General features: G+C 65.0%; 5 protein-coding genes and 1 long non-coding RNA gene across 14 annotated transcripts; 4 read left to right on the plus strand and 2 right to left on the minus strand.

Moving 5' to 3' along the window:
• The first annotated feature begins 5,112 nt into the window (after window positions 1–5,112).
• On the plus strand, window positions 5,113–31,031 carry KCNH3 (potassium voltage-gated channel subfamily H member 3). 2 transcript variants are annotated; one of them, XM_084610571.1, is made up of 15 exons: window positions 5,113–5,222; window positions 14,618–14,851; window positions 15,130–15,261; window positions 16,068–16,198; window positions 16,462–16,711; window positions 17,076–17,233; window positions 17,558–17,765; window positions 19,395–19,676; window positions 21,287–21,486; window positions 21,761–22,010; window positions 22,585–22,796; window positions 28,687–28,976; window positions 29,396–29,502; window positions 29,716–29,792; window positions 30,064–31,031. In XM_084610571.1, the coding sequence occupies exons 1-15, from the start codon at window positions 5,144–5,146 to the stop codon at window positions 30,604–30,606; spliced, it is 3,153 nt and encodes a 1,050-aa protein (XP_084466697.1). In that variant the 5' UTR covers window positions 5,113–5,143; the 3' UTR covers window positions 30,607–31,031. The 2 variants fall into 2 exon arrangements, with proteins under 2 accessions (XP_084466697.1, XP_084466698.1); XM_084610572.1 differs by having other exon boundaries at window positions 29,720–29,792; window positions 30,064–30,173.
• Window positions 31,032–31,279: 248 nt separating this feature from the next.
• Window positions 31,280–39,728, minus strand: MCRS1 (microspherule protein 1). 2 transcript variants are annotated; one of them, XM_084610587.1, is made up of 14 exons: window positions 39,629–39,728; window positions 38,590–38,719; window positions 38,075–38,213; window positions 37,131–37,289; window positions 36,580–36,689; window positions 36,217–36,325; window positions 35,406–35,544; window positions 35,165–35,240; window positions 34,692–34,720; window positions 34,131–34,223; window positions 32,652–32,734; window positions 32,292–32,379; window positions 31,815–31,942; window positions 31,280–31,578 (listed from the first exon to the last, which is right to left on the minus strand). In XM_084610587.1, exons 2-14 carry the CDS (start codon window positions 38,697–38,699, stop codon window positions 31,492–31,494), a joined length of 1,350 nt encoding a protein of 449 aa, XP_084466713.1. In that variant the 5' UTR covers window positions 38,700–38,719; window positions 39,629–39,728; the 3' UTR covers window positions 31,280–31,491. The 2 variants fall into 2 exon arrangements, with proteins under 2 accessions (XP_084466713.1, XP_084466714.1); XM_084610588.1 differs by having other exon boundaries at window positions 35,165–35,544; window positions 39,629–39,723.
• Window positions 39,729–45,363: 5,635 nt separating this feature from the next.
• On the plus strand, window positions 45,364–47,728 carry LOC311510707 (protein S100-B-like). The gene is made up of 3 exons (XM_084610616.1): window positions 45,364–45,706; window positions 46,676–46,811; window positions 47,092–47,728. The coding sequence occupies exons 1-3, from the start codon at window positions 45,615–45,617 to the stop codon at window positions 47,239–47,241; spliced, it is 378 nt and encodes a 125-aa protein (XP_084466742.1). The 5' UTR covers window positions 45,364–45,614; the 3' UTR covers window positions 47,242–47,728.
• Window positions 47,729–50,262: 2,534 nt separating this feature from the next.
• Window positions 50,263–79,400, minus strand: ITGA7 (integrin subunit alpha 7). 7 transcript variants are annotated; one of them, XM_084610564.1, is made up of 27 exons: window positions 78,994–79,368; window positions 66,755–66,882; window positions 66,285–66,364; window positions 65,302–65,557; window positions 64,829–64,960; window positions 64,401–64,520; window positions 61,794–62,001; window positions 61,495–61,688; window positions 61,062–61,150; window positions 60,728–60,855; window positions 60,367–60,462; window positions 59,696–59,757; window positions 59,148–59,317; window positions 58,905–59,054; window positions 58,233–58,345; window positions 57,745–57,949; window positions 57,588–57,668; window positions 55,330–55,409; window positions 55,043–55,120; window positions 54,722–54,824; window positions 54,143–54,319; window positions 53,698–53,805; window positions 52,516–52,629; window positions 52,205–52,303; window positions 52,005–52,130; window positions 51,602–51,714; window positions 50,956–51,093 (listed from the first exon to the last, which is right to left on the minus strand). In XM_084610564.1, the coding sequence occupies exons 1-26, from the start codon at window positions 79,161–79,163 to the stop codon at window positions 51,604–51,606; spliced, it is 3,378 nt and encodes a 1,125-aa protein (XP_084466690.1). In that variant the 5' UTR covers window positions 79,164–79,368; the 3' UTR covers window positions 50,956–51,093; window positions 51,602–51,603. The 7 variants fall into 7 exon arrangements, with proteins under 7 accessions (XP_084466689.1, XP_084466695.1, XP_084466694.1 ...); XM_084610563.1 differs by lacking the exon at window positions 51,602–51,714 and having other exon boundaries at window positions 50,263–51,093; window positions 78,994–79,367; XM_084610569.1 differs by lacking the exons at window positions 51,602–51,714; window positions 78,994–79,368 and adding an exon at window positions 77,127–77,294 and having other exon boundaries at window positions 50,263–51,093.
• LOC311510708 lies at window positions 78,331–81,330 on the plus strand. The gene is made up of 3 exons (XR_014709123.1): window positions 78,331–78,397; window positions 79,703–79,984; window positions 81,111–81,330. It is a non-coding gene; the product is annotated as an uncharacterized lncRNA (long non-coding RNA).
• A 19,118-nt stretch (window positions 81,331–100,448) lies between these two features.
• On the plus strand, window positions 100,449–108,736 carry BLOC1S1 (biogenesis of lysosomal organelles complex 1 subunit 1). Its single transcript, XM_084610615.1, has 4 exons — window positions 100,449–100,566; window positions 102,389–102,461; window positions 105,009–105,141; window positions 108,146–108,736. Exons 1-4 carry the CDS (start codon window positions 100,473–100,475, stop codon window positions 108,254–108,256), a joined length of 411 nt encoding a protein of 136 aa, XP_084466741.1. The 5' UTR covers window positions 100,449–100,472; the 3' UTR covers window positions 108,257–108,736.
• The last annotated feature ends 591 nt before the right edge of the window (window positions 108,737–109,327 follow it).

Genomic DNA, 109,327 nt, shown 5'->3' on the forward strand with positions numbered 1-109,327 from the left:
CTCCTAGCCGTGCTCAAGCTGTCACCAAGGGCGCACCGCTAAATACGTTGTTTTTAAGTGCAGGGTTTTTTTGCAATTATTTTTCACTCTTCTATCTAATCACAGAAATAATCGTAGGTGCCTCAGTTTTTCAAACCCTGAGCATAAAGCCCCTCCCAGCACTTAAAAGCCCCCCAAATACTCCTGGGGTTTCTGCAACACTTTAGGCTCTTAATTTTTTTTAATCCATGATTTTTGTGTGTTGTGAAGGGAGGAGAGATTCTCTTCACAGGGTGGAGACAGAAATCGCTGTCCTATAGGCTGCTCATCTGCTGGCCTCAACGCACTTCACAGAGGGTAGTGGTGTTGTCCCCATTTTAAGGATGGGAAAACTGAGGCAAAGTCCAAGTGACTTGCTCAGGAGTCAGAGGTAGAGCCTGGAATAGCGCCAAGCACTCCTGAGTCCCAGCTGAACACCCCATTCCCCTCGTTAAGGGAATTTAAACTGGCCTTCCTTCTTACTAATCTCCCCTTGCAGTTCCAGTAAGCGAATGTCTGTACAAAATCTCACTTTTCATCACTGCGTTGCTTTGGGTTTTGCCCTCAAGGCACCAGCTGCAGACCGAGAGAGTGGGCTGGTCAGTGTGTCTTCCTGACTTTCATGTGTTCTGGGTCTCCAAAGAAATTCCGCATCTCTGCTCCTAACTAGGTTTGTAAAAATCTTTTAAAGCCACCAGAAAGGGTGGGTGGGCTCTGCTCCTCCTGGGAATAGCCCTGCTTGGCCGGCAGGGCCCAGTGCTTGGTGTGCAGACCTGGGGGAGGGTACAGTGGTAACTTCCCATGGCCCTAACCCACATTCGTGCCCCGTTGTGCCGGGGGCTGCACAGTCAGTCTCTGCCCTGAGGGGCTCATGGTATAAATAGACAAGGGGAAGGAGGGGAAGTGACTTGTCCAAGGTCACCTGCAAACTCGGTGGCAGAGCCAGGTCTAGAATCCAGGGCCCCTGAGCCCCAGTCACGTGCCCTGCGCAGTGGCCTGCTGCGTGTCTATTCCAGGGAAATCCCTGCCCGTGTGTTTACATTTAGTGCCAGCTGCTGGAGCGAGGCTCGTTCTGAGTGCAGGCCTGGCCCCCGGGGCCTGTTGTTCTCACCCAGGTCCTGAGTCTAGTGCCTGAGAGACTGGGCTCAGTCTCGGTAATGTGGAAATCTCCCTCCTGTCTAGGTTCTTATCCCACCCGCATCTGAGCAGCGCCACCCCCTTCTCCCTCCAGCACCCGGCGCTAACCCCGGGGCTCCGAGTTCTCAGGCCAGCAAGCGGCTGCTGCCCGCAGCTTTCTCTGCTCGAGTGGGAACAGCAGCTGGGGAGGGGTGTTTTGGAGACAGGGGGCTCACCTGACCTGGGAGACAGGGGCACATACTTAAAAAGCGAGCCCTGTCGGCTTAACCTCAAAACCCAGCCCACGTGGGACGCCGGAGAGCGTGCTGGGGTGTGTGTTGGAGGAACGTGATCCCCCCTCGGCACTTGGGGGGCAGGGATTGAGGCCTCTTGCCCCCGCCTGCTGCTCTGCCTCTGACACCAGCTGCCTCGTTCCCGGAGCAGCCTGAGCTGCCTCTTCTTCTCTCCCGTTTCATGGCCTAGCTGGCTCGCCCACGGTCCAGCCCACGCAGCGCGCTTGGGATTACAGCCTGCCCTGGCTGACAAAGGCTTTCTCCAAAGGTGGGTGCCCACCCAGCCAGCAGGGGGTGGCATGGGGAGCAGGAGGCAGGGTGGCCCCCCCGCCTCCATGCTGGCACCATGACTGAGCCGAGCTGGCTTGGCTCAGCCCCGCGGCACAGGGGAGAAGCTGCTGCCTTGAGCGTCAAGGACGAACTGTGACGGGTCTTCTCTGTTACTGCTAAAGATGTCGGCCCTGGAAGCCAGGAGGGGCCGCTGGGTGTGTGTCTGTTCTGAGCTCCAGCCAGAAAACCACTCAGCAGTTCCCGCTCCGCGTGCAGCCCATCTCCAGTGTGAGCTCTGATGGGGGCCGTTCCCAGGCCTGGGGTTTTGTCCTGCCTTGGTCGGACTCCCACGTTACAGAGCCCTTGGCTTCTAGCCACGTGCCAGGCTGCCACATGTTGCAAACAGAGCCAGGCCCTGATCCTGCAAATGGATGCAGGCTGAGTCTCCCCGCCGGCCTATGGGTCCGCAGCGATCAGCTTGCTGGGGTCGGGGTTATGACCCGGTCCCTGGCCTGTAGGGCTCAAAGGGAACGCTGTGGAGAGAGGGCTAAGTGGGGGCAGGTTTGAAGGAGAAGAGGAAGGGGACTCGCAGGTTAACAGCAGTGAGGGTCCCTAATCTGCCACCTTTACAATTCCAGGGATAGCCACAGTGAAGGCTGCAGTTTGGCCTGGAGACAGCTCTTTGCTAAAGCAGGAATTGCCGGGCAGCTCCCAGCCAGGCCCATCTAGCTCGGTGTCCTACCTCCCCCAGATCAGCACCCGCTGCTCCAAAGGAGGTGCAAAAGACCCTGCAGTGGGAAGCCCTGGGCTGGGCTGACCTGCCCCTGGGGCAGTTCTTCCTACCCTCCTCCCCCTTCCCCAGAGTGAAGGGGATAGACGCTTGGTGTGATGCAGTAGGGAGGCGGTTGGATTTGCCCTGGGAATGTTAAAGGGGAGTTTCATTGGGGATGGGAGGCTTCCCTTGAGGGAAGATACCTGAGCCAGGAGGGGGGTTGGGAACTGGACAAAGGCTGGGGAAGGAGCAGGTGAGAGGCTCGGGGAGACAGCTGGAGGGGTTTCCAGTTTTGGGAGTTGGCTGAGGAAGAGGAGGGAGCTCCCCAGGTCAGGGTCTAATCTCCCTGCCCCCCAGAAGGGCTGGACGGAGGGGTCCTGTTTTTATCTACAAGCTCTGGTTTGGACTGTGTTCCTGTCATCTGTAATAAACCTTCTGTTCTATTGGCTGGCTGAGAGTCACCGTAACTAGCAGGAAGTGGGGGTGCAGGGCCCTGACTCCCCCTCACCCTGTGACCCTTGGGCAGTTCAATCCAGTCTGATGTCCCAGTGGATGTTTCCATCCAGATCCACGTCTCATCCTGGGTTGTTTTTTGTATCCTGCTACACTCTTGCTCTCTTGTGGCAGAGAGTTCCACAGGCCAGTTGTGGGCAGATTATTCCATAACACCCCGTAGCCGGTTTCTTGTGGCTTCCTCTGAAGCAGCTGGCGCGAGAGACCGGCTACTCAACGAGGTGGACCCCTGCTCTCATCCCGGCGGGCAGCTCCTGCATCAGAGAGACCCGACCGCCTCCCTGCTACCTCGAGTGGAGCTCTGAGGCAGTGAGGACCCAGCCCCGGGGCTCAGGTGGGGGCAACCAATGGTGTGATTCTTGGGCTGTTGCTCACGGAAGTGAAGAAATACCAGCTCCGAGCCCCTGGCTCTGTGGGCCGCGTCCTTAGAGCTCTGGGGGGCTCCCCGAGGACCAGAGCCTGGCGCCAAGCCCAGTTCGGGCAGGAGGCTCCTTTCTCCCCGGGATCGCCTGGGTAACTTGTTGCCAGGAAACCACCTTGGGCTTGATTCTGAGCTTCTCGAGGGGAAGCCTCCGGTAGTGTCGGGCTGGCCCCCCAGGTGGGTTAGAGCAGCCCTGGATCTGCACTTCCAGTTCCCGCCCTGGGCCCAGGTAGCGCCCCTGCCCTCCTGCCAGACCCCTACACCAGCTCCCTGTGCCATGGGGCTTCCACCCCCCCTTCACCGCCAGGGCCCAAGGGTACCAGAGAACCAGGCCCTGGACCCTCGCTGTTCGGCCCTGGGCCTGGGAACTCCTAGCACAAAGCCCCAGGAGGCTGGATTTGATTTGCCCCTAACTTCCCCCTGCAGCCTTGGTGGAGCCAGACACCGCGTGTCGCTCATCCTGGGCGAACGCCCCAGCCCAGCCCAGGCCAGCCCCAGCCCAGCCGGGGCTAGTGCCCCAGGGTGGGGGGCGCACGGGCTGCTGGTAGCACAGGACCGCCCGGCGGTGTGTGCTCGGCGCTGCACGGCGACAGGGGAAGGCAGGGTCCTGGGGTTTACATCATTCCCGGCCCTGCTGCTTTTGAAACCTGGCAGAGCCAAATGCGACCCGATGCGACCCCAGCGCCCGCTCCCCGTGGTGGGGCTGGGACCCCCCCTTTGCCATAAGCACTGGTGGGGTGTGGGAGAGGATGATGCGGGGGGGGGGGCTCTGCTCTACCCTGACCAGCCTGGAGGAGTGAGGTGGGCTGCACCAGGGGGTGCTGGCCAAGGCCCGGCAGACCGATGCTCCCCAGTTTGCTGGGGGGTTGCCCTGTTTCTGCTCAAGGATGGGGAACGAGCCTGGCCCCTCCTGCATCCTGCCGCTGGGGGGCACGGCGCAAAGAGGGGTCCCCTGGGGTCACGCACCCCCCATGCCCGTCTGTGGCAAAGCCAGGGGAAGAACCCAGGAGTCCTGACTCCAGCCCCCCCAGCTGGGACTGGAACCCAGGAGCCCTTGGCCGGGGCGGCCCGATGCCTGTAACCGCGGAGCAGGGGGCGGCTCTGCCCCTCCGCCTGTGCCGCTGGCTTGGGGGCCGCCCGGCTGCGGGGTAGCCCCGGCCCCGGCCCCGGCCCCGCCCCAGCCGGGCTCCCGGCGGCGCCGAGCCGAGCAACTTCGGCGGCGAGCCCCGCCCGGGAGCGTTTCCACGCGGCTCCGGAGCCAGGGCGGCGCGGCGGGACTGAGCTGCCCGGGGCAGCCGCGCTGGGAGCCGGGGAGGGGGCGCGGGGCTGGCCGGGGGCGGCGCCCCGGGCGGGCGCCGACGGGCGGGCTCGGAAGCGCGGCGGAGGCGGGACGCGCTGAGCTGTGCCCTGGCCGGGGGCTCGGGAAAAGCTCGCCGGGGCCGGGGCTTGCGAGCCCGGGATTCTCCGCTCGCCCCGGGGCTGGGCCGGTGCAGCGGGGCGCTGGGGCGGCCCCTTCCCGGGGCACTGGACGGTGCGGCCGGCGGCTCTGCTCCGGGGCGCTGGGGGAGCCCTCGGCTCGGGCCCCCCCGCTGGGCCGAGCGACTCGCCCCTCCCCCGCCAGCACGGCCCGGGGGGGTCGGTTATCCGCAGATTTAACCCGACCCCCCCCCGGGGGAGGGCGCGGCGGCTCCGCGGCTCGGACCCACTGCGGGATGGAGGGAGCCTTCCCCGCGTCCTGACATGCCCGCCGCCATGCGGGGGCTGCTGGCCCCCCAGAACACCTTCCTGGACACCATCGCCACCCGCTTCGATGGGACACGTGAGTCACCCCCCGGCGCCCATCGCCCGCGCATCCGGGCGTCCTGAGCGGGGGCTCCCCCTTCCAGCCCAGGCAGGGAACCGAGCGCTGGGACGGGGAGACGGGTCCGCCCGCGAGGGGGTTTCACGGCACTGGCCCTGGGGGGAGGAATCGGCGCCGCAGCCCCTGTGACCGTCTCCCTGGGACACGGGACGGGCTGGCTTGATCTGGGGGGTTGTTTTCAGCGGGACCTTCTGACTCCCAAATGCTCCTGAGGCTGAAGTAGGGTGATGGCCCGGCAAGCCTGGGGCCCCGCTGCCGGGCTGGGCCTGTCGGTGGCTATGCCCGGGGCGGGGGGGGGGGTGCGTGGAAGGCATTTTGCGCCAGATCCAAAGTCTGGCGAAATCCACCAGAGTCATCTGGTTATTGGAGTGTCTCCTCTTCACCCCCGAGCGACGTAAGTTACACCGGCCCACGCGGTAGCGGCCAGTGTGGACACCCGGCGCCTCTCGGGTGGGTTTGTCTCTGCAGGACCCGGACACAGGGGTTTTCCCCTGGCTGGGCTGTGGGGAGAGAACCCAGATCTCAGTGGCTGGCGCTAGGGGAACTTTCAGGCCAATTTCATTTGCTCGGAGGGATCGAAAACCCCCTTGGCCTGAGGCCAGGTCTGCTGGGCAGGGTCAGGCCTGGGAGCCAGGCCCCTCAGGGCTGCCAAAGTGGGTTCGTGGGCCTGAGAGCTCCAGCCGCAACCGCTGGCCGGTCCCCCAGGGATTTGGAGAAGCCAAGCCCGGAAGGTGGGGGAGGGGAGGGGGAACCCATAGGAGCGATTTAATTCCCCCCCAGCTGAGCCGAGTGACAATGTCTTTAGATCCTGTGTCTTTTAAGGGGCTTTTAAACTGGAGGTGCAAAGAACCCACCCGGCGATAATCTATAGATACACACGGCCCCCTTGTGTAATACTTCGTGACTTCACAGCAGCAGGGCTGGTCGCAACTTGAGCATTATCCCAGCCAACCCAGGCAGATCTCTCTGCTATAGACACACACAGACACAGCGACACACACACACAGCGACACAGCCACAGCGACACACAGCCACAGCGACACACACACAGACACACAGACACAGACACACACAGAGTGACACACACACAGCCACACACACACACAGCGACACAGACACAGCGACACACAGCCACAGCGACACACACACAGACACACAGACACACACACACACAGAGTGACACACACACAGCCACACACACACACAGCGACACAGACACAGCAACACACAGCCACAGCGACACACACACAGACACACAGACACAGACACACACAGAGTGACACACACACAGCGACACAGCCACACACACACACAGAGTGACACAGCGACACACACACAGCGACACACACACACAGCGACACACACACAGAGTGACACACAGACACAGACACACACACACAGATTGACACACACAGCGACACACACACACAGTGACGCGACACACACACACACAGCGACACACACAGACACAGAGCGACACACACACACAGGACACAGTGACACACACACACAGACACACAGAGCGACACACACACACACACACAGCGACACACACACACACACAGCCACACACACACACAGCGACACAGACACAGCAACACACAGCCACAGCGACACAGACACAGCAACACACAGCCACAGCGACACACACACAGACACACAGACACACACACACAGAGTGACACACACAGAGTGACACAGCGACACACACAGAGCGACACACACAGAGCGACACACACAGAGCAACACACACAGCGACACAGCGACACACACACACAGCGACACACACACAGAGTGACACACAGACACAGACACACACACACAGATTGACACACACAGTGACGCGACACACACACACAGTGACGCGACACACACACACAGTGACGCGACACACACAGACACAGAGCGACACACACACACAGGACACAGTGACACACACACACAGACACACAGAGCGACACACACAGACACACAGAGCGACACACACACAGACACAGCCACACACACACACAGTGACACAGACACAGCGACACACAGCCACAGCGACACACACACAGACACACACACACACAGAGTGACACACACACAGCGACACAGCCACACACACACACAGAGTGACAGAGCGACACACACAGAGCGACACACAGAGCGACACAGCGACACACACACACAGCGACACACACACAGAGTGACACACAGACACAGACACACACACACAGATTGACACACACAGCGACACACACACACAGACACAGCGACACACACAGACACAGAGCGACACACACACACAGGACACAGAGACACACACACACAGACACACAGAGCGACACACACAGACACACAGAGCGACACACACAGACACACAGAGCGACACACACACACAGAGCGAGCTCCTGTTATACTGGGTGCAATTCAAGGTGCAGCCAGCAACTTCCAGCGTGAGTTACAAACTCCTGTGAACCGGTTTGGCCCCTGCCCGCTGTGGCCCTTCAAGGAAAAACCCCAGATGTGGAGTTTCCACCCGACGCAGCTGCTATTTTCTTTTCTTCTTTGGAAACGTGAGACCCGGGTTTGCAAACCAGCGGCTCTTGACCAGGAGAAGTCACTTCCATCCCTCCCCGGGAGCCGGAAGGCCAGCGTCGCTGGTGGCCGGCCAGAGGCAGCCGGTGTCCCTGATCTCCCTCGCTGTCGAGTGGGACTGCACAAACGGCGTTTGCTCCTCTCCTCTGGGAAGAAAGGAGCAATCCTCTCTCGTAACGTCGGAGAGAAAGTAGAAACCAGGTCTGCGTGGCCCACAAGGGTCCTGGGGGATTCTCCAGCCCGGAGGGCGTTGGATCAAGGCCGGCTGGTTTTCTAGCTCTGCTCTGGGAATTACTTTGGGGCAGGAGGACAGACCGGACCACAATGGTTCCTTCTGGCCTTGAAATCTAAACCCAAGGAGCCGTCGTAACCGAATATGCACACACGGGCACAAGCACACACACACGGCGCTGTGCAGTTACACACCAGCCTCATCCACAGCGCCGTGTGTGTGTGTAGAGTTCCCACGCACCCGCGGCCGCTCCGCTCTTGGGCGTGTGGAGACCCAGCCTGTTGCTGGGGGCGGGTGTGCAATATGTGATCTTCACACTCACGCATCATTCTACTGCTCTGCTGCTGTGCACACGTGCGACTATGGACCATCTCATACCTCCCAGAGGGCTGCTGCAAAGCTGTGTGTGTCTGGTGGCATGGCCACACGAGTGAGTGTGTCTGCATACCACACACAATGCAGCACCACTCTTGTAATGACCCGCAATCGGCAGATATACACTTAGCCCGCGTAGCTTCTCTGAGTCCGTGTCAAGTGTGCAGAGGGGTAAATAGTTACATGTATGCACAGAGGATTCCTGCCCCAGGCGTACTGGAGGGCCTGAATCGTGTATGCAGAGCATGTGTGTACGCACTCACACAGTGTCGATGTGCATATGTACAAGATAGAAACAACACACAAACCTGCATGGCACGGACATTGACGGTGCACAGCCAAGCATTCTGAAGGTTGGAAATGCCAGAGGCCTGTGGCATTTCCACGCACACACACCCCCCCCCCCGAGCCCTGGCTCGCTCTCTGTGCTGGATGGCCTGTTTCCCGGGGCCAAGCAGGGCTACGCAGTAAGTGGGGCTGTCTGTAAGGTCACTGGCTCTTGAGCTGCAGCAAAGGAGGGTCTCATGGGTACGGCAGCTGAATGCTGCCCTGGAGAGCTGGATTCTGTCCCGGCCTCTGCCACCGAGTCCCTGGGCGGTGCTGGGCATGTCACTGACAGCATAAACGGTGGTAGGTCCTCCCCCCCCCCCCCCCCCCGCAGACGTCTCAGGTTCTGGGTGTCCAGTATTAGCCAGCTGGAGCCCGAGTTGCAGGAGTGTTGGCCGAGGAGCGCGGCCTGGCCTGGAGGAGTGAGCCCCAGGTTCGGAGTCAGGCGGTCCTGAGGGCTAATTCTGCCCCGATGCATGTGGTGGCTGGGGACAAGTCTCTGTTTGCCTGGCTCTCCGGGGGGGACCACGGTGCTGTCAGGGTCAGGGCTCTTGATGGGGCAGCGAGGGCACCTGAGGAAAGACCGGGAGGAAACAGGTGTCTCTGTTCCTCGCCACAATGGCAGGAGCTGCTGCCTGAGCAGGGTACAAATATTGAACCGTGACCTCATTCCCTGGGCCCTGCGTGTGGCCAGGGCTACCAGGCCCATGTGCTGGGCAGGGGGGTTGGCAGGAGAGAGCCCAGCTTGGGTCTCCCTGTTCCCCAGGCCTTTCCCGTGCACCTTGCAGCTGCTTCAGCCGGGACACGGGCCCAGCGCGGGGGAGTGTTCACGTCCCAGGAAGATTTTGCCCTGCTGATGACACAAGCTGGGGCTTAAAAAGTTGGTATCTCAGCCAGACCGGGCTGGAATTTCCGGGGACAAAGAAAAGGTACTTCCCTGGCCCCAGGGCGCTCTCCCTGCTGCCCGTCACTGGCCTGCTGCAAGCGACCGAGGTGGTTCTTATAAAGGAAGGGGTCGGGCGCGCTGAACACAGGGGTGGCGTCCAGCTCCGTCACACGGGGGGGTGAGAGAAGTCACACCAGCTTGGCCGCTGGGCTCTGGGTCCTGCTGGAGGGGTCTGTGTGCCCGAGGATGTGGTATAATCCCGCAGCGAGGGGGGCTCTCGGTCCTGGGCTGATGGGCGTCCTTGCTGCAGGCTGGGGTGGGTGGATGATCGGGTTTGAGCGAACGTTTCAGGCATCGTTTTACAGCAGCAAGTGGGTCCTTTGGGGAAGTTTAACGCTGTCCTCACAGCAGTCAGCCCTTCCTCTTCTGCTATAGTCCTGCAATGGATCCTTGGCCGTGCCGATCTCTGCGGGGGATTGGCACCTCACCCGCCAGCCCTCTGGCCTGGCTTCCTGAATTCAAACCCAGCCCCGAAGATCCCACCCCAGGTGTTCTGCAGAGCAGCGAGTGAGTTCAGCACCTCGGCCAGCTCCCCGGGTCCTTACAGCCCCGCAGGGCCAATCCGCGTTGTGGGAGGCCTGGGCCGGGCTCAGGCGCTCCCCAAATCCCCAGTAGAAACAGAGCTTCTAGGGATGGTGTCCCTGGCCTCTGTTTGCCAGAGCTGGGAATGGGCGAGGGATGGATCACTTGATGAGTCCCTGCTCTGTTCATTCCCTCGGGTGCCCCTGGCACTGGCCGCCGTCGGACAACAGGACACTGGGCTGGATGGACCTTGGGTCTGACCCAGTCTGGCCGTTTTTATGTTCTGAGCTTCTCTGTGGAGCTTGGAGCCCTCCGGACGTGAGTCTGGCTTGGAGTTCCTGGGGCCGGCAAACATCCGGCACCGGGACAGCTGGACTCGCGGTTCAGAATCGGAACTGGCTCCTGGGTTTGGTTCCCAGCTCTGCCACGGACGCGTCATCGCTCTGTACTTCAGTTTCCCCTTGTCACGGAGTCCCCGGGCGATGCTCGGGAACTGCTCCCCAGGAAGCCAGGCAGGACTCTGGGGAGTCTCCTCTCTGGGAGCAGCCTGTCTGCAGGACACACAGCTCACCCGGCTCCATCTTCCTGAGTCTGACCTCGGAGCATTCAGCCTCCTCTGCCCCTCCATGTGCTTCCCACAGCGAGTCCGCCCAGGCGGGGTCCTGGGGAAGCCAGAGGGTCCTGTCCCCCAACTCCACAGTCAGACGGGACTCTCAGCCAGCCAGTAAAACAGAAGGTTTATTAGACGACAGGAACATGGTCTAAAATGGAGCTTGTAGGTGCAGAGAACCGGACCAGGGCCCCCTGCTCACTGCAGGGCTGGCCTGAGGCTCCCTCCTCCTGCTTTGCCAGCCCAGAGTCTCCCCCTCCCTCTCCAGGGCGAATCTTGCAGTGGCATCCATTGGCTGCCCCTCGTGCCATGAGCGCGTCAGGCCTCAAAGTGAGGCCGGGTTCAGTTGAGTCGCTCTGGGGCTGGGAGACCTCTAAGCAAAACCCCAGGCCTTGCGGGGAGCGGGGGGGACTCACTACGGGGCACTCGTCCCTCCATCAGTGCCCCAGTGTGGCGCTAGGGGGCGCTGTGCAGCGGGGAGCGGCTCAGTAGGGGGCGCTCTCCCCTGGCAGTCAGCTCTGAGCCCAGGGCCGCGCTAGGGGGCCCGTGCTGTGGGGGCGGAGAGGGGCTCAGTAGGGGACTGACCCCACCATCCCCCAGTGCTAGGGGGTGCCAACTTTCAGATGAACGGTGTCTCGCGGAGGGGCAGGCTCCCGCCCCCAGCTCTGGCAGTTCCCCGTGCCCACGGGGCTGGGTTTGGGAGCGAAAGTCTGTGGCGTGTTCCCCCCTCCCCATGCAAAGCTACTCCCCCAGGCTGGGGCATATGCGTCCCCTCCCCCCCCAGCACCCGCTCTCAGCTGCAGGCCGCAGGACTGTGGGGAGACCAGCCCGGCCCCAGCCCTGAGCGAGCGCTCGCCCCGAGTTTGTTCTGCAGGCAGACTGGTTTCCCTGAGTAGGCGGAAGGATATGGTTATAGACAGCAGCACCTGGTGTCCCCGGGTATAAATAGCCCTGTGCTGGGGCCGGCCCTGGGGAAGCAGGAGCTGGGGGGGGCAGGCTGCATGACTGTCCCCCCGCCCTGCGCCCCCGCACATGCCGGCTCTCACGCACACGTGTGCTGCTCGCACGGGATCACATCCCACCCCAGGGCCAAGCCCCGTGGGGCCGAGCGGGTTCATCTGAGCCTGGCTGGGAGCAGCCCAAGCTGGGTCCTGGGGGAGGCCTGGCCTCTGCTCGGGGTGGGATGTAGGGGAGCCAGGTGGGAAAGGGGGGTGGGGGAAGGGGTGATTTTGTCTTAAACCCAGATGCCTGCAAGCTACAGGGAGCAACCCCGGCCCAGGCTCAGCCCCGGTCTGCTGATTTTGTCCCTGAGGTGAAGCTCTGAGCTGGGGGGTGCCTGGCTGGGGCTGGGAGCCAGGATGCTTGGGGTCTAGGCCCTGCTCTGGGGGGCCGCGTTCAGAGCCCTTGGAGCGGGAGACGTGGGGTCCGTTCCCAGCTCTAGCGCTGACCTGCAGGGTGACTTTGGACAATTCCCAGCTCCTCTCTGCCTCAGTTTCCCCATGCTCCAGACACTCTGCTTCTCCATGCCCCCTTCCCGGCTGGCTGGGGACGGAAGGCAATCGTTGCTCAGGGAGCTGGTGTGCTAGAAATACCCGAGCCCCCTTCCCCCCCCAGCTTGCAGTGAGTAACATCAGCAGGCAAATTACAGAGCAGGGCCTGGCGCCCGCAGCACCCAGCCATGCTGCTCGTGGGCACACGCCGTGCTGAGCTCGGCTGTCAGCCTGGGGCAAGCAGGGGTGTAGTGAGGAGCCGGCCAGGCCCCAATTCCCTTGGAATTGTCAGGGGGTGCAGGTCGCTGAGCCCTGAGACGAGCCTGGGTTTCAATGTGGGGGGCCCCCGGGCTGGGGTCAGATCCCCGGAGGCGGGTTCCCCAGGCGAGGCCCAGGAGCCTGGGTGTAAACAGCGGAGACTGCGCACGTGGCTCCGGGGCTCCCGCAGGCCGCACCCGCGTGGGGTGATGCCAGACGCTCCGGGCTTTTCCCTGCACCCTTCTCAGCCCCAAGCCCGGGGGCAGCTGCGGCGGAGGTGGGGCACGGCCGCGGTTTAGTGGCACGTGGCAACGCCGCCCAGGGACTGCTCAGTGCTGAAATGCTCCCCACCCCTGGGACGTAACCATCTTGCCCAGGGGCTGTGGGTCAGACTGCGGGTGAGGCTGGTTTATGCCTCGTCTGAAAGCTCCCGTTCGGGCACCTGCTCTCTCTGCAGCGCCTGGGCTCAGAGCCACGCTGGGGGGGTGGGGGGGTTTGAAGGCCTAGCAAGGGAGAAGTCTCCTCGGGCCCTCTGAAGGCTGGAGCCCCAGGCTGGGGTATCCCCTCGGGGACTGGCCTCTGGCTTGGAGCTGGGGGAGGAGATGCAGCCGGCCGGGGAGTGTGGGTAGCTCTCCACCCTGGCGGGCTGGCCTGGCTCCCCGAGGGGATCCCATCGTCTCTGCACTCCTGGGGAGCCCCGGCCACACGGACCCGCCGGAGCCTTGGCCATGACCCCAGGGACAGGGCGAGGTGCCCTGGCCAAGGCCCCTGTGGTGGCAGGAGATTGATCCGGGGAGGTGCCCCAGTGCCCAGCCACCGACAACCCCTCCGCCCTGGCTGTTCCCATCCCCCATGGGGCCAGAGCACGAGCTGGGCATTAAAATCCTCTTCCTGTGACCAGCCCGAGTCCTGGGCAGAGCCCGCGAGCCCAGCCTGGGCTGGAAAACAACTGCGGACACCGCAAAGACACAGCCCCCCAGCCCGAGCCCCGTGAGCCCCCGTCAGCTGGCCCGGGCCGGCACCTGGGTCCGGTGGGGCCGCGGCCCAGCTGGTGTCGCGGGCTGGGGCAGGAGCCAGGCCGAGCACTCTCAGCTGTTGTGTTGTCTAAGCACCAGGCCCATCTGGGAGCCCCCAGGGGTGCACTTTGCGGCTCAGCCAGGCTGGGGTGCAGCAACGCTGCCTCTCAGGGGAGCCCCTCCTGCAGATGAGCCCAATTAGCCGGTGGAGCTGCCCCCGGGGGGGCCCTGTTACCTGGGGTGATTTACAGCCGCAGCCCAGGAACAGAGCCCGGGGAACAGGCAGCTTGTGGACCCTGGGGAGGGGCTGGGCTTCGCTGTGTGCTGGTTTGATCAGATGGGGGGGTGCCCCCTCCCCCCAAAATCCCCTTGAGTTTTGGGAACCCGTTTTACATTCCACAGCGGGGCAGAAACACCCTCTCCCCCCAAGCCGCCCCCAGCCAGGCCCTCATCTGCAGCAAGGTCCCCAGGGCTGGGGGCAGGGGGGGCTCCAGGTTTGAAAACTCCCCGGGTGGGGTAGGCTGGAAGCAGCAGTTCTCTCCCCCCCCCGCCCCCACCATGCTTGTGCCCCCCCGCGCTGCTGTTCAAATGCAAATGTATGCAAATGAGGCCGGGCTGGGAGTGGGCTCCAGCTCTCAGCTGGTGCAAACGAGGCAGGTTCTGTCCAAATGGCAGAGGGATGACTAACCGCGCCGGGAGCCGCGGGGTAAAAATATCCCGAGCGGAGCCTGCGGGTTCAGACGCCCCCGGGCACCTGGCAAGAGGGGGGTGGGGCAGCGGATGGGCCCCTGGGCTGCTGTTTATTACAGAGCCGCCCTCCCCGGCAAGGTCACAGACCCCTCCCCTTGCCCCAGCCTTCCAGTCCCGCCTGCCCCCCCCAGCAGGACCCACCGGCCTGGCGCTCCCCCCGCCCTGCTCCGTGCCCACCCCCAGTCTTGCCCCAGTGCTGGCCGCGCTGCCAGGCCCGGGTGCCCATCCCCACGCTGGTGTCTTGCAGACAGTAACTTTGTGCTGGGCAATGCCCAGGTGCGCAGTGCCTTCCCGGTGGTGTACTGCTCCGACGGCTTCTGCGACCTGACGGGCTTCTCGCGGGCCGAGGTCATGCAGCATTGCTGTGCGTGCAGCTTCCTCTACGGGCCCGACACCAGCGAGCTCGTCCGCCAGCAGATCCGCAAGGCCCTGGACGAGCGCCAGGAGTTCAAGGCCGAGCTGATCCTGTACAGGAAGAGCGGTGAGTGAGCGGGACGGGACAGGCCCTACAGGACAGGGACCACCACCACCAGCAGACTCTTTGCAGCTGCAGCTGGGAGCCAGGACTCCTGGGTTCTCTCCCCAGCTCTGCCCTGCTGCGCATGCTCAGAGGCAAGTCCCTCTCCTGCTCTGTGCCTCAGTTTCCCCTTCAGTTCTGGCGGGAGGGGGGTTGGGAGGGCTAATCCCCTTGGCTCCCTGTGGGGGGAGAGGGGTGTGCACAGTGCTCCGGGCTGTTAGCAGCTCCCCGCTGTCCCCCAGGTACCCCCTTCTGGTGCCTCCTGGACGTGGTGCCCATTAAGAATGAGAAGGGCGAGGTGGCGCTCTTCCTGGTCTCCCACAAGGACATCACCGACAGCAAGAGCCGGCCGGGTGCCGAGAGCTGGAAGGAAGGTGCGTGCGTGTGTGGGGGGGTGTCTGCAGGCAATCTCCAGGGCAACTGGGCCTTAGAGACAGCCCCAGACCCTCACACTCGCTGGCCAAGCAAATCATGGGCCCTTCAGAAGGTGGGTCACGTGCAGGGTAACAGCCTGCTACTGCTGCCATCTGGCAGAGCGACTCCTCTAGCTCAAGCTGCAGTGGCCTGGTCGGTGAGTGGAGACGGCCCAGGTTGGATGCGGGGGGTTGCATGTTACACAGACGCACACGACACGTGTGTGACGGGACATGGCAGGCGGGTGCAGAGGGACAGACGTACGCTGACCAGCGTCCCACTCGTTTCTCCCACCCGTGTGCGGAAAGGAATTTGTTATGTGCACCAATGTGGAGGTGACGTGTGAGACATCACAACATTCATGTGGCGGGGGTGGGGCTGAGGGGTGCAGAGTGTGGGAGGGGGCTCAGGGCTGGAGTGCGGGGGGGGCGGTGAGGGCTCTGGCTGGGGGTGCGGGCTCTGGGGTGGAACTGGGGTTGAGGAGTGTGGGACGGGGCTCAGGACTGGGGCAGAGGGTTGGGCGTGTGGGCTCTGGGGTCGGGCCAGGAATGTGGGGTTTGGGGTGCAGGCTGCCAGGGGGCTACAGCGGGGAGACAGGACCCCCCCCCCAGCTCTCTCTCCCCACCGCAGCCCCAAGCACCTGTGAGGTGCTTAAAAGTCGGCTGCGTGGCCATGCAGCTTAGAGGGAACTTAGATGCCGACCCCCATCCCATGGGCCCCCCTGGGTGCCCCTAACATCCGGCTGCTCCCCCCCCCTCTCGGGCAGGTGGGAAGCGCCGGTTCAGCCGGGCCGGTGCCAAGGGGTTCAACGCCAACCGGCGCCGGAGCCGGGCCGTGCTCTATCATCTCTCTGGACACCTGCAGAAACAGGGCAGGAGCAAACACAAGCTCAACAAGGTGCATGGGGGGGACTGGTCTGTGAGTGGGGGGTTGGGGAGGAGACCCTGAGTTGGGGCTGGCGGAGGGGGTTCCCTGAGGGAGGGAACTGCCTGGGTTGGGGAGCCTGGGGAGGGGGCTGGCAATGGGGATTTCCTGGTTTGGGGGGGCTGCCTGGGTCAAACAGGGCCTGGGGAGGGCGGGAGGGTCCAGGGAGGCAGGCTGGTGGGGGGGTCCCATGGGGGAGGGGCTGACCCTGGGGCTGACCCTGCCCCCTCGCCCAGGGCGTGTTCGGGGACAAGCCCTCACTCCCCGAGTACAAGGTGGCCGCGATCCGCAAGTCGCCCTTCATCCTGCTGCATTACGGCGCCTTCAAGGCCGGCTGGGACGGGCTCATCCTGCTGGCCACGCTCTACGTGGCCGTGACGGTGCCCTACAGCGTCTGTGTCGGGGCCGGCTCCGACGAGGGGCTCACGGCCAGCCGCGGCCCCCCCAGCGTCTGCGACCTGTGCGTGGAGATCCTCTTCATCCTGGGTAAGGACCTTGGGTGCCACCCCCTGCCCGGCTACCCCAGTGCCCACTCTGCCGGCGCGCCTCACTCCCGACCCGCAGCCCCCTGCCCGGCTACCCCAGTGCCCTCTCTGCCCGCGCGCCTCACTCCCGACCCGCAGCCCCCTGCCCGGCTACCCCAGTGCCCATTCTGCCGGTGCTCCTCACTCCCGACCCGCAGCCCCCTGCCGCCCCAGCCCTGGCTCTTTGCTTGGTGCGGCTCGCAGGGCAGCCCTTTCTCCAGCCAGGACCCCTCCTCCCCGCGGGGGCTGCGCTGAGGCCGTTGAGCTCAATTCACTGGTGACGCTGCCCCCCTACGTTAACCCCGCGGGCGCTGTGCTCCCTGCAGACATCATGCTCAATTTCCGCACCACCTTCGTCAGCAAGTCGGGGCAGGTGGTGTTCGACCCGCGCGCCATCTTCCTGCACTACCTCACCAGCTGGTTCCTGCTCGACCTGGTGGCCGCCCTGCCCTTCGACCTGCTCTATGCCTTCAAGGTCAACGTGGTGAGTCAGCCCCGGGGCGGGCACCCAGCCGGGGAGGGGAGGGCCCCGGGGCTGGCGTCACAGTCCCCAGGGGCGGGGGGAGCTCCCAAGGGGGAGCCTGGAACCCCCAAGCGCCAGCACAGTCTGGAGCAGGCAAAGCCAGGAATTTAGCTCCCCTGGGACTGAGTCAGCCCCACTCCAGCCCTCCCCCTTGGTCCCCACCAGCTCCGGCCCCATGTCGGCCTCTGCCGGCCTCAGCCCTTCCCTGCTGGGTGGCTGTGGGAGCCCCTGCCGTGCCCTGCCCCGCCACCAGGGCAGCGAACTCCCCGCGCTCTCTCCCCGCAGTATTTCGGGGCTCACCTGCTGAAGACGGTGCGGCTGCTGCGGCTGCTGCGGCTGCTGCCCAACCTGGACCGGTACTCGCAGTACAGCGCCGTGGTGCTCACGCTGCTCATGATCGTCTTCGCCCTGCTGGCCCACTGGGTCGCCTGCATCTGGTTCTTCATCGGCCAGCTGGAGATCGAGAGCAGCCGCGCAGAGCTGCCGGAGATCGGTAGGTGGGGCACGCCTGCGTGCACGGGGCACCCCTGGGCGTGCTCCAGCACGTGCACCCGCCGCGCTGCTCCACGTGTGCGATCGCACGCCCAGCCACAACGGGTGTGCACCCGCCGCACTGCTCCACGTGTGTGATTGCACGCCCAGTCACAACGGGTGTGCACCTGCCGCGCTGCTCCATGTGTGCGATCGCACGCCCAGTCACAACTGGTGTGCACCCGCCGCACTGCACCACGTGTGCGATTGCACGCCCAGTCACAACGGGTGTGCACCCACTGCGCTGCTCCACGTGTGCGATTGCACGCCCAGTGACAACGGGTGTGCACCTGCCGCGCTGCTCCACGTGTGCGATCGCATGCCCAGTCACAACGGGTGTGCACCCGCCGCGCTGCTCCACGTGTGCGATTGCACGCCCAGTGACAACGGGTGTGCACCCGCCACGCTGCTCCACGTGTGCGATTGCACACCCGGTCACAATGGGTGTGCACCCGCCGCACTGCTCCACGTGTGCGATCGCACGCCCAGTCACAACAGGTGTGCACCCACCACTCTGCTCCATGTGTGCGATCGCACGCCCAGTCACAACAGGTGTGCACCCGCCGCTCTGCTCCACGTGTGCGATCGCACGCCCAGTCACAACAGGTGTGCACCTGCCGCGCTGCACCACGTGTGCGATTGCACGCCCAGTCACAACAGGTGTGCATCTGCCACGCTGCACCACGTGTGCGATTGCACGCCCAGTCACAACAGGTGTGCACCCGCCACGCTGCACCACGTGTGCGATTGCACGCCCAGTCACAACAGCAGTGCACCTGTTCTGCACCACGTGTGTACACAGGGCACACCCCAAGACGTGCACCTGCCACTCTGCACCACACACGTGCGATTACACACCCAGTCACAACATGGGCACTTGCTGCTCTTTGCTACACACGTGCAATTGCACGCTCAATCACAATAGGCATACACCTGCTGCTCTGCATGACACGTGTGTGATCGCACACCCACTCACAACACGTGTGCACCTGCCTCTGTGACCCATGTGCCACACGGGGGAGCATGCATACATACAGACAGACGTGTGCCCATACGTACACCCCCAGCACGCCCCGCTGTCTCTGACGTCTCCCCCCCGGGCTGGGATCAGCCTTGGCCGCACACACAGTCTCACGTGCCTGGGCCCTCCAGCCCGCACGTGCCCCATGTGCTGTCATCCCATGCCCACGGGCGCACACGGGTATGGTCTGGCAAGCGTGTCGTGGCCTCCGTCTGTGCCCCCACGCTCTCGGGGTATCACGAGCCCCCAGGCGCACACGCACGGTGTCACGGTTGGAAACAACCCCCGCCTGAGGGTGTCAGTTCACACACACGTGTGCCCCCGCAGACACGCGTGCACAAACGCACACACTCTGAGGTGCCCCTACTAAGCCGATCCCTGCCCCAGGCTGCCCTCCCCCACTGGCCAGCCTGCCCCTGCCCCGGGCTCGCTCACACCTTGGGTCAGGCCTGCCTCTGGGCACTGCCGGACGCCCTGGCTGGGTCCCAGCCGGCCCCAGGCCCTGCCCCAGCTCATCCCAGCTGCTCTTGCTCCGCCCCGGGGGGGCTTTGACCCGTCTCTGCCCCCCAGGTTGGCTCCAGGAGCTGGCTCGGCGCCTCGAGACCCCCTACTACCTGGCGAGGAAGAGCTGCAGGTCCCCGGCCAACGGGACGGGCCCGGGGGGGCCCCCTGGGGCCAACTGCAGCCTCACTGGGAACAGCTGGGAGCTGCTGGGGGGGCCCTCACTGCGCAGTTCCTACCTCACCTCGCTCTACTTCGCCCTCAGCAGCCTGACCAGCGTCGGCTTCGGCAACGTCTCGGCCAACACCGACACCGAGAAAATCTTCTCCATCTGCACCATGCTCATCGGGGGTGAGGGGGGGCGCCAGGGGAGCAGAGCTCTGGGGGGAGGCAGACACGGGGCAGGGCTTTGAGGCCAGGGTGAGAGGCACCAGGATGCCGGGGGGGGGCTGCCAGAGGTGTGAGTGGGCAGAGGGAGGCCTGGCAGGGAGGGGAACCAGGGCATGGAGGGTGCCCGGGGGGGTTAGGTGCGGGAAGTCAGTGGGGGGGGTGGCCGGCAGGGGAGGATCAGGCTGCCCCCCGCATCGCTGTACCAGGACCCCAGTGACCCTGTCTCCTGGGCACTTTGCATCCTGGCCTCCTAACAAGGGGTGGGGCTCTGGGAGCCCTGGGGGGACCCTCGGGGGGATGTAGCCCCCACCCCAACCGCCTGTGCCCACCCCATCCCCAGCCTCACCCGGGTGCTGGATACAGCGACGGGCAGTTGCCATGGAGACGGGTGAGCGCCTGTCGGGTGAGTGGGCGGGCGGGCGGGGGCTTCACCCACACAAGCTGCCAAGGGGGATCGCTAGCCGCAGGGGGCCCCCTCCCCGCACCCCCTGCTCTGCCCCCATGCGCGACTAATGCCCCTCACTCCCGACCCGCAGCCCCTGCCAGCCTAGCCCTGCCCCCCCCACCTCCGCCGGTGCCCCTCACTCCCGACCCGCAGCCCCTGCCAGCCCAGCCCTGCCCCCCCACCTCCGCCGGTGCCCCTCACTCCCGACCCGCAGCCCCTGCCAGCCCAGCCCTGCCCCCCCACCTCCGCCGGTGCCCCTCACTCCCGACCCGCAGCCCCTGCCAGCCCAGCCCTGCCGCCCCCACCTCCGCCGGTGCCCCTCACTCCCGACCCGCAGCCCCTGCTAGCCCAGCCCTGCCCCCCCCACCTCCGCCGGTGCCCCTCACTCCCGACCCGCAGCCCCTGCTAGCCCAGCCCTGCCCCCCCACCTCCGCCGGTGCCCCTCACTCCCGACCCGCAGCCCCTGCTAGCCCAGCCCTGCCCCCCCCACCTCCGCCGGTGCCCCTCACTCCCGACCCGCAGCCCCTGCTAGCCCAGCCCTGCCCACCCCACCTCCGCCGGTGCCCCTCACTCCCGACCCGCAGCCCCTGCTAGCCCAGCCCTGCCCCCCACACCTCCGCCGGTGCCCCTCACTCCCGACCCGCAGCCCCTGCTAGCCCAGCCCTGCCCACCCCACCTCCGCCGGTGCCCCTCACTCCCGACCCGCAGCCCCTGCTAGCCCAGCCCTGCCCCCACACCTCCGCCGGTGCCCCTCACTCCCGACCCGCAGCCCCTGCTAGCCCAGCCCTGCCCCCCCCAGCTCCGCCGGTGCCCCTCACTCCCGACCCGCAGCCCCTGCTAGCCCAGCCCTGCCCCCCCACCTCCGCCGGTGCCCGTCACTCCCCACTCCCGACCCGCAGCCCCTGCTAGCCCAGCCCTGCCCGCCCCCAGCTCCGCCGGTGCCCCTCACTCCCGACCCGCAGGCCCCCTGAGCGGGTCTCCACAAAGCGCTCGGGTGGGAGCGATCGGGTCAGTCTGGCTCCACGTTACCCAGAGCCTGCCTGGGCCCTGTCCTTCCAAAGTGAGCCCAGGAGTCCGGGCTGCCCTGCCCCGGCCAGGCCTGACCCCGGTCCCGCTCTCCCCGCAGCGCTGATGCATGCCGTGGTGTTCGGGAACGTGACGGCCATCATCCAGCGCATGTACGCCCGGCGCTTTCTGTACCACAGCCGCACCCGCGACCTGCGGGACTTCATCCGCATCCACCGCATCCCCAAGGTGCTCAAGCAGCGCATGCTGGAGTATTTCCAGACCAGCTGGGCCCTGCACAACGGCATCGACACCCACGAGGTGAGCCTGCCCCAGCTGGGAGCTCCCTGGGGGGCTGGCCTAGAGCGAGGGGGGGAAGTCGTGCCACCAGGGAGCAGCCTGTTTTGTCTCTACGGGGGTTGGGGCCGTGCGGCTGTGTTTTCGCTCTGCTGGCTCTGGGGGCCCCTCCCGGGCCCGCTGTGGGGGGAGCGGGGCTGGCGGAGGGGCGGGGGTGGGCCTGGTGTGTGCGGAAGGGGCTGGGCCGCCTGAGCGGGAGCCGGGGTCGTTAATTCTGCTCCCCCCCGGCCCCGCCCAGCTGCTGCGGAGCCTGCCGGACGAGCTGCGGGCCGACATCGCCATGCACCTGAACAAGGAGCTGCTGCAGCTGCCGGTGTTCGAGGCGGCGAGCCGGGGCTGCCTGCGCGCCCTCTCGCTCAGCATCAGGCCGGCGTTCTGCACCCCGGGCGAGTTCCTCATCCGCCAGGGCGACGCGCTGCAGGCCCTCTACTTCGTGGGCTCGGGCTCCATGGAGGTGCTGAGGGACGACACCGTCCTGGCCATCCTAGGTCTGCGCCTTGCCTGGGCGGGGGGGATCAGGCAGGGAAGGGCCCCCCCCCCCATCACTTGGTCACGGTGCCGACTAAGCCAAATGCTTCACTGAGGATGTGCCCCTCACTCCCGACCCGCAGCCCCTGCTGTCCCTGCTCTGGGCTCCCCCCAGCTCTGCCGGTGCCCCTCACTCCCAACCCGCAGCCCCCTCCTAGCCCAGCTCTGCCCCCCTCCAGCCCTGCCGGTGCCCCTCACTCCCGACCCGCAGCCCCCTGCTCTGGGCTCCCCCTAGCACTGCCGGTGCCCCTCACTCCCGACCCACAGCCCCCTGCTAGCCCAGCCCTGCCCCCACAGCTGGGCCAGTGCCCCTCACTCCCCCCCCCTGCAGCCCCTGCTACCCCATCCCTGGGGGTCTCGGCTGGTTTTGAGGTACAGGGATGGGGCCGAGCCGCCCCGCCAACCTCAGCGGGAGCAGAGGCAGAAGCTGTCCCCCCCTCACTCCAGGGCCTCAGATGGCCTGTAACACCGGGGGGGGGGGGCACTGGCCCTGCTGCATCCGCTGGGCGTCAGCGACCCGCCCTTTGCTCCTAGGGAAGGGGGACCTGCTGGGCTGCGACCTCTCGGGCCAGGAGCGCGTGATCAAGGCCAACGCGGACGTCAAGGGCCTGACCTACTGCGACCTGCAGGGCCTGAGCCTGCGGGGGCTGGGCGAGAGCCTGGCGCTGTACCCCGAGTTCGCCCACAAGTTCCGCCAGGAGATCCACACCGAGCTCAGCTACAACCTGGGCAGCGCCGGGCCCCAGGTGAGGGGCGGGGCCAGGGGCGGGGCCTGACCTGCCCAGCAGGGAGCGCCCCCTAGTGCTTGGCTGGGCACCTGGGGCGGGGGGCTGTGCAGCCCCTGGTGCCCCAGTGCAGTGGGGTGGGGGGGTGCTCGCCCTGACCAGCCGTGCAGGCCCCAGTGCAGTGCTGGTCTCACCCCGCTCCAGGGCAGGGGTTGGCCTTGCTGCCTCCCTGACCCCCTCACCCCGAGCTGGTTGGGGGGGGGCTCCTCCCTTCCTGCCCCAACCTGTCACTTAACATTCCTTAAACCTAGTTAAACACCCCCCGATAAAAACGAAGGACCCAGCGGCAGGCGTGAAAAGGGAACCCAAGCAGAGGCCAGCAACAGAGCGGGGGGCTACTGCGTTTATTGCACCCAAGGCAGCATGTCTGATTACCTGCCCTATGGGCGGGTGGCGTATTTGTGCGTTCGGCGCAAGGAGCTCCTGGCCCTCAGACCGCGTACGGGCTTTGGAGACAAGCGTGGTGGAGCTGAGGGAGACAGAGCGGGACCTAGATGAGACTTTCCGGGACACAGTAGAGCGGTCCCACCCCCGGTCTGACAGCCTCTGTGCTGCTCAGGAGGATGAAAGCCTCAGGGAAGGAGAACATCCAACTGGAGCAGAGGGAAAGGATCCCATAGTTGGGACCCTCCTCCCGGATGATGTTGTGGTCTCCTCTCGCACTGAGGACACCTCTCCGGGGTAGGGCACTCCAGTTATTGGCAAGAGACAGGTGTTAGTAATGGGGATTCAATCATTAGAAACCTAGACAGCTGGGTTTGTGATGACCGGGAGAACCGCATGGTGACCTGCCTGCCTGGTGCGAAGGTTGCAGCTCTCTCCAGGCATCGAGATAGACGTATGTGGCATGCTGGGGAGAAGCCAGTGGTTGTGGTATGTGTAGGTACCAATGACAGGGAAGGGTAGGAGAGACGTCCTGGAGGCCACATTTAGGTTGCCAGGTAAAAGGTTGAAGTCCAGGACCTCCATGATACGTTCTCTGAGATGCTCCCAGTTCCACGCACAGGGCCAGTTAGAACGGCAGGGTCTCAATGCGTGGATGAGACGATGGTGCAGGTTTAGATTTATTAGGAACTGGGGGAACTTTTGAGAAAGGGGGAGCCTGTACAGGAAGGATGGGCCCCACCTAAACTAGATTGGAACCAGATTGCTGGGGCTTAATATTTAAAAGGTCGTAGAGCAGTTTTTAAACTAAGGGCTGGGGGAAAGCCGACAGGCACGGAGAAGCACGTGTTTTGGACAGAGACGTCCCTTAGGGGAGGGTCTATTAATGGAGATTCTCCATGTCCTAGTGAGGAGGAGAGGATGGAAGATGATAAAATACAGGCAGGGTCTGATGAGAAACAGTCAAATGAAAAAAGTCCCGTTAAATTACATCATGTAATGGCAGACACTAAAAAGTGACAAGTTTTTAATTGCTTATAAACCCAGTGCTAGAAGCCTAAATAATAAGATGGGTGAACAAGAGGACCTCGTATTGAACGAGGAGATTGATCTAACAGGCATCACAGAAACCTGGTGGAATGAGGATAATCAATGGGACACGGTGATACCAGGCTACAAAATCTATCAGAAGGACAGAACAGCTTGTGCTGGCGGGGGAGTGGCGCTCGATGTGAAAGAAAGCGTAGAATCAAGTGAAGTAAAAATCTGAAATGAACCGAACTGTGCCATAGAATCTCTCTGGACAGTAATTCCATGCTTGAATAATTCGAATATAGCAGTAGGGAGATGTTACCGACCACCTGAGCAGGATGGTGAGAGTGACTGTGAAATGCTCAGGGAGATTAGAGAGGCTATTAAAATAAAAAACTCAATAATAATAATGGGGGATTTCAACTATCCCCATAGTGGCTGGGTCCATGTCACTCCAGGGCAGGATGCAGAGAGAAAGTTTCTTGACACCTTCAATGACGGCTTCTGGGAGCAGCGCGTCCTGGAACCCATGAGAGGCAGTTCCTGATTTAGTCCTAAGTGGAGCGCAGGATCTGGTCCAAGAGGGGAATAGAGCTGGACCAGTTGGTAATTGTCACGGAGTCCCCGGGTGATGCTCTGGAGCTGCTCCCTACGAAGCCAGGCAGGACTCTGGGGAAGTCTCCTTTCTCTGAGCAGCCTGTCTTCAGGGGACACAGCTCACACAGCTTCCACCTTCCTGGGTCTGACCTCGGAGCATTCAGCCTCCTCTGCCCCTCCGTGCGCTTCCCCCAGCGAGTCTGCCCAGGTGGGGTCCTGGGGGAGCCAGAAGGTCCTGCCCCCCAACTCCGCAGTCAGACGTGATTCTCAGCCAGCCAGTAAAGCAGAGGTTTATTAGACGACAGGAACATGGTCAGCATGTCCCTCAGCAGATCGAGGGATGTGATCGTTCCCCTCTATTCGACATTGGTGAGGCCTCATCTGGAGTACTATGTCCAGTTTTGGGCCCCACACTACAAGAAGGATGTGGAAAAATTGGAAAGAGTCCAGCGGAGGGCAACAAAAATTATTAGGGGGATGGAACACGAGTTATGAGGAGAGGCTGAGGGAACTGGGATTGTTTAGCCTGCAGAAGAGAAGAATGAGGGGGGATTTGATAGCTGCTTTCAACTACCTGAAAGGGGGTTCCAAAGAGGATGGCTCTAGACTGTTCTCAGGGGTGGCAGATGACAGAACGAGGAGTAATGGTCTCAAGTTGCCGTGGGGGAGGTTTAGGTTGGATATTAGGAAAAACTTTTTCACTAGGAGGGTGGTGAAACACTGGAATGCGTTACCTAGGGAGGTGGTGGAATCTCCTTCCTTAGATATTTTTAAGGTCAGGCTTGACAAAGCCCTGGCTGGGATGATTTAATTAGGGATTGGTCCTGCTTTGAGCAGTGGGTTGGACTAGAACCTCCTGAGGTCCCTTCCAACCCTGATAGTCTATGATTCTATGGTCTAAAACAGAGCTTGTAGGTACATAGAACAGGACCCCTCAGCCGGGTCAATTTTGGGGGGCAGTGAGCCAGACAACCACTTCTGCACTTCACTCCTCGTCCCCAGCCAGCCCCAAACTGACTCCCCCTCCAGCCCCTCCTCCTCTGGGCTTTGTCTCTTTCCCAGGCCAGGAGGTCACCAGATTCCTTTGTTCTCCAACCCTTTAGCTCTCAGCTTGCAGGGGGGAAGGGCCCAGCCCATCAGTTGCCAGGAGACAGAGTGTCACCATTTATGTACCCTGGCCCTGTGCTCTGCAACAATTACACCCCTGCCTTATCCCACCAACTAGAGCCTTAAGGAAATGCCTAGGGGAAACTGAGGCACCCCGACAATATTCAGAGGAAACATTAAGCACAGTCCCACTTTGTCACAGTCATAGTGACCATAATATAATTGAATTTAACATCCCTGTGGCAGGGAAAACACCACAGCAGCCCAACACAGTAGCATTTAATTTCAGAAAGGGGGACTACACAAAAACCAGGAGGTTAGTTTAACAGAAATTAAGAGGTACAGTGTCCAAAGTGAAATCCCCGCAAGCTGCGTGGAGACTTTTTAAAAACACCATAATAGAGGCTCAACTTAAATGTACACCCCAAATTAAACACCATAGTCAGAGAACCAAAAAGAGCCACCGTGGAGAAACAAGAAAGTAAAAGAAGCAGTGAGAGGCAAGAAGGCCTCCTTTAAACAGTGGAAGTGAAATCTTAGTGCGGAAAATCAAAGGAGCCTAAACTCCGGCAAGTGAAATGTAAAAATAGAACGAGGCTGGCCCCAAAAGAGCGTGAAGAACGGGTGGCCAAAGACTCAGAAAGTAATGGCAATGTTTTTTTAAGTCCATCAGAAGCAGGAAGCTGCTAAACAGCCAGGGGGGCCCCTGGCCGATCGAGGTGCGAAGGGAGCACTCAAGGATGATAAGGCCATTGCGGAGAAACGAAATGAATACTTTGCATCAGTTTTCACGGCTGAGGACATGCGGGAGATTCCCAAACCTGAGCCATTCTTTTTAGGTGACAAATCTGAGGCACTGTCCCAGATTGAGGTGTCATTAAAGGAGGTTTTGGAACAAACTGATAAAACTAAACAGCAATGAGTCACCAGAACCAGACGGTACCACCCAAGAGTTCTGAAGGAACTCAAATGTGAAAGTGCAGGACTACTCACTGCAGTCTGTACCCTGTCACTGAAATCAGCTTCGGTACCCGATGACTGGAGGGGAGCTAATGTGATGCCAATTTTAAAACATGGCTCCAGAGGCGATCCTGGCAATTACAGGCCAGTAATCCTGACTTCAGTACCAGGGAAACTGGTTGAAACTATAATAAAGAACAATATTGTCAGACACAGAGATGAACATAATTAGTTGGGGAAGAGTCAACATGGTTTTTGTCAAGGGAAATCATGCCTCACCCATCTACTAGAATTCTTTGAGGGGGGTCAACAAGCATGTGGACAAAGGGGATCCAGTGGATACAGTGTACTTAGATTTTCAGAAAGCCTTTGACAAGGGCCCTCACCAAAGGCTCTTAAGCAAAGTAAGCTGTCATGGGATAAGAGGGAAGGTCCTCTCTTGGATCGGTAACTGGTTAAAAGATAGGAAACAAAGGGTAGGAATAAATGGTCGTTTCCAGAATGGAGAGAGGTAAATAGTGGTGTCCCCCAGGGGTCTGCACTGGGCCCAGGACGATTCAACATATTCATAAACAATCTGGAAAAAGGGGTAAACAGTGAGGTGGCAAAATTTGCAGATGATACAAAACTACTCAAGACAGCTAATTCCCAGGCAGACTGCGAAGAGCTACAAAGGGATCTCTCAGAACTGGGTGATGGGGCCACAAAATGGCAGATGAAATTCAATGTTGATAAATGCAGAGTAATGCACATTGGAAAACATCATCCCAGCTCTACACATACAATGATGGGGTCTAAATTAGCTGTCACCACTCAAGAAGGAGATCTTGGCGTCAGTGTGGCGAGTTCTCTGAAAACTTCCACTCCGTGCACAGCGGCCGCCAGAAAAGCGAACAGAACGTTGGGAACCACTAGGAAAGGAACAGATAATAAGGCAGAAAATATCATGTTGCCTTTCTATAAATCCATGGGACGCCCACATCTTGAATACGCGTGCAGATGTGGTCGCCCCAGCTCAAAAAAGATATACTGGAATTGGAAAATGTTCAGAAATAGGCAACAAAAATGATTCAGGGTCTGGAACGGCTTCCGTATGAGGAGCGATTAATCAGACTGGGACTTTTCAGCTTGGAAAAGAGATGACTAAGGGGGGATGTGATAGAGGTCTATAAAATCATGACTGGTGGGGAGAAAGTAAATAAGGAAATGGTATTTACTCCTCCTCAAGAACTAGAGGTCATGAAATGAAATTAATAGAAAATTTAAAACAAACCAAAGGAAGTATTTCTTCACACAACACACAGTCAACCTGTGGAACTCCTTGCCAGAGGATATTGTGAAGGCCAAGACTCCAAATGAGGTTCAAAAGAGAATGAGATAAGTTCATGGAGGCTAGTCCATCAGTGACTATTAGCCAGAATGGGCAGGGATGGTGTCCCGAGCCTTGGTTTTACCAGAAACTGGGAATGGGCGATGGGATGGATCACTTGAGGATTCCCTGTTCTTTTCATTCTCTCGCGGGCCCCTGGCCACTGTCAGCAGACAGGACACTGGGCAGGACAGACCTCGAGTCTGACCCAGTCTGGCCGTTCTGATGTCAGCGAGCAGAGGCCCCTCGGGCTGGGCGCAGGCATCACTGGAGAACCCCTGGGGCAGGGGGTGGTGACCTGGCTCTGGCGTGTGGGGCAGATGCAGGGCCAGGGAGCCACACAAGCTGAGTGAGATGGGGCAGCAAGGCCCCTCCCCCATGCTGACCCCTCCTGCCCCCCAGGCCGACACCAGCTCGCTGAACAGCGCCAACCCCCTGCTGGAGGACAAGGCAGCCGAGGATGCCCCGGTGCCCCCACCCCGCTCGTCAGCCGGCCCAGCCCAGGAGCCCTTGGAGGCACTGTCCAGCCCCCAGCTGCCCCCCAGCTGCCCCCCCTCGGCCGTGGGAGCCAAGCTGCTGTCGCCCAGGAGGGGCGTCCTGCCCCGGCCGCGGCGCCTGCCCCCCGCTGCTGGCCCCCAGACCCTGCAGCTCCACAGCCTGCCCTGGATGGGGCCCCCTGACCTCAGCCCCAGGTAAGAGGGTGCCGGGGCCTGGGGGGGGGGTCCTGCTGTGCCAGGGCCTGGAGTGAGGCTAACAGGGGTTCATCCCAGCTGCCCGGGGTCGGGGTGTTTCCTGGTGGTTACCCCGGTGGCTGGGCACACGGCTCAGATCTGCCCAGGTGGCTTTAGGCAATGACAACCCCCCCGCCCCCCAGGGAGGTGTGGGGGCCTGAGCCCTTCGGAGACGCCCAGCTGGGTGTCCCTGGGCTAATGGGAAGGGGATGGAGCCCCCCTGCTGGGTAGCTCTGGGGTCCCAGGGCTGATGGCCGGGGAGGGGGGATGGAGCCCCCTGCCTCCCCCTGCCCTGTGCTGGGTGGCACCGGGGCTGATGGCCGGGGAGGGGGGGATGGAGCCCCTGTACCCCCCCATGACGGTGCCGCTCTCCACTGCAGGGTGGTAGACGGCATCGAGGAAGACGCCTGCGGCTCGGATAAGTCCATGTTCAGCTTCCAGGTCGGCCCCTCGGGCCCCGACTGCAGCAGCCCCTCCCCTGGGCCAGGTACTGTCAGCGCCCCGGTGGGAGCAGGGGCGGGGGAGGCTCTGGGAGGGGGCTGGGCACCAGGACTCCTGGGTTCTCTCCCTGGGAGTGGGGGGGGCCTGTCCTCCTGGGTTCTCGCCCCTGCTCTGGGTGGGGCTGGGGACTAGGACTGCAGGGTTCTCTCCTCCGCTCCAGGAGGGCTTGGTGCTAGCCTGCCGTCTCCCCTTGCCCCAGACAGCGGGCTGCTCGCCATCCCCCTGGGCCCAGCGGAGCTGACGGGCGCAGACGCCATCGAGAAGCTGCGGCAGGCGGTAAGCGTGTGGGTGGGGGGCTCAGCCCCTGGCATCCTGCCCCGCGTGGGGTGCGGGGGGTGGGGGAGAGCACTGGGATGCTGTGGATTCAGGGAGCCCCGGCCCAGGGGAGGGGGCAGAGGGCCCTGCCTGGGCGTGGCTCTCCCGCCCAACTCGTGGGCCCCTCCCTGGCATGGGGGGCTGCCCCCACACTGAGGGACCTATCAGCTGGGGTGGGCAGGGAGGGGGCACTGGCCCGCCCCTCTGCGCTCACTCCTCTCCCTGCCCCCAGGTGGCCGAGCTGTCGGGGCAGGTCCTGCAGATGCGCCAGGCCCTGCAGCTCTTCCTGCTGGCCCAGCCGCCAGCTCCGCTCGCCCGCCCCGAGGGCACCGCCTCCTACACGGCCTCGGCTTTCCCCGGCGCCACCCTGCTGCAGCCGCTGCGCGTGGAGACGGGCATCCCGGCCTTCTTCCTGCACAGCTCCGCGCCCGGCCCCTGCCTCAACGCAGCCTGCCCCCACGCCCAGCCTGCGCCCCCGTGGGCCTGGGGCCCGCCCGCCTCCCACAGCTCGCCCTGGCCCGGCGCCCCCCGGACCGCGGCAGGGGGCAGAGACGTGGAGCTCGGGGCTAGCTCCGGCCCCAGGGACCCCACTGCTCCCACGGCAGCACCGGCCTCCCCTGCCCGCCACGGACCGCCAACCGCTGAGACGGACCCCCAGGGGCCTCCAGCTCCGGCCGCTTTCCCTCGGCCCTGGGACCCGCCCGGCCTGGAGATGGTGCGGCTGGGCGCCCCTGGCACCCCCTGCTGGCCCCGGGAGGACGGCACAGGCATGTAAAGGCTGCACCCCCCCTACACACAGCAGGATTTTTCTGCCCCCCCACCACCCCTGGAGAGCCAGGGGGCCTGGCCTGGCCACACAGCCCCCGTGGGGAGCCCCCACGGGCCACGGGGCTCGGGCCTCGCTCCCAACACACTGCTGCCTCTGGGGGCTGCCCCCATGAGCACTGCGGGGGGATAGGCCACAAGGGGTTCAGTGCAGGAGCCGCTCTCCAGAGCTTGTGGCAGGAGCCTGGTTCCACCCCCCCAAGGGCACAGCTGGCCCCAGCCGGCGGAGAAGGGGCAGGGTCCCGTCTGGCCTGTGGAACTGGGGGGAGGGAGCAGGGGGGCCCCTTGCCTCCAGGCAGTTGGGGGCAGCAGGGCTTCCAGTCCATAGGGCTTCCCCTCCCCCTCCCTTTTTAGATTAAAACAACTGCGTTTTGATCTCTGCTCTTGTGTCTATTTAGGCCTCTGCCTCACATACACTCACTGCCCCTACGATGTGGGGTAGGGCAGTCGCGCTGGGCCCAGCCGCAGGCCCCCTTCGACGGCCAAGGCAGGGCAGGCCCCGTGGGCAGGGAGAGGGGCAGTGGCTGCCCTGTTAACAGGGGGAACTCACTGCGGCAGGACAGAGCCTGGTGCCCTCTCGCTGCCAGCCCCTCCCTGACACCGGCAGGCCCCAGAGACCAGTAGCAGGTTGGACGCATTTATTTGGAAGGTAACATCGTGCAGTCGGGCCCCCGCCGCGTGACACAGGAGGTGCAGCCGCCGGCACCTTTGTGCTCTGCCCCGCAGCCAGAGGGGAGCGGGCGGCCCCAGGGCCAGGCCCAGCCTCTGGGGAAAGGAGGGGGCTGGGAGCCTGCGGCGGGTGAAGCCAGCAGTCACCTGACGGTAGCAGGGCCCCTCACTGCTGGGGGATCTTGGCAGCTTCGGCTTTGATGAGGGCAATCAGGTCCTGGTTGATGAGGAAGACGAAGCGCAGGCTGGCGATCTGCAGGGGAGAGGGAGGTCAGCGCGGGCAGGGCCCGGGCAAGGCCCAGCAGAGCTCCTGGCAGCCTGGGCAGCTCTGGAGTTGGGGGAGCCCCCGCAGTGCCGCCACCACCAGGGGCTCCCCTGGGGCACCCAGTCAGGGGGCGTCTGAGCCCGGGGGAGCAGGATCCATCCTCCCCGCAGGGCTAGCGGCAGGAAGGCCGATCCCCCGCCCACGCAGCGGGCCCGGGTGCTCACCTCCACCACCGAGTTGTTGTTGAGCTTCCACTTGCTGCCCCCCAGCACGGGGCGCCCGTCCACGTAGATGGGCCGCCGGCCCTCGTTGGCGATGAAGAAATCCCCGTTGTTCTTCAGCTTGATGACGCCTGCAAGGCGCAGCGGGGTGGGGGGGGCGGTGAGGGGGCGCAGAGACCTACCGCCTGCCTTGGGGACCCCACCCACAGCCCAGCTACCAGGCAGGGCGTCGCCAGTGTCCAGCCCCACAGGGAGAGCACAGGCCTGAGCCCCACACCCAGGGACTGGAGCACTGGGCAGCGCCCCATTGCAGGTACCAGGTGCCCCCTCGCCCCACACCCCAGCAGTGCCACCCTGGAGCCGTGTAGGAGCCCCGCCCCCGATGCTCACAGCCCTGCCCCTCCATGGACAAATCTATGAGGCCCACCCTGGCTGACAACAGCTCTGCCCCCGATGGGTGTGTCGGCCCTGCCCCCCTACCTTGCTTGCGGGAGATTTTCCAGGCAGGGCCCTCCAGCGCCAAGTCCACATCAATCTGATTGTCCTTCGTGGCTCTGCCCAGCGTGATCTGGGGGGCGAGGGCTGTTAGCCAGGTGCTGCCCCCCCCACCTGCGAACTCCCCCAGGGTGGGCAGGGACCAGGTGGCTCTAAGCATCAGCCAGCCCTGCCCTGCAGTGAGCCCCCTCTGCTCTGCCCACTAGGGCGCAGCCCCTCCCTGTGTGCCCAGCAGCAGGCTCGGAGCCTGTACCATGGCCACCCCGGGGCCATGCTGCAGAGTGACTCCTGCATCTCGGGGCCTTTAGCCGGGCTGATCCGGGGAGCTGGCCCACGAGGACTCACCTCTCGGGAGCGCATGAGGTAACGCACCATCCTCCCCCGGAGCACGGCCAGTGTCTGGTTGTCAAAGTCCGGGGAGCTCATTCCTGGACGAGGGAGGAGAGAGTTCAGACAGACTCACCTCCCACCGTGGGTCACCCGGAGAACCGCCCCCACCTCCGCCCATGGGTCACCCGGAGAACCGCCCCCACCTCCGCCCATGGGTCACCCGGAGAACCGCCCCCACCTCCCGCCGTGGGTCACCCGGAGAACCGCCCCCAACTTCCCCCCCGGGACACCCGGAGAACCGCCCCCACCTTCCCCCCCGGGACACCCGGAGAACCGCCCCCACCTCCCGCCGTGGGTCACCCGGAGAACCGCCCCCACCTTCCCCCCCGGGACACCCGGAGAACCGCCCCCACCTTCCCCCCCGGGACACCCGGAGAACCGCCCCCACCTTCCCCCCCGGGACACCCGGAGAACCGCCCCCACCTCCCGCCGTGGGTCACCCGGAGAACCGCCCCCACCTCCCGCCGTGGGTCACCCGGAGAACCGCCCCCACCTTCCCCCCCGGGACACCCGGAGAACCGCCCCCACCTCCCGCCGTGGGTCACCCGGACAACCGCCCCCACCTTCCCCCCCGGGACACCCGGACAACCGCCCCCACCTTCCCCCCCGGGACACCCGGAGAACCGCCCCCACCTCCGCCCATGGGTCACCCGGAGAACCGCCCCCACCTTCCCCCCCGGGACACCCGGAGAACCGCCCCCACCTTCCCCCCCGGGACACCCGGAGAACCGCCCCCACCTTCCCCCCCGGGACACCCGGAGAACCGCCCCCACCTTCCCCCCCGGGACACCCGGAGAACCGCCCCCACCTCCCGCCGTGGGTCACCCGGAGAACCGCCCCCACCTTCCCCCCCGGGACACCGGGAGAACCGCCCCCACCTTCCCCCCCGGGACACCCGGAGAACCGCCCCCACCTTCCCCCCCGGGACACCCGGAGAACCGCCCCCACCTTCCCCCCCGGGACACCCGGAGAACCGCCCCCACCTTCCCCCCCGGGACACCCGGAGAACCGCCCCCACCTCCCGCCGTGGGTCACCCGGAGAACCGCCCCCACCTTCCCCCCCGGGACACCCGGAGAACCGCCCCCACCTTCCCCCCCGGGACACCCGGAGAACCGCCCCCACCTTCCCCCCCGGGACACCCGGAGAACCGCCCCCACCTTCCCCCCCGGGACACCGGGAGAACCGCCCCCACCTTCCCCGACGGCTCTTGGGTGGAAAGACCCCCCACCCCGGGTCTCAGCCAGGCACAGACTGATCCTGAGCATCACGGTTCCCAGGAGCCCCAGGCAACCCTGCAGCGTGGATGTCCGCTCACTGCCCTGGGGGACGCTGGGACTTTGTCCCACCCAGCCCCGCCCCCATGGCCCGGAGGCCGAGGGCCCCTCGGCCAGCTCAGCGCTCTGAGCCAGGCCAGCAGGCCCCGCGGCTCTCACCCGTGATGCTGTCCACCAGCACCTGCCACTTGTGCAGCTCCTGCTCCAGCTGCCGGATCTCCCGCTTCTGGCGCCTGTCGGCCACGGCCAGTTCTGCAAGGAGGGAAGTGCAGGGGGCAGCTCGGGCGGGAGAACGGGCTGGCTCGGGGGAGGGGATATGCAGCCTCTCCCCTCCGGGGGGCGCTGGCTCCCATCTGGCCTGAGGGCAGGGGTCTGGCTGGCTCAGGGGGGTGAGGAATGGGGCCTTTCCCCTCTAGGGAATGGGGCACGGAGTCTTTCCCCTCTAGGGGGCACCGGCTCTGATCTGGCCCCAGGGCAGGGACTGGCTGGCTCAGGGGGTGAGAATGGGGTACAGGGTCTTTCCCCTCTAGGGCGCGCCGACCCAGTGTCAGGGCAGAAGGGCTGTCAGGCCCAGGGGCAGCAGCGGCCGGCTGGATGGGGCTGTGGCGACGGGTCCGAGGCACAGCGCTAACCGAACCCGCAAGGGGCTGGGGCGCCCCTCAGCTCCCCCACCCGGCGCCCCAGGGGTGGGGAGCGGAGCGAAGGTCCCGTCAGACTCACCGTGCTCCAGCACTTCGTCCCGCACATCCCTGCAGGGAAGGGACAGGGGAGGAGTCAGGTAGCTGCCCTCACACGCACGCCCACGGGATGCCTGGTAGGCTGGATCCCTAACACGCGCTCTCGGGGCCTGACGCAGCCCTCTGGAGCCACCTGCCACCATGTCTGCCCCCCAGGGCGCCAAGGGCAGCCAGGCCTGCTGGGCACTGGGCCCTCGCACACTGGGGCACGGGAGAAGCTACAGCCAGCCAGCAAGCTGGTGCTTGGTGCTGCAGAGCTGGGCTCCAGGGGGCAGGCAGCTCCAGCTAGTGGCTGCAGCAGCTTGGGCTGGGGAGCAGCAAGAAGGTAATCAGACCGAGGGGCTCCAGGCAGCCCAGGGGATATGGCCTGTGGCATGAGCTGCATGTGATGCCAGCCCCTGTGCACTGGTGGGAAGGACCCCCCGCCCAGCCCCCACATTCCCCGCAGACGCTCACTTCAGCTTGCTGTCGTCAATCACGTCCTCCGCGTCCGAGAAGTTCAGCACCTGGTCCCCCTTGGGAAGCGGCTGCACTGAACGGAAGCACAGGGCGGGGGGAGGGGTTAGCACAGTCCCTGCATCAGCACAAGCCCCCCGCGCTCTCGGGGCCCAGCCTGGTGACTTGGGCCCCAGTTCCAGGCTCTCGCGCCGGGCCCAGCCGCAGGGCAAGGGCGGGCGGTGGGGCGGGCGGGCCGCACCTGTCTGGTCGTCCAGGAGGTGGTACTGCTTCATCAGCTGCCAGTGGGCCTGCAGGGCCTTGGCCGTGCGCGAAGGGTGCAGCGCCTCGGGGTGTTCGTGCAGCAGGCCCTGGAAGGTCTCCAGCGTGGGCTGGCTGGTCTGCGGAAGGACAGACGGGTCACTGCGGCTTCCAGAACCCACCCCTAGGGGGCAGGACAGCCCCGGGCTCCCGGCAGTGGGAGCCTGGGGACATGCGTCTGCATGGATCACAGTGCCAGCTCCCACGACTCGGCCCAGGGCTACCACTCAGGGGGCTCCGCTGGGCAGGGCTGAGGGAACCTGCTGGGCTCTCCTGGGCCAGAGTACGTGAGGGGCCATGGGGCAGGGGGCATGGCCTGGCGACTCTCCCAGGCTTTCCTGTGGCATCGGCCCCCTGGGATTTCTGTGCCGGCAGCACCGTTGGGCAATTGGGGTGTCTGTGCCACGGGGAAGGAGCCAGGAACCACAGCACATGCGCCGGGGGCCCCGGGCCAGGCCAGTGCAGCTCCCACACAGCAGGACTCCCTGGGGGGCACGGGAACCGTTTGGCTGCAGGGCACTTTGGTGAAGGACACCCGGCAGGACGGTCTGCGGAGATGGCCCTTCCTCCCCTGGGCAGAGGGAGCGGAGCGCCTTCCAGGTCCAGACTCTCGCCCCCGCTGGCAGGGAGGGGACTCTGCCGTTTCCCCAGGAGCACGAGTCGCTGGCTGCCCAGGCTGTACCAATCCCACCTGGCTCAGCCTCCAGGTGTCACCGCGTCCTGCACACAGAGGGGGCCTGAGTGAGCCTTACCGATCCCACCTTGCTCAGCAGCTGCTCCTCGGCTTTGCTGAACAGCACCTTGCTCTGGATGGCAGTGATGGCTTCGGGGTGCAGCTGTCGCATGGCCTGACAGGCCAGCCTGGGGAGGGAACAGTGACCACGTCAGCTACCAACTCAGATTTCACGGCTCTGACGCCAAGCAGAGGGCAGGGCTCTGCCCCTCGGACTCACTGCTCCCCAGAGCCACAGCTGGGGGGATGGGAGACTCCTCACACCACCCCAGCCACCCCTCTGGGCGAGTGACCAGCAGCAGGAAACCAGCCATGCTTGGAGCAGCGGCCCCACGGGTGGCCTGCCCCTGGCTGAGTCCGCGCCTGGTGGCCTGGCACTCACTTGGAGATGAGCGGGTCGTAGAGCAGCGCGTGCCACCTCTCCTGGATCTCCCGCAGCGTAAAGCGGCAGCTGAACTTGACGCCCAGGTGGACCGAGGTCAGGTCGTTGGTCTGCAGGGGCCCGAAGAGAGGCCAGACTTAGGGCTGGGTCCCCGCACCCACAGCGCGGCCACAGGGGCCCTGACGGCCACGCCACCGGGATGCCCGTCGCCGCTCAAACAGCCATCATGGGCAACGCTTCCCAGCCTCCGGCCCCTGGGGCGCGACTGAACCGGCGCGAGGACGGAGCCGAGGGCTCTGGGAGGCCGAGGGCGTTTGGGATGCAGCGTGTAATCAGCCAGGGCTGGAGTTTAGGACACCGGGACTAGCACCCCCAGGTCTCGGTACAAGGTGCCGCAGGTGTCTGCAGGTGGCCAGACCTTGACAGAACAGTCTCCCCCAGAGCCACGGGCCCCGCCCCAGAAGCTCTGCTGACTTCCCACTCCCTGCTGGGACGTTTCCCAGGCAGGTGCCAGCCTGGCCTGGCCCTGCCGAGCAGGATGGCAGCATTACCTGGAGCACAGCATTGATGAGCAGCAGGTCATCCGCAGGCTTCCAGCGGCCCAAGTCCTTCGTCACCTGCAGGGGCTGTTTGCTTTTCTTCATCCGCTTGGGGAGGCTGGAGTTTGGGACCGGGCTCGGGGTGACGGGTGCAGAGACGGATTTGGATACCTGCACGAGCCAGGAAAGGAGCTCAGAGAGTCCTTGAGCCTGGCCAGCGGGGCCCACTGCTGGAGGCCATGACGGGCGGATGGGGGCTGCCCTTCACAGCCCCCCCACCCAACCTAGCCAGCCCTCGTCCGGGGGGCAGGACGCGCCCAGGGAAGGTGGATGTCCGAGCGCCAATGACACTTCGCGCTTACCCGTCCAAGCCCAGCCAGCAGGGCCGGAGCCAGGAAGCGAACTGGCTGCAGGCAGCGAATGAAACTGCCTGGCTCTGGCTCGCCGTCCACCAGCAAGAGGAACCAGGCCCCACAGGAGAGAATTAACCGAGGCTCTGCCCAGCGAGTCACAGCCCGGCAGGAAAGCTGCTGACTGCCACAGTGACGGTGTCCCTTCGGCATGGTTGCTGAGGGGCTCTGTGGCTCCCAAGTTCTGTCCCAAGCTGGCTGCGGGAGCCTCCTGCCCTTTGCCCTTTCAAGTCCTGGCATGGGGAGGTCTCTGCGCTGAGCCAGGCCTGTGTGTTCTTCCCTCAGGGAGCTGCAGGATCTACTGGCCGACAGCTCTCTCTGTTCCCCTCCCCCTCAGGGATAAAGCCACCCAAGCTCTCCATGCTCAGGCTTCAGGGCTGATCTCCAGCTGGAGGTTAGGAAAAACCCCCTCCCCACAGCATAGTGTCTCCTCCCCAGCACACCCAGCCTTAGGCACGGTCAGAGACAGAGGGACTAGGGGCCTGCTCCAGACCAGACAGGGCACCAGGCCCCGCAGGGCGCTGCCCACTCTCTTTTCCCCCTCACCTTCTTCTTCTCACTGGAGGAGGGCTCGCTGCCCGAGCAGCGGCCTGGCTCCACCCCACTGGGCCCCTTGGCCCGGCTGGACGACTTGGCGAGGCTGCTCTCTACCAGCTCATCATCAAACTTCTTCCTCTTGATGAACCTAGTGGGTCAAACACAGGCCCAGGTGAGGCCCCTCCACCCACGTGCAGGCCCCCGCTGCACACCTGGCTACCTGGAGCCAGCTCTCCACCCCCCAAACAGCAGCAAGATGGGTGTGGGGCGCCCTCTGGTGGCTCCGAGTCCAACCATCACTGCAGCTCAGGGTTGCGGTTGGTGAGCCGGGCTCCAGGCCTGATGCTCCTGTTGAGTTAGCAGCACCTGGTTCATCACAGGACATCAAGAAGCCCCACGTCCCAACTTCCCATCCCCCTCTCTGGGACTGCACTGGCCTGATCCATCCTTACCGCTAGGGAGGGTCCCTCCACGATGCAGGGAACCCCAACCCCTCCTCATTGCCCTTGGCCCTTCCTGGGTACCTGGAGGAGCTCCGCCGTTTGGGGATAGAGCCCGAGACCTGTGACGAGCTCCTTTTCTGTCCTGCCAGCGACTCCTCGTCTTCAGAGCGGCTCGCCGTACCTGACGCCATCAGTCCGGAGTCCAGCACGTCTGCACCAGGACAGAGGAGACAGAGCCACACCCCTCCACATCAAAGAGATCAGATGCCAGGCATCACACTGGGCTCAGCCACAGAGAACCTGCGCTCCCTTGCACCAGCCTGCCCAATGCCAGGAAGCAGGTGGCTGTGGGCAAACCTTACATGTGATATGTCAGAAAGCCCTAGAGACCCCATAATGCAAACCTCCCCACAACTCCAGAGAGGGAGACCCCACATCAGGACTGCAGCGCATGGATCTGATACAGAGATCACGTCTCACTCCACTTCAAATGCAGCCAACTCTGCGGAGGAACGTGGTGCAGGATAACAGCTCACAGGAACACTGAGGGGTGGAACTACCAAGGGGGGAAGGGGCTCCCGGGATGGCCCAAGGGGGGCGCGTAGGAGCGCGGTGAGCAGAGAGGGGAAGGCAGACGGGACCGACCAAGGGGCTGCGTCACCCTGAGCCCCAACACGCCGCCCCGGCCGCCCCCACAGAGCCGGCGGGGCGCAGAGACCCCCGCGCGGGGCGGGGCTGCAATGGAGACCCCCCAAGCGACAGACCCCTCCCCCCAGGCCCAGCCGCTGCCCCGGGGAGTCGCGAGCCATCACCCTGTTCACAGGTAGGGAAACTGAGGCACGAGGAGACACTGCGCTCACCCACCCTCCCCCGATCGCGCATGACGTCAGCAGCACAGCTGGGGCGGGACGCAGGCCTCCTGGGGGGAGGGGTCTATCCCTTGGGGGGTCTCCACAGCAGCCCCATCCTCCCCCAGACATTGATCAAGCGCATGCGCGCTGGGCCGCTCAGTCTGGCCGCCCGCGCCCTCCACCGGCCGCGCATGCGCAATCAGCCCGGCCGGCCAGGCCCGGAGGTTTCCCCACCCCCCAGGCGGGACGCGGCGGCCCCGCGGCCTCACCATTCCCCGGTGCGGCGGCTCCGCGGCGGCGTCCGTCGAGCACGAGCCCCCATCCACAGCGGATGATCACTTCCGGAAGAGCTCGGTCACTTCCGGGGGCCTAAGCGGAAGAGAGAGATTGCTTCCGGTTCAAACGGCGTGACCCTGCCTGTGGGCGCCGCCATCGCGCTCTGGCGGTTGAATGGGCGGCGCCATCTTGGTGACGGGAGCGACCATGGCCTGTCCTGCGCCCGGGACTTGGCTACCGGAGGGGCTGGACCAGAGAATGTCCCCCCGCCCCGCTCCTGGCCCCAGCTCGGCGGACAGGCCGCCACAGGGCACCATGGCAGCGGGGCGCCCCGTTGCCATGGCAGCGCACATGGTGATGCGCCGAAGCTCGTCGCCATAGCACCGGGGCACCCAATCCCGGCGGCCCGGCTCCCGTTGCCATGGCAACCTCAGCATCTCCCTGCCCCCCCCACCCCGCCCACCCCACCGGGGGCTTGGATGGCGCCCGTCAGCCAACCTGCACAAGCCCCCGGTGTGGGCCCGGCCGGGGGCCGCTGCAGGGACAGGCCCTGCCCTGGCCCTACTGGGAGACCCGACGCCCCCCGAGGACCCAGGAGTCCTGAGGCCCAGTGGCCTCTCCCAGGCCTGCGCCCAGCTCCCACCCCCCGGCCATGCTCCTGGGGCACCTTAACCCCGTGGGGGCAGCTCTGGGGCCTGGGGCGCCCAGTTCCCACCCCCGCCCGTGCTCCTGGGGCACCTTAACCCCGTGGGGGCAGCTCTGGGGCCTGGGGCGCCCAGCTCCCACCCCCCGGCCGTGCTCCTGGGGCACCTTAACCCCCGTGGGGGCAGCTCTGGGGCCTGGGGCGCCCAGCTCCCACCCCCCGGCCGCGCTCCTGGGGCACCTTAACCCCCGTGGGGGCAGCTCTGGGGCCTGGGGCGCCCAGTTCCCACCCCCCGGCCGCGCTCCTGGGGCACCTTAACCCCCGTGGGGGCAGCTCTGGGGCGCCCAGTTCCCACCCCCCGGCCGCGCTCCTGGGGCACCTTAACCCCCGTGGGGGCAGCTCTGGGGCGCCCAGCTCCCACCCCCCGGCCGCGCTCCTGGGGCACCTTAACCCCCGTGGGGGCAGCTCTGGGGCCTGGGGCGCCCAGCTCCCACCCCCCGGCCATGCTCCTGGGGCACCTTAACCCCGTGGGGGCAGCTCTGGGGCCTGGGGCGCCCAGTTCCCACCCCCCGCCCGTGCTCCTGGGGCACCTTAACCCCCGTGGGGGCAGCTCTGGGGCCTGGGACGCCCAGTTCCCACCCCCCGGCCGCGCTCCTGGGGCACCTTAACCCCCGTGGGGGCAGCTCTGGGGCGCCTAGTTCCCACCCTCCGGCCGCGCTCCTGGGGCACCTTAACCCCCGTGGGGGCAGCTCTGGGGCGCCCAGTTCCCACCCTCCGGCCGCGCTCCTGGGGCACCTTAACCCCCGTGGGGGCAGCTCTGGGGCGCCCAGTTCCCACCCCCCGGCCGCGCTCCTGGGGCACCTTAACCCCCGTGGGGGCAGCTCTGGGGCCTGGGGCGCCCAGCTCCCACCCCCCGGCCGCGCTCCTGGGGCACCTTAACCCCCGTGGGGGCAGCTCTGGGGCCTGGGGCGCCCAGCTCCCACCCCCCGGCCGTGCTCCTGGGGCACCTTAACCCCCGTGGGGGCAGCTCTGGGGCCTGGGGCGCCCAGTTCCCACCCCCGGCCGTGCTCCTGGGGCATCTTAACCCCGTGGGGGCAGCTCTGGGGCCTGGGGCGCCCAGCTCCCACCCCCCAGCCACGCTCCTGGGGCACCTTAACCCCCGTGGGGGCAGCTCTGGGACCTGGGGCGCCCAGCTCCCACCCCCCGGCCGCGCTCCTGGGGCACCTTAACCCCCCCCCGTGGGGGCAGCTCTGGGGCCTGGGGCGCCCAGCTCCCACCCCCCAGCCGCGCTCCTGGGGCACCTTAACCCCCGTGGGGGCAGCTCTGGGGCCTGGGGCGCCCAGTACCCACCCCCGGCCGTGCTCCTGGGGCATCTTAACCCCCGTGGGGGCAGCTCTGGGGCCTGGGGCGCCCAGCTCCCACCCCCCGGCCGTGCTCCTGGGGCATCTTAACCCCCGTGGGGGCAGCTCTGGGGCGCCCAGTTCCCACCCCCTGGCCGCGCTCCTGGGGCACCTTAACCCCCGTGGGGGCAGCTCTGGGGCCTGGGGCGCCCAGTTCCCACCCCCCGGCCGCGCTCCTGGGGCACCTTAACCCCGTGGGGGCAGCTCTGGGGCCTGGGGCGCCCAGTTCCCACCCCCCGGCCGCTCTCCTGGGGCACCTTAACCCCGTGGGGGCAGCTCTGGGGCCTGGGGCGCCCAGCTCCCACCCCCCAGCCGCGCTCCTGGGGCACCTTAACCCCCGTGGGGGCAGCTCTGGGGCCTGGGGCGCCCAGCTCCCACCCCCCGGCCGCGCTCCTGGGGCACCTTAACCCCCGTGGGGGCAGCTCTGGGGCCTGGGGCGCCCAGCTCCCACCCTCCGGCCGCGCTCCTGGGGCACCTTAACCCCCGTGGGGGCAGCTCTGGGGCGCCCAGTTCCCACCCTCCGGCCGCGCTCCTGGGGCACCTTAACCCCCGTGGGGGCAGCTCTGGGGCCTGGGGCGCCCAGCTCCCACCCCCCAGCCGCGCTCCTGGGGCACCTTAACCCCCGTGGGGGCAGCTCTGGGGCCTGGGGCGCCCAGTTCCCACCCCCGGCCGTGCTCCTGGGGCATCTTAACCCCCGTGGGGGCAGCTCTGGGGCCTGGGGCGCCCAGTTCCCACCCCCGGCCGTGCTCCTGGGGCATCTTAACCCCCGTGGGGGCAGCTCTGGGGCCTGGGGCGCCCAGTTCCCACCCCCGGCCATGCTCCTGGGGCACCTTAACCCCGTGGGGGCAGCTCTGGGGCCTGGGGCGCCCAGTTCCCACCCCCGGCCGTGCTCCTGGGGCATCTAAACCCCCGTGGGGGCAGCTCTGGGGCCTGGGGCGCCCAGTTCCCACCCCTGGCCGTGCTCCTGGGGCATCTTAACCCCCGTGGGGGCAGCTCTGGGGCCTGGGGCGCCCAGTTCCCACCCCCGGCCGTGCTCCTGGGGCACCTTAACCCCGTGGGGGCAGCTCTGGGCCTGGGGCGCCCAGTTCCCACCCCCGGCCGTGCTCCTGGGGCATCTTAACCCCCGTGGGGGCAGCTCTGGGGCCTGGGGCGCCCAGCTCCCACCCCCCGGCCGCGCTCCTGGGGCACCTTAACCCCCGTGGGGGCAGCTCTGGGGCGCCCAGTTCCCACCCCCTGGCCGCGCTCCTGGGGCACCTTAACCCCCGTGGGGGCAGCTCTGGGGCCTGGGGCGCCCAGTTCCCACCCCCCGGCCGCGCTCCTGGGGCACCTTAACCCCGTGGGGGCAGCTCTGGGGCTTGGGGTGCCCAGTTCCCACCCCCGGCCGTGCTCCTGGGGCATCTTAACCCCCGTGGGGGCAGCTCTGGGGCCTGGGGCGCCCAGCTCCCACCCCCCGGCCGTGCTCCTGGGGCACCTTAAGCCCCGTGGGGGCAGCTCTGGGGCGCCCAGTTCCCACCCCCTGGCCGCGCTCCTGGGGCACCTTAACCCCGTGGGGGCAGCTCTGGGGCGCCCAGTTCCCACCCCCTGGCCGCGCTCCTGGGGCACCTTAACCCCCGTGGGGGCAGCTCTGGGGCCTGGGGCGCCCAGTTCCCACCCCCCGGCCGCGCTCCTGGGGCACCTTAACCCCGTGGGGCAGCTCTGGGGCTTGGGGTGCCCAGTTCCCACCCCCGGCCGTGCTCCTGGGGCATCTTAACCCCCGTGGGGGCAGCTCTGGGGCCTGGGGCGCCCAGCTCCCACCCCCCGGCCGCGCTCCTGGGGCACCTTAACCCCCGTGGGGGCAGCTCTGGGGCGCCCAGTTCCCACCCCCTGGCCGCGCTCCTGGGGCACCTTAACCCCCGTGGGGGCAGCTCTGGGGCCTGGGGCGCCCAGTTCCCACCCCCCGGCCGCGCTCCTGGGGCACCTTAACCCCGTGGGGGCAGCTCTGGGGCCTGGGGCGCCCAGTTCCCACCCCCCGGCCGCGCTCCTGGGGCACCTTAACCCCGTGGGGGCAGCTCTGGGGCCTGGGGCGCCCAGCTCCCACCCCCCAGCCGCGCTCCTGGGGCACCTTAACCCCCATGGGGGCAGCTCTGGGGCCTGGGGCGCCCAGCTCCCACCCCCCGGCCGCGCTCCTGGGGCACCTTAACCCCCGTGGGGGCAGCTCTGGGGCCTGGGGCGCCCAGCTCCCACCCCCCGGCCGCGCTCCTGGGGCACCTTAACCCCCGTGGGGGCAGCTCTGGGGCGCCCAGTTCCCACCCTCCGGCCGCGCTCCTGCGGCACCTTAACCCCCGTGGGGGCAGCTCTGGGGCCTGGGACGCCCAGTTCCCACCCCCCGGCCGCGCTCCTGGGGCACCTTAACCCCCGTGGGGGCAGCTCTGGGGCCTGGGGCGCCCAGTTCCCACCCCCGGCCGTGCTCCTGGGGCATCTTAACCCCCGTGGGGGCAGCTCTGGGGCCTGGGGCGCCCAGTTCCCACCCCCGGCCGTGCTCCTGGGGCATCTGAACCCCCGTGGGGGCAGCTCTGGAGCCTGGGGCGCCCAGTTCCCACCCCCGGCCATGCTCCTGGGGCACCTTAACCCCGTGGGGGCAGCTCTGGGGCCTGGGGTGCCCAGTTCCCACCCCCGGCCGTGCTCCTGGGGCATCTTAACCCCCGTGGGGGCAGCTCTGGGGCCTGGGGCGCCCAGCTCCCACCCCCCGGCCGCGCTCCTGGGGCACCTTAACCCCCGTGGGGGCAGCTCCGGGGCCTGGGGCGCCCAGCTCCCACTCCCCGGCCGCGCTCCTGGGGCACCTTAACCCCAGTGGGGGCAGCTCTGGTGCCTGGGGCGCCCAGTTCCCACCCCCCGGCCATGCTCCTGGGGCACCTTAACCCCCGTGGGGGCAGCTCTGGGGCCTGGGGCGCCCAGTTCCCACCCCCGGCCGTGCTCCTGGGGCATCTTAACCCCCGTGGGGGCAGCTCTGGGGCCTGGGGTGCCCAGTTCCCACCCCCGGCCGCGCTCCTGGGGCACCTTAACCCCGTGGGGGCAGCTCTGGGGCCTGGGGCGCCCAGCTCCCACCCCCCGGCCGCGCTCCTGGGGCACCTTAACCCCCGTGGGGGCAGCTCTGGGGCCTGGGGCGCCCAGCTCCCACTCCCCGGCCGCGCTCCTGGGGCACCTTAACCCCCGTGGGGGCAGCTCTGGTGCCTGGGGCGCCCAGTTCCCACCCCCCGGCCGCGCTCCTGGGGCACCTTAACCCCCGTGGGGGCAGCTCTGGGGCTTGGGGTGCCCAGTTCCCACCCCCCGGCCGCGCTCCTGGGGCACCTTAACCCCCGTGGGGGCAGCTCTGGGGCCTGGGGCGCCCAGTTCCCACCCCCGGCCGTGCTCCTGGGGCATCTTAACCCCCGTGGGGGCAGCTCTGGGGCCTGGGGTGCCCAGTTCCCACCCCCTGGCCGTGCTCCTGGGGCACCTTAACCCCCGTGGGGGCAGCTCTGGGGCTGCGAGCCAGGAGGTTACGGTGATCTCGGGGGCCGGAGTAGAACTGCTTGAGGACCTGCCTGGCCCTACACTTCGATGATCCGACACCCCCCCCAGCTCCCCTGATTAGGATGACGAGCCTCCTTGCCAGCCCAGAGTCTCCCCCCTCTTTCCTGCCCCCTATCTTACCTGCCGCTGAACACCCCAATCCTCAGTGTGAAACACAAGGGCCAGGGCGCAGCGCTAACTGCAACCCGGGCCGGCTCCAGCCCCTCTCCCAGCCGCTAATGGGCTCTGCAGTGACCAGGGCTCCATTAGAGCCGTTTAAGAGCTTTTTAATGTCTGGGCAGATGCTGAATAATTGAGGCGAAGCCCCAGCCCTGGCACAGCCAGTTAGTGTGCAGGGAGATTGCGGAGCAGCTGCGATTCCTTCTGCTCGGCGTCTCGGACACGCCGATGGAGCCGAGCTGCAGAGCACAGGCAGCCCCGAGAGTCTCTGTGCAGCGCTTCTGCCGCCTCCTGGACATGGCTTCCAGCCTCCACCAAGGGTAAGAGGTGTGCCAGGGGGGCTGGGGAGCCGTGACCACCTCCATGAGTGACTCAAGCAATAAGGGACAGCCCATTGGAGCTGCATGGAACCAAGGGCTCTGTGCATCCCATAATATGCCCCCTTTTATGCTATACGCCTGGCCCCACCAAAACGCAGCCATCTCTGGGGAGGAGGGAGCATGCTGGAGAGACAGGAAGGGGCAGGCAGGATCCCCAGGAGTCCGGAGCAGGCAGGAGTGGAGCTGGCTTGACCCGTCCTCCCCTCCCCTCCGCTCTTTAGCTGAGTGAACTGAGCCCCAGGTTCAGAGGCAGCCTGGGTCATTGGGGACCAAGTGCCCCCGGGTGAGATGAGCCTGGCAGGTCTTGGAACAGGGGTCGGCGTCCGCATCACCCAAAGCAGCAGCTGTGAACTGGAGCCCTGTGCTGGCAGCCCCAGCTGAGTGACATGGAGACCACCCCTCACTCTACCCTCGCCCAAGCCCGCAGGGCAGGGCAAAGGACAGCGGGGGGGGGGGGGTGGGCTTCTCTGGCAGATAGAGCTCTCCAGCCCCATTGCAGTCCCACCCCCTGTTGCCTGCAGGCGAGGCTCTCATGGGGGGGGGGGGGCTGGTTGGGGTGAAGTGGACTGGCATGGCCACCCTGCAGGCTCCTCAGGCCATGGGACGAGCAGCATCAGGGTGAGCTCCCCCACCCGGGCCATAAAGGGTTAATAATGCCTGTGGGGTGGGGTGCGGGGCAGGTGCAGGTGCACTGAGAGCAACCTGGAGGCACCTGCCTGAGGGGCAGCGCTCTGGGCCAGCTAAGGGCCCAGCCCTGTGTGCAGGGCCCAGCGGTGCTGTGCGCAGGGACCCTGCTGTGTCCTTGATACCAACCCCTGGTGCCCCCTCCCCAGTCACCCCATTGCACCCCCAGGTCTGGGGGGCAGGGAACCCCCGCCCAGTCCTTACCCCCTCGTGCCCATCCCCCAGGCCGGCCCTGACAGCCCTGGAGCGGGCACTGCTCTCCACCATGGCAGTTTTTCACACCTACTCCGGCTGCCGGGGCTCGCTGAGGAAAGTGGATCTCAAAACGCTGATCAACCGGGAGCTGCCGCAGTTCGTGCAGGTGAGCGCCAGCGGCAGGGGGTGGCACCGAGGGGCACCCAGCCTGTTGCAGGAATGGGTGGGGGGGATTGGCTGGGAGCAGCTGATGGAGCTGGCTTCCCAGCGCCCAGGCTGGGACCCTGGGCTGAGACTGTCCCAGAGGCAGCCTAACAGCCCTGTTGGCCTTTCCACTGGAGAAGTGTGCCCCATTCCCTGCCCCCCAAGTCGGCCAGGCCCTTGGGCCAGCACCCCCTAGAGGGGAAAGGCCTGGGGCCCATAAACTGCCTTTCCCTGAGCTGCAGGAGATCCGCGACCCCGAGATCTTGGAGCGGCTCTTCAGGGACCTGGACACCAACGGCGACCTCCAGATCGACTTCCAGGAATACGCCACGCTGGTCGCCATGCTGACCGCGGCCTGCCGCACATTCTTCATCCAGAAGAAGGCCGAGTAGAGGGGTGAGGGGGGTCTGTGTCACTGCACTCTATATGATTTTATGAAAATATGCTAGTGAGTGTGAATATAATGTAACTGGAATATGCTTCATGCAAAAGGTCTCTTGTAAGGTATCATCCCAAAGCTTATCATCTACTGAGTGTGGTCATCCTATTTGTATAAATGTATCCCTCTTTGTGACGCAGTGGGGGAGTTTCTTGTTTTTCCTTAAAGAAAAGGAAGACTTGTTGCACCTTAGAGACTAACCAATTTATTTGAGCATAAGCTTTTGTGAGCTACAGCTCACTTCATCGGATACATAAAGTGGAAAATGCAGTGCTAAGGGCCACCTTGATTATCATACACATTGTAAGGAGAGTGATCACTTTAGATAAGCTATTACCAGCAGGAGAGTAGGGTGGGGGGAGAGAAAACCTTTTGTAGTGATAAACACCCATTTTTTCATGGTCTGTGTGTATAAAAACATCCTCACTGCATTTTCCACTTTATGCATCCGATGAAGTGAGCTGTAGCTCACAAAAGCTTATGCTCAAATAAATTGGTTAGTCTCGAAGGTGCCACAAGTCCTCTTTTTCTTTTTGCGAATACAGACTAACACGCTGTTACTCTGAAACTTGTTTTTCCATGTTTCCTATGGGGGATTTTCTTAGTTTTCCTATGGTTTGCATGCAGAGGGGGTGGGACTCAGTTTCCCTAGGTGCTACGGGTTTAACGAGGTGAGGGGAGAGGGAGTTTGTCACAGAGGATCTGCGAGGGAACTTGGGACCCCAGTGACTGGTGACCCGGAGGCCCAGCTCAGGAGTCCCTGCCAGGTCTGGCCAGTGGGAGGACAATGGGCTGTAAAGAGAGGAGAGGGGGCCCAGGCGACCCTGTTTACCTGGAGAGAAGACAGTGGACAGAGGTGAGCTTGGGGCTGGTGCTTTCAGATGCCCAGCTGGGAAGCAGGGGGGCTCTGGGCTGGAAGGAGGGAGCAGGCAGAGCCCACCTGGGTGCAGGAGAGACTGGGATGTGCTGTGCTGAGGGAGGCCAGGCCTGAGGCCCGGAGAGTTTCCTGGGCTGGGTTCAATGCTCAATAAACCTTCCTATTTTATGCTGGCTGAGAGTTGCTCTGGTCTAGAGAACAGGGTTGCATCATCCCCTTCGGGGGGGGGGGGAGGCCCCTGGGGTCCAGAGTGAGGTGACTCCCTGAGGGGGCCCACGGTGAGAAACAGGTGTGCTAAGGCTCCGAGAGGTGCGGCTCCAGGAGGTGGAGGGGCTTAACCCCGAGAGAGTGTGGCCCCCCGGGGAGAAGGGCTGTCACACTGAAAGGGGCACCCCACGTGGACCGCACGGGGCCGAGTGGGCACAACCTGTGAGTCTGTGACACTCTTCAGAGTAGCAGCCGTGTTGTCCTCCTTTTCTTTTTACGGATACAGGCTTTGGGGCACCTTAGAAACTAACCAATTTATTTGAGCATGAGCTTTTTGCATCCGATGAAGTGAGCTGTAGCTCACGAAAGCTTGTGCTCAAATAAATTGGTTAGTCTCTAAGGTGCCACAAGTCCTCCTTTTCTTTTGACACTCTTGTATCTGAAACTAGAAATATGAAATATAACCCTGAGGACCTATTGTAGTTATGCAAACTGTGGGCCATTAATGGTGGTTTGGAATCTTGATGGCTCCCATCAACCAGGACAATTGACTGTACATGGCTGTTTACTTGTAAGTCTTCCTGCTTACCTGTGGGCTGGCAAGCGGGTACCGAGTCTTGCAGTGACGTGTGATCATGTCACCTGACCTGGAATCCATCTTTAACCTGGTGCTTTTCCACTGAGAAGGAGAGGTGGGGACCCAAAGAGGGACAAAGGATTCCTGCCTTGTGCCAAAGTTATATAAGGGGCTGGAACAGAACAAAGGGGGCTGCCGTCCTGAGAAATCCCCTAGCTACCACCTGAGCTGGAACAAGGGGAAAGGATTGGGCCCAGACGGGGAAGGCATCCAGTCTGTGAAAAACTTATTGAAACCTCTCTGAGGGTGAGATTTTATCTGTATTCAGTTTTCTTACTGTATTAGGCTTAGACTTGCGTGTTTTATTTTATTTTGCTTGGTAATTCACTTTGTTCTGTCTGTTACTTGGAACCACTTAAATCCTATGTTTTGTATTTAATAAAATCATTTTACTTATTAATTAACCCAGAGTATGTATTAATACCTAGGGGAGCAAACAGCTGTGCATCTCTCTCTACAGTGTTATAGAGGGTGACCAATTTAGGAGTTTACCCTCTATAAGCTTTATACAGGGTAAAACGGATTTATTGGGGGTTTGGACCCCATTAGGAGCTGGGCGTCCGAGTGCTGGAGACAGGAACGCTTCTTAAGCTGCTTTCAGTTAAGCCTGCAGCTTCTGGGGGACGTGGTTCAGACCTGGGTCTGGGTTTGTAGCAGGCTAAGGTGTCTGGCACAACCGGCAGGGTTCTGATCAGTTGGCAGTCCCAAGGGGGTCTCTGTGATCCAGCCCATCACAGCGTCAGCCCTGGGGCCTAGAGAAACCAACCCTCCCTGCCCCGACTCATACTGTGCTTTGTAGACCCCAATTAACTAGGGCCCCCCCTCCCCAGGAGGTTGGTGAGCCCAGACAGAGACATTCCACTGCCAGAGAAACTGAGGCACAGAGAGGGGCTGCAATGCCCCCAGGTCACATAGCAAGCCAGTAGCAGCACCTAGAACAGAACGCACAGGTCCTGGCTCCCAGCCCTCCTGCTCTAACCCACCAGACCCCACTCCCCTCCAGAGCCAGGGAGAGAACCCAGACATCCTGGCTCCCCGTCCCTGCAACTCTACCATGTGAAATCTCCTCTTTTCTGGGCCCAGGGCAGTGTGGTGGAATAAGTGAGTTCTGGGGAATTCCCGGGCTGGGGAATCCTTTGCTAGACTCTCTCGCTCTGTGTGTACGTGTGTGTGTGTACACATGTGTGTGTGTGTGTGTGTGTACGTCACATACACGCGCGCTGGGGGCTGGACACAGAAAAATCCTTCCTGGGTTTCTGGTTAGTGTCTCGGGTCTGTTAGGCCCTGTTGGGGCAGGCCCGGGCAATAAGCGATTGTTCTCCTGACAGTGTCCCTTTAATAACAATAAAGCCTTTTTCAAACATCAGAGACCCCCAGCCAGAGGGACCAGCAGCCCCACAGCTGGACCATGGAGTCAGGCACGAAGGGAAGCCTGGGGTAGGGGGGTAGGGTCTGCGTGGAGAAAAGCGGGGTCACTGCAGAAAGGGGTGGAGTCATTCCCCTGTACTTTGCTTTACCACCTGAACCAGTCTGGGGCTCCGCGGGGCTGGGATCCCCCTGGAGCAGCGGGGTTTAACAGACTTGAGCAGCTCCAGCCCCATCCAGCAGGGGGCAGCGCTGCACCCGTCCTTACACACCCTTGTCCTATGGGCAGAGTGGAGACGAGGTCCCACGTCTCAACTCCGGAGTCCGGCAGCCGCCTCTCCTGCTGAAAGAGCAGCCCCCGGCTAACGAGGCAGAGTCACCCCCCTCTGTGTGTGCTCCCCAGAGACCCCGCCCTGCCCCCCACAGAATCCCACCCCCCATCAGGCCCCCCCGAGTCCTGGGGAGCCGCCCCGAGGTTTGAAGTGGCGCCAGCCAGCAGGCTCCCGCGTGGGTCGCTGCCCCAGGCAGGACGGGGGTGCCTAGCCCGAGACGGGCACAAGGCCGTCGCTGCCCTCGCTCCAGTTTGTCACCCAGTCCTTCCTCTGGATGGTGCCCGTCTTCTCCTCCCGGAACAGCTGGCGCTCCTCCCGGGGGATCTTGATGGCGTGGAACTGCGGCACCGCGGCCTGCTGGTGCCGGGTGCGCCTGAAGAAGCCCACCTGGAAAGAAGCCAGAGAAATGGAGTCAGCGCCCGGCCCCCCTGGCAGAGGCCCAGAGGCTCCCGCCCCACGGGGGGGGGGGTGCCTGGGGCAGGGCTGGGCCGTGGCAGGCGGAGGCTGCATTGGGCTGGAGCAGGGGTGCCCCCACGTGCATCAGAGGGGGCGATGGGAGGCCAAGGCAAGAGACAGCGTCACCTCCCCTGCAGGTCTGCGCCAGGCTCATCCCCACGCGGCAGGGATGGGCCCAGCTCCTTCAGCGCCCCTGGCAACTCCCAGCCCGACGGCCCCGGGCCGGGGCACCCAGCACACGGGCATGCAGCCTGCCACACCCAGGCGCTGGCAGACACACACACCCCCCATCGGCACCCGCCCCGGCACACCCAGGCTCTGGCCTGGCAGGACCCCCAACAGGCCTGGCACACCCGCACACTCATGCATTGTTGCTTCAGATGCTCTTGCACACCCGAGCACGCCCCTCGTGAACGGGGGGGGCGGGGGGGACTGTTACCGCTAGGCCTCCCCGGCTTGTTTCTCCACCTCGGAGGGCTGCACGGCCAGCTGGGCCCGGTAATAGTTGGCAGCGTACGGGGCGGCTCGGCTGCTCCGCTGGAAGAAGCCGCACTGGGGAGGAAGCAAGGCCGAGGCGAGAGCATCAGGCCCGGGCCAGAGCGCCAGACCCAGGGGACGCCGGGGCAGGAATTTCCCTGGGTGGAGCGAGGGGGCAGGGGAGCTGGAGGAGGCTGGGGAATCTTGGGCCCTAGGGAAGGGGAGTCCCAGGGGTGCACGGGTCGGGGGTGTTGCTGGAGGTGGGAAGGGGCAGGGGCCCAATCCCTGGGGGCACATCTGCCCTGGAGCAGAGACCCCCAGGCAGGGGCCAGGGTAGCCGGGTCCCCCCTCCCTCCTGCTCTCACCTTCCACAGGATGGAGACCAGCAGCCCCAGCACCAGGACCCCAGCCAGCACCGCGATCAGGATGATCCACCAGGGGACACCCCGGGCCACCACCACGCTCGGGTCCAGGTAGATGGTGACGGGGATCTGTGGGGGAAGGGATCAGCAGGATCAGGACCGGGAGGCGGGGCAGGGCTGTGGGGGAGCGGCCAATTAGGTACCTGCGTGGCGGCGTCCTTCAGCACCAGGCTCTGGACGGTGGATTTGACGGTGATGTTGGCGTGGACGAGCAGTTCCACGGAGGTCACGGCTGGGTACTCCTGGGGGCAGGGACATGGCTCAGCCTGGCGCCCACACCCGGCCCCCCCGCCCCCCCGAACCGTTCCAGGCGGATGCAGGTTTCTGCACCATTTCCTCTCGTAACGTGCGGTGCAGCAGCGACTCGGCCCCTGCGGCCCACCCCAGAGCTGGCTGCAGGGCAGGCCAGAGCCCTGCGGGGAGCCTGCGTCCCCCTTGCCGGCCGCCGGCTCACCTCCAGGAAGGTGCTATTCCACAGGCGCCCCCAGGCAGTGAGCACGGCCGAGCGGTTGAAGCTGAAGAGCGGGCACCGGAAGACGAGGCAGCGGGCGGTGCCCCGGGCGCAGTCCTGGAGCGGGGAGACAGCGGGTCAGTGGGCTCCGGGCAGTGAGGGGCGGGGGCGGTGGGGGGGTGTGACCGTCCGTGGCTGCTGTGCGGTGCAGTGTTCAGGGCCCAGCGCGCTCCACCCCAGAGGGGGTTGCGGGGGCGAGCCCTGGGTATCCAGGCTGGAGAGCACTTCACCGTGTGCGGGGAGGAGAGATTCCCATCTGTGACGAAGTGGGACTCTTCTTAATGTTTCCTCTGAATAGTGTGGGGGTGCCTCAGTTTCCCCTAGGCAGTTCTTAAGTATCTAGGTGGTGGGGTAAGGGTGTATGATCATTGCAGAGCCCTAGAGGGCCGGTGTGTGCAGGAGTCTGGACACAGAGAATGGCCGACACCCTGTTTCCTGGCCACGGATGGCCTGGGCCCTTCCCCCCTGCGAGGTGAGAGCTGAAGGGTTGGAGAACAAAGGAATCAGGTGACCACCTGGCCCGGGAAAGGGACAAAGCCCAGGGCAGGAGGGGCTGGAGGGAGTTTCAGTTTGGGGCTGGCTGGGACATGGAGTGAAGGGCAGACGGGGTTGTCTGGCTCACTGCCCCCAAAATGGACCCGGCTGAGGGGTCCTGTTCTCTGCACCTGCAAGCTCTCTGTTAGACCATGTTCCTGTCGTCTAATAAACCTTCTGTTTTACTGGCTGGCTGAGAGTCCCGTCTGACTGCGGAGTTGGGGTGCAGGACCCTCTGGCTTCCCCAGGAGCCCCACCTGAGCGGACTCGCTGGGGGGAAGCACACGGAGGGGCAGAGGATGCTGAAGGCTCCGAGGTCAGACCCAGGAAGGTGGAAGCCGGGTGAGCCGTGTGTCCTGAAGACAGGCTGCTCACAGAAAGGCGACTACCCCAGAGTCCTGACTGGCTTCATGGGGAGCAGTTCCAGAGCATCGCCCAGGGACTCCGTGACACCATCCCCCCCACACACATACAAACACACAAGTGACCCCCAAACCCCCAGCCCAGCACCCACACCAGCCCCAGTGGGGATTACCCCAGCCCCCTCCCACCCCGCCTGCCAGGATCTCCACCCCACAGAGCCGCTCTCACCAATGTGACGTTCTTCCTCTCAGCGTGGGCACGGTGCCACCAGGACCCCGTGCTGGGCACCTCCGGGGGCTCGGCCTCCCTCCTGCTCCTGCCCTGGCCAGGACCCTCCTGGGGGCAGCGGGAGAGGTCACCGGGCGGCTCCGTCTGGGGCTCCTGCCCCCCATAGCCCCCCCCAGCCCCTCTGGGATGCTGCAGCACGAGCTGTGCCCCCCAATGCCCCCTCCCCCAAGGCAGGACCCTCTGGGGAGGCTGGGCTCTCCCCCCCATGGCCCTGTGCCCCTGCACGGCTGGGCACCGCTTAGGGCAGGGCCCCAATCCCCATAGCTCCGTCCCTGCAGCCGGGGGCTCCAGTGCCTCGTTCCCCTCCCCCCGGGGGAACCCCAGTCCCCTCAGAGCCAGAGAAACCCCGAGATGGGCAGCAGCTCCCCGCCCCCATGCCACGTACCAGTGCCAGCCGTAGGGGGTTGGCTGCCGGGCTGCAGGCCACGCGCTGCCCGGGCCAGGCCACCAGCTCCAGCCGCAGTGGGTAGAGCAGCCACTTGCCGTTGGCAATCTCGTGGGGCCACATGAGGTTGAGGAAGGCCGAGCCCAGGGTGCTGAGCGACTGGCCCCGGTTGGAGACCTGCGGGGGGGCAGGGACCCTGAGCCAGGCGCCGCCAGGGGAGACAGGAGCCCTGGCTCTGGGATGAGCAGGGGATACCCTGGAGCCAGGACCCCTCTGCCCCCTGAGTGCCCTCCAGCCACTCACCGGCTTGCGTCTGTGGGGCAGGGTCAAATGCCCGTCCACCCGCCCAGATGGGGAAACTGAGGCACCGAAGGGGGAAGAGATTGAGCTGGACATCCTGACCCCCAGCCCCCCTGCTCTAACCACTAGACCCAGCTCCCCCACCCCAGCTGGGAATGGACCCTGGCGTCCTGATCCCAGCCCCGCCATGATCCGCAGCTCTAGACCCCAACCCTTCTGCAACCATGGGGCGGGGGGGAATGCCCCGGGAGCCGCCCCTCCCCCGAGCGGGGTACTCACCATCACCTCGTAGCGCACGGCGCTGCCCACCTGGCCCTCGCTGCGCATGGCGCTCTCGCCCAGCACCCGGCCGCCAAAGAACAGCTGCCGTGGGACAGCCACGCTGCGGGGGGGAGGGCAGGCTCAGGGGGGGCGGGGGGAGCCCCGCAGAGCCCCGCCCCCGTCCCCACCCCATCCCGCCCAGACGGCTCGCCCCGCTCCCACCCCAGCCCCTGACAGCTCCCCCTGCCCCAAGCTGCCTCGCCCCTGCAACCACCCTCGACGGCTCGTCCCTTCCCCCGCCCGGGCCCCACCCCCAGACGCCCCGTCGGGGGCACTCACCCCGTGACCGACAGGGGCAGCTCAGTGACCACACGTGCCCGCGCCGTCACAGGCCGCAGCCCCGGCTGCTCGCTGATCCTGGGGGGAGAGTTGGGGGTGGGGGCGTCATGGGGGCTTCCCCCACAGCAACCCCCGCAGTGACCGGCTTCGATTCCTCCGCCCCCGCCCGGCCCCCGCCCGGCCCCTCTGCTGCCCAGTAACCCCCATCGCCTGTTTGCTCCCCCCTCCCCCCCCAGACTCCCCCCCGGGCGCCCCCACCCCCACCCAGCCCAGCAGGGGGCGCTCACGTGCTCAGCTCCAGCTGCATCTCCAGCTCCCGGGTCTCGATGGTGATGCCCGAGGTGCTGACGACGAGATAGAACCGCACCTGGGGGGCAGAGGGATCAGAGCCATGGGGGGCACAGGCCAGGGGGAGCAAAAGGGAGGTGGTGAGCTCTGGGCGCAGTGCGGGGGGGGAGCGAGGTCTGGGCGCAGTGCGGGGGGGGAGCGAGGTCTGGGCGCAGTGCGGGGGGGGAGCGAGGTCTGGGCGCAGTGCGGGGGGGGAGCGAGGTCTGGGCGCAGTGCGGGGGGGAGCGAGGTCTGGGCACACTGGAGAGGGGCACTGGAGGGGGAGCGAGGTCTGGGCGCAGTGCGGGGGGGGAGCGAGGTCTGGGCACACTGGAGAGGGGCACTGGAGGGGGAGCGACGTCTGGGCGCAGTGCGGGGGGGGAGCGAGGTCTGGGCGCAGTGCGGGGGGGAGCGAGGTCTGGGCGCAGTGCGGGGGGGGAGCGAGGTCTGGGCACACTGGAGAGGGGCACTGGAGAGGGAGCAAGGTCTGGGCGCAGTGCGGGGGGGAGCGAGGTCTGGGCACACTGGAGAGGGGCACTGGAGGGGGAGCGAGGTCTGGGCGCAGTGCGGGGGGGGAGCGAGGTCTGGGCGCAGTGCGGGGGGGGAGCGAGGTCTGGGCGCAGTGCGGGGGGGAGCGAGGTCTGGGCGCAGTGCGGGGGGGAGCGAGGTCTGGGCACACTGGAGAGGGGCACTGGAGGGGGAGCGAGGTCTGGGCGCAGTGCGGGGGGGAGCGAGGTCTGGGCGCAGTGCGGGGGGGAGCGAGGTCTGGGCGCAGTGCGGGGGGGAGCGAGGTCTGGGCACACTGGAGAGGGGCACTGGAGGGGGAGCGAGGTCTGGGCGCAGTGCGGGGGGGGAGCGAGGTCTGGGCGCAGTGCGGGGGGGGAGCGAGGTCTGGGCGCAGTGCGGGGGGGGAGCGAGGTCTGGGCGCAGTGCGGGGGGGGAGCGAGGTCTGGGCGCAGTGCGGGGGGGGAGCGAGGTCTGGGCGCAGTGCGGGGGGGGAGCGAGGTCTGGGCGCAGTGCGGGGGGGAGCGAGGTCTGGGCACACTGGAGAGGGGCACTGGAGGGGGAGCGAGGTCTGGGCGCAGTGCGGGGGGGGAGCGAGGTCTGGGCACACTGGAGAGGGGCACTGGAGGGGGAGCGAGGTCTGGGCGCAGTGCGGGGGGGGAGCGAGGTCTGGGCGCAGTGCGGGGGGGAGCGAGGTCTGGGCGCAGTGCGGGGGGGGAGCGAGGTCTGGGCACACTGGAGAGGGGCACTGGAGAGGGAGCAAGGTCTGGGCGCAGTGCGGGGGGGAGCGAGGTCTGGGCACACTGGAGAGGGGCACTGGAGGGGGAGCGAGGTCTGGGCGCAGTGCGGGGGGGGAGCGAGGTCTGGGCGCAGTGCGGGGGGGGAGCGAGGTCTGGGCGCAGTGCGGGGGGGAGCGAGGTCTGGGCGCAGTGCGGGGGGGAGCGAGGTCTGGGCACACTGGAGAGGGGCACTGGAGGGGGAGCGAGGTCTGGGCGCAGTGCGGGGGGGAGCGAGGTCTGGGCGCAGTGCGGGGGGGAGCGAGGTCTGGGCGCAGTGCGGGGGGGAGCGAGGTCTGGGCACACTGGAGAGGGGCACTGGAGGGGGAGCGAGGTCTGGGCGCAGTGCGGGGGGGGAGCGAGGTCTGGGCGCAGTGCGGGGGGGGAGCGAGGTCTGGGCGCAGTGCGGGGGGGGAGCGAGGTCTGGGCGCAGTGCGGGGGGGAGCGAGGTCTGGGCGCAGTGCGGGGGGGAGCGAGGTCTGGGCGCAGTGCGGGGGGGAGCGAGGTCTGGGCACACTGGAGAGGGGCACTGGAGGGGGAGCGAGGTCTGGGTGCAGTGCGGGGGGGAGCGAGGTCTGGGTGCAGTGCGGGGGGGGAGCGAGGTCTGGGCGCAGTGCGGGGGGGGAGCGAGGTCTGGGCGCAGTGCGGGGGGGGAGCGAGGTCTGGGCGCAGTGCGGGGGGGAGCGAGGTCTGGGCACACTGGAGAGGAGCACTGGAGGGGGAGCGAGGTCTGGGCGCAGTGCGGGGGGGGAGCGAGGTCTGGGCGCAGTGCGGGGGGGGAGCGAGGTCTGGGCGCAGTGCGGGGGGGAGCGAGGTCTGGGCACACTGGAGAGGGGCACTGGAGGGGGAGCGAGGTCTGGGCGCAGTGCGGGGGGGGAAGCGAGGTCTGGGCGCAGTGCGGGGGCTGGGGGGCAGGAATTTGGGGGGCTGATCCCCACCTGAGCTCCACGCTTCATGGGGCTCCCCAGCTCACACTGCACTTGCGAGGCGTTCGGGTTGGGCAGGCAGGGCTGCTTCTCCTGGAAAGGTCGAGAAATCAGAGCCCGGGGCCTACAACCCCTGCCCCTGCCCCCCACCCGCGCCCCCCTCCCATACCAGGCCGGGCCCGGCCCACGCGTCGTGGCCCCGGACGCCGGAGTAGGGCAGGGCCTCGGGGAAGGTGGCCGTGAGCAGGGCCTCGTGGGCGTCGTCCCCGTCCCGCTGCGGGGCCGCTGGGTCCGAGGGCAGGTTGGTGACCTGGATCTCCAAGGCCACGTCCTTCTGGTCGCTCATGGCGAAGACGGCGGTGCCATCGGAGTCCCTGCGGCGGAGAGAGGCAGGCCCAGTGCCACGGTGAGGGGCCCCCGCGGGCAGCAGCCCAGAGACCCCCCCAGCTCCCCACCTCATCCTGGAGACAGCGGGGGGGCAGCATGCGGGGAGCTACTGCCCCGGAGGGTGGGATCTGCCCCCAGCCCCTCCCCTTGGATAGATCCCGAGCCCCCCGCTGGGAGTGACCAGGCCAGCGGGTCTGAGAGGGGTCAGTCCGCGTCTATGACGCCTCCCCCAGCCCTGCGAGCCCCGGGCTCAGCCCCAGCCCCCCTCACCTGGGCAGGGGCAGAAAGTCGGAGTAGCCCACGCGGGAACAGAACCGGTACTGCAGCTGGAGGTTGCTCTGGCAGATCTTGTCCTCCCCGCAGCCCTGCTTCAGAAAGTTCACCTGGGGACAAACGCCCCGGTGGGGGGGGCGGGGGGGCTGTCACGGCCCCAGGCAGCGCTCCTCCCCCTCCGCACTGCGCCCGCCCCCCAGCAAGGGCTCCCCCGCCCAGGACTTTCCCGCCCGGAGCCCAGCTATGCCCGCAGCCCCGACAGACGGCGCCTGCCCTGGGGTGGGGCCCGGCCCCAGCAGCTCGGCACAGGGCTCACTCATCCAGCACTGGCATGCAGCCCCTTCGGGGTGGGGCCCGGCAGCTGGTCCCCAGGACACAGCAACCCCCCAAAGGCTGAAACCGCCAGGAGGGGCAGAACAGTCCCCAGCGCCGGGCGCTGGCCAGGGCACCCTGGCGGAAGGCACCAGGGGATCGGCACTGCCAGGAGCTCTGATCCCACAGGACAAGCTGCTCGCAGGGCAACGGGCCAGGGGTAGCTGATGGAGGGGGGACAGCGCCTCCTGCAGGAGCCTGTTCCTTGCGGGTCTCCCGTCCGCGTGCTGAGCAGGCCTGACCCCGCTGAGCGGGAGCCCAGGTCCCCGGGGGCCGTCTCCCAGGAACCCCCCTCACCTCTTCCCTCTGGCTGCTGGGCAGCTGGGCGTTCAGCACGGGTATCAGCGGGGGCAGGGCGCTGCCCTGGACCTGGCGCTTGCTCCGGGCGTGCTCGATGCTGTACGTCAGCACCACGACGATGGGGCGGAGCTTGTCCCGGATGCTGTCCTGCAAGGAGAGGGAGCAGGGGGCTGAGCCCGTGGCACACTGGGGGGCAGGGGCAGGGGCAGGGAGGGGCGGGGCTGGGGCAGCAGGACGCACCTGGAGCTGGAAGGTGGCCTTGACACAGGCAGGGGCACGCTGGTGGGGCAGCTCCACCACGTCCGAGAACTGGTGTTTGGGGTCCGTGGGCTTCCGGTCCAGGAAGGCGACTCTGGGGGCCTGGCCCCGCTTCCGCCGGTCCACGTCAGCGTCAAAGGTGTACGCGAGCACTGGGGGAGCAGGGACGGAGGGCATGGGCTCTGCTGTGGGGGGATGGCTCACCCATCAGCCAAATGCAGCCACCTCTGGGGTGGGCACAGCAGTTGTTTATACAGGGATCTGTCACCCAGTGCTGAGATGCAGCCACCTCTGGGTTAGGGCTCCCCAGGTAGGTTAGAGCACCCTCAGGGTTGCTCTGGGTTATGTCCTGCTTCCTTTAACATCCTCTGGGCTCTGGGACACAGAGAATAGCCATGGGGCAGCGTGCTCTGGGTGTCTCCCTGTGCCGGGTCCGGGAGTAGGGCCAATGCAGAGGGGGGTATTCTCGACGGGTATCCCCCCACCCCCACCAGGCCTGGGGAGTGCGGGCCTGGCCCGGCAGTACTCACTGACGCGGGGGCTGTAGCTGGCAGGACTGGCCGTGTAGCTGAAGCAGGCTCGTACTTCCACGCTGCCCAGGGAAAACACAGAAAGGCTCGGACTCAAACCAGCCGTCCCCCCTGCCAACGGCAGAGCTGAGACCCTTGCCCCCCACCCCCGGCTAGGGGGACTCGGCACCCCACCCTCCGGGGAGGAGGAGGAAGAGCAGGGCCAGCTGGTTCCCTGCGTAACCCGGCTCTAAGCAGCCTCTGGGAACAGGAATTTGCCCCTTTCATCGGGGTCAGAGTGCGCCGCTGCCCTTGAGACGGGTGGCATTAACCCCATTGTACCCCTGGGGAAACTGAGGCAGGGATTGGCCCAAGGCTCAACAACAGGTCAGTAGCACAGCTGGGCACAGAACCCAGGAATCCTGGCTCCCAGCCCCCCTGCTCTAACCACCAGACCCCACTGCCCTTCCAAAGCTGGGGATAGAACCCAGGAGTCCTTGGTCCCTGCCCACACTCCCTACCGGCTCTAACCACTAGACCTCCCTCTCTCCCCGGGTGTGGAATGTGTACGTGGCTGGCAGGGGTCGGGGGGTTTCTAGGCATGGGGGTGATACAGGCCCAGCTCCCAAGGAGCCTGGGGGTGGGGGTGAGGACGGGCAGCCCCCTCCCCAGGACCGGAGGGCCGCTCTCACCAGATGCCCAGTTGGCGGGGGCAGTTCCTGCTCTCCAGGTCGATGTTCTGGGGGGAGAGGGAGACGTTCTTGGAGACGTGGATGACGGGCCGGGCTCTGCAAAGCAAGAGGGGAAACCGCTGGCAAAGGCGCCCAGCCGGACCGCGCCCCGTCTGCACCAGGCCTCCAGCTCTGCCCAGTGCACCGGGCGGCCCAGCCCCTCCCGCACGCCGGGCACGGTTGGAGCCGTCGGCTGCACCAGCGTCGCCCACGTGCTGATCCAGCCGGCCGCAGTGCGATGCCCGGGGCCGGGGGGGCGTCCCACCAGGCCCTGCCCAGCACACGGCTCCCTCCCGCAGGCCTGGGGGCGGCCGGCGCCCACCTGTACAGCACCACGCTGTCCGAGAGCGAGCCAACGAGCAGGTCCGGGTAGAGATTCCCATCGACGTCCAGGCCCCCGGACAGGGAGTAGCCGAAGGTCCTCACCCCGACGCCTTCCCCGTCCAGGACCTGCAGGGGGACAGATGGACGGACGGAGAGCCGGGGACGCAGCAGCTGCCTCTTGGGGGCGGAGCCGCCAGCGTTTAGGACAGGAAGTGAAGGGGGACCCTGGACCCCAGCGGGCCGGTGGGGGAGGGGCTTGGGGAGGAGCCCGTGGACCCCGCAGTTCAGTGACATCCCCCCCCCCCCTCGGTGCCCTGCTTGCGCCCTCTCACCTGGGCCGGTTTGGTGACGATGCCCAGGCTGCTGCCATGGTAGATATAGACCTTGCCGGCTCCATCAAATGGGGCTCCCACGGCGATATCTGGGGACGGGGGGGCAGGGTTATGGCTGGAGGAGGCCAAAAGGGGGTCTGCACCACCCGGGCACTTGGGCCAGAGCTAGGGCAGTTCCCCTGCCCAGAGCTGGATACTTGCCACGTGGGGGGGTCCCTCCCCTCCTGCAGGGGCGGCTCCAATCCCCAGACCCCGTAACCAGCCCACACCCACGGGGGAGCCCCCCGAGGGACGGCACTGTCTCCCCAGAACCCAGGACACCAGATCAGACCCAGCCAGGCTGACTTTGCCCTGCCTTTGCTGGCACTTGGCTCCCCCGATCCCCCCTCTCCCCCCGAGCAGACCCCCTCCCGCCGACTCCCCAGCCCCTCACCCTGGAAGCCGTCCTGGTTGAGGTCCCCGAGGGCGGTGAGGCTGATGCCGAACATGGAGTGGGACGTGCCATTGAGGCGGACGGGGCGGGTGCCCGCCCAGCGCCCTGCTTGGTTGATGTAGACATAGGCCGCCCCGCCGATCTCCTCCTGCCGGTCGAAGAAGTGGGGCGCCCCCACCACCAGGTCCATCCAGCTGGGCAGGGGCAGAGGGCAGTAGGGTCAGGCCCGGCCCCTGCCAGCTCCCGCCCCACGCCCAGCGCCCACCAGCCCCAGGGAGCCCGAGACGCCCCCGGCTCACCCGTCGCTGTTCAGATCCACCACGGCCACGGCGTAGCCGAAGGAGGAGGTGAGCTGCTCCCCGGGCAGGATGACCTCGGGCACCAGGCGGTTGACGTTGTCCCGTCGCAGGATCACCACGGCCCCCGTGTGGTTGGCCCGCGGGGCCCCCGTGACGAAGCTGAGCTGGTTCTGCTGGGTCAGGCCCTTCCCCGAGTCCACGGAGAAGCCTGCAGAGGGGGGCAGAGAGACAGGCGGAGTTGGGGGGGGTTCCCCAGAGCTGCAGGCCCCAGGGCTCCTCAGGAGCAGCAGGCCAGGGACTGCCCTGGCCCTACTCAGCTCGGGTGGGGAGAGGCCAGCCCAATCGGGCCCCCCCGCTGAGCCCCCTGCTGCTGCATCCCAGGGGGGATACACGGGCTCTGTCCAATGCCGTGCCGTCGGCCAGCGCAGCCCGGGCGTACGTGGGCCCCACACCAGCCAGACGCACCGAGACCGCTGCCCCCTGCTGGATGGAAGCAGCAGGGCCCCTGCATGTGGCAGAGGCTCTGTACTGCGCAGAGCTAGTGGGGATTCCCCGTAGCTGCAGTAGCATGGGCTCGGCTGGAAGGACCTGGCACCTAACCTGCCCCCCGCAGTCACGCCTGGGGCTCTTTGAGGCTGGATAGAGTCTCCTCCGGCCACCGACGACACCTCCCCCCCCCAGGGGGAGATGAGAGGTTTGGCTAACACACACCGAGCTCACAGGCTCCTGGGGGCTGGACAAAGTTCGGGGGCGGGGGGTGGCTATGGGGCACCAGATGTGGACTCCACCCACTCATCCTCAACCCCACCACATGGCCTAAAGCCAGGCCCCCTGCCCCCTCCTCCATATCGGGGTGGCCCAGACCACAGTGATCCCCAGCGCCCGGCCCCTCTGCTGCTCCATGTGTCTGTCTGTCCGTCTCTCTCTGCTCGGCCCCCCTCAGACATTTGGCCTGAGGACCCGGGATACAGCCACGGGGGCGGGATGATGCGGGGGCCGCAGGACACACCTCATATTTCAGATACCAGAGTCCCCGCCTGGCCCCCAGGTCCCAGCATGGGGGGGGGGGCGGGGGCAAGGCCCAGCTGGCGAACACCCGGCAGGGTGGGGGAGGGGTGACAGTTCCGCAAAGGGGGGGGTTCCCTACAATGCTCAATGGGCGGGGGGGAGGATTGCACAAAAACAGCAGCTGGGTGAGCCCTCCCCCCACACACACACTAACATGTCTCTGCTCTCCCCGGGCCTCCGGCGGCCCCTCGCCGTGCCTCAGTTTCCCTGCGGTGCTCTCTAATAGCCCGTTGGACCACCCAGCCTATTGGACCGGCCTGTCAAAAATTAGAGGGAACATTGGTGGAGGGTGTCCGGTGGTTAGAGCTGAAGGAGGTGGGGGTGGGAGTCAGGACTCCTGGGTTCTATTCCAGCAGCTCCAGGGATGCGGCTCCCCCGGCTGGTTGCTGAGGGGATGATGCCAGGCAGGGCGTGCCCATGCCAAGGCCGAACCCCCCAAGCGCTGCTCCGTGCCGGCCGTCTCTGGGGCCCAGGCCGGCAGTGGGTCAGCATGTGGGAGCTCCCTGCAGGCAGGAGTGGAGGCAAAGGGGGGCAGCAGCTGGGGCTCAGCGAAGGGGGGCACATCCTGTTGGCATGCGCTGGGGTGAGCCATGCACCCCCGAGCAGAGCGACACCCCCACGCACCCCACAGGACACACCACGTGCAACACACAGCCCAGGGCACCTCGGGGACTCTTCCAGGCTCCGCGACCCTCTCCCACCGGGGATCCCCAGCCCCCCACGGCTGCTGACCCCCCCACCCAGGACACCCCAGCCCGGATGGGACCAAGTGCCCGTCCCCGGAGCCTGGAACGTTCCCCGATGGCATGAGACGCTCACGCCCGGCAGTGGAGCTGGCCTCCCCCAGCGCTTGGGCTGCCCTGACTCATCGCCTCCCCCCGGCACCCAGGGGGGCAAGGGACGGTGCAAGCGCCTGGAGATGTGAGGGGTGGGGGATCCTCCCCCCCCCCGCTCGGGGCCTGGGGACAGCGGGACGCCCCTCTGAGCAGGGAAGGGTTCACACCCCCCCCCAGTGCCTGACTTGCACGGCCACCAGAGGGCAGCAGAATCCGTGTTCCCGGGGCAATGAGCACCGGGACGGGCAAATATCTGGGCACTAGCCTCCAGCCGGGCACATGCAGCCGCAGAGCCGGGGGGAACGGCCGGTGCACCAGCAGGGAGAGAACCATGCAGGGGTGGGGGTGTGGGTGTGTGCGGGGTGCGTGTGCAAGGACGGTTTGTGCACGCACATGGGGACCTGCCTAGGGAGGGGCAGGGGTGAGTGTGAACGGGCGTGTGGGGCTGCGTTCAGGGAGGGGCATCAGTCACCCCTCTTCCCCCCCCGCCCCGAGCTATAGGGCAGCAGGACCCGGGCGTGGCGCCCCCCGCTGGCCCAGGAGCAGAAAGGAGTTTTCGTTTCCGCTCAGCTCCAATCGCCAAGAGGAGAACGCCGAGCTCCGGGGGGAGGCAGCCGGCGTCCCCGGGGGCGGCACAGAGCCGGGCGCCCAGCCAGCCGCTCGCCGACAGGCGGGCACCTCGCACGCCGCCGCGGTTACAAACCTAAGTTGCTATTCTGGGCCACGTCGCCGACGGTGCCGGGCAGCCGCTCGCCGGGCTCTGCCGTTTTATACACCAGCTGATCGGGGTCTGCGCTATGCACGTTTGTCATAAACAGCAGCCCTGTGGGGCCGCACCAGGCCGGGGGGCGGGGGGGGGGGAGAGAGAGAGAGAGAGAGGGTTAAAGGATGGAGACCCCTCCCCACCCAGGCAGTGGGGAGCCCCAAGCGAGGGCACCGAGGGGTCGGCCCCCCGGGCAGCAGTGGCTTGACAGAGACGCTCCGATCACCCCGTTTCCCTCGCTGATTTCCTTCCTGGCGGGCCCTGGGGCTGACAGACTCGAACGGCCGCTGCCAACGGCCAGGGGCGGGTTTAGCCCTGGTGCCCGGCCCTGCCCGTGGCCCTGCCCGCCGCCTGGCGGCGCTCCCTACCGAAGTAGCTGTTGGCGGGCACGGGGATGAGGGAGGGGTCCTGGTCCTTCTCCCCCCCGGCTTCGTAGGGCCCATCGTCGTAGGTACCCAGCTCCAGGGAGCTCTGGTTAACGAGCTCCACGCGCAGGTCCCCTGCCAAACCAGAGAGGGGTTAGTGGGGGCAAGGCGGCACAGGGGCGGGCAGAGGGGGCCCGGGCACAGAGATTGGAGCTTCCAGCGTTGGGTCTGAACTGAAGGTGGGCACACTCCCTAAAGAGAGAAATGGTGCACCCCTTCCCCCGCCCCCCCCCAGCCACGGGCCCCTTCCCCCACCCTGCCATGCACTGTTCCCCACCCTGACGAGTTACCGCCAGTCCCAGGATAGCTGGGCCCATGCTCTGATCCGGGGGGGCGCCCAGTCCCCATTGTCTGTGGGCATGGGGTGAGAGGAGGGAACCCCCCCGTTCCCCCGCGCCATCCCCGCCCCGGCTCACCCTTCCAGTTGTAGGTGCCGGGCGCCCCGAAGAGGATGTAGTGGTTGTCTGCGGTGAAGCCGGCCGACACCCCCTGCTGGCAGAAGCCGAAGCGGTCGTGGCCCTGGGGGCGCCCCTCGCAGAACTTCCACTCGCCCCCGTCCAGCTCCTCGCCCACGGTCAGGTCCTGGCTGAGCACGTAGCAGCGCCCGATGACGTCCCGCGTCTCCAGCGGCTGGTTCACCCGGTTCCGCGACTCGTAGAGGTGAGCGCAGGTCTGGGATCGAGCCGGGGGGGCGGGTTAGAGAGGGTCCCGTATGCCTGATGCCTCTCCCCTGCTCACACCATCACTCGTGAAACACGAGGGCCTCGCTGCTTGGGGAGGCAGGACGCAGGGGACCCAGCTCCTCGGCTGCTGGCTCTGGGGAGCGACTGGCCTCAGGCCACACAGCGAGTCAGCAGCAGGGCTGGGAATGGAACCCGGGTGTCCTGGCCCAGCCCCCCTGGCCTAACCATTGGCCCCTCCACACCCTTCACAGCCAGAGAGCGAAGCCAGGTGTCCTGGCCCAGACCCCCTGGCCTAACCACTGGCCCCTCCACACCCTTCACAGCCAGGGAGCGAAGCCAGGTGTCCTGGCCCAGCCCTCCTGGCCTAACCACTGGCCCCTCCACACCCTTCACAGCCAGGGAGCGAAGCCAGGTGTCCTGGCCCAGCCCCCCTGGCCTAACCATTGGCCCCTCCACACCCTTCACAGCCAGAGAGCGAAGCCAGGTGTCCTGGCCCAGACCCCCTGGCCTAACCACTGGCCCCTCCACACCCTTCACAGCCAGGGAGCGAAGCCAGGTGTCCTGGCCCAGCCCTCCTGGCCTAACCACTGGCCCCTCCACACCCTTCACAGCCAGGGAGCGAAGCCAGGTGTCCTGGCCCAGCCCTCCTGGCCTAACCACTGGCCCCTCCACACCCTTCACAGCCAGGGAGCGAATGCCCCAGCAATGCCACTCACCGCGATCTTGCCACCGGCGCCTTGGCTCGTCACACTGACCCCCAGCCACTGGTTCTCCTTGCTCTCCTTGTGCAGGTCCACTGGGGGAGAGGCGCAATCAGCCGCCATGCAGACAGCCCCCCGGGGCCCGCGACGGAGACCCACTGCCCCCCCCAGCCCTCCCCTTACAGCAGACCCTTGGCCCAGGATTTCCACCCACTCCGCCATGGGCAGCGCCGGGCACCAGCCCAGAGACAGCTCGGCCATGGGCCACGCGCAAGGAAACGGGGCCAGATCCTGCTTCTGGCTGCAGCGGTGTAAATCAGGAGTAACTCCCCACCCATTTCAATGGAGTCACTCTGGATTTACCCCAGCGTCACTGAGGGCAGGGTCAGCCCCCCCCCCCACACACACACACACACTGGGGATTTACCCTGGTGCCACCAAGGGCAGGTCCTGGCTCCCACCCCCCAGCCCCGGAATGACCGTACCTCCCTCGTCGATGGGCACGCGCCAGCAGTCGTCGATCTCGTGGGTTAGGGGGCAGGCGTAGAGGCCGCCCGTCCGGTTAGCCCTCTGGCCCGGGAGGGCTGGTGCCTGCGGGGCACCCACCAGCATCCTGGGGGGAGACGGGTGAGCGTCAGTGGAAGGCGGGAGATGGGGGCAGCCGCAGCTGGACGCCCCTCGGGACAGGGTCCGGGGCTGCAGCGACGCCGGGCTCTGAGCCTGGGGGGCACAAGGGGCCCATGTACAATTGCCAGGTGACACCCCCTGCCCCCCGGGTCAGTGCCGGCTGCGGGGGAGGGTCGATGCGTGGCCGAAAGCAGCTGCCAGCCCTGGGACAGCGGCGCTGCGGTGACCCCCAGGAGTGGGATAAAGCCAGTGATGAGCTGCCAAACTCTTAACACCAGGTTCCCTCCTCACCCCACGAGGGGGTCGTTGCCCCCCCCGTCCCCCGGGACTCCTGCCCCATCCAACCCCTCACGTTCCTTGACACCCCCCCCCCAGAACCGGGCAGGAAGGTCTCGTGGGCCACCGTAGCGGGTGCCCAGCCCGCCCCCAAGAGCCAGAGGGACCTGCCGGGGGGCGAGGGGGGGAGACCCGGCGGTGCTTACCTGGGGCAGCTCCCAGAAAGCATCCGGCCGGGGTCTCTCCGGCTGCTAGGGGTGGGGGAGCGTAGCTGGAGCCCCCACGGGGAAAATTTGATGGGTGCAGACCCCCCACCGGCAGCTGCCCACCCCGTGCCCAGCCCCAGCTCACCTCTGCCCCTCCCCCTCCCCTGAACCCACCGCCCCCTCTGCTTCTCCACGCCCCCCCGCCCCCTCCCCAGAACCCCCCGCCCCCTCTGCTTCTCTGCACCCCCCCGGCTCCTCCCCTAAACCCACCGCCCCCTCTGCTTCTCTGCACCCCCCCGCCCCCTCCCCTGAACCCACCGCCCCCTCTGCTTCTCTGCACCCCCCCACCCCGCCCCCTCCCCTGAACCCCCCGCCCCCTCTGCTTCTCTGCACCCCCCCGCCCCGCCCCCTCCCCTGAACCCCCCGCCCCCTCTGCTTCTCTGCACCCCCCCGCCCCCTCCCCTGAACCCCCCGCCCCCTCTGCTTCTCTGCACCCCCCCACCCCCTCCCCTGAACCCACCGCCCCCTCTGCTTCTCCACGCCCCCCCGCCCCCTCCCCTGAACCCACCGCCCCCTCTGCTTCTCTGCACCCCCCCGCCCTGCCCCCTCCCCTGAACCCCCCGCCCCCTCTGCTTCTCTGCACCCCCCCGGCTCCTCCCCTAAACCCACCGCCCCCTCTGCTTCTCTGCACCCCCCCGCCCCCTCCCCTGAACCCACCGCCCCCTCTGCTTCTCTGCACCCCCCCACCCCGCCCCCTCCCCTGAACCCCCCGCCCCCTCTGCTTCTCTGCACCCCCCCGGCTCCTCCCCTAAACCCACCGCCCCCTCTGCTTCTCCACGCCCCCCCGCCCCGCCCCCTCCCCTGAACCCACCGCCCCCTCTGCTTCTCCGCACCCCCCCGGCTCCTCCCCTAAACCCACCGCCCCCTCTGCTTCTCCGCACCCCCCCGGCTCCTCCCCTAAACCCACCGCCCCCTCTGCTTCTCCACGCCCCCCCGCCCCCTCCCCTGAACCCACCGCCCCCTCTGCTTCTCTGCACCCCCCCGCCCCGCCCCCTCCCCTGAACCCCCCGCCCCCTCTGCTTCTCTGCACCCCCCCACCCCCTCCCCTGAACCCACCGCCCCCTCTGCTTCTCTGCACCCCCCCGCCCCCTCCCCTGAACCCACCGCCCCCTCTGCTTCTCCACGCCCCCCCGCCCCCTCCCCTGAACCCACCGCCCCCTCTGCTTCTCTGCACCCCCCCGCCCTGCCCCCTCCCCTGAACCCCCCGCCCCCTCTGCTTCTCTGCACCCCCCCGGCTCCTCCCCTAAACCCACCGCCCCCTCTGCTTCTCTGCACCCCCCCGCCCCCTCCCCTGAACCCACCGCCCCCTCTGCTTCTCTGCACCCCCCCACCCCGCCCCCTCCCCTGAACCCCCCGCCCCCTCTGCTTCTCTGCACCCCCCCGGCTCCTCCCCTAAACCCACCGCCCCCTCTGCTTCTCCACGCCCCCCCGCCCCGCCCCCTCCCCTGAACCCACCGCCCCCTCTGCTTCTCCGCACCCCCCCGGCTCCTCCCCTAAACCCACCGCCCCCTCTGCTTCTCCGCACCCCCCCGGCTCCTCCCCTAAACCCACCGCCCCCTCTGCTTCTCCACGCCCCCCCGCCCCCTCCCCTGAACCCACCGCCCCCTCTGCTTCTCTGCACCCCCCCGCCCCGCCCCCTCCCCTGAACCCCCCGCCCCCTCTGCTTCTCTGCACCCCCCCACCCCCTCCCCTGAACCCACCGCCCCCTCTGCTTCTCCACGCCCCCCCGCCCCCTCCCCTGAACCCACCGCCCCCTCTGCTTCTCTGCACCCCCCCGGCTCCTCCCCTAAACCCACCGCCCCCTCTGCTTCTCCACGCCCCCCCGCCCCCTCCCCTGAACCCACCGCCCCCTCTGCTTCTCTGCACCCCCCCGCCCCGCCCCCTCCCCTGAACCCACCGCCCCCTCTGCTTCTCTGCACCCCCCCGGCTCCTCCCCTAAACCCACCGCCCCCTCTGCTTCTCTGCACCCCCCCGCCCCCTCCCCTGAACCCACCGCCCCCTCTGCTTCTCTGCACCCCCCCGCCCCGCCCCCTCCCCTGAACCCCCCGCCCCCTCTGCTTCTCTGCACCCCCCCGCCCCCTCCCCTGAACCCCCCGCCCCCTCTGCTTCTCTGCACCCCCCCACCCCCTCCCCTGAACCCACCGCCCCCTCTGCTTCTCCACGCCCCCCCGCCCCCTCCCCTGAACCCACCGCCCCCTCTGCTTCTCTGCACCCCCCCGCCCTGCCCCCTCCCCTGAACCCCCCGCCCCCTCTGCTTCTCTGCACCCCCCCGGCTCCTCCCCTAAACCCACCGCCCCCTCTGCTTCTCTGCACCCCCCCGCCCCCTCCCCTGAACCCACCGCCCCCTCTGCTTCTCTGCACCCCCCCACCCCGCCCCCTCCCCTGAACCCCCCGCCCCCTCTGCTTCTCTGCACCCCCCCGGCTCCTCCCCTAAACCCACCGCCCCCTCTGCTTCTCCACGCCCCCCCGCCCCGCCCCCTCCCCTGAACCCACCGCCCCCTCTGCTTCTCCGCACCCCCCCGGCTCCTCCCCTAAACCCACCGCCCCCTCTGCTTCTCCGCACCCCCCCGGCTCCTCCCCTAAACCCACCGCCCCCTCTGCTTCTCCACGCCCCCCCGCCCCCTCCCCTGAACCCACCGCCCCCTCTGCTTCTCTGCACCCCCCCGCCCCGCCCCCTCCCCTGAACCCCCCGCCCCCTCTGCTTCTCTGCACCCCCCCACCCCCTCCCCTGAACCCACCGCCCCCTCTGCTTCTCTGCACCCCCCCGCCCCCTCCCCTGAACCCACCGCCCCCTCTGCTTCTCCACGCCCCCCCGCCCCCTCCCCTGAACCCACCGCCCCCTCTGCTTCTCTGCACCCCCCCGCCCTGCCCCCTCCCCTGAACCCCCCGCCCCCTCTGCTTCTCTGCACCCCCCCGGCTCCTCCCCTAAACCCACCGCCCCCTCTGCTTCTCTGCACCCCCCCGCCCCCTCCCCTGAACCCACCGCCCCCTCTGCTTCTCTGCACCCCCCCACCCCGCCCCCTCCCCTGAACCCCCCGCCCCCTCTGCTTCTCTGCACCCCCCCGGCTCCTCCCCTAAACCCACCGCCCCCTCTGCTTCTCCACGCCCCCCCGCCCCGCCCCCTCCCCTGAACCCACCGCCCCCTCTGCTTCTCCGCACCCCCCCGGCTCCTCCCCTAAACCCACCGCCCCCTCTGCTTCTCCGCACCCCCCCGGCTCCTCCCCTAAACCCACCGCCCCCTCTGCTTCTCCACGCCCCCCCGCCCCCTCCCCTGAACCCACCGCCCCCTCTGCTTCTCTGCACCCCCCCGCCCCGCCCCCTCCCCTGAACCCCCCGCCCCCTCTGCTTCTCTGCACCCCCCCACCCCCTCCCCTGAACCCACCGCCCCCTCTGCTTCTCCACGCCCCCCCGCCCCCTCCCCTGAACCCACCGCCCCCTCTGCTTCTCCACGCCCCCCCGCCCCCTCCCCTGAACCCACCGCCCCCTCTGCTTCTCTGCACCCCCCCGGCTCCTCCCCTAAACCCACCGCCCCCTCTGCTTCTCCACTCCACGCCCCCCCGCCCCGCCCCCTCTGCTTCTCCAGCGCCCCCCCGGCTTCCCGCCAATCAGCTGTTCGGCGTGTTCAGGGGAGGAGCCGGAGGCGGAGCGGAGGTGGGCTGGGGGTGGGGGCTCTGCACCCATCATATTTCCCCCGTGGGGGCTCCAGCCCCGGAGCACCCGTGGAGTCGGTGCCTAAGGTGCCACTTTTGGCCGGTTAAATTTAGAAGCGGTTTTAGAACCGGTTCTCCCTCGCGGATCAACCGGTTCTAAAAGGGCTTCTAAATTTAACAACCGGCTCCAGCTCCCCACTGCCCATGGGTCTCGGGCTCCCCTGGCCAGATGTGCTGGGGGATTTGGGGGAGAGCAATGGGCCCAACAAAGTCAATCCACGAGCTGGTGCCCAGTCGGCAGATGGGAGCAAGCTTGGGGTCACTCCTGCCCCGGGGCGGGGTCCAAGCTGGCACCCCGAGAGGGGAGCGGCCCCATGGCCCATTCCCCGCCTCCTGCCCCCCGCCATGCCCGCCTTCCAAAATCAAACAACTAATCAATCAAACGCCTGGATGTAGGAGCCAGGGGGAGGGGCTTGGATAGGCCCCGCCCCTCTCACCAATTTGAACACCCCCCCCAATCCCTGACCCAGGACCATCACAAAATCTGGATGGGGATTTTTCCATTGTGGTGGCCAAGGCCGCGGGCTGGGGCGGGGAACGGGGCAGGCGGCTGTCCCGGGGGGCAGGACACAGGGTCCAGTGCTCTGGGATCGGGGCGCCCAGCCCCAGCCAGGGACCGGGCCGGGGGGCCCTGCTGTGGGGAGGAGGAGTGGGCACGATGGGGCTGGGGTGGTGACAGGCACCTGGCTGAACAGTCGGGAGGGGACCCGTGGCTCAGGACGGGGGGAGGGCTCCCGGGGGCTCTGCCCACGCAGGACGAGGGGCTCCCCGCAGGGCACCCCACACGGATGGGCCGTCCCCAACAGCTGCAGCCTCGAAGGGGAGCCAGCTGTTCTCAACCGCCCGGGCCGCTCGCTGTGAGGGGGGCAAAGAACAGCTGGATCCCCCCGCCCCCAGATTTCAGCCTGTCCCTAGCACGCCTGCCTCACGCCCCCGGTACCAGCTGCAGGGTCACAGGCAAGGGGCCGGGGGGCAGGGCACTCGCCCAGTGCCAGAGACTGCAGCCTGCCCGAGACAGAGAGAGAGAGACGGGGCCAGAGCTCCGCGTGACCCCCCACCGACCCCCCACCGACCCGCACCCCCAGAGCCCCGCGCGACCCCCCACCGACCCGCACCCCCAGAGCCCCACGCGACCCCCCACTGACCCGCACCCCCAGAGCCCCGCGCGACCCCCCACCGACCCCCCACCGAACCACACCCCCAGAGCCCCCCACAACCCCCCACCGACCCGCACCCCCAGAGCCCCGCGCAACCCCCCACCGACCCCCCACCAACCTGCACCCCCAGAGCCCCGCACAACCCCCCACCGACCCCCCACCGACCCGCACCCCCAGAGCCCCGCGCGACCCCCCACCGACCCCCCACCGACCCGCACCCCCAGAGCCCCGCGCGACCCCCCACCGACCCGCACCCCCAGAGCCCCGCGCGACCCCCCACCGACCCGCACCCCCAGAGCCCCGCGCGACCCCCCACCGACCCGCACCCCCAGAGCCCCGCGCGACCCCCCACCGACCCCCCACTGACCCACACCCCCAGAGCCCCACGCAACCCCCCACCGACCCGCACCCCCAGAGCCCCGCACAACCCCCCACCGACCCATACCCCCAGAGCCCCGCACAACCCCCCACCGACCCGCACCCCCAGAGCCCAGCGCAACCCCCCACCGACCCCCCACTGACCCACACCCCCAGAGCCCCACACAACCCCCCACCGACCCGCACCCCCAGAGCCCAGCGCAACCCCCCACCGACCCCCCACTGACCCACACCCCCAGAGCCCCACGCAACCCCCCACCGACCCGCACACCCAGAGCCCCGCACAACCCCCCACCGACCCGCACCCCCAGAGCCCCGCACAACCCCCCACCGACCTGCACCCCCAGAGCCCTGCGCGACCCCCCACCGACCCGCACCCCCAGAGCCCCGCGCGACCCCCCACCGACCCCCCACCGACCCGCACCCCCAGAGCCCAGCGCAACCCCCCACCGACCCCCCACTGACCCACACCCCCAGAGCCCCACGCAACCCCCCACCGACCCGCACCCCCAGAGCCCAGCGCAACCCCCCACCGACCCCCCACTGACCCACACCCCCAGAGCCCCACGCAACCCCCCACCGACCCGCACCCCCAGAGCCCCGCGCGACCCCCCACCGACCTGCACCCCCAGAGCCCCGCACAACCCCCCACCGACCTGCACCCCCAGAGCCCCATGCAACGCCCTGCACAACCTCACACACACACAGCCCTGCACAACCACTCACCGACCCACACACAAAACACCCCGCAAAACCACCCCCACAGCCCTGCACAATGGAATGGGCCACACTCCCCTGGTGCTCACCACCCCCAGGCGGTTACACACACACAGAGCCTGCCTCTCCCCCCCAGAGCAAACCACTGAGTTTGCCCTTGACTGAGGTGAAACCCAAGGTGTGATCTAACACCTGGGGGGGGGCGGGGAGGATAGAGGCCAGGGCTGGGAGAAGAGGGGACTCTCACACCCACAGAGCTGGCTGGTGGGATGGGGGGGGAGCAGTGACCCCACCCCACCCCAGGCTGCACCCAGAGCAGGGAGACAGACAAGGTGAAACTGACCTGGGAAATGGGCAAGGCCACCCCACCTCTGCAGACTGGGAGGGGGAGGGATGGGGATGGGGGGGCTGGATCCTGGGCGGTTGGGGGGAGGCAGGGGAGGGCAGGTTCTGATGGGAACAGCCTGGAGCACCGGCCAGGAGCCAATCACCACATGCAATAAATAACCAGGACCAGAAGCTGCCGCGTAGTCAGGGACATAATCACCAGGTAATTAATATCCGGGGAGCCCCCAGAGGCAGAGATGCGGGACTGGGGGAGAGGGCGACGGAGCAGGGGGGGTCTCTGCTCTTGGCTGGGATCAGGACTCAGCTGCGGGGGTCACGCTCCAGTCTCAGGGCCACCACACCAGACTGACCCGGAGCCAGGGGCGGGGATCAGGCCCCTCGCCCAGCGGCAGGCGCCCAGCACCGGGAGAGGTGCCGCCTGCCCCAGACAAGCCCCCAGCCCCCCCATGGGAAGGGTTTGCCCAAGCCTGGGGCGATGGCAGCATTGGGCCGCACGCACACGGCTCCCTCGTGCACCAGGACAGCAGCCTGCCCCGCGCCTGTCCCGTCCCGTGCACACACCCCGGGCACGGGCCCTGGCAGAGCGATGGGCGAACTCCTGTTTCCTGGCGGCCCCAGCCACGCTCCTCCCCTCGGCACTGCACGTGCCACCTCCTGACACGCTGGCAGCTGCGCACGCGCCCAGATCTGTGCCCTGCGCCCTGGTGCACGGACTCGCTCTCGCCCACGACTGGCCGGGACGCTGGGCCCTGGTGACAAGAGGGGGCCGGGATGTGCCTGGGGCCAAGCAGCCAGGACTGGCCACAGCTTCAAAGCAGGGGGGTTCCTGCAGCCAGCAACTCTGGGTGGCCACCAGCCCCAGGCTGCCATGCACAGGGACCCCGGGGGCAGCAGGACAGGGGCCAGGGCACCCAGCAGAGGCCAAGGAGCCCATGACGCAGGCCCCGGCAGCAGGCGGTGAGGGGTCCCCCGCAGCCCCAAAGGGGAGGGAGGTGGAGAATCCTGCCCCAAAGCCGCAGGAGGACCCGGCTCTGCCTGGGACCTCCTGGGGCGGAGACCCCCAGCCAGGCCTGGGCCGAGTCTGGAGCACCCCACAGCCACTGGCCCAGCCCAGACCCGGCAGCGAGTGGGGACAGGGGCCCTGCAGCCCTGCCGGGGGAGCTGGGCTGGGAAAGGGCCTTAGGGGCCGGGACCTGGGGCTTGGCTTAGTCCCATTGTTCTCGCCAGTCCGCCCGTTCCCTGACTAGCACCAGGCCAGCAACAGCAGATTATGGAGCCCCCGCAGCCGGCGCTCCTGCCCCGCCCCCCACAGCACCCCCCGCTGGGAGCTGCCCCCAGCCAGCGCTCCTGCCCCGCCCCCCACAGCACCCCCTGCTGGGAGCTGCCCCCAGCCCTCCCCCCCAAACAGCACCCCCTGCTGGGAGCCCCCCCCCCGCCCCTGCAGCCTGCGCTCCTGTCCCATCCCCCGCTGGGAGGCCCCTCCCCCGGCCAGCACATCTGCCCCATCCCCCACAGCACCCCCTGCTGGGAGTCTCCCCCCCGCCCCCCCCAGCCAGTGCTTCTGCCTGCTCCCGCAGGGAAAGAGAAGCCAAAGCAGCAGGGCAGCTCACGAGAGGAGATAGAGCCGGAGCCGGTAAAAATAAACTGGAATTCACTCCAAATAACTCGGCAGCAACATGCCCAAAAAAGGACAGGGACAGAGAGATCCCATGAGCGTCTGTGCTGGCCCAGGGCACCATGGCAGCCACCTCGGGGGTCCCAGGGGCTTGGCACGGTGCCACCCCACACCTTCCCTATGCCCCCACCCAACTCCCCACTGGGAACGCACCAATGCTGCCTCGGTTTCCCCAGCGGCCCACCCTGCTGCCATCCCCACTTAGCTCCCCAGCTAAGCCCTCTGGGGCCCCTGCGTCCCATGGAGATTTAGTTTCCCTTTGCATCACTGCTGATCCCAATGCGAGGCACGCCAGGCGCATCATCCTGGGCTGGTGCCACAGGCCGGCTTCGCGCTGGCGTCAGTCAAGATAAAGAACCCGAGTCACACCCGGCTAACGCCCTCAGGCAGCAGAATCGGGGCCCAGGACTGGGCAGGATCTTTCCTTCTCCCTCTGTCCTGGGCAGCAGGACACCTGGGTTCTATTCCCAGTTCTGCCACTGACCCACTGAGTGACCTTGGGTGAGCCCCAGCCTCTCTGTGTGACTCAGTTTCCCCTCCTGCCTCTTGGCTGTCTTATCTAGTTAGACTGAGCTCCGCAGAGCACAGATGGTCTCCAATTCTGCTGGTGCAGCGCCTGGCACGACGGGGTCCCGATCCCAGGTGGGGCCCCTGGGCACTGCGGCCCTATAAGCCCTACCCCTGGGTTTGCACCTCGCTGCCAGACCAGCACACAACACTTCGTGCTCCCTGTGCGCTGTGGAAGTGACTGCGCAAGGCACTGGGAATCGGCCGGACACAGAGCTGACGCCGAGGGTCCCAAAGGGCGAAGAAACAAGCCAGGTGGACCCCAGAAATACCCCAGTGCCAGGGATGGGACGGACCCGACTCGCAATCCAAAGCCCTCGGCGCCGAGCCTCCCCCCTCGGCAGCGTGCGGCGGCCCAGCCCCTATTTGCACTAATCCTGCACTTTGTCCATGCAAACGCCCGGGTGGCTCCGAGCAAGAGCAAATCCCCCCGTGGGGAGGAATTCCAGGAACGTTTGACGGGGCTTCACCCTGGAGAACAAGGAACATGACCAAAGTCCCCCGTCCCCACCCCCAGTAAACAGACAGTCGCACGTAGCAGCCCTTCCTGTGCCAACCGGGGCGTGAGATCCCAGCTGCCCCAGCACCCGTTCCTTAGCCAACGGATCGGCCTGCGCCCTGCCCTGCTGGGAGAGGGGCTGGCATTGCACTAGCTCAGCCCAAAGGGACTTGGTTTTACAGGAGTTTTTACCTTCTCTGGGCAGCGACCACCCCTCCATCGACCCCCAGGGACAGATCGGGTCTAAGTGCGCGGAGCCAGTGAGGGCACTGCTCTGAGGACGCTCACAGCAGCCAGGGCTCCAAGTGGGGCTCCCGCTGCCAGGGGCCCAGCCCCAGGGGGAGCTGCCCCAGGAGCTCACACTGCTCCCGGAGCCCACAGCCGCTGCCCCCGAATCCCAGAGAGAGTTGGCAGGAACCACGACAGGCCAGGAGCCAACAAAGATCGGGCCGGAGGCGTGATGGGGGACAGCACATTCCCCTGGCTGCCGCTGCGCCCAGGCCGGCCCTGCCTCACCACCAGCCATGACTCACCTGGCTTCAAGCAGCTGCCAGGAGCCCCCAGTTCACCCCCCCAGGTGTCTCAAGGGGGGGCACTGAAGAGCCCCTGGGGGGCATTATAAGACCACAAGCCTCACCCTCACTTCTCGCCCCACCTTCCGCTGTTGCTCTGTGCACTCGATGTGCCCCACCCCAGAGGTGGCACCATCCCAGCAGGGCGAGTTTGCAAAGGGGCTAGAGAAGCACCATATCCCCACCCCCGTGGAGCAGGCGTGGGGCCGATGCTGCTGCCAGCGGGGCAGGCCCAGGGGGAATCTCAGCCTCCCACCCGCACGGATCCAGCCAGCCCAGGGTCAGCGCTATTGATTTCTTCTCCTGGCTCAGGCTCCAATCCCTGCTGAATAATTCACAGGGGGCAGGACCCAGGGATTTGGGCCCAGGGCAGCTCGCAGAGTCTGGGCCCCTCACCTAAATGGCCCATTAATGATTCCAAGCAGGGCCCACAGCTTCATTAATATTCATCAGGGCTTCCTTTAACCCTTCGCAGGCTCCCTCGGCAGCAGGGCACACACTGGCCCAGCTGGGAGCCGCCTGCGTCCCTTGCCCCAGGCAGCCTTGTCCCTGCACCCAGTGAGAGCCCAGTGGGGCCGGGCAGAGAGGGCCAGAGCGGGGCACTGCCAGGCTGAGGACCGCAAAGCGCTGACATGGCCACTGTCCATTGCTCCTGCATCACCAGCCATGCCACCCGTACAGAGCTCAGCGGGCCCTAGTGGATAGAGCACAGCACTGGGCCCAGGGAGCCCTGGGTTCTGCTCCCACCTCTGCCGCGGGGTGACCTTGCCCAAGCCCTTTCCCCGCCCCGTGCCTCAGTTTCCCCATCTGCACAATGGGGATATGACACTGTAAAGTGCAGGGAGGGGGGATTATTACACAGCTCAGCTCAGCTCCGCCTCCCCCCCAACACATTCTCCCACCAGCATGTCTGTACCCCCCTGAAGGTGGGGGGGGGAGGAACTGCGTGGTACAAGGTCCCCAGCCCGTGCCCCCTCCCACCCCCCCAAGGGATCTGGGCATCTTCTCCTCTTTGGGCAGCACCTGGGCTGCTCCAAATAGCGCCCCTCCTCTGCCCCCCCCCCGGGGGCACCAGCAGGGCCCCTGTGTCCAGGCGCAGAGCATCCAGCCTTGGCAGGAGCCCTGGCCCAGCCCCATGGGGTCCCTGTACTAGTCAGAGACACCCCCAGATGCGCCCTGGCCTGCGCAGCCCCCATCCCTCTGGAGGGGATCCAGCTGCCCCCTTTAGGGTCCCAGAGACGGGAAGAGCACCTGACCTGACAGGTGCCACCCAAGGTCACCCAGGGAGTCAGGAAAAGAACCCAGGAGTCGGGCTCCTGCTCACCACTAACAACAGGTAGCTCTTAGGGGTGACTCCGGATTGACCCTGGGGGAGCTGAGATCCGAATCCGGCCCTGATTCCATTGCCGTGGGGGGTGACTCCGGATTGACCCTGGACAGACTCTGTCCCGGACACCCCTGAAGCCCGGGGCCAGTCTGGGTTTCCCACTGGAAGCTGGATCTGGCCCCGGGGCCCCACGAGCGGACCGGAGAGAATTCGGGGAGCAGGAGGGAGCGAACCCCGCCCCAGCGGGTCGGTGAAGTTCCGAGGGGTGGGGTGGGGGGGCGCAGGGCCAGGCAGCCTCCTGGGGTAACAGACGTGACCGTGCGAAACCCCCCCGCGCGGATCGGCGAGCGGAGACCCCCCCCCGGGAAGTTACTATTTAGAGCCAAGGGACAGAGCGGGGGGTGGGGGCTGAGCAGCCCCCCCACCCCGAAACTTGCTAGGAGCAGCGCCCGCGGGGGGGGGGTTGTTGTTTTACAAATACGGCCCCCCGCCCCCCCCGCAAAGGGAGCAAAACCCGCGTCCCGGGGCCGCCAGGGGAAGCGCCCGGGGACCCCCCCACGGGAAGGCTCCGGGCGGGGGATAAGGCGACCCCCCCCCGCACTCACCAGCTGGCGGGCTCGGGCCGGAGCTGCCGGTGCAGGGCCACGGAGAAGCCGAACAAGCTGCCGCCGGCCCCGTCCTTCAGCAGCGGGTCGGTCCCGTCCAGGTTGAAGGCGGCGCCCGCCAGGAGCTGGAGGCCGAGGCAGGAGAGCCAGGCGCCCGGCGCCCCCCGCATGCTGCCGGCCCCGCTCCCGCAACGCGCCCGGCCCCGCTCCCGCAACGCGCCCGGCCCCGGCCGCGCCCTTCCCCGGCCGCTCGCTCGCTCGCTCGCTCGGGGCCCGAGGCAGGTGCGTGGGAACCCCCGCGGCCGAGCAGCGCCCCCCGGGCCGGGCAGCTGGCGAGGGCGCCGCCCCCCGCACGGGCATGTGCTCCGCAGGGGGGAACGGCCGTGCGGGGTGGGGTCGGGCAGGCAGCGAAGGAGGAGCCGGATCGCCGTGGGAAGCGGCCAGGACGCCAGAGCCCCGGGGAGTTTCACGCCCCGCGGGGTGACGGGCTCGGAACAAGGAAACGAGTCGCTCACTAGCTGCACCTGGCCCAGTTCCCGCTCCCAGGCAGCCCCCAGAGACCCCAGCTCCGCAGCCCGGACCCAGCCGGGCTGGCAGCCTTGCCAGTGCCCTGCGTTGTTCGCTGTTAACCAGCTGCCATGGTCCACCCCAGAGGCGGCTGCCTGTCAGCGGGAAGGGAAGTGACTGATCGTTGCCCTTTGCGTTTCAGTGTCCGTCTGTGAAGCACCTTGGGGTGCCCCCTCAGGCTGGAGCAGCTGGGAGGCCCCTGCCCCTGAGCTCCCTGCATCTTTCTCTCCAGCGCCCTGCTCCTGAGGTCCCAACGGCCGGAGCTGGCACTGGGGCAGTTGTGACCTTGGGCAGCCAGCGCCCCCTGCTGGGAGAGGCTGGGAAAAGAGGAGGAGGGCAGCAAGCCCCAGCAGCGGGCATGCCTATACCCTGGCCTGCCCGACCTTCGCTGCACAGCGTGGGCTGGAGGGAGTTTGCAAAGTGGGTAAGAGTGAATCCCGGGGCGCTCCCTTCCTGGGGAGGCCGGCGTGCAGCGCGGCTCCCACTGCAGGACGACTGCAACCGGGGGGGGGGGAATGGCCGGGCCCCAGAGTGCAGGCCTGACCCCAACCGGGAGCAGGGTGGCCGTCACATTTTTCCAGCACATTTCCAGCTATTTTTAAACCGCTCCTGCTCCCCACGGGCTCTAGGAGATATTTGCGAGTTGGCAGGGCTGCCTGTGGCCACGTGAGTCAGCTCCGGCTCCAACGCTGGACGCAGCAGCAGAAGAATCAGGAGACCCGCGACCTTCCTCCCCCCCCGGTTCACCTCCCATCCCCAGGGCCGAGGCAGAGCTGGGACAGATGGGGGACCCCACCCCTTGGCAGACCCCCATCTCTATGACCGGTTGCCTGACGGCAGACGGGCCCCAGGAGCTGCTCCCTCGCAGTGGAGCCTGGGAAAGGACCCAATTCAAGCCACCGTCCCAAGGAAGCATATGGATTTAGCGCCTGTTAACTCCCTCCACCTGCACATCCCCCCCCCCCGCCAAAAAAACCCATTCTGTGCCACACCCGAGATCAGACCCCCAAATTCCCCCCGCCCCGCCCCCTCGGCCCATCCGGCGGGAGAAGGCTGGTGTCACTCAGGCCCGGCTTCCGTGGGGGCGCAGACGTGGAGGCAGATGTGGCTGGGAATCGAGGAACAGCCGGTGTAAATGAAACCGAGCCTTGGGCCGTCCCTTCAGCCCTCGACACAGAGGGGCACTCAGCCATCTGTCTGCTCAAATCTCGGCCCGAAGGCCACACCCAGCAGCCAGGTCCTGGAGCCTGGTTAGCGAAGCAAGACGCTCTCTGTGTCTCTCACTCCTGCTGCTCTTCTGTGGGGTTTGTAAAACCACCCTGCACCGGCTGCTTTCACCCCCCTGCCAAGCCCAGGCTTCCAACGTCCGCGTCAAGCACCCCAAGATCCGCAGGCTAGTTTAAAAACCACAAGATTGTTTAAAACCATGATCTGGGGCTCTCCACCTTTGGATCCCACTTGGGTCAGGGATGTCGCTTTTCTCTGCAACCACAAATGCCAGACACTTCCTGGCTTTTGTAGCAAGGGCTGAACGTCTTATGTCATGGCAGGATTCAAGGAGCTGGGGCTCTGAGAACAATCCTGACCATCATCGGCAGCACCCATTGGGATCAACGCCTGCGTTTCTGCCGGGTGGAGCTGGACAAAGAACACGCAACATTGACCAGCAAACAGCTGCTTCGTGGATCATCTGCCCGCCCTCCTGTGTCATAGGCCAGAGACTATCCCCCTATTTCTCCTGCACTGCCCCCTGGGTGCCTGATTAAACCATCTTCCAAAAAGACCTCCAGCCTGGCTGCAAAGATCCCACGGCCTGGAGGATCTGCCCCGGCCCTTGGGAGTTTGTTAACCGCCCCCAGCCAAAAACCTGGCCCACAGGGGGGCAAGGGCGAGCCTGCTGGGAGAACGCCAGGGGGCCCGCCAGCATCCGTCAGCATTTCCAACTGCGTCTGAGATTCTGCTTCACTTCCTGTCCTAAAACTGCAGCCTGGCCTCGCTGTGCCCTGGGACAGAGCTGCCACGTGCCACCCACCGGCTGGCTGCTTGCCTCAAGGGTTCCCTCAGCAGCCGGCTTTGTGCAGCGTCTGCTTGAATCCCTTTGCAACGGGAGGCCCCCAGCTGAGAGCGCTCCGGCACACGGGGTCCCCTCTTGGAATCCCTCCCCTGCGTTCCCCCCTTGGGGGCGTTTCTGGGTTAATACAAGTGCCAACTTCCACATGCGGAATCCCCGAGGTAGAAGGTTCGGTGGGATTTGAACCCTCAGCTCCCCCTGGCTTCTGAGAGCCCTGTTTGGTGGCAGCCAAGCAACGTGATTAACCATCAAGAGAGGAGTGTGGAGGGCTGGCAGTGGGGCTGGGACTGCCCTGGCTCCCCGAGGTACTGGGGAGCCAGCTGGATCCAATTCAGGGAGTCTCGTGAGTGCCTCAGGGGGCGGTGGGTGGGGCTGGCACAAAGAATAGGCCAGAGAAGGGAAAAACCACTGTGGGTGTGGAAAGAGCTGGAGTCAAAGAGCATCCAGGGGCTGGGAGCGGAGCGCAGAGGACGGAGGGTTCCAGGCCGTGGCTCCACCCCGCTGGACACACCCCGAGGGAGCCGCTCCCGAGAACCTCTCCAGTTCTGGAGAGCAGCGGAACCAAGCCTGCTCCCCCTCAGGAGACCCTCAGCCCCTCCCGGGAGCATCCCGCAGCGGGTGGCAGACAGACGGGAAAAGCTAGAGAGTAGAGGGAGGAGGGCAGCTGGCAACGTGACAACAGGGCACAGAATCAGCCGGTCCGTGCCCATATACCAGCCTGGCACCTCTCTGCAGCGGCCGGTGCGGCCTCCAGAATCTCAGCTTTCATGCCTAGCAGTTAGAGGGGCAAAGAAAACCTCTGAAATGTGACCCGGGTGTAACCCGGGCAGCTTCACCTGCCAGAGTCTGCACAGAGCCTGGCCCAATAGCTGAGAGACGTGTGAAGCGTCCCCTTCACCGCGGGGAGGGGTGGACTCCCATTCCCAGTGCTGAGCACTCACGGGTCAGCATGGCTAATGCCCCCATCCCTCGTGTGTGGGTGGAGGGAGGGTCCCAGAGCCGCACAGTGACTGTGAGCAGGGTCCCTTTGGGGGCCCGGCAGGGGCGGTTGGGAGATGCCGCTGCTCATCCTTTCAGAGCTTAGCGAGCCCGCGATGAACCACAGCACGGCCGAAGCGAGCCGGGCCCCACTGGGTGTCTGGAGGTCGGCACTCATCTGCAGGCGGCCCTTGGCAGAGCATCACCGCCCCCCCTTTACTTCCCAGGCTGACCCTGCTGCGGGGCTCCTGAGCCCTGTTCCCAGCGCTGCCACCGGCTGTGGGCAACTCCAAACCCTCAGAAGCGGGCACTGATTTGGGGGACCCCAACTTGAGCCACCTCAGGCCTGGTTTTCAGAAGGTGCCGAGCGCCTGCAGGACGTCCGGCCCGGCTGGGCTCTCTCTGCCTCCGACAGTGGTCAGCTGTTCACTCAGCCGACCACTCGATCCCGCGGCTGGAGAAGGCAGTTGTGTCGCTGGAGGGAGCAGATCGGTCGGCCAGGTGCCGGGGGCGGGGGGGAGTCAGCCAGGGCTATTTTGACACGGTCACTCTGCTAACTTTGGGCCAAGCGACCCTGGTAGCTCCAGTCAGAGCGTCTCCTGGTCTGAGCTGCTAAATTCATCCCTGGAGCCGAGTTCGAAAGGGTCCAAGTAAGGAGCGGGCGACATGTCCAAGTAGGGGCTGCCCTTCTCCTTAGGAGGAACCAGCTGTGGACCAAGCCGCTAGAGGTGCCACCTTTCAGGTCAGCCACGAACACAGATGTCCACACTCCTCAGGGGCAATAAAGATCCCATGGGCTTGGTATTTCTTCCACTCCTGTCCCAGACCGTAGCATAGGGTTGCTGCATGCTGTTAAAGAGCTGCAACGTTCCACCCCAGAAATGTCTGCCTGGCAGCCGTGAGTGAACAATCCCTGCAAACACCGTCTTTAAAGTGCTCTGGGATCCTGCTAAAGAAACGATATTCAGAACCCAGGTGTCACAGAGCCACAGGCCCAGTGCTCTCCGACAGCTCTGGAACAGGCCCTGGCAGGACCCTTCAGCATGTCAGCCCCCTCAGGTCACACTCTCATTGGGGTCAGTCCCTCAGCTTCACCGCCTGCTGGGACCGAACCTCGGAGCCATCAGACCCCCGTGTCGCGCCGTGAGCTCCCTGCAGCGAGTCCACCTGGACTGAGCGCCCGGGGGAGACTTGCACCCCCAAAGAGAGCGATGCACCCCCAGCTTCTGGACTCTGCAGTGACGCTCCGCCAGTGGGGTAACAGCAGGAGGGTTTATTAGCTGTCTGGACACAGCGCAGAAAGTCCTTAGTTAACACAGAGAACAAAGTTACAGCAAAGTCCAGCTGGATAAGCCCAGAGCCCTGAGGCGTCTCTAGTCCCAGTCCAGGAGCCTCTGTCTCCTCCCTCTAACAGCCCACACTTAACAACCCCAAGGGGCCCCTCCTCAATCCTCTGTTCTCCACAAACTGCTGCCTTCCTGAGGAGGGTGAGCCACCCATGGACCTCAGTTGCTAGGATTCAACTGTCTGGGCAACGGAAGGGGCCATTGTCTTCTGGGATGGTCCATGGGCAGGGGCCGTAGGCCCCAGACAGCCAGGCCTCAGTCAGACCTGGATTTCTGGGTCTTTACCAAGAGTAAACAACCCTTTATCCACCACCTAGTTAACCATGCACCACACAGGGGAAACTGAGGCACACACAGTATTCCTTCCAAACGACTAATCCCCACTCCGTCACATGAGGTCACTGCAGGGCCCATCTTGGCACATTCTGCTCCCAAAACTCCAGCCCTGGGGCTCCAAGTCATGTCTTCCTGGCGCTGGGCTGAATAACCAGAGCAGGAGGCTGTCAGCGCCCGGAGAGAAAGAGGGGCTGGAGCAGACTGGGGGCTGGACTGAGTCAGGCGTCCCAGCCTTCAGTCTCTCCTCTCAGGCTTCTCCAGACCTCTTCCTTCCTGGGCTCCCCAACCCCCCATCCCATGTCCAAGGGACCCCACAACCTTCCCGGACCAGCCCCCCCCGCCCCCAGCCCTGCTGTCCCAATGACTCAGGGCTGGATTACTGAGATCACCAGGCTCTGCTCCAACAGACCCTGCCTTACGCCAGATCTAAATCCGGCTCTGACACCAGCCAAGCGCGGTGAGGTCAGGCACCACGCGCTGCTTTGCCGACTCACCCTTCGGGAGCTGGTGCTGCGCCTGGAGTCCTCTGCCAGCTAATATCCTCTCCGGAGAGCTCCTGGCTCTCCAGCACGAAGGCTCAGGTTCCCCCCATCTTTGGAGCCCAGCCAGCCCTTTCCCGGTCTGCTGACATCTCACGGACCCGCCACCGCCCCGATCCATCAGGCCCTGAGATGGAGCCAAGCAGCCAGGCAGCCGTCCATGCCATCTAAACAACACAGCTGTTTGTGACCTTGGGCCAGCCACGGTGCAGTGCAGATGAGAGCCCCCCCCCCCGACGTCACAGATCGAGAGGGGCGCAGGCACGACGCTGGTGGGGGCAGACGATCTGATCAGTGGCTAGGAGCCCCAGTCAGGGACCAGGATCCCCACTGCACTAAGCTCTCTACCAAGACAGACAGACAGAGGGGCCCCCAAAGCACTGGCAGCCATAAAGGATCTGATTCTCCTGCCGCTGACACTCCAGGAGTAACTCCACCCAAGTCAGCAGTGCGAAACCCTTTCGGAGAGGAGACTGGGGCGCAGCGTCCTGCCACTTGGCCCGAATTGCTATGGACAGCGCAAGAACCGGCCATCGTACTGGTGGGGCTTCCAGCCCAGGCCACGCCAGGAAATGCAGCCCCAGAGCTGGGACTTGTAAGGATCAAAGCTGGAAGCAGCAAAGAAGGTGGAAGGAACAAGAGAGGAATCAAGGCCCCGCTGCCCATCCTGGGCTGCAGAAAAGGCTGACGAACGGTCCAGCCTTGTGCAGCACCTGGCTCATCCTGGGAAGGGAAACGTGCAGCTGACTGTATTAAAACTGAAAATTCAAGAGAGGTGGGGATCCTCCTGTGAGGATGTGACTCAGCAGGGAGGGGGGGAGTGTTGACCTGGGAATGTGCCCTGGGGAGGGGAGACCTGAGAACCTGTCACCTGAGCCAGGAGGGGGAGGGGGAGGTAACACCTCTGCCCAGGAATGTGAACAGAGGCTGCAGCAGGGAACCTGCTGGGTGGGTTTAGTTTCAGTTTGGGGCTCGGTGGAGGAACACAGGGAACCCCAGGGCTGGGGTCTAAGCTCCCTGCTCCCCCAGAAGGACTTGACTGAGGGGTCCTGGTTGTACCCACAAGCTCTGTTGTGGACTGTGTTCCTGTTGTCCAATAAACCTTCTGTTTTACTGGCTGGCTGAGAGTCTCAGTGGATCCCAGGAAGAGGGGTGCAGGGCCTGGACTCCCCCACACTCCGTGACAACTGGTGGCAGCCGTGGGATTTACTGCACCCTGTGAATGGCGCTTCCTGCAGTAAGTGACTGGGGAACAGTAAAACGAAGGGGAATTGACAGGGACCAGGCGTGCTGAAGATTCAGAGAGAGATGGTTTCGGGGGGCGGTTAACCCCTGGGAGTGTGTGACCAGAGAGAAGGACATTTGCAGTAACAGGGTCCCCCAGGGGATTGCAGCGAGCGGTCCCAGGGGCGGAGGAGCCTGCAGCTCGACCCTGGCAAAGAGGTGGTGACCTCAAGAAGGACTGGCACACTAAGGGCTTTTCCTGGAAACCATGGGAAGCTGCCCGGCCTGCGAGTGGCCAGCAGTAAACGCCTGAAGAGCGACTTGGTGGAGCTGTGCAGGCAGAGGGGGCTGCGCATCGGGAGGTCCACCAAGGAACAGCTGATTGCCCAGTTGGAGGAGAGGGATCGCTTGGATGACCCGATCCCTGTCCCTGAGGGAAGCCGCCTGGGGGACGCAGCGTGGGCCCTGGGGCCTGACCGGGCTGGGAGGGGTCAGACTGCTGCCGAGGACATCCCAAGACCCTCCCTACCTATGCCTGGGGAAGGGGTTGGGGGAAGCCCAGCGAATACCGAGGGCACCCTGACCCCGGCACCCAGCAGGGGATCCTCCCGGCGGAGCTCCCCATCCCTGGAGTGGATGCGGCTGGAATGGGAGAGGGAGATGAAAATGAGGGAGCTGGAGGATCATGAAAAACAACGTCAACATGAGCAGGAGGAGAAGGAGAAACAACGTCAACATGAGCGTCAGGAGAAGGAGAAACAAAGGCAGCATGAACTGGAGCTGGCCAGGCTGAGGAGCAGTGGGGCCCCGGCTGCGGCTGCGGTGAGTACGGGGGGACCCAAGACCGCAAGGAGCTTTGGTAAGTGCTTCCTGGCCCAGCGGAAGGAGGGGGAGGACATGGATAGCTTCCTGACGGCCTTTGAGAACGCCTGTGAGCTGCACAGGGTTGACCCTGCGGACAGGCTCCAGTTCCTCACCCCCTTACTGGACCCCAAAGCCGTGGAGGTGTACAGCCGGATGACAGGGCCGGAGGCAGGGGACTATGAACTGTTCAAACAGGCCCTGCTCCGTGAGTTTGGGCTGACCCCCGAGATGTACCGGAGAAGGTTCCGGAGTCAGCGTAAAACGCCTGAGGTCACCTACCTACAACTGGTCAACCGGATGCAGGGGTATGCCCGCAAGTGGACAGCTGGGGCCCGAGCTAAAGAGGACCTGCTGGACCTAATCGTACTGGAGCAACTGTATGATCAGTGCCCTTCCGACCTGAGGCTGTGGCTGGTGGACAAAAAGCTCGAGAACCCCCAGCACGCAGGGCAGCTGGCCGACGAGTTTGTGAACAGTCGTTCGGGGGTAGCCGGGAGGAGTCACAAAAGGACAGCCCCTCCCCCCTCCCCCCCCCCCCCCCCGATGCAGAGAGAGAGTCACCATGGGGCCTCCCAGCGGGGAAATAGGGAGAACCCCCTCCCAAGGGGAACGCCTGGCGTCGGGCCCCTCCGACCCGCTCGAGGGGACCAACGTGACCTGAGCTGCTATCACTGTGGCCAGAGAGGCCACGTACGGTCCCAGTGCCCCGGGCTCAGGGACAGACTGAGCAGACCCAACCTACCCAGGGTTAACTGGGTAGGGACCCAGCTGGACGAGGGGCAGACGACCCAGGAAAGGGGGCCTACCAGTTTACCACCTGCTCAGGAGGGAAGAGTACCCCAGGCCAGCTCCACCAGAGGGCTGGAGGCTCTGGACTCAGGGTGCTCAGTTTACAGGGTGGGCGCGGGGCTGTCCCTCCAGAGAGAGTGCCCTGTTCCCCTGGAGGTGGATGGGAGGAAGGTCAATGGATACTGGGATACGGGCGCGGAGGTGACGCTGGCCCGGCCTGAGGTGGTGGCCCCAGATCGGGTGGTGCCCAACACCTACCTGACCCTGATGGGGGGGGGACCCCATTCAAGGTGCCTACAGCAAGGGTACACCTGAAATGGGGGGCCAAGGAGGGCCCCAAGGATGTGGGGGTACACCACTATTTGCCCACTGACGTTTTGATGGGGGGAGACCTAGAGGACTGGCCAAGCAAGCCCCAGACCGCCCTGGTTCTGACCCGTAGCCAGAGCCGGCGAGGGGCACTGCACCCTGACCTCGGGGAGGGTACCACACCGGAGGCGCAGGACCCTACCCTGGTGGGGAGGGAGCGCCGAGGGGCACGGCTCAGAGAGGCGGAGGCCTCAGACCTGGCCACTGAGGGGGAACCGGGCCCCATCCCTTCCCCAGCCGCTGAGTTCCAGGCCGAGTTGAGGAAAGATCTCTCCTTGCGGAAGCTCAGGGACCTGGCCGACCTCAGGGTGGGACGGACCATGAGGAGAGGCTGCCAGGAGAGGTTCCTGTGGGAGAAGGGGTTCCTGTACCGAGAATGGGCTCCCACAAGGGAAGTAGAGTCCTGTGGGATCAGGAGGCAGCTGGTGGTCCCCCAGAAGTATCGCCGCAAGCTACTGTACCTGGCCCATGACATCCCCCTCGCAGGGCACCAGGCAATCCGGCGCACCCGGCAGAGGTTGCTACAGAACTTTTACTGGCCTGGGGTCTTTACCACGGTCCGGCAGTATTGCCGATCCTGCGACCCCTGTCAGAGGGTGGGGAAGGCCTGGGACAAGGGGAAAGCGGCTTTGAGACCTTTGCCCATCATAGAGGAGCCTTTCCAGAAGGTGGCCATGGACATCGTGGGGCCTCTCAGCAAGACGACCCGGTCGGGGAAGAAATACATTCTGGGGGTGGTAGATTTTGCCACCCGCTACCCCGAGGCAGTGCCCTTAGCTTCCATTGAAGCAGACACCGTGGCCGATGCGCTCCTGACCATTTTCAGCCGAGTGGGATTCCCCAAGGAAGTCTTGACAGACCAAGGCTCCAACTTCATGTCGGCCCTGCTCCGGTGCTTGTGGGAGAAATGTGGGGTCCGGCACGACTGGGCCTCAGCGTATCACCCCCAGTCCAATGGGCTGGTGGAGAGGTTTAACGGGACGCTAAAGATGATGCTGAAAACCTTTATGGACCAGCACCCGCAGGATTGGGACAAGTACTTACCGCACCTGCTGTTTGCGTACAGGGAGGTGCCCCAGGAGTCTACCGGATTTTCGCCTTTCAAACTGTTATATGGCAGGAGGGTGAGGGGCCCCCTGGACCTGATGAGAGACGAGTGGGAGGGGAAGGCCACTCCCGATGGAGAGTCAGTGGTGGAGTATGTCCTGATCTTCCGAGAGAGACTGGCTGAACTCATGGGCCTGGCCAGGGAGAATCTGGCCAGAGCCCAGAGGAAGCAGAAGGTCTGGTATGACCGCACGGCACGGGCCCGTGCCTACGCCACCGGGGATCCGGTGATGGTTCTCATCCCTGTGAGAAAGAACAAACTACAGGCCGCCTGGGAGGGCCCTTTCAAGGTCGTCAAGCAGCTCAATGAGGTAAACTATGTGGTGGAGCTGTCGAACCGGGCACACCACCGCCGGGTGTACCATGTGAATATGATGAAGCCATATTATGCCAGGGGGAATGTGGTGTTGGCCGTGTGTGGACAGTGGGAAGAGCAGGGAAATGACCCTTTAGTAGATCTATTCCCTGGGACCGGAGCTGGTTCCCCCCTGGACACAATTCCCCTCTCGGATCAGCTAACCCCTGCCCAGCAAGCTGAGGTCAGGGAGGTGCTGCATCCGTACCGACAGCTGTTTTCCAACCAGCCTGGACGCACTAATCTGACTGTCCACCGGGTGCAGACAGGGTCGCACCCGCCGATAAGATGCTCCCCCTTCCGAGTCACAGGGAAAACTGCTCAGGACCTGGAAAGAGAGGTCCGGGACATGCTGGCTTTGGGGGTGATCCAGCCATCGGCCAGCCCTTGGGCCTCGCCGGTGGTGCTGGTCCCCAAAAAGGACGGGTCGGTCCGGTTCTGTGTGGACTATCGGAAGCTCAATGCCATCACTGTATCTGATGCCTACCCCATGCCCAGGCCGGACGAGCTCCTAGACAAGCTGGGAGGAGCTCGGTACCTTACCACCATGGACCTTACAAAGGGCTACTGGCAAGTGCCGCTGGATGCAGATGCCCGACTGAAATCGGCCTTTATCACCCCTCTGGGGCTCTATGAGTTCCTGACCCTGCCTTTCGGCCTCAAGGGAGCGCCGGCCACCTTCCAGTGCCTAGTGGACCAGCTCCTGAGGGGGATGGAGAGTTTTGCCGTGGCGTATATTGATGACATCTGTGTCTTTAGCCAGACCTGGGAGGACCACGTGTCCCAGGTTAGACAAGTGCTGGACCGACTTCACCAGGGGGCTGGGCTGACTGTAAAAGTGGAGAAGTGCAAGGTGGGGATGGCGGAAGTATCTTACCTGGGCCATCGGGTGGGGAGCGGCCGCCTAAAGCCGGAACCAGCCAAGGTGGAGGTGATCAGAGACTGGCCCGCTCCCCACACCAAAAAGCAGGTCCAAGCCTTTATTGGGATGGCAGGATACTACCGAAGATTTGTGCCCCACTTTAGCGCCATAGCCACCCCCATCACTGAGCTATGCAAGAAGGGGAAGCCAGACAAGGTGGTCTGGACCGAGCAGTGCCAGGTGGCTTTCCGGGCGCTGAAGGAGGCTCTGGTCAGTGGCCCAGTTCTGGCAAACCCAGACTTTGACAAGCCCTTTGTGGTGTTCACCGACGCCTCCAACACGGGACTGGGGGCGGTGTTAATGCAGGAGGATGAAAAGGGGGAGAGACACCCCATCGTGTACCTGAGCAAGAAGTTGCTACCCCGGGAGCAACACTACGCGGCCATCGAGAAGGAGTGCCTGGCCATGGTGTGGGCCCTCAAGAAACTAGAGCCCTATCTCTTCGGGCGACACTTCACCGTCTACACCGACCACTCTCCCCTGACCTGGCTGCGCCAGATGAAAGGAGCCAACGCCAAACTCCTGAGATGGAGCCTGCTCCTGCAGGATTACGACATGGACGTGGTCCACGTGAAGGGAAGTGCCAACCTGATAGCGGATGCGCTGTCCCGGAGAGGGGGCCCCGAACTTCCCCAGGTCACTGGTCAGCGTGACCCCGCTCAGTTCAGTCTCAAAGGGGGGAGAGATGTGACGATGTGACTCAGCAGGGAGGGGGGAGTGTTGACCTGGGAATGTGCCCTGGGGAGGGGAGACCTGAGAGCCTGTCACCTGAGCCAGGAGGGGGAGGTGACACCTCTGCCCGGGAATGTGAACAGAGGCTGCAGCAGGGAACCTGCTGGGTGGGTTTAGTTTCAGTTTGGGGCTGGGTGGAGGAACACAGGGAACCCCAGGGCTGGGGTCTAAGCTCCCTGCTCCCCCAGAAGGACTTGACTGAGGGGTCCTGGTTGTACCCACAAGCTCTGTTGTGGACTGTGTTCCTGTTGTCCAATAAACCTTCTGTTTTACTGGCTGGCTGAGAGTCTCAGTGGATCCCAGGAAGAGGGGTGCAGGGCCTGGACTCCCCCACACTCCGTGACACCTCCTTGTCTCCCCCAAGAGGTAGGTGCACCCTTGGGGATAGCCCTCCCCCAAAGATCCAGGTGGATGGTCAGGTCATTCTCAGAGTTTACATTATGGGTCGTGCCAAGGAGGGAGTACTATCTCCAGAGAGATGAAGGGACTGGTCCAAGTCCTCCCAGGCAGCCAGTGGCAGAGCTAGGAACTGAATCTAGATCTCCGGAGTCCCAGTTTGGTGCCTTAATCTTGGCCTTTTTTGTCTTGACCTAATTAAAACCTGGCTAATTCCATGCTGCCTTCCTAACATCCTCCTGAAGAGACAAACACCTACAAGATCTCTGTCAAGCTTTCTTACAACTACAATACCCACCTGCAGAAGTAAAGAAACAGATTGATAGAGCCAGAAGAGTTCCCAGAAGTTACCTACTACAGGACAGGCCTAACAAAGAAAATAACAGAACGCCACTAGCCGTCACCTTCAGCCCCCAACTAAAACCCCTCCAACGCATTATTAAGGATCTACAACCTATCCTAAAGGATGACCCAACACTCTCACAAATCTTGGGAGACAGGCCAGTCCTTGCCTACAGACAGCCCCGCAACCTGAAGCAAATACTCACCAACAACCACATACCACACAACAGAACCACTAACCCAGGAACTTATCCTTGCAACAAAGCCCGTTGCCAACTGTGCCCACATATCTATTCAGGGGACACCATCACAGGGCCTAATAACATCAGCCACACTATCAGAGGCTCGTTCACCTGCACATCCACCAATGTGATATATGCCATCATGTGCCAGCAATGCCCCTCTGCCATGTACATTGGTCAAACTGGACAGTCTCTACGTAAAAGAATAAATGGACACAAATCAGATGTCAAGAATTATAACATTCATAAACCAGTCGGAGAACACTTCAATCTCTCTGGTCACGCGATCACAGACATGAAGGTCGCTATCTTAAAACAAAAAAACTTCAAATCCAGACTCCAGCGAGAAACTGCTGAATTGGAATTCATTTGCAAATTGGATACTATTAATTTAGGCTTAAATAGAGACTTGGAGTGGCTAAGTCATTATGCAAGGTAGCCTGTTTCCTCTTGTTTTTTCCTACCCCCCCCCCCCCAGATGTTCTGGTTTAACTTGGATTTTAACTTGAAGAGTGGTCAGTTTGGATGAGCTATTACCAGCAGGAGAGTGAGTTTTTGTGTGTATGGGGGTGGGGGGGATGTGAGAACCTGGATTTGTGCAGGAAATAGCCCAGCTTGATTGTCATGCACATTGTGTAAAGAGTTGTCACTTTGGATGGGCTATCACCAGCAGGAGAGTGAATTTGTGTGGGGGGGTGGAGGGTGAGAAAACCTGGATTTGTGCTGGAAATCACTTTAGATAAGCTATTACCAGCAGGACAGTGGGGTGGGAATAGGTATTGTTTCATATTCTCTGTGTATATATAAAGCCTGCTGCAGTTTCCACGATATGCATCTGAGGAAGTGAGCTGTAGCTCACGAAAGCTTATGCTCTAATAAATTGGTTAGTCTCTAAGGTGCCACAAATCCTCCTTTTCTTTTTGCGAATACAGACTAACACGGCTGTTACTCTGAAACCAATCAGATACAGGATTCTCCTCCACTTCCTGTCCTAACCTTGCTGCGTGCTGTTAAACAGCTGATGCATCCTGCCCCAGAGGTGGCTGCATTTCAGGGCTGCTCTTGGATACAGCCACAAGGCTACCTGGCTCTCCTGATAGGATCTAAACTAAAACAGAAAACAGAGTTAGTATTTAACTTGTCTCTTTTGTCTAGGGTCTATTTTCTTTACACTTATTCTGGGTCCTTTCCCTGGGGTGTGTAACTAACGCTCATCACAAGCTTGTCCCGGCTCACTAACTCACCTACCACCAGCAGACCCGGAGCTCATACGGCAGCAACGTTTCAGCACAAAGTGGGGACGCTGAGCCACACATTGTCCTGCCGGCTCAAATCACAAGCATGCCCAGACTGTGTCAGAACGTCACCACCACCACACGGCAGGGCAAAGCTGCCCCGGGAAGTAACGCCACCGAGCATCAAAAGGCGGCGTCACGCTACATCACAGCTCCACTGCTTCAGGAGGCAGCGTAGAAAAGACACGTCACATCCCACCACCGCGTCCCATCCCAATGCGTTAGTGGGGGTGTCAAAAACGTCACCGCTCTGGCAACAGGGTCTCGCATGGCGCCGTGTATGATGTGCCTCGGCAACAACACCTCCAAACACATCACTGTATTGCCCCAAAACACCCCAGCACTGTGCCAGCCCCGGGGCAAACGCCACCCCACTGGGTCAGTCCCCTACTCCAGGGCACAATGGAGGCACGCCATAGCAACACCTCCTCCCCCCGTGCCAAACGCCCCTGTAACGCAGCGGCCTGTGGCGGGACACTACTGGGAGTATCAATTCTGGACAAATTGCTTAGAGCAGGGCAGTCAGCGCCCCTCTGCACGTCAAACCAGCCAAAGAGAGAGGACTTTGGTTTTACCCCACTGGCTAACCAGAAATCACACAAGCAATTCCCTTAGACACTCCAGTTTCCCAGTATCACCACCAGCAATGCTCCTTATGGGGAAGAAGGTTATGAAAACCAAGACCCCAGTAAAAGAAAAAAGGCTCCCTCGATCCCAAAGGACCAAGCCCCAGACCCAGGTCAATGTACCAGTCAGATCTTACCCACAAATCACGCTGTTGCCAATCCTTTAGAATCTAAAATCTAAAGGTTTATTCATAAAAAGAAAGAAATAGAGATGAGAGTTAAAATTGGTGAAATGGAATCAATGACATCCAGGAATGGCAAAGTTCTTGGTTCAGGCTTGTAGCGGTGATGGAATAAACTGCAGGCTCAAATCAAGTCTCTGGAGAACATCCACGGCTGGGATGGGTCATCCAGTCCTTGGTTCAGAGCTCCCATGGAGCAAAGTTCCTCCAGAGGTAAGAAGCAGGATTGAAGACAAAATGGAGATGATGCAGCTGCCTTTTATAGTCCTTTTGCCATGTGGCTTGTGCTTCCTTTGTTCCAAACACAAGCTACCCAGCACATGGCATGGAAAAACCATAGAGTTCTGCCATAGGCATGTCCCTTCATGCCTTGCTGAGTCAGCGGGTGTATCTGCCTTTTCTCAATGGGTCAGTTGTGTAGCTGATGGCCCTTAATGGGCCATCAAGCAGGCTAGGCAGTGCTGATGCCAAATTGTCTGGGGTGTCACCCAGAAGCAGAGCACAAGTTGGAAATACAGAGGGTATAGAGCCAATACTGATAACTTTAAATACAAGAATGATACTGTGACGAAGTGGGACTCTTCTTAATGTTTCCTCTGAATAGTGTGGGGGTGCCTCAGTTTCCCCTAGGCAGTTCTTAAGTATCTAGGTGGTGGGGTAAGGGTGTATGATCATTGCAGAGCCTTAGAGGGCAGGTGTGTGCAGGAGTCTGGACACAGAGAATGGCCGACACCCTGTTTCCTGGCAACTGATGGCCTGGGCCCTTCCCCCCTGGGAGGTGAGAGCTAAAGGGTTGGAGAACAAAGGAATCCGGTGACCACCTGGCCCGGGAAAGGAACAAAGCCCAGAGGAGGAGGGGCTGGAGGGAGTTTCAGTTTGGGGCTGGCTGGGACATGGAGTGAAGTGCAGACGGGGTTGTCTGGCTCACTGCCCCCCAAAATGGACCCGGCTGAGGGGTCCTGTTCTCTGCACCCACAAGCTCTGTGTTAGACCATGTTCCTGTCGTCTAAGAAACCTTCTGTTTTACTGGCTGGCTGAGAGTCACGTCTGAATGCGGAGTTGAGGTGCAGGACCCTCTGGCTTCCCTAGGACCCCGCCTGAGCGGACTCGCTGGGGGGAAGCGCACGGAGGGGCAGAGGATGCTGATTGCTCCGAGGTCAGACCCAGGAAGGTGGAAGCCGGGTGAGCTGTGTCCTGCAGACAGGCTGCTCACAGAAAGGCGACTACCCCAGAGTCCTGACTGGCTTGATGGGGAGCAGTTCCAGAGCATCGCCCAGGGACTCCGTGACAGATACATACATCCAGATAGCATAATCATAACCTTTTCATAGACACCTTACCTGACCTCCTAGGTAAAAGATTTGATGCAACTGTAGGACCTTGGTTCAACAATGATCTATATGGTCACAGTTCATGTCCATAACGTCACACCCCCAACGCACAATTGATGCAGGAAGGGATGACACAAACATCCCTGACTGCATCCCAAGAGCTCCCCATCCTTGGTTCTGTCTTACTACAGCTGGTACTGGGTTCGAAGCCGTATCCGTGTAGAACAGAAATGGTTCATCAAAGTCACGTTCAATAACATGATTGAATCTCTTTACAAACTCAAGGTAAAACTTGGTTAGAACAAAAGTGGATTGGATCTGCTCTTGCAGCATGGTTCCTGTATGTCTCATGTGATCTTGCCAAGAGCTAAAGAAAATAGCTATTTTATCCATACAAGCTCTGGCAAATGTTTGGAACACAATTAACATCAAGTTACTATAGATATGATGATATATTGCGGATGATACTAAACTGGGAGGAGTGGTAGATACGCTGGAGGGGAGGGATAGGATACAGAAGGACCTAGACCAATTGGAGGATTGGGCCAAAAGAAATCTGATGAGGTTCAATAAGGATAAGTGCAGGGTCCTGCACTTAGGATGGAAGAATCCAATGCACTGCTACAGACTAGGGACCGAATGGCTAGGCAGCAGTTCTGCGGAAAAGGACCTAGGGGTGACAGTGGACGAGAAGCTGGATATGAGTCAGCAGTGTGCCCTTGTTGCCAAGAAGGCCAATGGCATTTTGGGATGTATAAGTAGGGGCATAGCGAGCAGATCGAGGGACGTGATCGTTCCCCTCTATTCGACATTGGTGAGGCCTCATCTGGAGTACTGTGTCCAGTTTTGGGCCCCACACTACAAGAAGGATGTGGATAAATTGGAGAGAGTCCAGCGAAGGGCAACAAAAATGATTAGGGGTCTAGAACACATGACTTATGAGGAGAGGCTGAGGGAGCTGGGATTGTTTAGCCTGCAGAAGAGAAGAATGAGGGGGGATTTGATAGCTGCTTTCAACTACCTGAAAGGGGGTTCCAAAGAGGATGGCTCTAGACTGTTCTCAATGGTAGCAGATGACAGAACGAGGAGTAATGGTCTCAAGTTGCAGTGGGGGAGGTTTAGATTGGATATTCGGAAAAACTTTTTCACTAAGAGGGTGGTGAAACACTGGAATGCGTTACCTAGGGAGGTGGTAGAATCTTCTTCCTTAGAGGTTTTTAAGGTCAGGCTTGACAAAGCCCTGGCTGGGATGATTTAACTGGGAATTGGTCCTGCTTCGAGCAGGGGGTTGGACTAGATGACCTTCAGGGGTCCCTTCCAACTCTGATATTCTATGATTCTATGATATTAATGTTGTCCATAGTGCAGGAATCTTGGCATTTAGCCGTGAAAGCAATATGGTAGTGTGCCTCAGTTTCTCTTTTCAGACAGCACATCCGGTCTGGAATGTCTTTTCCCCTGTGAAAAGTTCCAGGACTGTTTACAGGCACTAACTGAAATATCAGGATCACAAGGTCTTTTAACGTAAAGTGTGTTCTTATGCTTCACTCTCAACGTGTTCAAGGGATTTGCCCAAAGATTAGGCACATTGTACATTTTTACAACTCTTGGTATTAGCAACACATGAGTTACAAAAATCACCATTAGCAATAACACCAAATCCATTGCACGTGTCCATCTACAATCATTTTTGTCATGCCACCCCTTTGGCCAAATACCACTGGGGTTTGGGTCTTTCAGGGTTACCCTGTGGCTTCCCTTTGCAGAATTAAGTTCCCTTTTTTCTTCTTGTCCTGTAGGATCACACCCTGATTTCTCTTGCTTACCAGAATTCACTGGGTGATGGGGTGGGCTCTCTGGTGCTAACAGCTATTGGCAAGTCCTTCTTCTCCCTGCCAGCCAGGTAAGGTGCAGCAACACAGATACTAGCTTGTTCACCAGTTTTCAGATCCTTAATTGCTACCAATTCCAAGGCTGGGCTCTGTCTTACAGAGATACCACACAAAGCCAGAGAGTCGGAGGGTGAGAGTTTGCTTGCTCTCCCCGGCATCCTTAAGCATTCAGCCATAAAACTGTCCTGCTCTGAAACACCAGGAACCAAACCTGTTCTCAGACCCTGAAGCACAGACGGCTCACTCAAAGAATCAGCACGGAGACATTCCTCTCTCAACAACCTTGTCTCCCCAACAAACTGGCCAAGCACAGCCACTTGGTCATAGGGCTCTTCAACTTAACAGCTTTCACCCCGTCTGAGACCCTCTCAAAGCTCTCCACTCTGGATCTTTCAAGAGGAGAGTCAGTGGATCCATTCACAACAGAACATGTCTGGCTGTGAGGAACTGAAACTTCCTTGATTAAATCACTTCCACACCCTTCAGCTGCAGCCAGCTGCTTGCACAGACCACCCTGAACAATCTTCTCTTCAGGAATTTTTCGAAGCACCAAATCACCTCTGCCTTGCTCCACAGAAGCATCGCTCTGCTGAGCCACTACCAACTCCTGAGCTTCACTTACACCCAGAATCCCCTCTGGCCCATCAGGTGGGTGACTCCGGGCAACGTGCAGGACATTGTGGCTGGCTTTGCACAAATGGGTTTTCCTAACTGCGGAGGGGCAACAGATGGGACACATATTCCAATTCTGGCACCAGACCACCTAGCCACCGAGTACATAAATCAGAAGGGCTATTTCTCAATGGTTCTCCAGGCGCTTATGGATCACCGTGGGCGTTTCATTGACATTAACACAGGCTGGCCCAGAAAGGTGCATGACGCACACATCTTTCAGAACACTGGCCTGTTCAGGAAGCTGCAAAGCTGGGACTTTCTTCCCAGACCAGAAGATCACCGTAGGGGAAGTCGAAGTGCCTATTGTGGTCCTTGGACACCCTGCCTACCCTTTGATGCTGTGGCTCATGAAACCCTACACAGGGAGCCTTGACAGCAGCAAGGAGCGGTGCAACAACAGGCTGAGCGGGTGCAGAATGACGGTGGAGTGTGCTTTTGGCCATTTAAAGGCCTGCTGGCGCTATCTGCATGGGAAGCTGGACCTGGCCGATGACAATGTCCCCACAATTGTATCTGCATGCTGTACCCTCCATTTGTGAAGGGAAGGGTGAGCGCTGCACTGAGGCATGGACCACGGAGATTCAACACCTGGAGGCTGAATTTGAACAGCCAGAGAGCAGGGCTCTTAGAGGGCCCAGCATGGGCTGTAAGGATTAGGGATGCCTTGAGGGAGCAATTTGAGGCTGAAAGCCACCAGTAACGTTTGGCGCCCTGCACGGGAGTCAAGTGCAGAGGCTCCAATGCTAACAGGCATCTGTGTTTGCTACGTACGATGCTCTGACTTGCCGGGCCTGTTACTTTCCTGGCCTATGCTATCTTTTACTTAATGCAATAAAGAATGTTTGCAAAGCCAAAGAATTCATTTATTGAAAAGAAACAGAACTGCTGGGGAAACACACATGGCCTGACAGATCTGTGCTGTGTGGGAGGGGGAACGGGGGCAGGGTGGGGAACAGGATAATCACAGATTTGCGTATGTCCTGTTATCATGTCTGGAGCGCTGCACGGTGAGGGAGGTGGAGCGCAGCGGGTCAGGGTTGTAGTTTGCAGAGCTGGCTGGTGAAGCTACAGCTGTTGGAGGCAGCTGGTGGTGGTAAGAACCTGGATGTTGGGGAAACATTTTCTCCCAACCTGTTTCGAGGGTTATTCATTTTGCACAACGTTTAGCCCTTTCTAGCCATGCGGCACGCTCCCAATGTGAGACTGGTGTGGAAGGGTGAAATCAGAGCCCCTGGATACACCTTAAGGACCCTCCAACGTTGATAGGAGCTGTATTTACACCGAATTCTTTGTAAGGCCAAATTACCAAAGCAAGCTTTGGCCCCAGCCAAAAACTTAGTCCTTACTCCGTGAAACACTTCAGTGATTCCAGGGTTTGGCCTAACCATGGCCATGAATGTTCTCCAGAGAGCACTTACTCTGGCCACATCGCCTCTCCATGGGGGGCCAACCCCCCACACTGCCAAACACCCGCCCCCCCCGCTGGGTCACCCCCCCCACCGCCAAACACCCGCCCCCCCGCCACGTCACCCCCCCCACTGCCAAACGCCCCCCCCGCCACCGTATCTCCCCCCCGCACTGCCAAACACCCGCCGCCCCGCTGGGTCACCCCCCTGGTGCCAAACACCCCCCCCCCGCCGCGTCACCCCCCCCACTGCCAAACGCCCCACCTGCCACCGTATCTCCCCCCCGCACTGCCAAACACCCGCCCCCCCCGCTGGGTCACCCCCCCTGGCCAAAACCCCCCCCCGCCACCGTATCGCCCCCCCCGGCCAAACATCCCCCCCGCCACCGTATCTCCCCCCCGCACTGCCAAACACCCGCCCCCCCGCCGCGTCACCCCCCCCACCGCCAAACACCCGCCCCCCTCGCTGGGTCACCCCCCCCACCGCCAAACACCCGCCCCCCCGCCGCGTCACCCCCCCCCACCGCCAAACACCCGCCCCCCCCGCTGGGTCACCCCCCCCACCGCCAAACACCCGCCCCCCCCGCTGGGTCAACCCCCCCACCGCGTCACCCCCCCCACCGCCAAACACCCGCCCCCCCCGCTGGGTCACCCCCCCTGGCCAAACACCCCCCCCCCGCCGCGTCACCCCCCCTGGCCAAACACCCCCCCCCCGCCGCGTCACCCCCCTAGTGCCAAACGCCCCCCCCCGCCACCGTATCTCCCCCCCCCACCGCCAAACACCCGCCCCCCCGCCGCGTCAAACGGCCCCCGCCGCGCCACCCCCCAGGGCCAGGCCCAGGCCCCGCCCCGTGGCGGGGCGGGGCCGCGGGGGTCACGTGGCGGCGCGGTCACATGACCCGCGCGGAGCGGGCGGCCGGCCGGGCGATGCTGTCCCGGCTGCTGCGCGAGCACCAGGCCCAGCAGAGCGAGCGCCGCGAGCAGCAAGGTGAGGCCGCCGGCGTCTCCATGGCAGCCTGCTCCCCCGGGCCGGGTTCCTATTGGCCCGCGGGGCCGTCACTCTGCGGGGGCTGGGCCGGCCTGCCTGCGTCGCGCCGGGCCTCGGGGTCGCCGTGGCGCCGCGTGATGACGTCACATCACCCTTCGGGGGTGGCCTGCCCGCCCCAGGACTCGGTGCCCCCGTCACTCTTCCAGTGACGTCACTCCGCGAGGGCGCCGTGGGCCCGCCGGTGTCGTTCGGCACCGGCCCTTCGCACCCCCCACTTCCACCCGCGCCCCAGCTGGGGGCTGGGCCCTGCTCTGCGGGTGGGGAAACTGAGGCACAGGGCGGGGGCGCGACTCTCCCGAGGTTCCGCCGTGGGTCAGTGGCAGAGCTGGAATCGGACCCCAGGCGTCCTGAGCCCTGGCGCCCCGCCCCCAGCCGCTCCCCGAGCCCGGGCCAGGTCTCCGAAAGTCGGGGAGGGAAGGGGGCTCAGCAGGGTCCAGTCCCAGCCCCGGCTCAAAGCAGGCCCAGGCCCCGCTCAGTCACCCCAGCCAGGGCGGTGTCAAGCCCGGCCTTAAAAACCTCTGAGGAAGGAGATTCCACCACCGCCCTAGGGAGCCCGTGCCCGTGCTTCGCCCCCCTCCTGGTGACACGGCGATTCCTAGCATCCAACCTAGGCCCCCCGCCACGTGAGACCATCGGTCCTTCTTCCGTCCTCTGCCACCCCTGAGAACAGCCGCGCTCCAGTCGCTCCGGAACCCCCCGTCAGGCAGCTGAAGGCTGCCATCAAATCCCCCCTCACTCTTCTCTTCTGCAGGCTAAACGAGCCCAGTTCCCTCAGCCTCTCCTCGTAGGTCATGTTCCCCAGCCCCCTGATCATTTCCATTGCCCTTCGCTGGACTCTCCGATTTGTCCACCCCCTTGCCGTAGTGGGGGGCCCAAAACTGGACGCAATACCCCAGATGTGGCCTCACCGGTGCCGAATAGAGGGGAATAATCACGTCCCTCGGTCTGCTGGCAACGCTCCTACTAATGCAGCCCAATAGGCCGTTCGCCTTCTTGGCAACAAGGGCACCCTGCTGACTCATCTCCAGCTTCTCATCCACTGTAACCCCCAGGTCCTTTGCTGCAGAACTGCCTCTGAGCCGGTCGCTCCCCAGCCTGTAGCGACTCCAAGGAGTCCTGGTGTAATGCCGGCAGACGCGGGGTAGGATCAAACCTGGGACCCCTGGAGCTTGGTGCATGATCTAAACGCCGTGTGGCTGTTACCTAAGGCTGCAGAGCAGATTCAGTCTCGCTCTCTCGTGGTGTCTGTTGTCCCAGCTCCTGGCGCCACACCACACCCAGGAGGTGTGTGGCTTACACTGGCTCCTGGCCACCTGCTGTAACCCCCTAGACTCTGCTGGCCTCCCAGAGCCGGGGCTAGAACCTAGGAGTCCTGGCTCCCATTTCGCTCCCTCCCTCCCCCCGGACTAACCGCCAGATCCCTCGCCCTCGAGCACTGACAAATACCTTATTGTTGCTCGAGATTTGACAGCATTTCCCAGGCCACCCAGGCACCTTGAAGGACAAGGTTGGCCCTTGTCATCCCAGACCTCCCTGTTTCTGCTGAGCACGTGGGGTGGGGTACATGCCACGGCCACCCCTCACGGGGTTCAGCTCAGCTTCGTGTTCATGGTTTTCTCCGGCAACTCCCGCCTTTGCACTAGCTGGTCTGTGCGGTTGCGACTCCGGGATCAGTGCTGGCGGGGAGACGTCTGTAAAGGGTCAGTCGGTTTGAGCTCCCCCCCAGTACAAACACTGGGGCACTCGGGCCTTTCCCTTGCAGAGCGGAGACGGCGAGAGGCCATTGCTGCAGCCACGTGCCTGACCGAGGCCCTGACGGACCACCTGAACGTAGGGTGAGTGGCAAAGCCGGCCCGCAGCTCAGCAGCGTTGGGAGCCACGTAGGCAAAAATGTGTCCTGCACGGTGATGGGCCTTTCACTGGGGCTTCCCCAGGGCTGTGATGGGATTTCCAGAGCCAGTCGCCTCCAGGGAAGCAGCGAGGCCAAGGATTTGGCTGGCGCCTGGCGACTGAACTGCCCGCGGCCCCTAGGCTTAGTCCCTGTGGGGGCAGGAGGCAGCCTGGTTCTGTGGACGTAGAGGGGACTCCAACGTCAGCCCAGCACCTTCCACCGCCCTTGTCCTAAATTAAAGGGACGGGAGTCGTTTTCTCCCACCTTCTCCACGGGGCCTTGGTTCTGCCTGGGGCTGGAGGAAGCCCGGGTTTTATAACTCTTTAAACCACACTGTGCCCTGCCCTGCGTCCCTGGAGGCTGGCAGGGGGGGTTCTCAGAGGCCAGGTGGTGAGAGAGAATGGAGCAGAGCTGGGGCGGCGAGAAGCCCATTGTCCCGCTGCGAGGGAGGCTCCAGCACCGGTGTGGCCCCAAACTCCTGGGGCCATGTAACGTCCCCACCTGGATTCAGGAGCTTCCCTGCTCTTTTTGCCAGGAGAGCCCCGTTTCTGCAGGCGGCGCACTGCCCCTCGCTGCCTGATGATGGGGTACGAAACGTTTTGTCCAGGCCGGTCCAACCCAGGCTGGCAGCAACCACAAGTAGTTACTGTTTGATGGCTGTTTAGTGGCCTGAGCGTCATGAGTTCGCAGGCCTCAGACCACAACTAAGTGGGGATAGTGATGTGCTTTTGGGGTGTGGCCCCTTCCCATCACAGAGCCCCAGGACTGACTGGGGTCCGGTGCCGCTCTCCCACCCAGGGTAGGGGAAAGCTGGTTGGTTGGGGCCAGGGTACAGCCCTGGGGGTCGTGGGCCTGTGTCTCCAGGGCTCTGAATCCTGCACTTCTGAGCAACACTGAAATTGATGCTCAGGGTTTCTGGCCCAGGCGAGTGGCAGGGACCTATCGCCCTGGTCTCTGCCTGGCCCCCTTGGCTCTAGCTGGGGCTGTGTGGCTAAAAGCCTGTGTAATCCTTGGAAACCTGTAGTCCACACAGACTCCTTACGGCGACCCCTGAATGGGACAGCTCCCTGCCAGTCCCTGGCCAAGATCCCCGCTCCCCTGACTGCGGGAAGCAGCTCGGCAGAGGGGACTTTGCGGCCGCGTTCTGAGCACAGGCTGCATTCAGCAATCATGCGACTCTGCTCGTCCAGCGAGTGCTGCGTGAGGAAGGGAGCTGGATCCTGGGCAGCTAGCCGCTCCCTCCATGGGCCCCTGCCCAGGGCCCTCTCCCGCAGGGCAGATTATGGCTGGAAAATGGCCCCTGGTTCCCTCCCGGCCAAGGCCTGGAAGGGTTTGGTTGCAAAGGCTTTGGTCAGTGTCATGGTGCGGGTTCCCCGGTGGGCAGCAGGGTTCTCCCCCTTCGCCGCCGGGCAGGCTGCCCCTTCTCCAAGCACCCGCAGCCTCCCGGGGCGGGCTGGAGCTCACTGACTGCAGTGCAGGGCTGAGGAGCCGGGGGACAGGCTGCCAGCGCTCCATGCCCCCGGGAGCCTCCTGCGACGAACACTCATCTAAGGTGGGCTCCTCCCCAGGCACGTCTCTGCAGGGAGCTCTGTCCGTTCTGAAAATAACTCGTCTGAGCTGGGTGGGGCACGCTGGCTACTGTGCCCATGATGGGAGAGCAGCCCTCTGCTCGCAGCCGTGGGCCGGGCCCAGGGGAAAGTAAACTCCGTCTCTGGCATGAAACGAACTTGCTGGATCTCAGCCCCGTTCTCGCTGGGAAGGGCCCCGCCCTGCCATGCACCCCCATGTGGCAGTCCCAGCAGAGAGGCCAAAGCACCCTTGGGGCGGGGCGGGGAGGGGAGCTGCAGAGCCAGTGGGGCTAGTGGCTAGAGCAGGGCGGCTAGGAGGCAGGACTCCTGGGTCCCATTCCCAGCCCTCACCACTGTTCCACTGTGCGAGTCCCGCTCCTGTGCCTGTATTCCCTGTCTGGCAATGGGATGGCGAGGCTGCGAGGGTGACCACCCTGCTGCCCGTACCGTGTGCAGTGATGCTGGCCTGGCCCACATGCCTCCCCCAGGCCTGTGCCCCATGGCCCGGATCTCAGTGCCTGGCACGCCCCTCTCCAGCTGTCGGGCCAGATCCCTTCCCCGCCTCCAGGAGCCCTGCTGCCTTCTGGGCACACCTGGTGCCCCGCATGCTGCCTGGCCTGATGAGAACCAGACGCTCTCAGGGCCTGGTGATGGTTCCCAGATGCTGCTGAGCCGCTAAGCTGCTCCGGCTTGGGAACTTCCCCGGCCAGAGACTCCCAGCGTTTGCCTCCGCCCCCACTCCGGGGCATGCTCCCCCGAGGCCTGGCCTGTCCTGGGCCTCTGGATCCCGGCCAGCCGCTGCTGGGGCTCCCGGCGCTGAAGGGGACGATACGGAGGTGCAGGGTGTATGTCCCCATGCGGAGCGGCTGGTGGGGGGTGGGCCCTTCCCGGGGGCTGGCTGATCACCCTCCTGCCCTGCCCAGGGTGGCCCAGGCCTACGTGAACCAGAGGAAGCTGGACCACGAGGTGAAGACGCTGCAGATCCAAGCCGCCCAATTTGCCAAGCAGACAGGCCAGTGGATCAACATGGTAGAGAACTTCAACCAGGCGCTCAAGGTCAGTCCGCCCCGGGACACCATTGGGGAGGCGGATCTCCTGCCCAGCTGTGCCCCGCCCCACCCCGAGGGCAGGGGAACCACAAGGAAATCCCCCTCACCCAGAGACAGGAATGCCAGGCAGGTGCCATCCGCCTCCAGCCCAGGGCTGGGAAAGGCCCCGCAGAGGGTCTCCAGGGGCGCACAGTCCTGTCAGCTGGCGGGAGGGGGCTCTGATTTCCCTGGGGCTCTCGGCCAGGTGAATGGTGTGGAGCAAGGAGGGGATGGCACCATGCTGGGGGAGGCAGCTGGTTGGTGCCAGCTTCTGCTGACACAGGCCTGGGGCCCCCCCAGGGCTTTGCCCCTCTGCCTGTGCCCCCTTCACGCTGGCATTGGCATCCCCCTGTGGGCTGCTGGAGCCGCGTCCCCACCCCCGTCCTCTCCCGACGCTGTCGGATCAGAGCCGTTTGTTCAGGGTTTATTCGCCCTCCGGCCTCCAGGGCAGAGAATCGGCCCATTGAGCCTGGCTTGGCCTGAGCCCTCAAAGCCGGCTTTGTGCCCAGCGGGCGTGGGGGATGGCAGGACGGCGCGTCTCACCATACAAAGGCAGAGCTGCCCTATGCACCCCACCGCTAGCGTCCGACTCCTCCCCTTCGCCCACCCAGCGGGGCTGGCATGGCCGTGCGCCCAGCGCCACCTCCCCCCGGCCTTGCCCACCTGCAGCCTCAGCGCCAGACCTACCGTCTGCCTGGCGTGGGGTGGTGCTGGCGATGCCGGGCGTGTTCCCTGCCACCGCGGAGAGTCTGCTCCACGCCACGCTGCTGGGGGCCAGGTCCTGCCTCCTCCGGCTCTGGGGCCCCGGCATTGTTTCACGCTGCTGAGAGCTGCGCTGTAGGGCGCTGGTGCAATGAGTGGAGAAGCCTCAGCTGCCCGGGTGCAAGGAATGGATGGTTCAGCACGACTGGCATTGTGCACTCAGGGTCGGGAGTGTGGGGCACCGGCAGAGCTGGGGGGCACTGGCTGAGCTAGCAGGGGGCTGCGGGTCGGGAGTGACGGGCACCGCTAGCAGGGGCTGCGGGTCGGGAGTGATGGGCACCGGCAGAGCTGGGGGGCACTGGCTGAGCTAGCAGGGGGCTGCGGGTCGGGAGTGACGGGCACCGGCAGGGCTGGGCTAGCAGGGGCTGCGGGTCGGGAGTGATGGGCACCGGCAGAGCTGGGGGGCACTGGCTGAGCTAGCAGGGGGCTGCGGGTCGGGAGTGACGGGCACCGGCAGGGCTGGGCTAGCAGGGGCTGCGGGTCGGGAGTGATGGGCACCGGCAGAGCTGGGGGGCACTGGCTGAGCTAGCAGGGGGCTGCGGGTCGGGAGTGACGGGCACCGGCAGGGCTGGGGGCCTAGGGCTGGGCTAGCAGGGGCTGTGGGTCGGGAGTGACGGGCACCGGCAGAGCTGGGGGGCACTGGCTGAGCTAGCAGGGGCTGCGGGTCGGGAGTGACGGGCACCGGCAGGGCTGGGGGCCTAGGGCTGGGCTAGCAGGGGCTGTGGGTCGGGAGTGACGGGCACCGGCAGGGCTGGGGGCCTAGGGCTGGGCTAGCAGGGGCTGTGGGTCGGGAGTGACGGGCACCGGCAGGGCTGGGGGCCTAGGGCTGGGCTAGCAGGGGCTGTGGATCGGGAGTGACAGGCACCGGCAGGGCTGGGCTAGCAGGGGCTGCGGGTCAGGAGTGACGGGCACCGGCAGGGCTGGGCTAGCAGGGGCTGCGGGTCGGGAGTGAGGGCACCGGCAGGGCTGGGGGCCTAGGGCTGGGCTAGCAGGGGCTGTGGATCGGGAGTGACGGGCACCGGCAGGGCTGGGCTAGCAGGGGCTGCGGGTCGGGAGTGAGGGCACCGGCAGGGCTGGGGGCCTAGGGCTGGGCTAGCAGGGGCTGTGGATCGGGAGTGACGGGCACCGGCAGGGCTGGGCTAGCAGGGGCTGCGGGTCGGGAGTGAGGGCACCGGCAGGGCTGGGGGCCTAGGGCTGGGCTAGCAGGGGCTGTGGATCGGGAGTGACGGGCACCGGCAGGGCTGGGCTAGCAGGGGCTGCGGGTCGGGAGTGAGGGCACCGGCAGGGCTGGGGGCCTAGGGCTGGGCTAGCAGGGGCTGCGGGTCGGGAGTGAGGGCACCGGCAGGGCTGGGCTAGCAGGGGCTGCGGGTCGGGAGTGAGGGCACCGGCAGGGCTGGGGGCCTAGGGCTGGCCTAGCAGGGGCTGTGGATCGGGAGTGACGGGCACCGGCAGGGCTGGGCTAGCAGGGGCTGCGGGTCGGGAGTGAGGGCACCGGCAGGGCTGGGCTAGCAGGGGCTGCGGGTCGGGAGTGAGGGCACCGGCAGGGCTGGGGGCCTAGGGCTGGGCTAGTAGGGGCTGTGGATCGGGAGTGACGGGCACCGGCAGGGCTGGGCTAGCAGGGGCTGCGGGTCGGGAGTGAGGGCACCGGCAGGGCTGGGCTAGCAGGGGCTGTGGATCGGGAGTGACGGGCACCGGCAGGGCTGGGCTAGCAGGGGCTGCGGGTCGGGAGTGAGAGCACCGGCAGGGCTGGGGGCCTAGGGCTGGGCTAGCAGGGGCTGTGGATCGGGAGTGACGGGCACCGGCAGGGCTGGGCTAGCAGGGGCTGTGGGTCGGGAGTGACGGGCACCGGCAGGGCTGGGGGCCTAGGGCTGGGCTAGCAGGGGCTGCGGGTCAGGAGTGACGGGCACCGGCAGGGCTGGGGGCCTAGGGCTGGGCTAGCAGGGGCTGTGGATCGGGAGTGACGGGCACCGGCAGGGCTGGGCTAGCAGGGGCTGCGGGTCGGGAGTGACGGGCACCGGCAGGGCTGGGCTAGCAGGGGCTGCGGGTCGGGAGTGAGGGCACCGGCAGGGCTGGGGGTGACCCCGCGGTGGAGTAGCTTCCCCTGCTGGTCACTGCGCTCATGTGCACGGTGCTGAACGGGGGAAGCGCGCCACCATGGGCTGGGGGCCGGGGGCACGAGGCAGGGCCCTGATGTCTCCTTTGCCCGCCAGGAGATTGGCGACGTGGAGAACTGGGCGCGCAGCATCGAGCTGGACATGCGGACCATCGCCACCGCCCTGGAGTACCTGTACAAGGGGCAGCTGCAGCCCTCCAGCTCCTGAGCCCCCGCCAGGCTGGAGCGGGGCCGCCCTCCGCCTTGCTGGCTCGCTCAGCCACCTCCAGGACGACCCCCCCCCTGCGTGCCCGGAGCCGGCTGCCTTGCTCGCTAGCCCAGGCGAAGCCTCTGGGGACCCCCAGTGCTGCAGCTCGCCTGGCGTCCGCCCTTCTGGCCACGGCTCAGTGGGAACGGCCCAGCTCTTTGCCCCTTCGGCCGGGGGGGGGGGAGAGCAAGGAAGAAACGACCCATCCTGCATTACACCCGCCCCCACCCTTGGGCGAGAGGCACCGTCCCGCCTGCTAGCTGGAGGGCGTTGGGAACCCCGGCTGCAGGCGCTTTGCTCTGACCCTGGGGGCTGCTGGGCCGTCTGGTGCCCTGCCACAGGGGGGGGCCGTTGGGTGTGGGCCCTGGGGCCACCTGAGCCCGTAACGGGCCTGCAGGTCGCCCGCCCATGTGCGGGGCGGCTCGCAGCAGGGGGTGGGGCAGAGGGCGGCTGGCTCGGGGGGCTGGGATTCTGACTGGGGGGGGATCCCAGCGCTGCAGGGGGGCCTGGCTGGAGAATGGAATAAAACGCGTTAGTTAAACCAGAGCAGGCCACGTGTCAGAGCCTCTGTAAGGGGGGGAGCTGGGCAGTAAGGCGAGCCCAGCCCCTCCCAGCAGGGGGGCGCTGTGGGGGGCGGGGCAGGGGTGCTGGCTGGGGGGGCGGCTCCCAGCAGGGGGTGCTGTGGGGGGCGGGGCAGGGGCACTGGCTGGGGGGGCGGCTCCCGGCTGGGGGGGCGGCTCCCAGCAGGGGGCGCTGGGGGGGGCGGGGCAGGGGCGCTGGCTGGGGGGGGCGGCTCCCAGCAGGGGGCGCTGGCTGGGGGGGGCGGCTCCCAGCAGGGGGCGCTGGGGGGGGCGGGGCAGGGGCACTGGCTGGGGGGCGCGGCTCCCAGCACGGGGTGCTGGGGGGGCGGGGCAGGGGCTGTGGCTGGGGGGGCAGCTCCCAGCTGTGGGCGGGTGGGGCAGGAGCGCCGGCTGTACCGGATCTTGCCCCGTGGGGGAGGGGGGTTAGTGCCTGATCAGGGCTCCCCCCTCC

This window comes from Lepidochelys olivacea, assembly GCF_965140295.1.
Source record: "Lepidochelys olivacea isolate rLepOli2 genome assembly, chromosome: 20".
NCBI classification, from domain to species: Eukaryota; Metazoa; Chordata; order Testudines; family Cheloniidae; genus Lepidochelys; species Lepidochelys olivacea.

What these genes read in the sequence shown, in the direction of transcription:
- MCRS1 (XM_084610588.1), bottom strand. Translation starts at nt 38,699, where the DNA reads ATGGCGTCAGGTACGGCGAGCCGCTCTGAAGACGAGGAGTCGCTGGCA. An exon ending in TCATCAATGCTGTGCTCCAG is followed by an intron (nt 36,690 to 37,130) that starts GTAATGCTGCCA and finishes GGGCCCCTGCAG; the next exon opens with ACCAACGACCTGACCTCGGT. An exon ending in GAAAATCTCCCGCAAGCAAG is followed by an intron (nt 31,943 to 32,291) that starts GTAGGGGGGCAG and finishes TGCGCCTTGCAG; the next exon opens with GCGTCATCAAGCTGAAGAAC.
- LOC311510707 (XM_084610616.1), top strand. Translation starts at nt 45,615, where the DNA reads ATGGAGCCGAGCTGCAGAGCACAGGCAGCCCCGAGAGTCTCTGTGCAG. An exon ending in GCTTCCAGCCTCCACCAAGG is followed by an intron (nt 45,707 to 46,675) that starts GTAAGAGGTGTG and finishes CCCATCCCCCAG; the next exon opens with GCCGGCCCTGACAGCCCTGG. An exon ending in AGCTGCCGCAGTTCGTGCAG is followed by an intron (nt 46,812 to 47,091) that starts GTGAGCGCCAGC and finishes CCTGAGCTGCAG; the next exon opens with GAGATCCGCGACCCCGAGAT.
- ITGA7 (XM_084610563.1), bottom strand. Translation starts at nt 79,163, where the DNA reads ATGCGGGGGGCGCCGGGCGCCTGGCTCTCCTGCCTCGGCCTCCAGCTC. An exon ending in CGTGGGCCGGGCCCGGCCTG is followed by an intron (nt 57,669 to 57,744) that starts GTATGGGAGGGG and finishes CGACCTTTCCAG; the next exon opens with GAGAAGCAGCCCTGCCTGCC. An exon ending in ACCCCCTACGGCTGGCACTG is followed by an intron (nt 53,806 to 54,142) that starts GTACGTGGCATG and finishes CGCTGCCCCCAG; the next exon opens with GAGGGTCCTGGCCAGGGCAG.
- BLOC1S1 (XM_084610615.1), top strand. Translation starts at nt 100,473, where the DNA reads ATGACCCGCGCGGAGCGGGCGGCCGGCCGGGCGATGCTGTCCCGGCTG. An exon ending in ACGGACCACCTGAACGTAGG is followed by an intron (nt 102,462 to 105,008) that starts GTGAGTGGCAAA and finishes TGCCCTGCCCAG; the next exon opens with GGTGGCCCAGGCCTACGTGA. An exon ending in ACTTCAACCAGGCGCTCAAG is followed by an intron (nt 105,142 to 108,145) that starts GTCAGTCCGCCC and finishes TTTGCCCGCCAG; the next exon opens with GAGATTGGCGACGTGGAGAA.
- KCNH3 (XM_084610571.1), top strand. Translation starts at nt 5,144, where the DNA reads ATGCCCGCCGCCATGCGGGGGCTGCTGGCCCCCCAGAACACCTTCCTG. An exon ending in ACGGCATCGACACCCACGAG is followed by an intron (nt 21,487 to 21,760) that starts GTGAGCCTGCCC and finishes GGCCCCGCCCAG; the next exon opens with CTGCTGCGGAGCCTGCCGGA. An exon ending in TCGAGAAGCTGCGGCAGGCG is followed by an intron (nt 29,793 to 30,063) that starts GTAAGCGTGTGG and finishes CCCTGCCCCCAG; the next exon opens with GTGGCCGAGCTGTCGGGGCA.